Source organism: Neoarius graeffei, chromosome 22 (assembly GCF_027579695.1).
Source record: "Neoarius graeffei isolate fNeoGra1 chromosome 22, fNeoGra1.pri, whole genome shotgun sequence".
Taxonomy (NCBI): Eukaryota; Metazoa; Chordata; class Actinopteri; order Siluriformes; family Ariidae; genus Neoarius; species Neoarius graeffei.
The window spans coordinates 21,138,335-21,254,628 of NC_083590.1; the positions used below are offsets into that span (position 1 = coordinate 21,138,335).

The window sequence follows — 116,294 nt, forward strand, 5'->3', positions numbered from 1 at the left end:
CTGAAAGGACTTCAGATAAGTTAACGTTATTCATGTTAGCGTAACTCTGTTTTTACATGCTAACTAACAGTGTCCAAGTTAACTAGCTATGTGTTAACGTTAGCCGTGGACAAGGCTACGGCAACTTGGCGGGCAAATCCATAGAAAGTCATTTGACTAACCAGACTGCATAGCTATTGCAGCGTTATCGCTAGCTCCAAAAGCACAGACAACTACGTTGCAAGCTTTCTCTTGGAATAAAATGTTTATATACCTCAATATGCTTCCGCAGGTTGGACGGTGAGTTTTTGTAGGCTGTGATGTGGCTCGTTTTTGGGAAACAAAGCAAACATTTAAAACTAAACGAATCTTTAATCCTTTCAGGACACTGAAACATGGGTTCATGGGCCATGAGTGCGTGCATTCCCCAGAAGAACCGCCTCCTTCCATTCTGCCATAAACTGATCGTGTTAAATAACGCTGCTGAGAAAACACTGAACTTGATTTTATCCAGTCTATGGACGTGACGTGACCCTAGTGATTACTGATCGGCTGTCTCAGTGTCACCTGAGAAAAAAAAACAATCACGTTTTAGAAAAGAAAAGAAAAAACATCCACTTTCAAATCTGCTTCATAGTAACGAGTAACGAGGAGCTTGATAGAAATGTAGCGGAGTGAAAAGTACGATATTTGTCTTTCAAATGTAGTGAAGTTAAAACATGGAGTTTAAGTTAAATTATGGAGTTTCCAAAAATATTAATACTCAAATAAAGTACAGATACTCAAAAAGTGTACTTAAGTACAGCACTCAAGTAAACGTACTTTGTTACTGTCCACCTCTGATTAAAACTGTGGGTCCTGTTACATTTTACACACCACCTTCCAGTCAGGCTTGATTGATACCCGTGTCAGTTTGGGATATCTAGTAAATTAAATTAAATGATGTCTTGAATTAACTCACTGTGGCTGAGTGAAAAGTGCATTACGTAGATTTTGTAGAATTTTAACATCTAAACGAACAGCATCAACCGGAAGCGAGAACCATAAGACTGTGCTGTATGGCTGAGTCAAACTGGTCATGTAAATGGACGGCATTTGGCACCTAAGCTTTACTGCTGGCTTTATTTCATCTCAGACCTTTTTTTTTCTCTCTCTCTCTCTCCTGGTTTACTGAGAGCAGATGGAGACACATGTCCCTGCCAAGAGCCCTTGGTGGAAATTGCACTGTCTCACATTTCTGTCGTAAGTAGGCTTGCACACACTGTACTAGGGTTATAATGTGAGGCGGGTGACATTTAAGAAGATCCGTGCCCAAGCAAACAGAAAAAGAGAGCGTGGGTGAGCAGAGTGCTAGATGGCCTTCGGCATTTGATCGTGTGGTTATTCACACCTCAAACAAAAACAACATAGCTTTCTAACAGTTAAAAGGTAATGGAAACTCAATTGCGCTTATTTAGAGACAATAAAAATGATTGTTAAATGTGGAACAGAAAACAAATGCACTTAGGACTGTGGTTCTCAAAGCTGGATCCTGGGACCAACAATGATATACAACAATGTACAGCCAGTATGGATTTACAATCGTTTAAATTAACCACTATTACAGTATCAAAGTTATATTTGAGATATTATAATCATTAATCTATTTAATTGGTCGCTTGAATTGAATTGGATTGGTTTAATCAAAATCTCAATATCTCAAAAACAAGAATATCAACTAGCATCTAATGTTGGTGTTGTGTCATTGGAAAGTTAATTTTAAATTAAATATTAAAATCCAAAATATTAATTTACACATTTCCATAAACGATGTTCATCTAATAAACCTGAGTCCATGGAATTTATTTTACAATTAATCACTATACATTATAATTATAAACATTTAATTGCTCCCTGGCTACAAATAATTGCCCCTGCTTTTGAATCATTAATCATTAGCATTTATAAATATTTATACTCTGTGATATTTGCCAGTAAACCAATGTCAAATGCAAAGCTTTATTAACAGCAAAATTTGGGAACGTGGAAGTTGATCAGGAAAGCAGGAAACGCTGTCGTACTGTACGACATTTATCAACTCTGTCGAAATTACGTGCTATGCGTCAGACCAGTTCACACATCCGTAATGAAAATCAAACTGACATGCAAATGTGAATTACTAGCCTCAAAAACAGCATAGTCTTCACAAAACTTGAACCAGCTCAGCCGGTTTACGATGGTGTAACACCAAAACACATCAGCCCACTCCTGCACAATTCATTACAGTGGAAAAAAGAGCAAGAGAAACAGTGTTTTCTATTACCAAGGAAGGAAAGTAAGCTCTGAGATCAAGAATGCACTATATTGTCAGACACATGACATTTTCAAATCTGATCCACGTGTGTATTTTTATTTTTTTATTTATTTATTTATTTCATAAATGCTGGAGGGGCGGCACGGTGGTGTAGTGGTTAGCGCTGTCGCCTCACAGCAAGAAGGTCCGGGTTCGAGCCCCGTAGCCAGCGAGGGCCTTTCTGTGTGGAGTTTGCATGTTCTCCCCGTGTCCGCGTGGGTTTCCTCCGGGTGCTCCGGTTTCCCCCACAGTCCAAAGACATGCAGGTTAGGTTAACTGGTGACTCTAAATTGACCGTAGGTGTGAATGTGAGTGTGAATGGTTGTCTGTGTCTATGTGTCAGCCCTGTGATGACCTGGCGACTTGTCCAGGGTGTACCCCGCCTTTTGCCCGTAGTCAGCTGGGATAGGCTCCAGCTTGCCTGCGACCCTGTAGAAGGATAAAGCGGCTAGAGATAATGAGATAATGATGAGCTTGTTAGGTAAAGCAAAGCTTGACAAATAACTAATTGTGGAAGGGTAATTTTGTCGCACTAATTTTTTGAACATGTTCAAAATTTCAGCGACGAATGAGCGACACTTTGCGACTCATGCGAGGAAATTGAGAAGCCCTGCGAATGTTTCAAGACACTTTTGAAACTCTCTCGCGAATGACGTTCGCAAGCTGTCGCAGCCCAGTGAGATACTGGCTTTAGGAAAGAAACTGGAAACGTAGGAGCGCTGCTAAGACGAATGTAGAAGTGGACGAAACTATGGTGGCCTGGAAGTGCAGAACTCATTAAGAACCCAAGTACAAAATGCTGCACTCAAACCACAATCAAGCCAACAAATTAAAAAAAAAAAGAAAATCCCACCATGCTGCTTTCAAAACCTAAATCACATCAATGTTTACTCAAAAGTTTTAAAAATCTGAAAATTCACATATTTTAATGCACTTATTTATTTATTTTTTTTTCAGGTTTGGGTACTTTTTATACATCTTGTAGCTACAGGAACAAATTATGTCAGGCTATTTTTCTCAACTGGGCTTATTGTTTTGTTGTTGTTTTCAAGGCGCTTCCTTAGTGAACATCAACAACATTTTATGATTAGACCCAGAGTCTGATTACCACAAGGAAAAGAACAGCACTTTTTTTTCAATGCTTTTTAGTAAAGGTGAATTAATATGATATTATTATTATTATTATTATTATTATTATTAGGGCGGCACGGTGGTGTAGTGGTTAGCGCTGTCGCCTCACAGCAAGAAGGTCCGGGTTCGAGCCCCGTAGCCGGCGAGGGCCTTTCTGTGTGGAGTTTGCATGTTCTCCCCGTGTCCGCGTGGGTTTCCTCCGGGTGCTCTGGTTTCCCCCACAGTCCAAAGACATGCAGGTTAGGTTAACTGGTGACTCTAAATTGAGCGTAGGTGTGAATGTGAGTGTGAATGGTTGTCTGTGTCTATGTGTCAGCCCTGTGATGACCTGGCGACTTGTCCAGGGTGTACCCCGCCTTTCGCCCGTAGTCAGCTGGGATAGGCTTCAGCTTGCCTGCGACCCTGTAGAACAGGATAAAGCGGCTACAGATAATGAGATGAGATAAATGCTGGAGCTCATATGATGTTGACGGACGTGACACAGCTCCTGAAAGGTGACTCTTGTTCATGAGTTGCCTTAAAGCACACCGTTCTCACACTGTCAGAAATAGGGCTACAGTAGGAGTCCATTTCTGTTCCCCAAGGTACAGTCTGCACTAATGTACCCCCTAGGGCTCATTATTGGACCTCAAGGTAATTATGTGTACCTTTTTAGGGCCAAAAAGGTACATATATGTTTCCAAGCAATATATAAAGGATTCATATAAGTACTTTAGAGGGTGCTGCCTCAGTGACAAGCTATTGTACCACTAAAGGTACAATAATGAACTTTGTTTTCTGACAGTGCGTAATAAGAAATCCAGAACACGAATCCTATATGCTCACACTCTACTTGTGTTAAATCTGTAATATGTGGCTTGTATTTGCCTCATTTTGGAATATGATAGCAATATTTCATAAAGTTTTGTGCAAGGCCAACACCTCACAACTAAACACCTCGATTTTCATGCAAGTCAATTACGCAATGTCCATATTGCAATTAAGCCAGTATCTCACTGGGCTGCGACAGCCTGCAACTAGTTGGAGACACAACAATATCGATAAAATATGCGAATTAGCGACAATTTTCACTTGGAATCACACTGAATTGATATTTGTATATTTTATCGCAATTGTTGTGTCTCCAACTAGTCGCCAGCTGTCGCAGCCCAGTGAAATACACTTGCACCTCCTGTCTCACGGAAACTGACTTGAGAAGGGTTCGCGATGGCTTTGCGACACCAGCGACGCATTTGCAGCTATTTTGAGAGAAATTTTGTCGCACGAATTTTTTGAACATGTTCAAAATTTCAGCGATGAAAGAACGACACTTTGCGACTCATGCAAGGAAATTGAGAAGCCCCGCGAACGTTTCAAGACACTTTTGAAACTCTCTCGCGAATGACATTCGCAATTTGTTGCAAGCTGTCGCAGCCCAGTGAGATACTGGCTTAATTGTTTTTTTTTGTTGTTTTTTTAAATACCAACGGACTGTTGAATTCTCCGATTGGCCAAAAGGTGTTGATTAATTGTCTATAACAGCAGTTCTGACAATAGTTCTAGTTACAAGGTTTATACAGACATGCTTGTTCTAATATTCATCAGACGAGCAGCTGGTTGTACGGCTGTTATGTGTAAATACAGTATAACCGATAAAAAGTAATGTCACAGTTTAATAAAAGATTTCATGTTATGGCTGGCAAATTCATATTGTTATTCAGTAAGTGCAGTATCAATTCCTTGCTCACTTTTACAACCCCGATTCCAAAAAAGTTGGGACAAAGTACAAATTGTAAATAAAAACGGAATGCAATAATTTATAAATTTCAAAAACTGATATTGTATTCACAATAGAACATAGACAACATATCAAATGTCGAAAGTGAGACATTTTGAAATTTCATACCAAATACTGGCTCATTTGAAATTTCATGACAGCAACACATCTCAAAAAAGTTGGGACAGGGGCAATAAGAGGCTGGAAAAGTTAAAGGTACAAAAAAGGAACAGCTGGAGGACCAAATTGCAACTCATTAGGTCAATTGGCAATAGGTCATTAACATGACTGGGTATAAAAAGAGCATCTTGGAGTGACAGCGGCTCTCAGAAGTAAAGATGGGAAGAGGATCACCAATCCCCCTAATTCTGCGCCGACAAATAGTGGAGCAATATCAGAAAGGAGTTCGACAGTGTAAAATTGCAAAGAGTTTGAACATATCATCATCTACAGTGCATAATATCATCAAAAGAGTCAGAGAATCTGGAAGAATCTCTGTGCATAAGGGTCAAGGCCGGAAAACCATACCGGGTGCCCGTGATCTTCGCGCCCTTAGACGGCACTGCATCACATACAGGCATGCTTCTGTATTGGAAATCACAAAATGGGCTCAGGAATATTTCCAGAGAACATTATCTGTGAACACAATTCACCGTGCCATCCGCCGTTGCCAGCTAAAACTCTAGAGTTCAAAGAAGAAGCCGTATCTAAACATGATCCAGAAGCGCAGACGTCTTCTCTGGGCCAAGGCTCATTTAAAATGGACTGTGGCAAAGTGGAAAACTGTTCTGTGGTCAAACGAATCAAAATTTCAAGTTCTTTATGGAAATCAGGGACGCCATGTCATTCGGACTAAAGAGGAGAAGGACGACCCAAGTTGTTATCAGCGCTCAGTTCAGAAGCCTGCATCTCTGATGGTATGGGGTTGCATTAGTGCGTGTGGCATGGGCAGCTTACACATCTGGAAAGACACCATCAATGCTGAAAGGTATATCCAGGTTCTAGAGCAACATATGCTCCCATCCAGACGACGTCTCTTTCAGGGAAGACCTTGCATTTTCCAACATGACAATGCCAGACCACATACTGCATCAATTACAGCATCATGGCTGCGTAGAAGAAGGGTCCGGGTACTGAACTGGCCAGCCTGCAGTCCAGATCTTTCACCCATAGAAAACATTTGGCGCATCATAAAACGGAAGATACGACAAAAAAGACCTAAGACTGTTGAGCAACTAGAATCCTACATTAGACAAGAATGGGTTAACATTCCTATCCCTAAACTTGAGCAACTTGTCTCCTCAGTCCCCAGACATTTACAGACTGTTGTAAAGAGAAAAGGGGATGTCTCACAGTGGTAAACATGGCCTTGTCCCAACTTTGAGATGTGTTGTTGTCATGAAATTTAAAATCACCTAATTTTTCTCTTTAAATGATACATTTTCTCAGTTTAAACATTTGATATGTCATCTATGTTCTATTCTGAATAAAATATGGAATTTTGAAACTTCCACATCATTGCATTCCGTTTTTATTTCCAATTTGTACTTTGTCCCAACTTTTTTGGAATCGGGGTTGTATACCCGAGTATTAAATCTCGTTATTCAGATTAACCAAATATATACATACAGCCAGGTCCATAAGAATAGACAGATAGCAAATAGATTCAACAAGAAATCACAGCTCTCTTTTTACAGACTACAGAAAGCGAAAGAAAAGAGAAGATTTGTTGCTACAATTCACAGAAACACTTGGGATCCAGGCACATGTGCTGGATTTTTGGAGTTATTCAAACAAGAGAATTGGATGTGAAGATGGACACAAAGCTGTATGCAGATTGTAACTATGATTAAATCTGATATAAATTCAAAATTATTTTTCTCAATAACACTTCATCACAGAGACAAGCAACTAGCACTGTTGGAAAGGTCAAGCCATGCCATTTGATGGGATGTGTGCTGCGATGGATAGTTCATGAGCAATTCAACAGAGAAGAAGGGACGTGAATTTGGACGCAATCTACATCAGTTGGGATGGGTTACATATTTGCCATGTTCTGAGCCGTATATGCGAGTTGTTGTGCCTGTTTTCTTGCTAAAAGCTGAGCTCAGCAATCTCAACTGTAAACTATAGGATGACGACACACATGACGATTATAAGATAGCAGTGTTATCTTCACTGACTCTTGGAATTTCAGCAGTTTGAATGAATTTTGCGTATTCTTGCCCGACTGTTAGTTAGTAGTTGGCTCTTTTTTTTTAATAACTGATGACTGTAAAGTTAGATTGTATGAACCTAGTATTGGATCAACAACAACAAAAATAGCTTTACGCTACATTCAGTAAACGATAATTCTATGAGAGTGGTGGGGGTGGTGTGTTTGGGAAAAGGGGAAGGAAGAGGGACTGTACATTTCCTTGTTTCTTACGATTGCTGGGTTTCAGTCACGTGACTTTTCTTAGCGGTTTTACCGGAAGTGAAATAGCTGGTGGTCTAAACGGCTGCCGTAGTGCAAACAACTAGCGATAACTTATCAGAGTACGCTTGTAATCTAGAAGCCACTGCTGGCTTTAGATCTATTCAGAAGGTTGCTATGTGCAATGGAATCGATCCCTACAGTCTGGGAAAGAAGGATTTGTCATACGATCTCGAAAACTACCCTTCAGTCGAGTTCCCCGACATCTCGAACTATCTGGTGTTGCAGACATCCTTCTACACCGCAAAACAGATGAAAGTGTGGAAGAGTATGGAGGCTTACAACTGTTTTGGGTGGCACGGTGGTGTAGTGGTTAGCGCTGTCGCCTCACAGCAAGAAGGTCCGGGTTCGAGCCCCGTGGCCGGCAAGGGCCTTTCTGTGCGGAGTTTGCATGTTCTCCCCGTGTCCGCGTGGGTTTCCTCCGGGTGCTCCGGTTTCCCCCACAGTCCAAAGACATGCAGGTTAGGTTAACTGGTGACTCTAAATTGAGCGTAGGTGTGAATGTGAGTGTGAATGGTTGTCTGTGTCTATGTGTCAGCCCTGTGATGACCTGGCGACTTGTCCAGGGTGTACCCCGCCTTTCGCCCGTAGTCAGCTGGGATAGGCTCCAGCTTGCCTGCGACCCTGTAGAACAGGATAAAGCGGCTAGAGGTAATGAGATGAGACAACTGTTTTGTATGTGGCTGGGTAAAGGACCTCGGTATCAAGTCACTGCCCAATGAATCCTGGATTGTTTTTGCCCGTGTAAGTATGTTTTTTTTTAAGCTTTTCGTTCATGTCTTTACAACGAAGCGCTGCAAGTTGAAGTGCAAACAAACAACAGTTGGCTTGATTCTCACTTGTGTTGGCTCTCATCTCTCAGGTAAATCATTCACAAAGATCATCAGAAACCCCTTTAAAGACCTGGATCTTAGTTAAACAAGACAGAGAAGAAGTGATCACGGCGCATTGTAACTGTACGGCTGGGGAAGAATTTTGTCACGACCTTCATGCATATGGACTTTGTGAGGAGTAAACAAAGAAACAGCTGGGGACTTTAGCGCTTCGTGACTTTAAAAAAAAGTACCGTAAAATAACGACACGTAGCAAGAAAAGTACTTGGAAAACACGAAGGCCAGAGCTGAGAGGGAGATACACACCTTTCATCAAGTGATCACTGCAAACTCAAGCATGCTTCGACTCGGCTCCCTTCGATTTCACCTTTCTCGACGTCTTTTTGTGAAATCCTGTATTCGTTCACCCTTTTTCATTAGTTCACGGGGAACCCTGAAGAAACTTTTATCAGTTTCATGGTTTGATCGAGTCAAACAACACAAGCGTAAGGCATTTTTCATGCGAGTGAGCGATGCACCTTCTCCGTACAAACGCTTTGTCAACTGAGCTTTCGTAGACCACCAGCTAAAGTTTTGAATAAGCAATGAGGCGGATGTGACGTCACGTGAAACCCAGCAATTGGGGTGGACACCCCAGCTTTCTGGTGATATACTGCCCCCTGTTTGTTTGGAGTGTGGAGTATGAATTCGCCAGGTGGTCAGTTCTTCCACATTGCACCTTTAAAGCTGAAATTTTACACTTTGATCGCATTTGATTGCTTCATTTCAAATCCATTGTGGTGGTGTACAAAGGCAAAATTATTTTAAAAAATAAATAAATTAAAAAGTTTTTAAAATAAGCATCGCTGTCCTAATACTTCTGGACCTGACTGTATGTATTTTAAAAAATGTCAATAATTAGTTTCTTGTTAAAAGACCTTGTGATAATATAATATAATATCTCATCTCATTATCTGTAGCCGCTTTATCCTGTTCTACAGGGTCGCAGGCAAGCTGGAGCCTATCCCAGCTGACTACGGGCGAAAGGCGGGGTACACCCTGGACAAGTCGCCAGGTCATCACAGGGCTGACACATAGACACAGACAACCATTCACACTCGCATTCACACCTACGGTCAATTTAGAGTCACCAGTTAACCTAACCTGCATGTCTTTGGACTGTGGGGGAAACCGGAGCACCCGGAGGAAACCCACGCGGACACGGGGAGAACATGCAAACTCCGCACAGAAAGGCCCTCGCCGGCCACGGGGCTCGAACCCAGACCTTCTTGCTGTGAGGCGATAGCACTAACCACTACACCACCGTGCCGCCCCCATAATAGAATATAATATAATATGATATAATATAATATAATTACGCACACAAAATAATCTTATATAACAGAATTGGTACTTCTTGGTTTAGCCGAAACACAGCACTGCACTGAAGTTACCCTTCCACAATTAGTTATTTGTCAAGCTTTGCTTTACCTAACAAGCTAAGTAGCTAAATATGTAACATTTGGCTAACCATTATAGTATGTGATTAATCACAGAGGTCAGCATCTCTGTCAAGTTTGCTACTTAAACGTAAGCATTGGCTTGATAGCAAACATTTGGCTAAAAGAAACCAGTAGCCACGCAGCTTCCTCAAGCTAGCTAACGTTAAAACCCGTAGCCAGGTTTGTCGCTAACATGAGGCTAACTGTTCTATATGTCTGATATTAAACCATTATCCAGGATTGCTAGCAGGCTGGAAAGGATTAGGCTAGCTAATACGGTGTGTGAGAGCAAGTATTAGCTCTAGAGAGAGAGAGAAATAACTGGGAATGACTAATTTGGGTGCAAATAGTACACGTTCATATTTTAACCCTGATGAAAACATCCTCTAGCTAAAAACTAAATAGAATAACTCATTAGCATATCTAATAGAGTCAGTTTGGTGCATGAAATGAATCAGAGAAAATAAATTACTGCATCTAATGGAGCTCTGCAGCTATTTTAAAAACCAAAAGCAATAGTGAACACTGTTATTACATGCTATCACATAGAGATACACAGAGCCTAAAAGTGGAAGCTGACCACCCCCTCAAAAAAAAAAAAAACTTTCCAATTTCACAAGCTGTCTAAAATGAATTCATGTCACCATTCAGCATTATGAAAACGCAAGCAGCTTGTTATGACTGTCAACTCAGTGTTCATGGAGGGCCTGAGCGCTCGCCGCTGCGTGTTAATTAGGCCACGCAGCAAACAACAGCCATGGCAACAAACAGTGAGCTCTCGGGCTTCGCTGTAAAGCCATGTCAACACTTCTGATAAACTCTACACAATGCAGCTAATCTCAGCACACAGCCTGATGCGGGTCAGCACGGGTCCAACACTGACACATTTACGAGCTTTAGGTTACTCAGTCGGATCAACATGTCGCTCTGTGCATGTGTGTCCCTCTGCTGCAGGTTCACGGCAGGAGAATGTGTGCGTCACAGTCTGGGTTCATGTTAGTGTAGTCACTACTCTTCTGTTCCACTTCGGAGGAGGCTGCCTAGGTGGTATATATATTAAAATATATATATATATATATATATATATATATCATAGCATGGTTGAATTCTTAATTCTGATTGGTCAAGAAGGTGTTGATTCATTTTCTAGAACAGCAGCTCTGACAGTAGTTTCAGCTGCAAGGATTGTATTACGCGTCTCTTTCTAATACATCTTTGTTTGCATACTAATAGCTAATTCTATAGTAACAGCAAATTAATCAGGGTTGTCAAACTCTGCCTGGGTCACACTGACATTTTTATGAGGCCTTGAAGGATCATGATGTAAGGCTATTCATTTTTTTTTTTAAACATATGATTTATTCTGGGCGGCACGGTGGTGTAGTGGTTAGCACTGTCGCCTCACAGCAAGAAGGTCCGGGTTCGAGCCCCGGGGCCGGCGAGGGCTTTTCTGTACGGAGTTTGCATGTTCTCCCCGTGTCTGCGTGGGTTTCCTTCGGGTGCTGCGGTTTCCCCCACAGTCCAAAGACATGCAGGTTAGGTTAACTGGTGACTCTAAATTGACCGTAGGTGTGAATGTGAGTGTGAATGGTTGTCTGTGTCTGTGTGTCAGCCCTGTGATGACCTGGCGACTTGTCCAGGGTGTACCCCGCCTTTCGCCCGTAGTCAGCTGGGATAGGCTCCAGCTTGCCTGCGACCCTGTAGGACAGGATAAAGCGGCTACAGATAATGGACGGATGGATGGATGATCTATTCTCTGACAGTAGAATGAGATGAGTCTAGAAACAAAGAAACGCTGAACGCATTATGAAGTGCGAAGGTCATTAAGTTAGGTTTAAAATCAATCAATCAATCTCACACATCCCGATGTGGTTCTTCCCCAAACTGTTACCACAAAGTTAGAAGCACACAACTGTATATGATGTCTTTGGATGATGTCTTCACTAAAACTAAGAGGCCCAAACTTGTTCCAGCACGACAATGCCCCTGTGCACAAAGCAAAGTCCATGAAGACATGGTGTGTTAAGGTTGGAGTGGAAGAACTCGAGTGTCCTGCATGAAGCCCTGACTGAAGTCAACTCTACTGAACACCTCTGGGATGAACTGGAACACCAACTGAACCCCTGACCTCACTAATGCTCTTGCGGCTGACGCAAATCCTTCACTGTTATTATAACAGTGAAGGAGGAATAAATATGGAATGGGATGTTCAACAAACAAACATTTTGGTTGGTGTGTATTGGGTTAACATTAAAAAAAAAAGATCCAAGAAGAACTCCGATACAGTACAAGTCCTTGGTCGGTCATCTCTTATTTTCAATTTCAATCAACCGTCCCAAACATATTTACTGTAATCAATCACTGAATCACTAAAGACCAACACCCAACATATTTCTGAACTGTTTTGGACCTGGGTCTGACGCATAACTCAGCAGATAGCGCAGGCGTTGATTTTAACCAGTGTTTGAACCAGGGCTTTGAACCGGTTCAAGGAACGAAAATGAAAACCGGGAACTTTTTCTATTTCACATGGAACAGAAACGAAACCAGAAACTTTATTATTTTTTATGTTCCGGAACAGAAACGCTTATTAAAAATAATGGTAACCGGTTAATACCGGTTTTTATTTCGTTCCTCAAAGTTTCCGTAGCCTACAAATAAAAAAGTCATTCTTCTCCTGCGCAAGTTTCTATGACCCGCTGGGGTTCACTTCCTGTGTGACGTTCGCTGACTGAATGGAGAGAGCGGGAGGGTGGACTACTATCACATCTCCACATCTTAAATAAGAGGTAAATATTGCAGTCTATTGTTATTCAAAAACGTCAATTTCAAACACGATATCAATATATTTGTCCACGTTAATGAGAGGCTCGCGAACATTAAATGACGTTAACCTCTGTTAGCCTATCAATGCATAGGGCCTGACTAGCCTTTGGTAACACACTAAACAAATTATCTTTCATTTTTGGCACTTTTTCTGTTTGTGTAGATGGGAAGACATACTGAGAATCCAAATCGCCAACATTTGAAATAATAATTGTTTTGAATTATTTCTTGTCTTATTTAATGAAGGTTGTAATAGAATTAGCCTACATTTGGCTTAAGCTGGATGAGACAGAGACATAATTTTATAGCCATTTGTTAAACAGCTGACAGGGAACATAATTAACCGTTCCAGGAACGAAAGTTTTTTGTTCTAACCGGTTCGGGAACGTCTATTTAATGGTGGAACCCAAAACCGGAAACGTTAAAATTCTGTTTCTGTTCGGAACGAACCAATAGGAAAAAAATTCTGGTTCAAAGCCCTGGTTTGAACACTGAGATGCGAACCCATGTGTGGTCACTCCACTATAGGTCTGCTGTGAATACTACGTAGTGTGAAAACGTTTGCAAGTATGTGTGAGCTGAAGGAAATGAGGCAGCGGGCCGTATTTGGCCCACGAGCACACGCTTGAGTTTAACATAAATGGTTTGAAAAACTTGGTTAATTGTTAAAGGTACTGTGGATGAGATGTGATCATTTTGATGTCCCGAGGGTTGCTTTTCTCCGTTTTGGGACCGTTTTCCTTCCTCTTGAGGTCAACAGTATGGCCCTACAGAAACAGGAAACAGCGGAACGCGTGGAGCTTGAACTAATTAGCATAATTATGGAACTGCGTCACACCAAGATGGCGATGCGCGGAAAACATCGTGACTCTGCATCGACCTCGGAGAGTTTTCAGTCGCAGGGATGTAATTTGTGCTTGACATTTGCGAATAGATCCGTGAAACAAAAGACGAATATATCTTTTCTCTGTTCCTGCTTGTGTGTGATCGTTTCTTTCTCTGTACGATCAAAACATTAGGTGTAGAACTCCATACTCGCTACCGTAGAGTCAAGTCCATGCATTCTAAGGCTAAGATAGCTAAGCACTAGCTAGAATGATTTAGTTATCTCATCTCATCTCATTATCTGTAGCCGCTTTATCCTGTTCTACAGGGTCGCAGGCAAGCTGGAGCCTATCCCAGCTGACTACGGGCGAAAGGCGGGGTACACCCTGGACAAGTCGCCAGGTCATCACAGGGCTGACACATAGACACAGACAACCATTCACACTCACATTCACACCTACGGTCAATTTAGAGTCACCAGTTAACCTAACCTGCATGTCTTTGGACTGTGGGGGAAACCGGAGCACCCGGAGGAAACCCACGCGGACACGGGGAGAACATGCAAACTCCACACAGAAAGGCCCTCGCCAGCCACGGGGCTCAAACCCAGAACCTTCTTGCTGTGAGGCGACAGCGCTAACCACTACACCACCGTGCCGCCCCTGATTTAGTTATCCGTCCAGAAAAATGACACGTTATCTAACCTTGCTCTGTCTTGTAGTTGCGCTCACTAGGCAGGCTTTCCTTTTCTTTTCCGCTGGTGGGAGAATCGAGTCCGCCATGTTTGCCCATGTTGACATGTTTTGGTTAAAAGTAGATCAGGCAAGCCCCACGGTTGCCACATGATATTGTTGCTCACTTGCTTCGGCGATCTCCGGAATCGTAAAACGCGGGGCGCTTTTTATCTCGGCAAAACGTTTACACATAGGATACACGGTGTGTGTGTGCAGCAGCGCAACATCTCGAAACTCCGACAGCAATAGACAAAGAACATTTTGCCCAGAATTCAACTTTCCAGTCAGTGCCTTTAATATGGCGATTTTTAACATTTGTTGAAGGAGTCTCCAGCGTCGGCACTTTGTAACGGTCAGAGATAAAACTGTAAGTTTTCTGACATGGGAAGACAGAGATCTTTGCAGTTTCTCGGCAACACGACAAGCTGCATTTTATTTTTTTGTCTTCTTCTCGTCGAGGAAGAGAAAAAGAGAGGCTGGTGAGGCAATGACTTTATAACTGGTGTAAAACTACAAGTACAAAATATGAATGAAAAGTTGTAATTGCTGGAAAACTGGATACAAGTGGAATAAAACACCATTTTCCGATCACAGAATGCAACAATCATCTTCATGGTGGTAACAGTAACTCTGCTTCGCCTCGGGCCTCATTGCATCACCCTGCTGTGGGTTATTTTTCCTAAAACAGGACATTCATTACTCAAAGACGAATTTGAAAGATGATTTGCATGTATCCCTTTTTAAAAAGGCAATCCAATATTTAAAGCATGAGCAGGCCTGTCACAGTTGTGAAATTTTAGCTGACATTCGTGTTGCATGTTATCACGATTATGAATGCCATTGTCTTTTCTGCTGAATTTATGGCACTCATATCGTGTAGTACTGTACACATGTGGCAGTTTATCAACAGTGAACATACTGTGTTTCCGATAATTTTGGCACGAGAGAGAGAGAGAGAGAGAGAGAGAGAGAGAGAGAGAGAGAGAGAGAGAGAGAGAGAGACTCACATACTTGTATTTCATAAATAAATATTTAGTCTTTGTGTCTTTTTTTTTTTTTTTTATTCACTATAAAAATTCAACCAAATGTGTCCTAAAAGTGAAAATGCATAGTTAATGATTTTCAGCAGACACTGAACAGGAAGCCAAAAAAAAAAAAAAAAGCCAGCGTGAGCGTGTTAGTAAGACGGTCTGATGCGTATGAATTTGAAAAGATATTTCAAATTGAAAGTATTTTTGAGACAAGAGTTTGATTTCTATTAAATAAATCAGCTCAAACTATTTTTGTCTCAGTTCAATAATGTGTTCGGGAATAAAAAGTAGCATATCAGGGGAAAAAAACAAAATTTCTTTGCAGTCAGCTGATTTCCCACTGCTTGGGGGAAAAAGGAACAAAAACAAGTTTAAAAAAAAAAAAGAAGTTTAAATGACGGGCGGCACGGTGGTGTAGCGGTTAGCGCTGTTGCCTCACAGCAAGAAGGTCCGGGTTTGAGCCCCGTGGCCAGCGAGGGCCTTTCTGTGCGGAGTTTGCATGTTCTCCCCGTGTCCGCGTGGGTTTCCTCCGGGTGCTCCGGTTTCCCCCACAGTCCAAAGACATGCAGGTTAGGTTAACTGGTGACTCTAAATTGACCGTAGGTGTGAATGTGAGTGTGAATGGTTGTCTGTGTCTATGTGTCAGCCCTGTGATGACCTGGCGACTTGTCCAGGGTGTACCCCGCCTCTCGCCCGTAGTCAGCTGGGATAGGCTCCAGCTTGCCTGCGACCCTGTAGAACAGGATAAAGCGGCTACAGATACTGAGATGAGATGAGATTATATATTTCATGAATTTCATAATGCAGGTATAGATTATTGGCACAAGTTTATACACCTCTCCAAAGGAAGCCAGCGTCAGCTGAGTGGATCTTGTGTTTAATAAAGCTCATCTCATCTCATTATCTCTAGCCGCTTTATCCTGTTCTACAGGGTCGCAGGCAAGCTGGAGCCTATCCCAGCTGACTACGGGCGAAAGGCGGGGTACACCCTGGACAAGTCGCCAGGTCATCACAGGGCTGACACATAGACACAGACAACCATTCACACTCACATTCACACCTACGGTCAATTTAGAGTCACCAGTTAACCTCACCTGCATGTCTTTGGACTGTGGGGGAAACCGGAGCACCCGGAGGAAACCCACGCGGACACGGGGAGAACATGCAAACTCCACACAGAAAGGCCCTCGCCGGCCACGGGGCTCGAACCCGGACCTTCTTGCCGTGAGGCGACAGCGCTAACCGCTACACCACCGTGCCGCCTCTTTAATAAAGCTATCTATCTAAATATTATAAAAGGATATCACAATACCAGTGATGCCTCATAAAAATGGATCGTGGCATAATATCAATCTTACATCATCTTATTACCCAGCTTCTCATTATTACTCATCCCTTATTGTCATGGTTCACACCTCCAGTCACACTAGAACATGCCAGTTTTGCTCTTCATCACATATTAGATGCATTTATTAGTTTTTATCTTGTAATGAAATCCTGAGTTGGCCTTTTTTAAGTGTAAACGTCTTTCATTAGCATGGTCACATGGTCTAGTTTCACATTGGCATTGTGGGTAATGATGCTTCCCACATTACCCACAGTACCAATCAGCTGACAGTGGTGCCAGTGGGATTTAACCCTTGGTTCATGTCTACGTTTTTGAGAGCAATGCAGCGGTGTTTTAGTCGTTCAGTCTGTTTTTCGTAATGTACAATTCTTTTCTAATTTGTGCTTAAGCCTTCAATCATTTCTGCACCAGAGCATCTCGAATCCATTTCGGAAAAGCCGATGCAAAGCGAAGCATGATAATGCACGAGGCCTAATCAATTACAACCTATTAGCTTCACCGTGGTTGTGGTGCTTATTGATTCTGTCCTTATTATCCCTCAGGCCTGCGTGAGTGAAAATGATATTACGAGTGCGTGTGGCTCGATCAGTCGGTTCGCTGGAGGGATCAGCAAAGCAGAGCTGCTGCAGGATTTATAGTCTAATGAACTCACGCTTGAGCGCAGTGTCTGGGAAAATCACTGTACAAGTCCAGAGTAACATTACAACCTGATTTAAGAGAAGGCGTGACATGGCATGAATTTCAGCCCAACGTGGCAGAGGAGAGAACTGTTTAGTGTTTCGCGCTGAGGGTTTATGATTTCGCATTTAACGCGAAGTGGTTGGTGATTAGTGTTTAATGTTTGGTGTTTACTTCTCTTTTGGGCAAGGAAAAAGATTTCCAGCACCACTTAATGTTTAAAGTTTAGTTGTTAGCGTTTATCGCTTAGTCTTTATTGTTCGGTGTTTACTATTTAGTGCTTAGCACTTAGGGTTTAGTCCTCGGTGTTTATTTTGAATTATTTTGTGCTGAATGTTTTGGTGTTCAGTACTTAGGTTTTTAACGTCTAGTGTGCAGAGTTTATTTTTAACAGTACATGTCGAATGTTTAATGTTTCGTGTTTACTGTTTAGAGTTTAGTACTTCGGTTTTTAATGTTTCGTGTTCAGAGTTTATATTCAGCACTACATGTTTATTTTTTAGTTTTGAATATTTAATGTTTGGTGTTTACTATTTAGTGTTTAGTGCTTACTGTTTCCTTCTTGTTTGGGCAAGGAAACAGATTTCCAGCACTGCTCAACGTTGAACGTTTAATCGTTAGCGGTTATTTTTTGAGTCTTTATTGTTCAGTGTTCACTATTTAGTGCTTAGAGCTGAGGGTTTAGTCCTTGGTGCTTTCTTTTCTGCTTAATGTTTTGGTGTTTAGTGTTTACTGTTTACAGTTTAATACTTCAGTTTTTAATGTTGAGTGTTTCGAGTTTATTTTTAGCGCGACATGTCTAGTCTTTACTTTTGAATATTTAATGTTTCGTGTTGAAGCGATGTAATTCGCTCTCAGGGATCAGAGTATTACTTGTAGTTACGTCAAATCATATCGCAAAGATCCCTGTTTTTATTCATAAAATGAAAATTGGTTCAGGTTTAACAAGATGCACTCCCAGAAAAAGGGTACTGGGGTACTGTTTGGTTCCGTGTCAGTAAGGTGGTACCCTCAACTGTACACATTTTGTACCTATAAAGCTGGATATATTGTACCTTTAATTTCTTAAACCCAACAGATCCGGTACTGGGTCCAATAGAACGTTACTATAATTGACTTCTGGTAAAAAGTTTTTAAAAATGCCGTTTTGGTAAGTTTAATACTTACCAAAAAATTTTTTTTGTACTATGTATGGACATACATGTATGTTATTTACCAGCTGGGAGAACCGTATCGTGAAATACTGTGACCGAGGTCTTGAAAGTACTGAGCGAGGCCCTCTGGGCCGAGGTCAGTATTCAAGGCCGAGGTCACGGTATTTCACCATATGGACCGACCTTAAGCTGGTAAATAATATATTTATTTTTTTCTTTACCAAATTCTAACAGAAAACGAGAGCGCCCAAAAGGGGAAACCGAGCCAAGCCACCATTTTGAATCCTCATTCACAGCTGTAATGCAAATTGCTTCCTCCTCGGTATACAAGTGCACTTCCATGGCAGGAAAAAAACTACATTTTGCTGCCTATGTAGTCCCCTATTTATACAAATAGGAGTCATTCAGGATTCAGCCATGTTTTTGCTCGGCGTTAGCAACAGTTACAGGTTTTTAGCTTTCTCCTGAAATGTTTTCTTTTATTTCTTCTTCCTCAGGGTAGTAAAACTCGCTTTCGCTGTGAACACTGTCGTTATCGCTATCCATGCTGTAAAATTAATGCTATTCTCCTGAGAAATGCTGGCAAAAATTTATAAGATTTTTGGTATTATAAATAAGTCTTATAAAAAAAAAGGTAAATGTTGACAAAAATTGCTACCATGTTTGTTGTTGTTGTTGTTGTGAACGAGCGAGTCGCCAGAGGTCCGTAACCAAGGTCCATAACTGGGGTCCGTATCGTAGGATACGGACCCGCTCACCAGCCAATCAGAGCGCAGGATTTGATGAAAACCGCACTGCAAAAAAAATAATTTATGGTATTTCAATGTTTTTATTTACTTATTTATTTGGTCCAGCTGTAGTCACCGTGTTGCCGAATGAAAAAAGTGTTATCTCTGTCCATAGGTCCATTGCTATCATGGTGTTATCCTTCGGTTTATCACAGTTTACTCAGGTACGCTAACAGTCCCAATGTTACGGACCCTGGAAATATAGTCTCTGAGCTCTTACATATCCATACAGACCAAAATAATGTATATTGACATGATAATCGTGTCACTATTTTTGATTAATTTTGGGTGTGTCTGTCTACACGAGCTTAAAAGGTGAACTTCCATCCATCCATCCATCCATCCATCCATCCATCCATCCATTATCTGTAGCTGCTTATCCTGTTCTACAGGGTCGCAGGCAAGCTGGAGCCTATCCCAGCTGACTACGGGCGAGAGGCGGGGTACACCCTGGACAAGTCGCCAGGTCATCACAGGGCTGACACATAGACACAGACAACCATTCACACTCACACTCACACCTACGGTCAATTTAGAGTCACCAGTTAACCTAACCTGCATGTCTTTGGACTGTGGGGGAAACCGGAGCACCCGGAGGAAACCCACGCGCACACGGGGAGAACATGCAAACTCTGCACAGAAAGGCCCTCGCCGGCCACGGGGCTCGAACCCGGACCTTCTTGCTGTGAGGCGACAGCGCTAACCACTACACCACCGTGCCGCCCAAAAGATGAACTTGTTAACCTAAAATGTAATTACAGTCCAAGTATATACACTAAATCCTGAACAACAGATTAAACCAGAAAAGAAAAACAGATTGAAGGTACAAAAGATACTCATACCACGCCAGCGACATGGAAAGGTCCAACTTCAAACCCTCCGTTCTGAGTGTAGATTAAGGAACTTTCCTTCAAGACTATCTGAGATTAACCGGAGCTTGTGAAGACAGGAAGTGTACAGAACAGTCTTGACGTAAAGCATGTAAAGGCACCATTCGAGCAAATACAAGCTCATGATGAGAAACTAGTACATTGAGAGCAAATCCAGACTAATCTGTTTTCCGCTGAAACGCGGCCCGGTGCCCACGGGAGCTCGGAGTGAAAGGTATCGACTGTGTGAGAGGGCGATCTGATGCAGTGTGTGTCTGCCGTTTCAGATGAGGTCACCTCGGTACACCACGTGACGGAACATAACCCGGGTCCCTCACTGGGACGACTGCAGCGGTGTGTGGGAGCGTCTCTGAGTCGGCCGACCCTGACCGTCGGTGCGCGCTCTGTGTGTTGACACTTTTGCTCGCAAAGAAAACAATCAACACACAGTGAAGCCCTGAGGCCTGACACACCTCGCCTCTGCAGCCCAGCTCATGTGGACCAACATTACCACAATAAATACAACCTTTAATCATGGTTTACGGTACCATCACAGTATTGTATTTTTATTTTAAAAAATAAAGAGAGGTTAAAAATCATTTTTTAAGTGACACTGCATTTGCAAATGTATTCCCTGCTAAAGCACTTTGTGCTTCGGGTGCTTTCCAGATTACAAAGCCTACCTAGGCAGCCTCATCCTTTAATCTCATTGAAACACAGCCATAATTGACATTTTGACATACAGATTGGCAGCAGTAACAATTAAAAAATATACAGTATATTTTTAGAAATGAGCTCAATCCATTTGCTTTATATATTTAATTTGATGTGAAAATGTTGAATAAAATACCTGGGACATGCTGTACTGGGAAAAATAATCAATAATGGGACAATCTGATGTGGCCTAACCACGCTGAAGCGGATTATTTACCAAGAACAGCACTTCCTGAAGTGTTTTATTCCTCTTAAACCGCAACATTTTACCAAGGCTGACCATTTTTATACATTAAAGAAAGAACGAACATCGTCCTGTAATTTTTATCCATTTATAGTAACAGTTAATATGTTATGGAACGTCTGTGAAACGTTACAGTATACTCACGTTAAACACTTTTTCCTCACCGGCCTCTTTTCTTTTTCTCACACTTGGAAATTTATATGACGTTAATAAAAATGAAGCATGTCATGCTACCATGAAAAAATTTCCCTTGTCGGAAAACCTAAAGCTCTGACACTGGAGGCTCCGTATCTTTTTTTTCTTTTCCTTAGCGTCTGCTATACAAATCCCTGTATTCAGTAAGTTGTGAGTACAGAAACGATAATGTATTAGACCTATAGACCTGTGATTTGACTTCCGGACTGAAAATTAATCAACACCTTCAGATGATCAACCTCATTCCTCTTTGCTTTCCATTCAGGAAAAGTAGGAAGGCAGCACAAACGTCAGCATCTCCCTTGGATTTTGCTCGCAAACCAAAAAGCATGGAAGAAAAAAGAAACAACAACTATGACTGAGAAACAATTATTAAACCCACACCGGTTTTTAGCTGAGAATGGTGTGATAATGTCGTCACGAGTATGATAGTGTATAAACATTGTCAAAAGAAATATTAGGTTTGTGATATGAATCTGAATATGAACACACGCCTAAAGCTGCGTGTAAGTCAGGATAAAGCTGAGGCCTGTTATAACCATGTAATTCACAAGATATACAGTACTGTCCAAAAGTCTTAGGCACATGTAGATCAAAAATGGCTTAAAAATAATAATAATGAAGTGAAATGTCTCAACATTAGGAAAAAAAATACTGTAAACAGTAATCAGTAAGCCATAGTACATGAAACAAAGTCAGTATTTGGTGTGAGACTCATTATTGACTTTGCTTTTAAAAAAACAGTAGTCTGAGGTCCAGTGAGTGCAGTTTTATGCGGAAATGAGCTGTAGGTTTTACTGAGCATCTTCCAGAACCAGCCACAGTTCTTCTGGACACTTTGTCACACTTGTGTCTTAATTTTGCATCAAAACCCAGCAGCCTTCATTATGTTTTCTTTTTTAATCTGAAAAGTGCTCTCTTATGGAACATACATACACACACATATAGAGGATTTCGGCCTACGTCATTGTTTCCATAGCGACAATATTTATGCCGCCATTTTGACGGTCACAAATACTACCGGTAGCGATACACTGTTGATCATGACGAAGTCTCATTGTCGAGTATTTTATCCGGCCTAGATGACGCGACTAAGAAGCGATATCACCAGAAAATCAATGATGCTGGTGTACGTGATCCGTACACGTTACCAGGCTATCTTTTTCTGGCTTTGCAGTGCTGCAGATCTTCCTGACCTGCAGTCAGGTGTGTGGGAAATACCAGGGAAAAAACATAAAAGAAAAAGGAGCGAGATGCAGAAAACACCTTCACTATCCAGCAACGTAGGGCATTTACAGGGCGAGCAGAGGGAGAGGTATTTGCAAAAATTGAGGTTAGCAGGCTTAGAGAACGACGTTTACCTGCTTCCACCAGGATTGTTCACTGACGTACGGAAGTACACGAAGCCCTCGTCTTTACCTGACTTCGGCCCACATGATCTGTATACCTATGTCGTTAAAAACCAGGCTGGGTAACATGCCTACATCAGCGGGTCGTCCCTGGAGCCGGTGGTCGCCATCTTATTACAGCTAAGGTTTGTTCACATTTTCATTTACTTTCGGTCCTCAGGATAAACAAAATGTTATTAAATGTCATTGAAATAACTTCTTAGTCTGTTGAGACATGGCCCGTTATAAATTTGCTGTTATCAGGCAATGACCAAGAACTGTATTATTAGGGTCGGTGTCTGTGTTGTAGCAGTGCACTAGCAGCTAGCTGTTAGCACTAGCTAATGTCAAAAACACAGTAGCTGGTATGTTACTGTAGCAATGTTTACGTTCAGTCATTTGGATGACTGTTAAAACCTTTCAGTCTCAAGTTTTTCCTTTACTGTATTTACTAGTTTACTGAGCTAGCGCGCTCGGGAAGGCTGGGAGCGAGCGCGCTAGCTCGGGCAGGCAAGGAGCGAGCGCGCTAGCTCCCAGGCTGCCCGAGCGCGCTAGCTCCCAGCCTGCCCGAGCGCGCTAGCTCCCAGCCTGCCCGAGCGCGCTAGCTCAGTAAACTAGTAAATACAGTAAAGGAAAAACTTGAGACTGAAAGGTTTTAACAGTCATCCAAATGACTGAATGTAAACATTGCTACAGTAACATACCAGCTACTATGTTGTTGACATTAGCTAGCTTGACCTTCAAAATGTTGGACACTGGGGCGTCACGTGACCTGTGACGTCACGTCGAAATCCTCTCTCTATATATATTTTTTGCATTTAATTTTGTGCTGGAAAATGAAGCAAATGTTTGGAGCTCTAAAATATTTGTGTGTTGTTGAGTTGATAATGTAGCAGTCCATCCATCCATCCATCCATCCATCCATTATCTCTAGCTGCTTTATCCTGTTCTACAGGGTTGCAGGCAAGCTGGAGCCTATCCCAGCTGACTACGGGCGAAAGGCGGGGTACACCCTGGACAAGTCGCCAGGTCATTACAGGGCTGACACATAGACACAGACAACCATTCACACTCACATTCACACCTACAGTCAATTTAGAGTCACCAGTTAACCTAACCTGCATGTCTTTGGACTGTGGGGAAACCGGAGCACCCGGAGGAAACCCACGCGGACACGGAGAGAACATGCAAACTCCACACAGAAAGGCCCTCGCCGGCCACGGGGCTCGAACCTGGACCTTCTTGCTGTGAGGCGACAGCGCTAACCACTACACCACCGTGCCACCCTATAGAAAGTTTGTATGGGGAAAAAAAACCCCAATAGGGTGCTGAAGACTTTTGTACAGGACTGGATGAAACTCCACCATGCAGTCAGTGTTAGAGGATGAAGAAATGGATGCTTGAACAAGACACGAGCTGATCTCGCACAGTCTTAATAATGTCAGGCAACACATTAAGTGTTGGAAAGAAGGCATCAAGGAAGTGAAGAAGAAGAAGAAGAAGAAGAAGAAGAGGGATGCTTATTGTTACATAAACAGCATGCAGCCTATCTAGTGGTTTATTTTAGGACTTCACGACCGATGATGTCACACACTTTCAGTTCACCTTTCACAGGAGCAAAGCACTGCATCATTAGGCAGCTTGCAAATGAAAGGGCCATGAAAAGAAAAGAAAAGAAAAGAAAAGAAAAGAAAAGAAAAGAAAAGAAAAGAAAAGAGTGACCTCTGATATTTTCAGCACAACACTGTTTGCTGCTATGGGAAACAATCCCACCTACATCAGGCCTTATTTATTTATTTATTTATTTGCAGGAGGTTGCATGAAATGCAATATGCAGCACAGGCCCTGGTCTTTCATTCAGCTGGATCTCCTCTCAGATGAACCCTCATTCTGTGTGCAATCCTCGCTGAAATGCATTAGTGCGGCTCGGGTGCTTTTCATCTGTCGCCCTGTTTTGCAGTAATTACTCAGCACAAGTCTGGGAGACATGCTAATGTTTACATGGCTAACGCTAAGCTAGCTTAGCAAGGCTCACGAACGGGGATTAAAGCCCACACAGCTCTCTCTCTCTCTCTCTCTCTCTGAGCTCACGCGTCATAATAATAGTATTAATAATAATAATAATAATAATAATAATGGTGATGCGCGAGCGTTCAAGCTTCATAGCTGCGTCTGCTGTGCGCGCGCTGTGTGTGTGTGGGGAACAAAACACAAACAAACAAACAAACAAACACATAATCCTTATAGCTATTATAAACACAGCAATGCTGTTTTGCACACAGTGGGATTCCATGTAGGAAATGAAATGTGTGATGCATAAGGCGCATAAACACTATAATAATAATAATAATAATAATAATAATAATAGAACACTAACCGGAGCAATCAGTCGTGACGGAAATGAGAGGAGAGGAGAAGAGAGGACAGGTTGGAAGAGAAGAGAAGAGAAGAGAAGAGAAGAGAAGAGAAGAGGAGAGCAGAGGTTGGAAGAGAGGAGAAGAGAGGAGAGGTTGGAAGAGAAGAGGATAGAGGAGAGGAGGAGAGGATAGAGGAGGAGAGAAGGGGATAGAGGAGAAGAGGAGGAGAGAGGAGGAGAGAAAAGGATAGAGGACGAGAGGAGGATAGAGGAGGAGAGAAAAGGATAGAGGACGAGAGGAGGAGAGAAAAGGATAGAGGAGGAGAGAAAAGGAGAGAGGAGGAGAGAAAAGGATAGAGGAGAGGAGGAGAGAAGAAGATAGAGGAGGAGAGAAAAGGATAGAGGAGGAGAGGAGAGAGGAGAGGAGGAGAGAAAAGGATAGAGAAGAGGAGGAGAGAAAAGGAGAGGAGGAGAGAAAAGGATAGAGGAGAGGAGGAGAGAAAAGGATAGAGGAGGAGAGGAGGAGAGAAAAGGATAAAGGAGGAGAGAAAAGGATAGAGGAGAGGAGGAGAGAAAAGGATAGAGGAGGAGAAGAGGAGAGAAAAGGATAGAGGAGGAGAAGAGGAGAGAAAAGGATAGAGGAGAGAAAAGGATAGAGGAGGAGAGGATAGAGGAGAGAATTAGAGGAGAGGAAAGGTTGTACCTCGGTAGGCAGGTGACTCAGGGCGCCGCTCCGGTGAATTCTTGCGGTCGGGCGGCGGGGAGCGCGCGATCAGAGCGGCGGCGGAGGCGCAGTCCGCGGTGCCGTGGCCGCTTCCGTTTCCAGGCGGGCGCGCGAGCGGCGTCACTACTCGCGTCGGGCTCGCGGCGGCGGCACCGGGAACTCTCAGTGCTGCGACGTCGCCCCCGGCTGACGCACACAAGGAGGAGGAGGAAGAGGAGGAAGGAGAGGAGCGGCGGCTCCCGCGCAGCAGCTGATACGGTACCGTGGCACGGACTGGCTGCAGCAACCGGCTCGCGCCGTTAACCACTGATGATGATGATGATGATGATACGGTGGGGGATCCCGAGCTGCCTTTAGCTCTCTGCTGCTGATGAGTCGAGGTACATGATGATGAAGATGATGATGAAGAAGGTGATGACATGATGGGATCCTGCACTTTCAGTTCCGCTTGGAAATAAATAAATATATATAAAATAAATATCGGCTCTAAACCTGAAAAAAAAAAAAAAAAACTCGACCTGAAGACCTTGTGGTGTTTGTTTGTTTGTTTGTTAATGCAACATTAAACTTTTTTTTCTCCAGAGATGAAGCTCGTGTAGTTATTAAAAGATCCCTGAGAAATATTAGGAGTAAAAAAAAATAATAATAAAATAAAATAAAAGCAGCTTAAAAAAACCCTGAAGGCTCACGTGCATATTTCTCCTCCTGAAACCTGACCGTTTCCTCTTTCTTTACTGCTGCCTAGAACAACATTTGCTAAGAAGTTATAAATGATATTACAAGTTCCTAAAGTTCCCAGTGCGAGCTTGATGAGATGGAAAAAAATTAAAAAAAAAAAAAAAAAAAGCTGGCATAGAAATAAATCTCTCAGGGTCGACTTGCTTCTAGCAACTAAGTTGCTGCAAGTGACAGAAACTACAGCGGCAACTACAAACAGTGCTGAGAGCCGGTGGGCGGGGCGTTGCCATATAGAGAGCGAGTGGGCGGGGTATTTAGAATGATCAAAGAAAGGTTAAGTTCATTTCAGGATCTTTACTTCAGGAGGGTTTTTCTTCAGTCGAGCTGCAAATAGTAATGGGAATTATGGATCTTTTCAGTGAGTCAAATCATTTGACTCAGCTCAGTAATAAGAGTCGAGTCTTTCGGCTCTCAAATTGCTATTTAAAATGAATGAATGAATGAATGAATGAATGAATAAGAAATAACCCGAGCTTCTCAGTGACAATAACATCATTCACTCATTCATTACATTTTATAAAATCTATTTCAGCATGTGTAGGAATCCGTGCATTAATGTTACCCGGCTTCATTAAGAAGAGTCATTTCTCTTTATCCTGGAAACTGATCAGGGCGGCATGGTGGTGTAGTGGTTAGCACTGTCGCCTCACAGCAAGAAGGTCCTGCTGGGTTCGAGCCCAGTGGCCGTCGAGGGCCTTTCTGTGTGGAGTTTGCATGTTCTCCCCGTGTCCGCATAGGTTTCTTTCCAGGTGCTCCGGTTTCTCCTACAGTCCAAAGACATGCAGGTTTGGCTAATTGGTGGCTGTAAATTGACCGTAGGTGTGAATGTGAGTGTGAATGGTTGTTTGTCTATGCATCAGCCCTGCGACGACCTGGTGACTTGTCCAGGGTGTACCCCGCCTCTCACCCAGTCAGCTGGGATAGGCTCCAGCTTGCTTAAGACCCTGTAGAACAGGATAAAGTGGCTACAGATAATGAATGGATGGATGGATACTGATCACCTCTGTTACAAAAGTGTTTTGATGCAAAAGTAATGGTGTTGCTTACAGCTACAAATTTTGGTTCATGTAGGTGATTTGCTTTCGACTCTCACCTAAGAGCCGACTCATCCTGAAACAAGGGCAATCAGTAGAGTGTATACTCCACCTAGCCACATGTTATCAACATCCAAATCAAATCATATGAACCTTGGATAATACTAAAGCTATCCACCAAATTTCATCCAAATCCGTTCACTACTTTTTGAGTTACGTTGGGAACAGGCTAAAAAAATCTGGGATCTGCATACAGTGGTGCTTGAAATTTTGTGAACCCTTTAGAATTTTCTATATTTCTGCATAAATATGACCTAAAATATCATCAGATTTTGACACAAGTCCTAAAAGTAGATAAAGAGAACCCAGTTAAACAAATGAGACAAAAAATATTATACTTGGTCATTTATTTATTGAGGAAAATGATCCAATATGACATATCTGTGAGTTGCAAAAGTATGTGAACATCTAGGCTTAGCAGTTAATTTGAAGGTGAAATTAGAGTCAGGTGTTTTCAATCAATGGGATGACAATCAGGTGTGAGTGGGCACCCTGTTTTATTTAAAGAACAGGGATCTATCAAAGTCTGATCTTCACAATACATGTTTGTGGAAGTGTATCATGGCACGAGCAAAGGAGATTTCTGAGAACCTCAGAAAAAGTGTTGTTGATGCTCATCAGGCTGGAAAAGGTTACAAAACCATCTCTAAAGAGTTTGGACTCCACCAATCCACAGTCAGACAGATTGTGTGCAAATGGTGGAAATTCAAGACCATTGTTACCCTCCCCAGGAATGGTCGACCAACAAAGATCACTCCAAGAGCAAGGCGTGTAATAGTCGGAGAGGTCACAAAGGACCCCAGGGTAACTTCTAAGCAACTGAAGGCCTCTCTCACATTGGCTAATGTTAATGTTCATGAGTCCACCATCAGGAGAACATTGAACAACAAATGGTGTGCATGGCAGGGTTGCAAGGAGAAAGCCACTGCTCTCCAAAAAGAACATTGCTGCTCATCTGCAGTTTGCTAAAGATCACGTGGAGAAGCCAGAAGGCTATTGGGAAAATGTTTTGTGGATGGATGAGACCAAAATAGAACTTTTTTGGTTTAAACAAGAAGCATTATGTTTGGAGAAAGGAAAACACTGCATTCCAGCATAAGAACCTTATCCCATTTGTGAAACATGGTGGTGGTAGTATCATGGTTTGGGCCTGTTTTGCTGCATCTGGGCCAGGACGGCTTGCCATCATTGATGGAACAATGAATTCTGAATTATACCAGCGAATCCTAAAGGAAAATGTCAGGACATCTGTCCATGAACTAAGTCTCAAGAGAAGGTGGGTCATGCAGAAAGACAACGACCCTAAGCACACAAGTCGTTCTACCAAAGAATGATTAAAGAAGAATAAAGTTAATGTTCTGGAATGGCCAAGTCAAAGTCCTGACTTTAATCCAATCGAAATGTTGTGGAAGGACCTGAAGCGAGCAGTTCATGCGAGGAAACCCACCAACATCCCAGAGTTGAAGCTGTTCTGTACGGAGGAACGGGCTAAAATTCCTCCAAGCCGGTGTGCAGGACTGATCAACAGTTACCGGAAACGTTTAGTTGCAGTTATTGCTGCACAAGGGAGTCACACCAGATACTGAAAGCAAAGGTTCACATACTTTTGCCACTCACAGATATGTAATATTGGCTCATTTTCCTCAATAAATAAATGACCAAGTATAATATTTTTGTCTCATTTGTTTAACTGGGTTCTCTTTATCTACTTTTAGGACTTGTGTGATAATCTGATGTTTTAGGTCATATTTATGCAGAAATATAGAAAATTATAAAGGGTTCACAAACTTTCAAGCTTCACTATACATATCTGGATTTGCATCAAAATCTCAATTGTTCCTTGGTCCACTTTTACTCAAAATTTCATCAAAATCTGTTCACTACTTTGAGTTACATTGGGAACAGCCAAACAGAGGCAAAAATATAACCACCTCCAACAAAGTTGGTGAAACTAACTGGGTTTTGTCACTGTATGAAATGTAGCAACAAATGTACACAGCTAAATATTGTAGTTTTAATTCCCCAATGTAATTGTAAATATTTACACATTAGTATAATTGACAGTTGGTTTCGGGATGTACGTGTTGACATTTATTTTGTTTACTTGCCGATTGTTTGCACTTTGCACATGTATTTAATCAAATCACCAAAATCCATCAATCCATCCTCCAAGTTATAAAGGTTAGTCTAGTCAACAGTTTTAAACAAAACACAATAGCTCAGCTTTTCCCTGGAAATAACATTAAAATCGTTCAACTCTTTCCATTCAGAAATGAGTTTAAAATATTGTACAAGACATTCATAGTATGCCTCGGTTTCTTAAACTCCGTAACTGGTGCTATTTTGAATGTTACCTTTTCCCACAGCACTATAAATTTACATAAATTTTCGATAGCCATGTTTTAGTTTACTGCCCTATGCAATAAACGTCTTTCATTACTGTAAGTGTTCAGAGTGTAACGAGAAACCAGTGAGGATATTCATTTTAAAACCATGTAGATGGTGCAACGTCATTATCAGTTTTATCAGTTGGCTGCAGAGAAAATTTGGCCTTGTGTGAACATCTTTATCAGCATCAGTGAGAAATGAGGTGGAGAAACACGCGCATGCACATTTTAGAAAATGATACGCTTAAAAGGTGCTGACTGCAAAGTCATCTGAAATTTAAAAAAAAAAAATATATATATATATATATATATATATATATATTGTGGGCGGCACGGTGGTGTAGTGGTTAGCGCTGTCGCCTCACAGCAAGAAGGTCCTGGGTTCGAGCCCCGTGGCCGGCGAGGGCCTTTCTGTGCGGAGTTTGCATGTTCTCCCCGTGGCCGCGTGGGTTTCCTCCGGGTGCTCCGGTTTCCCCCACAGTCCAAAGACATGCAGGTTAGGTTAACTGGTGACTCTAAATTGACCGTAGGTGTGAATGTGAGTGTGAATGGTTGTCTGTGTCTATGTGTCAGCCCTGTGATGACCTGGCGACTTGTCCAGGGTGTACCCCGCCTTTCGCCCGTAGTCAGCTGGGATAGGCTCCAGCTTGCCTGCGACCCTGTAGAAGGATAAAGCGGCTAGAGATAATGAGATGATATATATATATATATATATATATATATATATATATTGTGTATGGCATTTTCCTGTCTCACAAGAACAATGTCATGCGGACGAGATGTGATTGTTTTGATGTCCTGAGGGTCGCTTTTCTCCGTTTTGGGATTGTCCCTCTTGAGGTAAATGGCACGGCCCTACAGAAACAGCCGAATGTAAGGAGCTTTAACTAATGAGTATAACTCTGGAATTGCGTCACACCAAGATGGCGACATGCGGAAAACATTGTGGAGGCAGCTTGTAGTGCTTCATTCAGCCAAGTTAGTAGTTGTTGATCAGAATGGGAAGGTTTTACTGCGTTTTTGGATGTGTAAATCATTCTGAACGAAACAAAGACATCAGATTTTTTTTTTTTTAATTTACCAGAGGGGGGAAAAAAACTAGAGAGATTTCTAAGGCCCTGTCCACACGGCAACGGATTCAGGTGAACCCGATAAAATTTATCGTTTCGGCCTGGCGTCCACACAGCACCGGCGTTTTGGGTGCCCCAAAACGATATTTTTTGAGAACGGGTTCCAGAGTGGAAAAATCTGGCAACGGCGCCATTGCGAAGTCGTCTGGATGAGTAGAACGGATTTGTTTACGATGACGTCACAACCACATGACTAGAACAAGCAGCACTCTCGCGCGCATCATTCGCAACAACAACAGAAGAAGGGGTTTATGCGCATGCGTCCTACTTCTTCTATTGTTCTGGTGTCTCCGATGGGACCGTCTTACAGCGCACGTAGAGGTGTGGCATGTGTATTGCATCGTTTTCAGCAAGCGTTGCGTTGCCATATGTACCTGATATTTTACTGATCCGTTGCCCATGTGGACGCGATATTTTTTTTACCTGCTAAAAAAAAAAAATCTCGTTGCCGTGTGGATGTAGCCTAAATGTAGAAGGGAAAAATGCCTCGCAAACATTCGGCGGGACTCAGTGTTGAACGGAGAAGTCGTCAAAAACCCTATGGTATGCTCACTTCATTTCCACAAAGGTAAGAATTAAAAATAAATACATTTGTTTAATTTCAGGACTTATGCTTTTCAAACTTCCTACATTGATAATTTTTGGTTTTATTTGTCCAGGAAAACCTGCAACCGTCAATGAAGAAACCCATCCAGACTGGGCACCTACGATTGCAATGGGACACTCACTCATCGAGCTCTGTGTCTCAGCCTTCGAAATGATCTTCTCTCAAGAGACATCAACAAAGAAAAGACTGTGCCTGGAGGGAAAAAATATATATCGAAGTGCAAGATGGCAGCAAAGAAAACCTTCCTGAAACCGACAAGGCACAACACCACGAGTCGTCTGACGAATTATCCAGCATCTTCTTAAGCTCGATACACTGGAACACAGTAAAAGCTCATTTCTGTTGGACCACAAACTGATATGACTTTAATGGATATGGAAATACTTGAAAATAAAGCAAAATTCTAGTGTTGGAAGGCTTTCGTAGGCCTTGATTTGATCTTTCGTGTAAAGACTTGTAGAGAACAGCAAGTAGGTCACAATGTCAGGGAATCCCACATCAGGCCACATTTCCAAAAATAGGATTCGTGACATTGTAGGGATCAATATTACTGATGAACTCCAGGTTTTAATTGTAATTTTTACGCTCTTCAGAATCTAAAGAATCCCGATATTTCGTCAGAAAAAGCACGCGTTCGGTCTCTCTTGCCGCCATTTTGTTTTAACCTGCCTCCTGCTGTCATGGCGGCGTAGTTACCGTTGCTATGGGGGGTGTCATGTGACATTGCAAAGCCTCTATACATGGTGTGTGTCGCAGTACAACATCTCGAAACTCCAACAGCAATCAAAATATGACATTTTACCCAGAATTCAATTTTGCAGTCAACTTTAAGTCTAACAGTAAGACAATTCCACAATGTTTCAAATATCAAAACATCTTTAATCAAATCAAGTTCAATTAAATACAGAATTATTGGCACCCTCCGATAATCCTCAAAGAAAGAAGCTTAAATAATGGACAGAATTGCGCACACATGATACGATTTCAACATGCAAATCATAATTTCTTTCATTAAAAAGTGGGTTTTCAAGTTTAACCTTTTACAGGTATAGTTCACCCAAGGTTTAAAAAAAAAAAAACTTGTACAATTTTCCTTTAAACCTAAATGTAGCCGATGAGCAAAGACATATTTGGTGTCTAACGTTTGCTTCTTTAGTTTTGCTGATACAGCTAAGGAAAGGAAGCCTTGCTACAGTACCAGTTTAGCATTGTGCAAACTGCATGACTTGTTCAGTCTCTCTCTCTCACACACGACAAAGTGGATGTCGCAGATTCAGAGCTTTAAACAAGCAAATAAACTCAAACAAACAACGCAGCCACTTGAAGTTGGACGTATTTCCTATGACAATATTTGTAAAATAAAACTATGATCGCTGGTGTTACAGAGCCAAACGGTCATTTGAGGTAACGATGATTTAGCTTGTTGGCTACATTCACCAAACAAAAGAAGCAAACTTTAGATACTGGCTTAAGTGGAAAATTCATTGTCAAACTTTTTTATTTATTTATTTATTATTATTTTGGGCTAAACGTTTCTCATCTCATCTCATTATCTGTAGCCACTTTATCCTGTTCTACAGGGTCGCAGGCAAGCTGGAGCCTATCCCAGCTGACTACGGGCGAAAGGCGGGGTACACCCTGGACAAGTCGCCAGGTCATCACAGGGCTGACACATAGACACAGACAACCATTCACACTCCCATTCACACCTACGCTCAATTTAGAGTCACCAGTTAACCTAACCTGCATGTCTTTGGACTGTGGGGGAAACTGGAGCACCCGGAGGAAACCCACGCGGACACGGGGAGAACATGCAAACTCCGCACAGAAAGGCCCTCGCCGGCCACGGGGCTCGAACCCGGACCTTCTTGCTGTGAGGCGACAGCGCTAACCACTACACCACCGTGCCGCCTAAACGTTTCTTTAAAAGGCAAAAAAAACCCACATCAACCAAGATCTTTCTTCATGCAACAAAGAGAAACATTCTGGAAGACGAATATAAAAAGTACCAGGGACTCAAGTTTCTTTCAAACCACAAAGCAAAAGGCACATACAGGATGATAAATAAGAAACAAAAACACAACAAACCAAAACCAGGAACCAATTACATCGTGACCCATGTAACGTTCGAGACTTTTCTACAAGTGCAGCGTGTAAATAGCAGCAGGTGGTTTGCTGAAATGCCATTGTTAAACGTATACAAAAAAAAAAGCTACGGAAATTACAAAACGCTCAAGGAGGGGGGGGGGAACCCTCGTAAAAATTCAAAACTGCATTAGCAAAACCTGCTACAGCCGGCTAAAACAGTCTCACAGCAACCATCTGGCCAAAACCTGTATAAAGAAAATAAATACAGCATGTTTTAAATTAAAACCTGGACATTAAATATGTTTTTAAGTCCTTAATATGTGGATTTTCTTTCCACAGACATCAACAGTTCAAATTCATTTAACAGGATTAAGAATTTCTTTCCCTGGATATCTGAGATTAGGACCATTAAAGAAAAGGTTCAAGATGTGCAAAGTTCTGTGAGCTGGAAAGAAGAGAAGAAAAAAAATTTGACACGAAGGCATGGAAAAGTTATATCGAGCAGAACAAGCACGTTACAGTATCATGTGTTGAAATCCATAAAGTTAAAAATCCTACAGTGTTGCTACAAATGACAGAAATGCAAACAAATATAGATTCTGATATCATTTCATTGAATTCTTGAAAGAACAATTTCACTCCAGACTTCGTGCTACAAAACATCCTGAGAAATACACCAGCGACTCCGTTACCACTTGGCGATCTTCTATACCTGCCATGTAAACTCTGATGTTTTGGGGCTGATCAGGGTCAAGGGTCGGAGGTCACAGGTTGCACAGCACCGAGTTCTCCAGCGTGAAGTCGTAGCAGAAGTTGGTCAGGATCTCGTTGATGTCTCGGGACAGGGTGAAGTCGGGAAGCTGAGGCAGGCCGGTCTGCACGGCGAGGATGTGGGGCGCAAGGGTGAACGGGATGTCTCCGAGAAGCTCCGTGTGACCTGGGACACCATCCGTGTTCTCCGGTTGTGCAGAGGGTTCCGAGGTAGGGGGTGCCGGAGCGGACCAGATGGCTTCTTGGGTTTTGGTTGGCGCTGGATTGGAGGACTGAAAAAAGATCAAAAAAAGAGAGTGAGATGTGAAAATGTTATGAATGGGGAAAGCATCTTCAAGGGAAACAAGGAGGTGAAGATCCAACAACTTTGATAGTGTTTAACATAGCGGTCCATGTTGGCTTTTGAATGCTCACAGAAGACTTTAAGATCGTTCAAAAACTGGAAGAGAGTTGCTAACGACGTTAACAAAAAACAGGCAAAGTGTGAAAAAATTATTTTTACCACAAAACACTAGCGTATATACAGTTGTGCTCATAAGTTTACATACCCTGGTGGAATTTTTGCTTTCTTGGCCTTTTTTCAGAGAATATGAATGATAACACAAACTTTTTTCCCCACTCATGGTTAGTGGTTGGGTCAGTGGCGTAAGCACATAAGGGCAACAGTGGGCCGGTGCCACTATGATTGACGGCTGGCCCACCCTATCGGAGGTGTCCAACTTGATTGACAGCTGGCTTGCCCACCATAGAGGAGGTGTTTTTAACGTGAAATTCAATGAACAGCAGGATAACAATAATGTAACACGAAACAAAACACTTTGAATTAAGTATAATGTTACAACTATTTACAGAAATTATATTTTTGTCAGTGTTTTTTTTCTATATAATCATTTTGATTGGCTAATGTCCGCGTTTTTGATAAGCGGCAAGAAGCAAACATCCGTTGCTATGCCAAAAAACGGAAGTCATCGCTGACCTAGAATGCTAGTTTAGCTGCGCTAACTTAAACAGAAAATGTCTAAACAGACATCGCTGTCCTCTTTCTTTAATAAGCCAAAAAGATCGAAATCAGAAGAAACAGATGTGGACAATGATGATAATGCCGTTACAAAACAATAGCGAAGAAAGACCTGTTGTCTATAATGTAGGTTTGTTTGTTTTTTTTTAAAGTAAGCAAAATAGGGGGGTGAAAGGGTAGGGTTGTCAACTGTCCCTTACAATACGGAATCGTCCTGTATTTCAAAACAAAAGATCTGACCTGCTCTGAGCTGAAACTTGACACAATTCTTAATCTTGCCATTAATCAGAGGGCTGTGAATCAGATGGGATTTGCTAATATATTCACCCTAAAATTGGTTAGAATGCAGGAAATTGCATCTAAGAAATACAATTTTCTTCTGGGGGAGGACCCCCAGACCCCCCGCTTACAATGGGGTCCACTCTATTTCATAGAAGTCCACAGTATTACAAATTTCTGCCTACGCCCCTGGGTTGGGTGAAGCCATTTATTGATAAACTGTGTTTTCTATTTTTAAATCATAATGACAACAAAAAACATCCAAATGACCCTGATCAAAAGTTTACATACCCCAGTTCTTAATACCGTGTATTGCCCCCTCTAACATCAATGACAGCCTGAAGTCTTTTGTGGTAGTTGTGGATGAGGCTCTTTATTTTCTCAGATGGTAAAGCTGCCCATTCTTCTTGGCAAAAAGCCTCCAGTTCCTGTAAATTCCTGGGCTGTCTTGCATGAACTGCGCGCTTGAGATCTCCCCAGAGTGGCTCAATGATATTGAGGTTAGGAGACTGAGATGGCCACTCCAGAACCTTCACTTTGTTCTGCTGTAGCCAATGACAGGTCGACTTGGCCTTGTGTTTTGGATCGTGGTCATGTTGGAACGTCCAAGTATGTCCCATGCGCAGCTTCCGGGCTGGTGAGTGCAAATTTGCCTGCAGTATTTGCTGATAACGTCCTGCATTCATCTTTCCTTCAACTTTGAGCAAGTTTCCTGTGCCTTTGTAGCTCTCACATCCCCAAAACATCAGCGATCCACCTCCGTGCTTTACAGTAGGAATGGTGTTCCTTTCATCATAGGCCTTGTTGACGCCTCTCCAAATGTAACGTTTATGGTTGTGGCCAAAAAGTTCAATTTTGGTCTCATCACTCCAAATGACCTTGTTCCAGAAGTTTTGAGGCTCGTCTCTGTGCTGTTTGGCGTATTGTAGGCGAGATACTTTGTGGCATTTGCTTGGTTTTAACAGAGCCCCTGATTTTCCATTTGTTAATCACAGTTTGAACACTGCTGACTGGCATCATCAATTCCTTGGATATCTTTTTGTATCCCTTTCCTGTTTTATACAGTTCAACTACCTTTTCCCGTAGATCCATTGACAATTCTTTTGCTTTCCCCATGACTCAGAATCCAGAAACGTCAGTGGCTGGATGAAAGATGCAGGAGTCTGTCTGGATCCCAGAAACACACTCAGCTTTTATGCACACACACTGATTACAAGCAAACAGATCACAGGTGAGGACGTTACCTTTAGTAGCCATTCAAGCCCATTTGTGTCAACTTCTGTGCATGTTATCAGGCCAAAATCACCAGGGTATGTGAACTTTTGATCAGGGTCATTTGGGTAGTTTCTGTTGTCGTTATGATTTAAAAAGAGAAAACACAGTCGTTTGACAATAAATGGTTTCACCCAACCACTAAGCATGAGTGGAAAAGATGTTTTTGTGTTATCATTCATATTCTCTGAAAAATGGTCAAAGAATCATAGATTCTGCCAGGGTATGTAAACTTATGAGCACAACTGTAGATGGCTAAACAGCAATCCCCCCCCCCAGATGTGCGTCAAAGATGCCAACATTGACAAATGAAAAAAAGAGTAGCATCTCCAAGCGAAGTAAGGCTTCTTATTAGGCTGTGGGGTCTGGGGGCCACCGAGGCCCCCCAAAACCAAATTTCAGGGAAGCAATCAAAGCCACGTTGAGCTACATTTTGAGGAAAATAAATGCAGGGTTTGCTGTACAGTATAAGCTCAATTATCCAAACTCTCTGGAGAAAACATTTGGCTAACGAAGAGGATGTTCAGATAACTGAGCTTGTTTACATACAGTGACATGAATGTCATCTTGGATATGAATGTCATGGCAATATTTGGGCTTTCAGTAATTTCTCTGAACTGTTCTTTTTCTGTGGCAGAATGATTTTACAGCATACAGCTTTAACAAAAAACAAACAAACCCCACACTAGAATTTGGTGCACAAGTTTTAATTTTCTTTGGGTTTCCTGAAATCAACACAGGGTCAAAATTATACATATGCTCACTTGGATTATTAATTCAGAGGTGCTGAAACTTCCAAAATGTCTCTCATCTTGCCAAGGCCGAGGTCTCTTAATTTCCTGTTAGTGATCATGATTGACTCCAGCTGGTAGCTTCTCTGTGCCTTCATAAAAAGGGTTTGTTTACAGCACTCATTTGGATTGACCAATACACAGTAAAATCGGAAAGTCCAAGGAGCTCAGTGCAGATCTGAGAAAGAGGATCGCAGATATACGCAATTCTGGAATGTCTGTTCGAGCCATTTCTAAATAACTGCAGCTCCCCAGATCAGTTCAAACAATTGTATGCAAGTTATTGTGAGGTGGAGTCACTTTGCCAAGTCACTCTGCTTCAAGAAAACCCAAACTGTCACCCTCAGCTGAAAGGAAATTGGTTTGGATGGCCAGGAACAACCCAGGAACCACCATGGCACAGCCCTGCCATGAACTGGAAGCTGATGGATCACTGTCTACAGTTCAGATCACCATGGACTAAGAGGCTGCTCTCCAAGAAATATCCCTCTGCTCCAAAACTGACACCTTCAAGCTTAACTAAAGTTTGAAGCTGACCACAGGGACAAAGAAAAAAGCCTTCTGGAGGAAAGCTGTATGGTCAGATGAGACAAAGATTGAGTTGTTTGGCCACAATGACCACCATGTACAGAGGGACACTCTACCAGCTGGTGGTGGTGATAGGCTCATCATGCTCTGGGGCTGGTTTGCTGCCATTGGAACTGGCTCATTGCACAAAGTGGATTGAATGATGAAGGAGGAGGACTACCTCAGAATTCTTCAGCATAAACTATCAGAAACTTGAACACGACTTGGGAGTTACAACAGGACAATGAACCCAAGCACGCATCAGAGCTGGTTGTGGAGGATAAAGCAGGCTAACATTAAGCTTAAAACAAGTCCTGACTTCAACCCTATTGAAAATATATGGACAGCATTTATGAGTGGAGTCCATGCCAAGAAAAAAAAAATAAATTTAATTGAACTCTACCATGAAGAGTCATAAAATATCCAACCAGAATTCTGCCAGAAACTTGTTCATGGTAAACAAAAATGTTTTGTCAAGGTGGGGGGGGGCATCTTTAAAGTACATATCCTGGACCAATTTCATTTTTTTTTTTTAATATGAAAGTATGTCCCTTTACACACTCATCCAGAAGGGTAATTTTGCACAAGGCCATCTGTCTACAGCAGAAAAAAATAAAATAACATAACGCATCTGGAAAAATCCCAAGGGAGTCTGGAGCCAGATTCGTGACGTCACCTGCGGAAGCGCCAGCAGGCTGCGCGAGCTTTGCACGGTTTCAGTGCACAGCCTGTGTAGACCAAGCGCTCCCATTTCTCTCTCATTGTCCGGTCTTTTGGAAAACGATGAGTACTAATCCCATCATGATTGGTGTTGCTACACCCTCCTACGATACATCTGTTAACCATTTTAATAATTACGTGATAACGTTGAAGAAATGTGCAGAAAACCACCAGGTCGTTTTCTCATAAACAAACCAGCGCTGACGTAGGATTCAGAAGGAGGCGTCCTGCACGCGACGTCACGAAAATCAGTGCTTCCCGGGAAATCCAAATGCAGAGTTTTTTCAGAGGCGGACCAATTCGCCTCAAATGGCTTGATTTTTTCTGAATTTTTCTGGTATTGCGCAAGGTTAAAAAAATTGCAGAGAATGTAGAATGTGACAGATATTTGACCAAAGTTTAATATAAAATAGGAGAATTACATTGATCTTGCTCCTGAATTTACCCGTGATACGCACTTTAAGACCTTGGTTTGGGATTATTTTGCTTCATGCACATCTTCAGGTGATATACCGCAACTGTGTAAAGTTTCATCAAAATCCATCAAACCGTTTAGAAGGAGTTGCGCTTACAAGACACACACACAGACAGCCCCCCCAAACTTTGTTTGCAGGGGGATATAAAGACAAAAGATTTATGTATAGGTCTTTCAAGAACAACAAAATGAATACTGTATTTACTTCCTGAACTGGGCACCAGTCTAATACTGGACTTGACTTTATTAAGTCAATACTGAAAGATGCCCATCCATACAACATTTAATTAAACTGAGCATGCTGAAGAAGTTACTGAGATAATTTGTTGCATAGAGCCCTCTGGAGAAGAAACCAGTCACTGTTTTTGTTGTCTCGACAGCTGATTTGTCAGAATTGTGCTTGGTGGTTTTTGGATGGCGGTACACGTCGCTCCCCCATGTCGCCCTCTGAATTCGCATCTACGCAGAGTACAGTCGGCATGGTGATTATCCAGTTTCGACTGTACAATACACAGCCGCGTATTCAGCTAGAAATTGCTCTTCACATACGCTACGTTCACACTGCAAGGCTTAATGCTCAATTCCGATTTTTTTGTGAAATCCGATTTTTTTGTGAGGTCGTTCACATTAACAAATATATGCGACTTGTATGTGATCCTCAGTATGAACGAAAAGCGACCTAAAAGTGTTCCGCATGCGCATTGCAGGATACGACGACGTCACACGCAGTGAGCATGGCCAGTGTTTACGGAAGTAAAACCGCCCGGTTGCGGTATGACCCATCCAATCTAGCTTGAATAGCTGCATCCCCCCAAATGGAAATCAGCTCCCTAACCTCTGCGTCCTTCCATTGAGAAGATTCAGAACCTTCACAGCCCGAAGCGTCCCTCGCATTGATGTCATGCGCCATGTTGTTGTAACTTTTTTTGAGAGACCCGCCGCCTACTTCAGCGCAGAATAGTGACGTTTGTGGCTTGTTGATGACGTGAAAGTCGGATGAATGCGACCTGGCGGTTCAGACTGAAGTCGCATATGAAAAGAGCGGATAGGAATCGGAATTAGGACCACATATCCAAACGGCCTGGGTCGGATTTGAAAAAATCGGATCGGTGTCGTTCATATTGTCAATAAAAGATCGGATACAGGTCACATATGGGCGAAAAGATCGGATTTGAGTCACTTCAGCCTGCAGTGTGAACGTAGCCATAGCCTCCTCTTTTTAGGCGGAGACGCCATCATTCACAATCCATGGTCTGTCTTCACTTCACTTCACACCTGACACTAATTTGTGAGAGAAAACGAAAGTTTTCATTCTGGAACACGACCCACGAAGACCGTTTGCTTCCAGGAACACGACTACGCATCACTACTGCACGTTTCTGAGCACTGCAATTGGCCGAGAGCATGAATTGGGTCACCTTTCGGCCAATCACAGCGCGGCTAACATAGATATGAAAATTCCTAGAATTATCCGAATCGGTGTAAACGACACGTGGAACAGTCCGAATGGCGAAAATATGTCGATCTGATCGATACACGGGTAAAACCGGTTGAAAAATGTATTATTTGCAGGTCTACGCGCAGCACCGTAATTGTGCTTCAAATCCATAGCTGCTACGCCCAAATCGTGCATGTTGGCATCTCTGCGTCAAGCAATGGGAAGAAAAGGGTGACAACCTGCCGCAAACCCACGACCCAAAGTGTTTTATTCCTCTTACACCACAGAAATTTGCCAGATTCCTTTTAAACACTTTTAAAAATAATTTTAATATAAATATTATCCAACATGTCTTTTTTCAAATTAAATGTTCTTGAAGAACATCTGTATTTCGATAAGAATGAATAATACACCACATTTTTAATAAAAATATAAAAATACTTGGGACTTTCCCTGCAGAGATAGGAACATATGTTCAACTACAATTTTATTTAATTCCTTAAAATTTGTTTTTTTTTTTTAAACTATTTACTGTTCAACAGTGTTTTGAAATTCATAAACTTATGATAGGCATGTTTTACAATTTCTACTTAAGTCTGCTGCACATTACTGTACACACTGCTCGAGCAATAACAGAGAGGTTAATAAAGACTGTCCATAAAACAAATCTTATCCGGTGAATCTGTTCATTTTTGTGCTCTCGAGATGTTAAATCTTGCTGGGCAGTCAGCCAGTTATTGGCTCTGTTCCAATATTTTATTAAACATTCCCTCATCCGGTTCCCTTTCCCCCCCACCATTCCAATGTTTTATTAACTTAAGTGGAATTAGACGAGTTCTTGGTCTTGGAGGATCAACATATCAAGCGAACATGGCCGTAACACTCCTGGACATAACCGAAGGTTCTGTGATAGTTTTTTTTTTTCCCCCCTTTGAGAAAACTGCCAATTGTGTTCAAAAAAAATTATAAAACAATAAAATGGTTATTATTACTAAAGTATAATGTGATTGAATGAATTTATCCTCCACAACCAGCTGTGATGTGTTTGGGGTCATTGTCCTGTTAGAACACCCAGTTGTGTCCAAGTTTCTGATGGTTTGAGGTTATGCTGAAGAATCCTGAGGTAGTCTTCCTCCTTCTTTATTCCATCTACTTTGTGCAATGCACAAGTTCTACTGGCAGAAAAACAGCCCCGGAGCATGATGCTACCACCACCATGCTTCACAGCTGGTAAAGTGTTCTTCTGTACCTCTTGTTATTGTGGCCAAATAACTCAATCTTTGTCTCATCTGAACATTAAACTTTCCTCCAGAAGACTTTTTTCTTTGTCCATGTGGTCAGCTTGAAATGTTGATTTTGGAGAAGGGCTTCTTTCTCAGTCCATGGTGATGTAAAACTCACTTGACTGTAGATGGTGTTCTGGCAGCTTCCAGTTCATGGCAGTGCGCATGTTGTTCCTGACCATTCAAACTCATTTCCTCTCAGCTGAGGACAGTTTGGGTCTTTTTCCAGCAAAGTGGCTTCACCTCCCAATAACTTATTTACATACAATTGCTCAAACTGATGATCTTCAGATCTGCAGTTGTTTGGAAATGGCTCCAACAGACATTCCTGTGTTGCGTAAATCTATGATCCTTTTTCTCAGATCTGCACTGAGCGCCTTGGACTTTCCCATTGTACTGTGTTGGTCAATCCAATGTGGGCTGTCAAACAAACCCTTTTTATGTTGTGCACAGAGAAGCTACCAGCTGGAGTCAATCATCACTAACAGGAATTTAAGAGGCCTTGGTCTTGACAAGTTAAGACATTTTGGAAATTTGGCGCATGTCCATTTTTGACCCTGTACGTATAACTTTGACCCTGTGTTGATTTCAGACGGCTCAAAATAAGTTTTCTCTATTAAAGATGCATGTTGTACAATCATTCTGCCACAGAAGAAGAATAGTTCAAAGGAATCAGTCAAAGCCCAAATATTAGCATGACATTCATGACCATTACATGAGGGCGTGTGTAAATTTCTGACCAACAGTATGAAGCATATTGCACATACATAAGGTGTAGTTCGACATGCTTTAAAAAAGTAGGCAAATTAAAAGCAGCTTCATAAAATGTAGAATGTTGCAATAACAAGAATAATAATAAACAACGAGACCGTCAATGACGGCGTAGCTCACTCCAGCCCCGTCTAGTCCAGAAGGAACGATCTAAAGTGTGCAATAAATGTTGCAAGCTATATACAAGCTATATAGAGAAGCTATATCCGCCCTAGGAATACCGACCTATTCGCCAGAAAGAATCCAAAACGGCGACCGAGAAGAAGCGATTTTTGTTGAACTGCTAATTAAGGCTTAATTAGTCCATAACTTCATTAATAATTGGAATGAAGCAAATCTGGGTAGAAGTTCTATGCACCCTAGGTCCCCCTACCTTCATGCCAGAAAGAATCAAAATCGGTGAAGAATTCAGGGAGAAGAAGCGATTTGTGTGGAAACTGCTCGTTAGGGATTGATTGATTAATTACTCCATATCTTCATTATTAATTGTAATTATGCAAATTTGGCTAGAAGCTATAGTACATGCACCCCAGGCAGACCGACCTTCCTGCCAAAAAGAATAAAAATCGATGAAGAATTGAGAGAGAAGAAGCGATTTTTGTAAAATGTGGACGACGCCGGACAACACGAGAGTATAAACTCATCACCTGTCGGACGGATGAGCTAATAATAATAATAATAATAATAATAATCAGCAGAGGATTCAATGTTTGAAATAAAAGTCACCCTGAAGGATTTAACTGCTCTCAGACTAAGAGGGTGAGCTGATCATTTGACGTAGGTAAAGAAAAGAAATGCAGCTCTGATTATTTTTCCTCTTACTTGCCTTTATGTGGCACATACAATCTGTTCTGGTTAGTGCCATGCTGCCAAGCAACCACACACACACACACACCTGCTCTGCAGCATCTTGGCTGCCATTAAAACCTTATAATTTGCACAATCCAGACAAAACCCCCTGCAGTATAAAAGCACAAAGCGTGTGACTGGCTGTTTTACATCAGCCATATGGCCTTTGGCATGGAGCGGTGAAAAAGGTGCCATGTGACTCCTGCTGATTTCAGGTCTGTAACTGGGCACCTGCTGCCCACACAGCAGAACCAACACAGCCCTTTCTCTCGCTTAACTTTCAGAGTGCACTTTATCAAGCGTGTGTACAGACCTGAGCTGTTACGACCAGTTCTACAGACTGAACTCATTTCTCTTTTCCTGTTTTTTAAATAATCTCATCAGATGAAATATGTGGCTTCCAGAGGAACGCTGTATCCTGCTTGGTGAATAAGTTTATTCAGCATTAACAGTGCTCATGCACGGCGCTCCGATAATATATTCAGGTCAGAGGTCAGGGCTTTGCCTCTTCGTCAACAAAAGCGTTCAGTCGCGTGTTGAGAACAGATTATTTATAGCCATTAAAGCTATTTTTATTTGTGAAAAGCTACCTTAAGGCATTATACCGGGTTCAGTACAAGGCTGAACAATGGCCCAGGTCTTCCGAATGTTTGAAAGAAGGAATTTTGTTCCATTCATGAATGACACAAAGGAACGCTACAGTGCATGTGCATCTCGCCATTCAAACCGTTTCCATTTACCACTGAATTAAAAGATCCTGATGGACGTTACGAGTGGGCGAAATTAGCAAATTGATAATTTTTTTTATATTAGCATAATAGCAATACTAGGGGCTACGAAACTTAAAATTATAAACACTTTGTTAGCTGGGTATTATTGTTGAGTATGCCTGCTAGGTCTAGTAGTACTACAGGATCTCGTCTGTATTTTACAGTTTCAATCTCCCTTTTTTATAACCATTTCGAAACCTTATCAGTAAGATTTGTTCATCATGACTAATTAGATACTTATTAACATCCATCCAGATACATAGGGGTTAATTATTTATCAACAGGGTTGGTCAAGTTACCAGGAAGAGTAATTGGTTACTTTTACAAACAACACTCTGTTTAAAAAAAAAAAAAAAAAAAAGGTTTCTGCACATATTAAAACTGCATGGCTCTGTAGTAAGAGAGTCCAGGTGCTAAACTGGCCTGCCTGCAGTCCAGACCTGTCTCCTATTTAAAACATTTGGTGCATTATGAAGCAAAATACGACAAAGAAGACCCGAACTGTTGAGCAACTGAAACTGTATATCAGGCAAGAATGGGACAACATTTCTCTTTCAAAACTACAGTTTTGAAAGACTGTACAAAACTACAGTCTCCTCAGTTCCCAAACGTTTACAGAGTGTTGTTAAAAGTAGAGGTGATGCAACAGTGGTAAACGTGCCCGTTTTGAAACGTGTTGCTGATGTCAAATTCAAAATGAGCATATGTTTTTCAAAAAACAATAACATTTCTCAGTTTCAACATTTGATTTGTTGCCTTTGTACTATTTTCAATTAAATACAGGGTTTCCATGATTTGCAAATTATCGCATTGTGTTTTTATTTACAGTTTACACAGCATCCCAACTTTTTTTTGGAATTGGGCTTGGACAAATACCTGATCCTTTTCATCTGCAACAATCTAGAAACCCTCGGAACATTATGAACACGAAACATTTTAAACCCTTCATGAATTTTGCATGGAGAAAGAAATCAAATTAAATGAGAGATTTTTAGATATTGTAGTCCTATATTAAACCAGTCCTTAAAAGAGATCATTACTGAAATCAAGACATTTTGATTTACAGAAAAAAAAACACCCATGAAAAACTAATTTAAAGATTTCACACTTTCGTTAAATACATTTATTCAACATTTGAGCTTGAGATGTCCTGAAAAAAGTGACATATGGCTTGTATGGTACAATATTGTTTAGAGACGATGATAAAAGCTCAAAAGAAGCTAGGGTCCAATGGATTAATAAATATTTCACGAGCGGGAAATATTTAGTTATCACAGCAATTCATTGCCGTTGAACTTACAAACGTACCCGACTCACCTTTGACGGCTGTATGATGACATTGGTGGCGAATTGTGCCGTGCTTCTGGACTGCCGTTTTGCTCCCTGGTCCTCTGCCGTCTCTCCTGGAGAACAAGAGATTGTTAGTAAAGTAAGATCAAGTAAAAATGTCAGAAGTAAAAATCCAGCAGTTCTCTTTTAGGTCATGTTGAAGTTCATGTCTTTATGTGTGGCGCTCTTTTCTTGTAGAACACTACCAAACTCCTTGCTTCTTGCTAGCGTCAAGTCGGCCTTCCATCGCTACCATTGCTAGCCATCACTCGCAGCACTCTACTACATTCCTGCGCTTTGTAGTTCGTCCTCTTGCTGCCTTGCAGGTCTGTGGCTATGTGCTGCTAGCATCTTTAGTAACGCCACATGAAGACAGCGGTATCAGAATACAGGAGAAAAGTGCTATCTGCCCTCTTCTGTATATATGAGCTCACAGACAATGCTAAATAAGGCCTGTGATTGGCTAGGGTCACTTTGATGATGTCATCCCTCTTATGGCCAGTTATGTTCCGTCGCGGGACGCCATGGCCTAATGGTTAGAGAAGCAGCTTTGGGACCAAAAGGTTGCTGTTTCAATTCCCTAGAACAGCAGGAATGGTTGAAGTGCCCTACGTACAGGACACTTTTTCGATGGAATAAAAACGTGTTCTATTCCCTTCGGGTTTCATAGCATGCAGTATTGTTAGCATATCGCTTATCCAACGTGTCTTACATCACTCTACCCAATGGAGAACGAGTGTGCAATATTGCTACGATATTGCATGTTGTCAACACAACATGACGTCACACGAATATCCAATGAGAAACTTTTCTGCTGCGTATGCGCACAATCATTTCTTTGTTCGCCAGGAAAGAGAAAGACGTGCTGAACACCCGAAAGGCTACCAAACTTCATTATATTCTTCACACATATTTACAAGAGAAAAACATACCAACAGACATTGAAAAACTGGAAGAGAGACACATCGGAGATGGAAAACTTCCGCGCTAGCGAGTGACTGACAATTTGTAAACAGACATGGCCACCAGGTTTACTTTGTTAAACATGGAAGATTTTGAAAGAATGCTGGCTGCCAGGTTGCTCCGTGGTGTGTAGCTCTCGATGTTGATTTTACAAGTAACTAATGCCGCTTTTCCACTACAAACGCGGCTGAGCCGTGCCGTGCCGTGCCGAGTCGAGCTGAGTCGGGCTGAGCGGGGCTGTTGGAGTTGCATTTCGACTACAACCGCGCTGAACCGTGCTGGCTGGAAGTGGGTGGACACATTGGGTGGAGTTAGCGAAAGTGGGTGGACGTCATGTGATGTCGTTAAGCAGCGCAAACAGTGACATCAGTGACAGTGGCGGGACAAGTCAGAGCCGGGCCGGGGGCGGGGCAAATGACCGGACCCTTTATTAAAGCTTATCATAACATCATTTTAGGCTACAAAATGTCCGCAACTGCGGTGTTTACCAATTTCAACACTACCGGGTGCAACTATGTTATTTAGTACATCAAGTCCTTCAAACGAACATGTAACTCAGAAACAAAAAACATTAGGATACTGTACATGGCTCATAATAAAACATCAATAGCCTATACTGCGCACATTATTTGAAGGGCATACGAATGAGCGCTCAGAGGTTGCAACAGTGACAGGAAGAGTCAGAAATAAAAGGAGGGCGGTGCAAACCTCACTGAATGCACTGTGTTTACCAATTTCAACACTACGGGGTGCAACTATGTTATTTTGTACATTAAGTCCTTCAAACGAACATGTAACTCAGAAACAAAAAAACATTCGGCGACATACTGTACATGGCTCATAATAAAACATCAATAGCCTACTGCGCGCATTATTTGAAGGGCATACGGCGAGCCTTGCGCTCCGCGAACTCGTCCACGATGCTCTGTATGTCACTGATTCAGTGAGCTTTTAAGCGGTAGTCTCACGACCCGAATAGTAAACAATAAACATGGAGGACATGGAGTCGTTAGTGTTGCTGGTCTTGGTGCTGTGGCTTGACAACGCCAACAGATACTGGCAAGAGCGTATAGATGAGGCGAGGCGCATAAGGCTTCAGAAATTCTCGTAATTCGTAATTCTTCTTCTTCCGGGTTTGCGGTGTTTACAGATCCCAGCGCGCTCGCGGGGCGTGTGTGGGCATGTGAGGACACGCCTCCTCACCAATCAGTGCACAGGGGAGTGTCTGCTCACGCCCCCAGCCTCAGTCAGCACGGTTTGGCTCGCTTCAGCCCTACCCCAAAACGGTGCGAGTTTTAGGGGCTAAGCAGGGCTGAAACGAGCTGAGTCGTGCTGGTTTTCGGTAGTCGAAACGCGAGCCGTGTCGGGCTGAAGTGAGCTGAAGCGAGCTGAAGTGAGCTGAAAAAGGGTAGTGGAAAAGGGCCATAAGTAAATTATAGGGGGAAATGAAGACTTAAGCCTGAGTGAAAAATACTGTAGTGAGCGTGCAGCGTAGAAGAAGAGTCTGGAGACAGAAATCTTAGTTTCTCGGTCATTAGCCTGTGATACTCGCTCTCGATAGCACTGCTTTATTAGCATTCGCTAACGCTACTGATGAACGCTACACCGGCTGGAAGGTGACTGCACTGCCGTGCTGACAGCGCTAACTCGCAGGTAAACTAGTGTTGGCCTTCGAGAATGCTGATATGAGAAGAGTGTGTGTACATATAATAATAATAATAATAATAATTAAAGCCGCAAGCGGCCTCGACGGGCCCTCGCGCCAGCGGCCAAGGGGGGCGGGGGCATGCGTCCCCGCGAAATACCTTCCACAGCTTCTTCGGCAAGAGACAATACTCCCGCAATGGCGACAAAGAACAGAATTGGACACATGGCAACGATAGGGTCTCGCACTGTACGGTGCTCGGGCCCTAATAATAATAGCGCACTAATAGGGGTCTTGTAAAGAGTTTGCTTGCCAAGTTTGACAAATCAGAAGCTGCAATATCATTTTTGCCATAACCAGCACCACCAGGGGCGAAAGTGCACAAAATTAGGCGTACATGTCAGGTGAGCTATGAAGAGTTTGCGTATGAAGTTTGATGACAATTGAGTAAATAGAAGATGAGATATAGATTTTTGAAGAATAATATTTTTGGTTTTTCCCATGTCAGTAGGTGGCGCTATGCTGTACATGAGCGATTATGAGTTGGAAAAATAAGTGTCTACAACAGCAACGCACTATTACAAGGTAGTGGTGTGAAGGAAAAGCATTATGGAATTATTTACCAAAAACCCGTTATGGAGCAATTGCGTCGGCCAAAAACAGCGCCCCCCATGGACGAAAATTCCCAAAATGTGGTATACATGACATGGGAGGTAGGAAGAGGGTGGCCGTGAAGTTTGACCAAATTTGAGGAAAGACTGGAATTTTTGCCCAAAAATAGCGCCCCCAGTGGCGAAATATCACAGAAAGTGGGTAACATGTCAGAAGCCCAATGAGTGATCTGCGTGTGAAGTATGAGCAGTTTTGAGCAAGTAGAAGATTTGTTATGAATTTTTAAGCATGTAAAATGTTGCATTGAAAATTGATTGACGTATAACTTCTGAATGGTTTATGCTACGTGAAACCTATTTAGTAACTTTTGTCAGCCATGTCTGTAGATGATGTGTATCAATTTTGGTGACATTCCTATGAAGGGTCTAGGAGGAGTTGCGCCGTCTTCGTGGCCATGCATTTCGCACAAAAGTGAAATTACCTCACTTCCTGTTGGGCGTGGCTAATGCATTGGCATTACATTTTTGTCCGGCTTAGTGAGATACATTTGCGTACCAAATGGCATGCCACTACTACAAACTACATGGCAACCAGGCACCTTAAAGCGGGAGGCCAAAATCACAACGAGTTAGGGGGCGCTATAGAGGCCCTGAGGCCTGCCTGGATCTGGGCTTCTGGTTCTCAGTAGCGGTGGCAGTCTAAGAAAAAGGAGCCAAATTTCGTGCGTTGTCGACCATGGCAAGAGCCCCAATAAGGGTCTTGTAAAGAGTTTGCTTGGCAAGTTTGACAAATCAGAAGCTGCAATATCATTTTTGCCATAACCAGCACCCCCAGGGGCGAAAGTGCACAAAATTTGGCGTAGACGTCAGGTGAGCTATGAAGAGTTTGCGTATGAAGTTTGATGACAATTGAGTAAATAGAAGATGAGATATAGATTTATGAAGAATAAATTTTTTGGTTTTTCCCATGTCAGTAGGTGGCGCTATGCTGTACATGAGCGATTATGAGTTGGAAAAATAAGTGTCTACAACAGCAACGTACTATCACAAGGAAGTGGTGTGAAGGAAAAGCATTATGGAATTATTTACCAAAAACCCGTTTTGGAGCAAATGCGTCGGCCAAAAACAGCACCCCCCATGGACGAAAATTTCCAAAACGTGGTATACATGACATGGGGGGTAGTAAGAGGGTGGCCGTGAAGTTTGACCAAAATTGAGGAAAGATTGGAATTTTTGCCCAAAAATAGCGCCCCCAGTGGCGAAATATCACAGAAATTGGGTAACATGTCAGAAGCCCAATGCGTGATTTGCGTGTGAAGTATGAGCACTGGTGAGCAATCAGAAGATTTGTTATGAATTTTTAAGCATGTAAAATTTTGCATCGAAAATTGATTGACGTATAACTTCTGAACGGTTAATCCTACGTGAAACGTATTTAGTAACTTTTGTCAGCCATGTCTGTAGATGATGTGTATCAATTTTGGTGACATTCCTATGAACGGTCTAGGAGGAGTTGCGCCGTCTTCGTGGCCATGCATTTCGCACAAAAGTGAAATTACCTCACTTCCTGTTGGGCGTGGCTAATGCATTGGCATTACATTTTTGTCCAGCTTAGTGAGATACATATGCGTACCAAATTGCATGCCACCACTACAAACTATATGGCAACCAGGCACCTTAATGCGGGAGGCCAAAATCACAACGACTTAGGGGGCGCTATGGAGGCCCTGAGCCCCGGCCAAGTTTGGGCTTCTGGTTCTGAGTAGCGGTGGCAATTCTCGGAACTGGTGCCAAATTTCGTGCGTTTTCGCCCATGGCAAGCGCCCCGAAAATGGCCCAACAGCGGAGAAAAATAAAGAAGAAGAAGAAGACGGAAGAAGAAGAAGAAGAAGAAGAAGAAGACGGAAGAATAATTAAAGCCGCAAGCGGCCTCGACGGGCCCTCGCGCCAGCGGCCAAGGGGGGCGGGGGCATGCGTCCCCGCGAAATACCTTCCACAGCTTCTTCGGCAAGAGACATTACTCCCACAATGGCGACAAAGCACAGAATTGGACACAGAGTACACGGTGCGCTGAGATGTTGTCATGGACTGAACATTTAATGCCATGGCTTCCCAACCAAATTAATGTATTTACCTCATCAGTCACCAAGCTATAGCTACATAGGATTGTCTTCTGTTAGACATCTATTAGTCTGTATGTAACGCTACAACACTTGCTCCCGACTGCCTACCCATCCCCCACAAGTCATGTGTGTTTAAGGCAACCAAAAGAACATACTCCTGGTGCCTCATGATTGTAAACACCTCTCCTGCAACTGCTACAGCGCAATGAGCGCCCCCAGTGGTGAAAGTTCACCAAATTTGGTATACATGTCAAGGGACCTATGAGGAGTTATTGTGTCAAGTTTGATCAAGTTTGACCAATCAGAAGCCGAGATATAAATTGTTGCCTGAAAACAGCGCCCCCAGTGGCAAAAGTTCACAAAATTTGGGAGATATGTCAGGTGACCTGTTAAGAGTGTGCTTATCAAGTTTGATCAAGATTGAGTAAATAGAAGACGAGATATTGATTTTTGAAGAATAAATGTTTTGGTTTTTCCCATGTCAGTAGGTGGCGCTATGCTGTACATGAGCGATTATGAGTTGGAAAAATAAGTGTCTACAACAGCAACGTACTATCACAAGGTAGTGGTGTGAAGGAAAAGCATTATGGAATTATTTACCAAAAACCCGTTTTGGAGCAATTGCGTCGGCCAAAAACAGCGGCCCACATGGACGAAAATTCCCAAAATGTGGTATACATGACATGGGAGGTAGTAAGAGGGTGGCCGTGAAGTTTGACCAAATTTGAGGAAAGACTGGAATTTTTGCCCAAAAATAGCGCCCCCAGTGGCGAAATATCACAGAAATTGGGTAACATGTCAGAACCCCAATCAGTGATTTGCGTGTGAAGTATGAGCAGTTATGAGCAAATAGAAGATTTGTTACGAATTTTTAAGCATGTAAAATTCTGCATTGAAAATTGATTGACGTATAACTTCTGAACGGTTTACCCTACGTGAAACCTATGTAGCAACTTTTGTCAGCCATGTCTGTAGATGATGTGTATCAATTTTGGTGAGGTTCCTATGAACGGTCTAGGAGGAGTTGCGCCGTTTTCGTGGCCATGCATTTCGCACAAAAGTGAAATTACCTCACTTCCTGTTGGGCGTGGCAAATGCATTGGCATTACATTTTTGTCCGGCTTAGTGAGATACATATGCGTACCAAATGGCATGCCACTACTACAAACTACATGGCAACCAGGCACCTTAATGCGGGAGGCCAAAATCACAACGAGTTAGGGGGCGCTATAGAGGCCCTGAGGCCCGCCTGGATCTGGGCTTCTGGTTATCAGTAGCGGTGGCAGTCTAAGAAAAAGGAGCCAAATTTCGTGCGATGTCGACCATGGCAAGCGCCCCAAAAAGGGTCTTGTAAAGAGTTTGCTTGCCAAGTTTGACAAATCAGAAGCTGCAATATCATTTTTGCCATAACCAGCACCCCCAGTGGCGAAAGTGCACAAAATTTGGCGTATATGTCAGGTGAGCTATGAAGAGTTTGCGTATGAAGTTTGATGACAATTGAGTAAATAGAAGATGAGACATAGATTTTTGAAGAATAAATTTTTTGGTTTTTCCCATGTCAGTAGGTGGCGCTATGCTGTACATGAGCGATTATGAGATGGAAAAATAAGTGTCCACAACAGCAACGTACTATCACAAGGTAGTGGTGTGAAGGAAAAGCATTATGGAATTATTTACCAAAAACCCCTTTTGGAGAAATTGCGTCGGCCAAAAACAGCGCCCCCCATGGACGAAAATTCCCAAAATGTGGTATACATGACATGGGAGGTAGTAAGAGGGTGGCCGTGAAGTTTGACCAAATTTGAGGAAAGATTGGATTTTTTGCCCCAAAATAGCGCCCCCAGTGGCGAAATATCACAGAAATTGGGTAACATGTCAGAAGCCCAATGAGTGATTTGCGTGTGAAGTATGAGCAGTTTTGAGCAATTAGAAGATTTGTTATGAATTTTTTAGCATGTAAAATTTTGAAGTGCAAATTGATTGACGTATAACTTCTGACCAGTTCATCCTACGTGAAACGTATTTAGTAACTTTTGTCAGCCATGTCTGTAGATGATGTGTATCAATTTTGGTGACATTCATATGAACGGTCTAGGAGGAGTTGCGCCGTCTTCGTGGCCATGCATTTCGCACAAAAGTGAAATTTCCTCACTTCCTGTTGGGCGTGGCTAATGCATTGGCATTACATTTTTGTCTGGCTTAGTGAGACACATATGCAAACCAAATGGCATGCCACGACCACAAACTATATGGCAACCAGGCACCTTAAAGCGGGAGGCCAAAATCACAACGACTTAGGGGGCGCTATAGAGGCCCTGAGCCCCGGCCAAGTTTGGGCTTTTGGTTCTGAGTAGCGGTGGCAATTCTCGGAACTGGTGCCAAATTTCGTGCGTTTTCGCCCATGGGAAGCGCCCCGAAAATGGCCCAACAGCGGAGAAAAATAAAGAAGAAGAAGACGACGACGGAAGAATAATAATAGTGAACTCTTACAAGAACAATAGGGCCTTCGCCCTATAGGGCTCGGGCCCTAATAATAGTGAACTCTTACAAGAACAATAGGGCCTTCGCCCATAGGGCTCGGGCCCTAATAATAATAATAATAATAATAGCTGGGGTTTTTTCATAGTATATCATATATTCCATTCGTCTACTCGTCTTCGACTTGTTCGATATCATGCTAGCTGAATGGAATATATCTGATGGACTACGAAAAAAGCCAGGCAATATTATTTAAATGTTGATTTCTGAACATGGATGGGTATGACATCACTGGGATTCAAACTCACAAATCAACTGATGATACAACGAATGCGCTTCTGTTACTCCACTCAGGAGTCTGACCAAATCCAAAATGAAACAAAGCAAAACTATAAATTGTAACATGACGCTTGAACGCATGTTTCGGAGAAGTGATGCTTTGGGGAGTTTTTCTATGCTATTGGTTTTATACTACAGGTAATCCTTACATACGCGCTATAGTCATGTGACCTACAAAAGCTCAAACTTACGCGGCGACAAACCTGACAATAACACGACAACTCGCATCAAAGAACAAAACATTCAACTTTGAATTAAAGTGGGATGTATATAGTCTGTATGTACAGTACTGTGCAAAAGTCTTAGCCCCTTTATTTTGTGGCTACTGCCTCATATACCGGTAGAGGTGTAGCCATGATGTCATCGTGTTGTAAGAATGTGTGTGTAACAGTGCACTGTGCATGCGCATACTAGTAAAATGACTAGCGAGTGTATACAATTCCGTTCACTGTTCGAAATAAAATGGACTAAAGAAATCGCTTTCAGGTTTCATGTTTATGCTTATTACCGAGGAAAAGCGTGTTCCTATTTTAAAATATACTCCAGGTCGTCCCCCTTTTCCTCGCCTTCTTCGGACAGTGGTCCCACGTGTGATGTCGATGTGACGCTCTTCCGAGTTGTTACAGGAAGTTTTCAAAAAGAGTACTGAGCCCACTGAGCTCTAGCGCCGGGCCATTTCCGGGAAATAAGAGCTTGGGTCATGGCGACAGCGTGTGTATGTCAGCCTTGGTTCGGAGGTTTCAGTTTCGAAAACTGTAAGAGGTAAGAGTAGAAAAAATATAAGGAGTACAGACACATGGTATATTTGATTTCTGTGATTTTTAAATTGTTCATTTTTGTAGCTACTGCCTTATAGAGTAAATATATATACAACCCCGATTCCAAAAAAGTTGGGACAAAGTACAAATTGTAAATAAAAACGGAATGCAATGATGTGGAAGTTTCAAAATTCCATATTTTATTCAGAATAGAACATAGATGACATATCAAATGTTTAAACTGAGAAAATGTAGCATTTAAAGAGAAAAATTAGGTGATTTTAAATTTCATGACAACACATCTCAAAAAAGTTGGGACAAGGCCATGTTTCCCACTGTGAGACATCCCCTTTTCTCTTTACAACAGTCTGTAAACGTCTGGGGACTGAGGAGACAAGTTGCTCAAGTTTAGGGATAGGAATGTTAACCCATTCTTGTCTAATGTAGGATTCTAGTTGCTCAACTGTCTTAGGTCTTTTTTGTCGTAGCTTCCGTTTTATGATGCGCCAAATGTTTTCTATGGGTGAAAGATCTGGACTGCAGGCTGGCCAGTTCAGTACCCGGACCCTTCTTCTACGCAGCCATGATGCTGTAATTGATGCAGTATGTGGTTTGGCATTGTCATGTTGGAAAATGCAAGGTCTTCCCTGAAAGAGACGTCGTCTGGATGGGAGCATATGTTGCTCTAGAACCTGGATATACCTTTCAGCATTGATGGTGTCTTTCCAGATGTGTAAGCTGCCCATGCCACACACACACTAATGCAACCCCATACCATCAGAGATGCAGGCTTCTGAACTGAGCGCTGATAACAACTTGGGTCGTCCTTCTCCTCTTTAGTCCGAATGACATGGCGTCCCTGATTTCCATAAAGAACTTCAAATTTTGATTCGTCTGACCACAGAACAGTTTTCCACTTTGCCACAGTCCATTTTAAATGAGCCTTGGCCCAGAGAAGACGTCTGCGCTTCTGGATCATGTTTAGATACGGCTTCTTCTTTGAACTATAGAGTTTTAGCTGGCGACGGCGGATGGCATGGTGAATTGTGTTCACAGATAATGTTCTCTGGAAATATTCCTGAGCCCATTTTGTGATTTCCAATACAGAAGCATGCCTGTATGTGATGCAGTGCCATCTAAGGGCCCGAAGATCACGGGCACCCAGTATGGTTTTCCGGCCTTGACCCTTACGCACAGAGATTCTTCCAGATTCTCTGAATCTTTTGATAATATTATGCACTGTAGATGATGATATGTTCAAACTCTTTGCAATTTTACACTGTCGAACTCCTTTCTGATATTGCTCCACTATTTGTCAGCGCAGAATTAGGGGGATTGGTGATCCTCTTCCCATCTTTACTTCTGAGAGCCGCTGCCACTCCAAGATGCTCTTTTTATACCCAGTCATGTTAATGACCTATTGCCAATTGACCTAATGAGTTGCAATTTGGTCCTCCAGCTGTTCCTTTTTTGTACCTTTAACTTTTCCAGCCTCTTATTGCCCCTGTCCCAACTTTTTTGAGATGTGTTGCTGTCATGAAATTTCAAATGAGCCAATATTTGGCATGAAATTTCAAAATGTCTCACTTTTGACATTTGATATGTTGTCTATGTTCTATTGTGAATACAATATCAGTTTTTGAGATTTGTAAATTATTGCATTCCGTTTTTATTTATAATTTGTACTTTGTCCCAACTTTTTTGGAATCGGGGTTGTATGTGCTATATTTACTGTATGGACATGGGATCAGAAAACTATTTTATTTATAAGCAGTAGCCACATGGACCCATAGGGTGCCTATTTTTTTTTTTCCTCCTCATACCGACTTTGTTCTAAATTTCTATTTTGTGACTTCTACGTTATCGAGTCAGTATGAAAACATTTTAGAGTTCCAAATGTACGTTTCATTTTCCAGGACAAAATTAAGTTTGTATCTGAGCAGCGTATTCCATAAGAGAGCACTTTCCAGATTAAAAAAGAAAACATAATGAAGGCTGCTGGGTTTTGGTGCAAAATGAAGACGCGAGTGTGACAGTCAAAGTGTCCAGAAGAACTGTGGCTGGTTCTGGAAGACGCTCAGTAAAACCTACAGCTCATTTCCGCATAAAACTGCACTCACTGGACCTGAGACTACTATTTATTTTTTCTTTAAATCAAAAGGATCGTCTCACACCAAATACTGACTTTGTTTCGTTTATGACTCACTGCTTATAGTGTTTTTGATAAGACTTTTGCGCAGTACTGTATGCACCTAGCTCTGATTTATCGAGATGGTTTATCCTGTGCAAATCGATCCTAATTACTCCAGACGTATTTCATTTCTTACCAAAAAGTTCAAATTAAGTTTGGAAACCTTATCCTGTAGAAAGAAGAACAGCAGCAGCAGCAGCAGCTTTCCCATGAGAGAAAGTTTACGGCATGACAAATTATGCACCACATGTACGTCCGCACAATCCTCGAGCGATCGCTGTAACGTTTCCATATGTGTTATGGTGGAATGCAATGCAATGCAACGCACTCAATAAATCTGCTGTAGGCTTTCAGAAACAGCCCATTATGTGAAGCTATGAATGGAGAGTCTCTACTACTTGGGCTTTGAGCGTTTTATTGTGCTGTTCTTATTTTTCGGCTCGGCTTTTCCCAGACAAACTTCGTCCTCTAGAGCCTTCACACACACACACACCGACTCACAAACCCACCACAATTATCCCAGCGTTTGATCTCAGCACAAGCGCTTCACAGCGACAATCTCACGAGACTCTGGTGTCCATGGCTGCAGAAATGGACGAAAAGCTCTGCGGAGGAAACACACACCCACGTGTCTCCCATGAGCACGGGACAAGCGCTTAACAGAGCTGCAAACTGAAGCTGAGGATTTTTAACTTGGTGTCAAATAGGTGTTTAAAAAAAAAAAAAAAGACGTAAATGGACAAGTAAATGTAAAATGTCGTAAATGAGTAAAAACATACCTGAAGATTATCATAAGTATTAAAGTGCATATCACGGGTAAATTCAGGAGCAAGATCAGTGTAATTCTCCTATTTTATATTAAACTTTGGTCAAATATCTGTAACATTCTGCGCAATTTTTTTTACCTTGCGCAATACCAGAAAAATTCAGTTGAAATCAAGCCATTTGAGGCGAATTGGTCCGCCTCTGAAAAAACTCTGCATTTGGATTTCCTGGGAAACACTGATTTTCGTGACGTCGCGTGCGGGACGCCTCCTTCTGAATCCTACGTCAGCGCTGGTTTGTTTATGAGAAAACGACCTGGTGGTTTTCTGCAAATTTCTTCAACGTTATCGCGTAATTATTAAAATGGTTAACAGATGTATCGTAGGAGGGTGTAGAAACACCAATCTTGATGGGATTAGTACTCATCGTTTTCCAAAAGACCGGACAACGAGAGAGAAATGGGAGCGCTTGGTCTACACAGGCTGTGCACTGAAACCGTGCAAAGCTCGCGCAGCCTGCTGGCGCTTCCGCAGGTGACGTCACGAATCTGGCTCCAGACTCCCTTGGGATTTTTCCAGACGCGTTTTGTTATTTTATTTATTTTTTTCTGCTGTAGACAGATGGCCTTGTGCAAAATTACCCTTCTGGACGAGTGTGTAAAGGGACATACTTTCATAGAAAAAAAACAAAATTGGTCCAGAATATGCACTTTAAAATCATAAATCCAAATGACATTATATTATGTACACCGAGTTGTTTTTTTTAAACCCCCCTCAAGTCTTGATGTTTTTCTCAAAATAGTTCACATGAAGAAATTTATTTATATTCAAAATGAATGCATTCCTTTTTTATTTTTCACAACATGGAAGTCTTTAACTTTTGCTAGCTGCACTGGTGCAAATTGTTCCTCTCGCTCACGATCCTTCTACTTTTTTTATGATAATAATAATAATTAAAGCCGCAAGCGGCCTCGACGGGCCCTCGCGCCAGCGGCCAAGGGGGGCGGGGGCATGCGTCCCCGCGAAATACCTTCCACAGCTTCTTCGGCAAGAAACATTACTCCCACAATGGCGACAAAGCACAGAATCGGACACAGAGTACACGGTGCGCTGAGATGTTGTCATGGACAGAAAATTTTATGCCATGGTTTCCCAACCAAATTAATGTATTTACCGCATCAGTCACCAAGCTATAGCTACCTAGGATTGTCTTCTGTTAGACATCTATTAGTCTGTATGTAACGCTACAACACTTGCTCCCGACTGCCTACCCATTCCCCACAAGTCATGTGTGTTTAAGGCAACCAAAACAACATACACCTGGTGCCTCATGATTGTAAACACCTCTCCTGCAACTGATACATCGCAATGAGCGCCCCCAGTGGTGAAAGTTCACCAAAGTTGGTATACATGTCAAGGGACCTATGAAGAGTTGTTGTGTCAAGTTTGATCAAGTTTGACCAATCAGAAGCCGAGATATAAAATGTTGCCTGAAAACAGCGCCCCCAGTGGCAAAAGTTTACAAAATTTGGGAGATATGTCAGGTGACCTGTTAAGAGTGTGCGTATCAAGTTTGATCAAGATTGAGTAAATAGAAGATGAGATATTGATTTTTGAAGAAAAAATGTTTTGGTTTTTCCCATGTCAGTAGGTGGCGCTATGCTGTACATGAGCGATTATGAGTTGGAAAGATAAGTGTCTACAACAGCAACGTACGATCACAAGGTAGTGGTGTGAAGGAAAAGCATTAAGGAATTATTTAACAAAAACCCGTTTTGGAGCAATTGCGTCGGCCAAAAACAGCGCCCCCCATGGACGAAAATTCCCAAAATGGGGTATGCATGACATGGGAGGTAGTAAGAGGGTGGCCGTGAAGTTTGACCAAATTTGAGGAAAGATTGGATTTTTTGCCCAAAAATAGCGCCCCCAGTGGCGAAATATCACAGAATTTGGGTAGCATGTCAGAAGCCCAATGAGTGATTTGCGTGTGAAGTATGAGCAGTTTTGAGCAATTAGAAGATTTGTTATGAATTTTTAAGCATGTAAAATTTTGCATTGAAAATTGATTGACGTATAACTTCTGAACGGCTTATCCTACGTGAAACCTGTTTAGGAACTTTTGTCAGCCATGTCTGTAGATGATGTCTATCAATTTTGGTGACATTCCTATGAACGGCCTAGGAGGAGTTGCGCCGTCTTCGTGGCCATGCATTTCGCACAAAAGTGAAATTACCTCACTTCCTGTTGGGCGTGGCTAATGCATTGGCATTACATTTTTGTCCGGCTTAGTGAGATACATATGCGTACCAAATGGCATGCCACTACTACAAACTACATGGCAACCAGGCACCTTTATGCGGGAGGCCAAAATCACAATGACTTAGGGGGCGCTAAAGAGGCCCTGAGGCCCGCCTGGATCTGGGCTTCTGGTTCTCAGTAGCGGTGGCAGTCTAAGAAAAAGGAGCCAAATTTCGTGCGTTGTCGACCATGGCAAGCGCCCCAAAAAGGGTCTTGTAAACAGTTTGCTTGCCAAGTTTGACAAATCAGAAGCTGCAATATCATTTTTGCCATAACCAGCACCCCCAGCGGCGAAAGTGCACAAAATTTGGCGTATTTGTCAGGCGAGCTATGAAGAGTTTGCCTATGAAGTTTGATGACAATTGAGTAAATAGAAGATGAGATATAGATTTTTGAAGAATAAATTTTTTCGTTTTTCCCATGTCAGTAGGTGGCGCTATGCTGTACATGAGCGATTATGAGTTGGAAAAATAAGTGTCTACAACAGCAACGTACTATCACAAGGTAGTGGTGTGAAGGGAAAGCATTATGGAATAATTTACCAAAAACCCGTTTTGGAGCAATTGCGTCGGCCAAAAACAGCGCCCCCCATGGACGAAAATTCCCAAAATGTGGTATACATGACATGGGAGGTAGTAAGAGGGTGGCCGTGAAGTTTGACCAAATTTGAGGAAAGATTGGATTTTTTGCCCAAAAATAGCGCCCCCAGTGGCGAAATATCACAGAAATTGGGTAACATGTCAGAAGCCCAATGAGTGATTTGCGTGTGAAGTATGAGCAGTTTTGAGCAACTAGAAGATTTGTTATGAATTTGTAAGCATGTAAAATTTTGCATCGAAAATTGATTGACGTATAACTTCTGAACGGTTTATGCTACGTGAAACGTATTTAGTAACTTTTGTCAGCCATGTCTGTAGATGATGTGTATCAATTTTGGTGACATTCCTATGAACGGTCTAGGAGGAGTTGCGCCGTCTTCGTGGCCATGCATTTCGCACAAAAGTGAAATTACCTCACTTCCTGTTGGGCGTGGCTAATGCATTGGCATTACATTTTTGTCCGGCTTAGTGAGATACATACGCGTACCAAATGGCATGCCACTACTACAAACTACATGGCAACCAGGCACCTTAATGCGGGAGACCAAAATCACAACGACTTAGGGGGCGCTATAGAGGCCCTGAGCCCCGGCCAAATTTGGGCTTTTGGTTCTGAGTAGCGGTGGCAATTCTCGGAACTGGCGCCAAATTTCGTGCGTTTTCGCCCATGGCAAGTGCCCCGAAAATGGCCCAACAGCGGAGAAAAATAAAGAAGAAGAAGAAGAAGACGGAAGAATAATAATAGTGAACTCTTACAAGAACAATAGGGCCTTCGCCCTATAGGGCTCGGGCCCTAATTATTATTATTATTATGATGGAAGCTACGGCCTAATGGTTAGAGAAACAGCTTTGGAACCAAAAGGTTGCTGGCTCGATTCCCTGGACCAGCAGGACTGGTTTAAGTGCCCTTGAGCAAGGCACCTAACCCCCAACCACTCCGGCAAGAGCGGTGGCGTACCTTGTGTCTGATTAGCCAATGAAAAACTGATGTGATTATCAGTCCGGGCACTGAACCCGACTGACTGACTGATGATTATTATTATCCTTACTTTTTTAGGACACCATTTCTCTGTCAGTTTTCAGCCAATCAGCAAATTTCACATGAAGAATCCCTCTGGGCTGAATTACAATGCTGTGACTTTTGGTGCTGATCTGGATCACTGATCTGGAATGATCCATGAAAAATGGGATATTTTTTCCCCCTTCACTAAACGTCATTCTCTATCTGTTACCGTTCCGGATCTGAAGGGTACGGTGACCAGACGTCTTGGTTTGTAAGAGCTAGCGCAAATCACTGTGACTTTAGTCACAGTCTATATCTAGTTATTAAATTTGCGCTAGCACAAATTGTTCCTTTCAGTCAGGATCTTTCTACTTAATAATAATAATAATAATAATAATAATAATAATAATAATTAAAGCCGCAAGCGGCCTCGACGGGCCCTCGCGCCAGCGGCCAAGGGGGGCGGGGGCATGCGTCCCTGCGAAAAACCTTCCACAGCTTCTTCGGCAAGAGACATTACTTCCACAATGGCGACAAAGCACAGAATTGGACACAGAGTACACGGTGCGCTGAGATGTTGTCATGGACAGAACATTTTATGCCATGGCTTCCCAACCAAATTAATGTATTTACCTCATCAGTCACCAAGCTATAGCTACATAGGATTGTCTTCTGTTAGACATCTATTAGTCTGTATGTAACGCTACAACACTTGCTCCCGACTGCCTACCCATCCCCCACAAGTCATGTGTGTTAAAGGCAACCAAAACAACATACTCCTGGTGCCTCATGATTGTAAACACCTCTCCTGCAACTGCTACAGCGCAATGAGCGCCCCCAGTGGTGAAAGTTCACCAAATTTGGTATACATGTCAAGGGACCTATGAAGAGTTGTTGTGTCAAGTTTGATCAAGTTTGACCAATCAGAAGCCGAGATATAAATTGTTGCCTGAAAACAGCGCCCCCAGTGGCAAAAGGTCACAAAAGTTGGGAGATATGTCAGGTGACCTGTTAAGAGTGTGCGTATCAAGTTTGATCAAGATTGAGTAAATAGAAGATGAGATATTGATTTTTGAAGAATAAATTTTATGGTTTTTCCCATGTCAGTAGGTGGCGCTATGCTGTACATGAGCGATTATGAGTTGGAAAAATAAGTGTCTACAACAGCAACGTACTATCACAAGGTAGTGGTGTGAAGGGAAAGCATTATGGAATTATTGACCAAAAACCCGTTTTGGAGCAATTGCGTCGGCCAAAAACAGCACCCCCCATGGACGAAAATTCCCAAAATGTGGTATACATGACATGGGGGGTAGTAAGAGGGTGGCCGTGAAGTTTGACCAAATTTGAGGAAAGATTGGATTTTTTGCCCAAAAATAGCGCCCCCAGTGGCAAAAAATCACAGAAATTGGGTAACATGTCAGAAGCCCAATGATTGATTTGCGTGTGAAGTATGAGCAGTTTTGAGCAATCAGAAGATTTGTTATGAATTTTTAAGCATGTAAAATTTTGCATCGAAAATTGATTGACGTATAACTTCTGAACGGTTTATCCTACGTGAAACGTATTTAGTAACTTTTGTCAGCCATGTCTGTAGATGATGTCTATCAATTTTGGTGACATTCCTATGAACGGTCTAGGAGGAGTTGCGCCGTCTTCGTGGCCATGCATTTCGCACAAAAGTGAAATTACCTCACTTCCTGTTGGGCATGGCTAATGCATTGGCATTACATTTTTGTCCGGATTAGTGAGATACATAAGCGTACCAAATGGCATGCCACTACTACAAACTACATGGCACCCAGGCACCTTAATGCGGGAGGCCAAAATCACAACGACTTAGGGGGCGCTATAGAGGCCCTGAGCCCCGGCCAAGTTTGGGCTTTTGGTTCTGAGTAGCGGTGGCAATTCTCGGAACTGGTGCCAAATTTCGTGCGTTTTCGCCCATGGCAAGTGCCCCGAAAATGGCCCAACAGCGGAGAAAAATAAAGAAGAAGACGGAAGAAGAATAATAATAGTGAACTCTTACAAGAACAATAGGGCCTTCGCCCTATAGGGCTCGGGCCCTAACAAGCGGCCTCGACGGGCCCTCGCGCCAGCGGCCAGGGGGGGCGGGGGCATGCGTCCCCGCGAAATATCGTAAAGAGTTTGCTTGCCAAGTTTGACAAATCAGAAGCTGCAATATCATTTGTGCCATAACCAGCACCCCCAGGGGCGAAAGTGCACAAAATTTGGCGTATATGTCAGGTGAGCTATGAAGAGTTTGCGTATGAAGTTTGATGACAATTGAGTAAACAGAAGATGAGATATAGATTTTTGAAGAATAAATTTTTTGGTTTTTCCCATGTCAGTAGGTGGCGCTATGCTGTACATGAGCGATTATGAGTTGGAGAAATAAGTGTCTACAACAGCAACGCGCTATCACAAGGTAGTGGTGTGAAGGAAAAGCATTATGGAATTATTTACCAAAAACCCGTTTTGGAGCAATTGTGTCGGCCAAAAACAGCGCCCCCCCATGGACGAAAATTCCCAAAATGTGGTATACATGACATGGGAGGTAGTAAGAGGGTGGCCGTGAAGTTTGACCAAATTTGAGGAAAGATTGGATTTTTTGCCCAAAAATAGCGCCCCCAGTGGCGAAATATCACAGAAATTGGGTAGCATGTCAGAAGCCCAATGAGGGATTTGCTTGTGAAGTATGAGCAGTTTTGAGCAATTAGAAGATTTCTTATGAATTTTTAAGCATGTAAAATTTTGCATTGAAAATTGATTGACGTATAACTTCTGAACGGTTTACGCTACGTGAAACTTATTTAGAAACTTTTGTCAGCCATGTCTGTAGATCATGTGTATCAATTTTGGTGACATTCCTATGAACGGTCTAGGAGGAGTTGCGCCGTCTTTGTGGCCATGCATTTCGCACAAAAGTGAAATTACCTCACTTCCTGTTGGGCGTGGCTAATGCATTGGCATTACATTTTTGTCCGGCTTAGTGAGATACATATGCGTACCAAATGGCATGCCACTACTACAAACTACATGGCAACCAGGCACCTTAAAGCGGGAGGCCAAAATCACAACGAGTTAGGGGGCGCTATAGAGGCCCTGAGGCCCGCCTGGATCAGGGCTTTTGGTTCTCAGGAGCGGTGGCAGTCTAAGAAAAAGGAGCCAAATTTCGTGCGTTGTCGACCATGGCAAGCGCCCCAATAAGGGTCTTGAAAAGAGTTTGCTTGCCAAGTTTGACAAATCAGAAGCTGCAATATCATTTCCGCCATAACCAGCACCCCCAGGGGCAAAAGTGCACAAAATTTGGCGTACATGTCAGGTGAGCTATGAAGAGTTTGCGTATGAAGTTTGATGACAATTGAGTAAATAGAAGATGAGATATAGATTTTTGAAGAATAAATTTTTTGGTTTTTCCCATGTCAGAAGGTGGCGCTATGCTGTACATGAGCGATTATGAGTTGGAAAAATAAGTGTCTACAACAGGAACGCACTGTCACAAGGTAGTGGTGTGAAGGAAAAGCATAATGGAATTATTTACCAAAAACCCGTTTTGGAGCAATTGCGTCGGCCAAAAACAGCGCCCCCCATGGACGAAAATTCCCAAAATGCGGTATACATGACATGGGAGGTAGTAAGAGGGTGGCCGTGAAGTTTGACCAAATTTGAGGAAAGATTGGATTTTTTGCCCAAAAATAGCGCCCCCAGTGGCGAAATATCACAGAAATTGGGTAACATGTCAGAAGCCCAATGAGTGATTTGCGTGTGAAGTATGACCAGTTTGGAGCAATTAGAAGATTTGTTATGAATTTTTTAGCATGTAAAATTTTGAAGTGAAAATTGATTGACGTATAACTTCTGAACGGTTTATCCTACGTGAAATGTATTTAGTAACTTTTGTCAGCCATGTCTGTAGATGATGTGTATCAATTTTGGTGACATTCCCATGAACGGTCTAGGAGGAGTTGCGCCGTCTTCGTGGCCATGCATTTCGCACAAAAGTGAAATTACCTCACTTCCTGTTGGGCGTGGCTAATGCATTGGCATTACATTTTTGTCCGGCTTCGTGAGATACATATGCATACCAAATGGCATGCCACTACTACAAACTACATGGCAACCAGGCACCTTAATGCGGGAGACCAAAATCACAACGACTTAGGGGGCGCTATAGAGGCCCTGAGCCCCGGCCAAGTTTGGGCTTTTGGGTCTGAGTAGCGGTGGCAATTCTCGGAACTGGTGCCAAATTTCGTGCGTTTTCGCCCATGGCAAGCGCCCCGAAAATGGCCCAACAGCGGAGAAAAATAAAGAAGAAGAAGAAGACGGAAGAATAATAATAGTGAACTCTTACAAGAACAATAGGGCCTTCGCCCTATAGGGCTCGGGCCCTAATAATATTATACTCCTTGCATTGTTAAGATGCTATTTCTCCGTCAGTTTTCAGCCAATAAGCAAATTTCACATGAAGAATCCCTCTGGGCTGAATTACAATGCTGTGACTTTTGGTGCTGATCTGGATCACTGATCTGGAATGATCCATGCAAAATGGGATATTTTTTCCCCCTTCACTAAACGTCATTCTCTATCTGTTACCGTTCCGGATCTGAAAAGTACGGTGACCAGACGTCTTGGTTTGTAAGAGCTAGCGCAAATCACTGTGACTTTAGTCACAGTCTATATCTAGTTATTATTAAATTTGCGCTAGCACAAATTGTTCCTTTCAGTCAGGATCTTTCTACTTAATAATAATAATAATAATAATAATAAATAATAATAATAATAATAATAATAATAATAACAATAATATTATTATTATTATACTCCTTGCATTGTTAAGATGCTATTTCTCTGTCAGTTTTCAGCCAATCAGCAAATTTCACATGAAGAATCCCTCTGGGCTGAATTACAATGCTGTGACTTTTGGTGCTGATCTGGATCACTGATCTGGAATGATCCACGAAAAACAGGATTTTTTTTTCAAATCACTTATAACTGTCAATTTTCATGATTTTTTTTTCCCCCAATCAGTTTTTTTTTTTAATTTTGTTCACGGCGCAACTTGTCCTTGACCTTCAATTGACAAAGGTCAGCTAGCACAAATTACTGTGACTTTAGTCACAGTCTCTATCTAGTTTATATTTTAATTTTATAAACTCAAGAGTGATGTGTATGAATGTTTCATTTGTTTCGATTTTGTCCACTGAGGCAGCGCCGTAAGCCTGAGAGCACAAAGAAAGCGAACTAAAGCAGATAAAACCTGAGAAGAAGCACAGCTGCTCGTGACTTGAGATGCACAGTATGGTCATGAGAGTGTCTGCTCTTAAAAATGTCAGCTCCAGACACTGCACACACACACACACACACACACACACACACACACACACACACACACACACTTCTCTCTAAACGCCTTGATTTTATAAAGAGCATTTTCTCCGAATTCTGCTCATCTTTCCTCCGTCAGCTCACATTTCCTCTCCATGGCCGAGCGTAAAGGCTCCAGGAGTCGGTTTCAAGGGCATCTGTTACGTCCAACATCCTGCGTATGTAAAACATGCCTCGGTTTAAGCTCTAAAATACCTCGGATAATCCCGTAACAGGATTTCACATTACAGCTGTTCGGTGAAACTGGTGGGAAAGCCGGTGTGAAGAAACACGTCATACACTGACTCAGACACATCTTACATCATCGTGCCTGAAAGTACGACAGACAAAAAAAAAAAGACGCCCCAGATTTCTGCTGTGTATTACTTGCCTGTCGTATCCTTCAGCTTGATCGATGCAACAGAGAACGATGCAGCAGAACCCATGTCATGAAATGTTCTCCTGTCCAGAGCCCGTGGTACCAACGAGAATTAAAAAAAAAAAAAAATCCCCAAAAATATTTTATTAATTTGTACTACACTAATACATGCGCCATCACGCAGACCTGTATTCTATTCTGAATTATTTTAAAAACTATTCCCTCGTCATATTCTATTCTAATAAAATTATATTCTGGTAAAAACACTCATCTGTTCTCTGCTGTATTCTGTTTTATTCGAATAAAACTATTGTCTCGGATTTCTTTTCTGTTCTGAGATTATATTCTATTTTGAGAAAGCAAACCCCATTCTGTTCGACTGCCTTCTTCTGTACTCTATTCTGACAGAACACTTTTATTCTCATTAATCGTGCTCGTGTATGATTCCATTTACCATATAATTAGTCGATTCTGATAGAAACCCAGTACATTCTGTTCTGACAAAAAAAAAAAAAAAAAACTCATTATAAAATTCTATTCTGATTTCTCATAGAGCTCAGCTGTATTTTGATTAAACTCTCCTATTCTGATGAAACTGCTTCTCTTCTATTCTGAGGTCAGGTACTCTATCAGAGGGCGAGGACGTTTTCCACCTGAAACACGACATGGACTTGCTGTGGAAACACGCTCGCCCCAGGAGTAAGGCGCAGCCTGGAGAGACACGTCTCCAGACTCTTTGTGCACAAAGTCAGCATGAAGATAAAACCGGCGACTGTGAATCCGTGCCATCACCAAGACTACGATCTAATCCCCGTCTGATTCATGCATGGAATTTCAGACTAAAAGTGAGGGATCGCTCTCAGAGCGAACACAGTGGAGTGAAATCCGAGCCTCACTTTGAAGACGTGACTCAGAGCTTTGGCTTTCAGAGAAACGGCCGTCTTCACTTTCATTTCAACAGTGTGGCGACACGACATGAAGGAAAAAAAATACATAAGAACTTTTTTTTTTCCCCAGAAACACAACGAAGGAAAGAAGGAAATCTGGGCTAGCTGCATATTGCATGAAAACAGGCTCTTCAAGTGCAGAAACAATAGAAATGTAACGTATCGTATTTCACGTCAAACGTTTCGACAACAAAAGGAAAGCACAAAGCACTGCTGTGTTGCCCTCGGATGGTAAATCATTGGCTTACAACCAAATCTGTCCCTTTCCAATGTGGTGGATTTGTTCATGTATAACACCGGCTAGCAAAGCTGGCTAATACTGGGGGTTCTACTGCTGTCTAAACGCGAACGAGACACCACAATCGTGTCAATAAACGATTTGGAGGTGCAAAATTCCTTCATTATTATAAAGCACGAGCACAAAACATAAAAACAGGAGCATGGACTGCACGCTTGGAAATATGTTGTGGAAAGTTAGCGACGACAACAGCATGTCTGAAAGTTCTCAGTCATCCAGGTTATCGTAAACCGTAAGTGCTAAGGGGTTATCCATAATTTTCATCATTATCACGAGCATACAAACCGTATGCGGGGGGGGGGGGGGGGGGGGGGGGGGGTTAATGACCAGGCGTACACTTTTTAAAAATGAAAAAATGATGATCTGTCAATTACCCCTTTTCCACCAAATCAGTTCCAGGGCTGGTTCGGGGCTGGTGCTGGTTCACAACTCGTTCAACTTGCAAGCCAGCTGAGAACCAGTTTGCTTTTCCATAGCTCACGGTGCTAAGGGAAGCCATGTCATTACGTCGCTGTATACGTCAGTTACGTCGCTACGTTTGCATAAACCTTGGCGCGAATATCGAACCAAAAACAACGCGGAAGAAGCAGCAGCAGCAGCAACAACAATAATAATAATGGATGACTTCGCGTTTGTACAGCTGCTGCTTCTCGTCGCTTAAAAATGGCGATCTTTCGCGGTCTTGCTATTGTTGTCGGTCTTAACAACTCCGCCCCCCCGCTGACGTAAGCGGTTCTTTCCTCTGGCCCAGCAGAGAGTTGGTGCTAGCCTGGAACCGGTTTTTCTGGCCCCAGAGCCAGTTCTTTGTCAGTGGAAACAGGAAACCCGGTTCCAAACTAAGCACTGGCCCCGAACCAGCCCTGGAACTGCTTTGGTGGAAAAGGGGCAAATGTGCGAATTGGCGGCCGCCATGTTAAAAATTTCACGCCACGTCGGTGTTGCCAGCTAGCTCTACACGCTTTCTTTCTTCAATACAACAATGCCTGACCCAGATTTTGACCGCATTTACAAATTTGTGAATAGCAGAAATACCGTTATTCACAAGACTCCTTCAAACGAGTACGAGCAGTTTTCAAACGTTTATTGTTTCCTGCATTCATCTGAGAAGCGGCAGGAGGCGGTTAGGGCGGGACAGGCTGCTTGGAAAGAATCAAAAACAAACGTTTCAAAGGAAGCTGAACTGTGCCGGCAAGTGATCATCTGGATGGAAAAAGTCAAGTCGACTTTTACAATTCGGGATTATTTCTCTCGTAAAACGGTACGTAGGATATCATATGAGGCGAGGTGGCCAAGTGGTTAGAGCGCTTGACCGCCAAGCGAACGGTCCCCGGTTCGAACCTCGCCTCGGACGGTGATCTGGGGCTCGCCTCCTGTCCACCCAGCAGTGAATGGGGACCTGGTGGAAACACTGGGGAAGTTAAAGGCGGCGAGGAAAGGAACTGGCCACCCTACCTCACCATGCCGACGGCCTAGACAGAGTGTGCTCTCTAACAGGCACTCCCCAACGTACGTACGAAAACGTATATGGGACTCTTTGACTTTGAGGATATCATATGGGTATTTTGTACTTGCGTCAGCAGTCAGTTGAATTTTATACAGTCGGTCTTCTTTTCTTCCATTTCAGAATGAAAGTCCTGCACGACCAGCCCCAGCTCCAAAACTGGATTTCCTACTGTTCATGAGGAGCCAAAAGGCAACAGCTCCCCTTAAAAAGACGGTCCTTGATTTTCAAAAATGAATCGCCTGCTTTCTATGAAAACTTCTGGAACCGTCTTACGTCTTCTTTTCTTCTCTTGTGAATCTTTGTATTGTCCCGTCATCCGATTTTAATAAAAAGTAATACAAGACATGGTTTTATTTTGAATTCCTATTCCACGTAGATCCATCATCATTTTTTTGTCCGCTAATGTACACTTTTGGGGGGGAGGGGGGTTGCTCAAAAGTCTACTCTTTGTAGACTCATGATAATGATGAAAATTATGGATGACCCCTAAAGAAGGCGACTGGACTTGCTGGAAACACATTAGACCCAGGCAAGTAAGTCCAGTTGCCTTCTTTAGCGCCTACGGTTTAGCGACAACAACAAAACCGCGACGAAGCGTCAAAGGGGACCTTAAATAGCCCGAGTTAACGGTGCGAAACAAGGTGCAGGTGAAGTGACTACGGTTCGGTCTGTACAAAAAGACCGAGGTGTGATATTTTCCCGTAAAGACTGAGCAAGCAAGGCTAATAAGGAGTTTATTATACGTCTTATTTCTAATATTAAAACAGACGGTCATTATAATGAAGCATGACGCTGCTTTCAGTCACGTCAGGTTTGTAATGTAGTTGAGTCATGCATGCGGAATAAACGGCTCGTGGTTTTAAAACTAAACTTCTGTTTGAGGTTAGTGGTTTCTGAATCCTCTTCACTGATCATTTCCTGAATTACTCACTGACTTGTTTGTCTTTTGGCCGATTTTGATTTCCAATTCATCTCCCCCCCCATATTCAGTGTTCTCCACTTTTCAAAAATAAAAAGGTGGCGGCAGAAGGTTGGGGGGCGGGGTTCTTACTGTACATATCTTTGTCGTCAATATGAGACTCGTTTGACATTTCAGTTGAGACTGATGCGCATCCCTGAATTAATTATATTTTTTTTCTGTGTGTGAAAAATAAATGAACTTCCATGCATAAACAAAATACCCAATTACAATAAATTAGGGATGGTGAAAACTAAAAAAAATCTTGACCGACCACCGAGCCTCATTAGCCGGTTAAAGTCGGTTAACCTATGAGTTTAAAATTCTAGAATTGGAATTATTACAGGGATGTAAACGGCGCGCCTTTTGGCGGATGCTGCCCTCTCCACGGCTGAATTGCACAGATCCGACCTTCCTTTCCCAAGGGGGGGCGCTGGAGCGTCCGACCACAACTTCATCAAAGCAAATTCTGCATATAAGCAAATGCCGCCACAGTCCACGAAACACAGGAAGTACAAGCACGAGAAGAAAACAGCAAATCAGAAAGCCGCACACGCCCGCGCCGAAGCCGCGCAAAATTTAATGTACAGTTTAATAAACTGATTGCGCAGCTTCCGCGCAAACGCGCGCAGCCCCCCGATCCACTGCCCTCCTCCCACACCCCCCACACCTCATGGACTGCAACGGCACCTGCCTATTTAGTAATTTTAATACAGAATCCACCTTGAAATTACAATCAGACACTCCAACGCACCCCCCCCCTCAAAAAAAAAAAACGGATCTGCGCGATTCAAAAAAAAAAAGTCGGCGTCTGCGCCTTTAGTTTATGTGGAGAGATATGATCTGCAATAACATGCATTGTTGGCTACAGACCGAAACATACTTTCAGAATGCACTGGCCAAGGCAGGACTAAACTCCATGTGCCTTCTAATAATAATTAAAAAAAAAAAAAAACAGAATAGTAATTTGTAAGCTAAAAAGCCTGTGTCTACACTTTTCTTTCGCCGAGTGGCAGCTGGGCGGGACATGACTGAATGGGTGTTTCTGATTTGTCAGCTGTCTTTAACTGGGGCGGGAGGGCGGGACATGACTGAATGGGTGTTTCTGATTTGTCAGCTGTCTTTAACTGGGGCGGGAGGGCGGGACATGACTGAATGGGTGTTTCTGATTTGTCACCTGTCGTCCTTACACCGTATGGCATGCCCCAAGCGTTTACAACACGGAATTCCAGGTTCTCTGCTCCAAAATCGGCAGCTTCAAAACGATTTATTTATTTATTTTTTAACCGACAACCAAAAAAAAATTAACCGGTTGACGTTGATTCGGTCAACCATCGGTCAAACGGTCATCGGTTAACATCCCTACAATAAATGCATACATTTTTTACAATACACAAAATTAATTGGGTGAAACCACTCCAATCCATGCACGAGGTGGTGCGCGTGCCCGAGACTGGCACTACAAAGCCACCCCGGCCTCCGTAGTTCGGGTCCTTTGACCCAGGAACCTGGAAGTCCTGCAGTAAACAAACAGTGAAGCAACAGGAAAATGCAGCTCTCGCCTACACGATCACAGATACGTAAAATAAAACACCTGAACTTAACTAATGTGTGTGTGTGTGCGCTGTTATACGATTACTGTAACAGTGTATGGTCAGAAAAGACGTAGATAAGCGTAACCGTTGCACAATAACGCTACAAACACGCGCAAAGTTATTTAGCTGCTGGCTAGCTGCAGCTTCCAGCGTTACTACGCGTCAGTATAGTGTAATGTGGTGCGGTGTAGTGTAACGCAGGGATAGACCTCAATCTGCAGAGCTCTGGGTCACAATCTGTATGCAACCGGTCGGATGTTTTTCAATTGCAATCGCGTGGCCACTTCAGGTAGCCTGTATGCATTCGTTTAATGGTCTTCTGTGTGTTAAATAGTCACAAAATTATAATAAAGCAAATATTTTACAATTTATTTGGTGTGTACTGATGCCGTTATGGGGTTTTTTTTTTCAGCCAAGGGAAGGGTGGCGGGCCAGAATTATAACGTGGTGGCGCGCCACTTTAAAAGCGCCTGTGGAGAACACTGATATTGAAAGCCGACACCTTGGAAGGAAAGTCCAGAATCGCCCACGGGCATTACAGGAAAATACTGCCCGCCAAGGAACCAATCAGAGCGCACGATTTTACTGCACGAATTATAACCTGGCGGTGCACCACTTTAAAAGCACCCATGGAGAACACTGAAAAAATATTGAAAGCCGACACCTTGGAAAGAAAGTCCAGAATCGCCCACGGGTATTACGAGAAAATGGTGCCCGCCAAGGAACCAATCAGAGCACACGATTTTACTGCACGAATTATAACGTGGCAGCGCGCCACTTTAAAAGCGCCCGTGGAAAACACTGATATCAAAAGCCGACACCTTGGAAGGAAAGTCCAGAATCACCCACGGGCTTTACAAGAAAATACTGCCCGCCAAGGAACCAATCAGAGCGCACAATTTTACCACACGAATTATAACGTGGTGGCGCGCCACTTTAAAAGCGCCCGTGGAGAACACTGAAAAAATATCGAAAGCCGACACCTTGGAAAGAAAGTCCAGAATCGCCCACGGGTATTACGAGAAAATGGTGCCCGCCAAGGAACCAATCAGAGCACACGATTTTACTGCACGAATTATAACGTGGCAGCGCGCCACTAAAAGCGCCCGTGGAAAACACTGATATCAAAAGCCGACACCTTGGAAGGAAAGTCCAGAATCACCCACGGGCTTTACAAGAAAATACTGCCCGCCAAGGAACCAATCAGAGCGCACAATTTTACCACACGAATTATAACGTGGTGGCGCGCCACTTTAAAAGCGCCCGTGGAGAACACTGAAAAAATATCGAAAGCCGACACCTTGGAAAGAAAGTCCAGAATCGCCCACAGGCTTTACAAGAAAATACTGCCCACCAAGGAACCAATCACAGCGCACGATTTTACCACACAAATTATAACGTGGTGGTGCACCACTTTAAAAGCACCCGTGGAGAACACTGAAAAAATATCGAAAGCCGACACCTTGGAAAGAAAGTCCAGAATCGCCCACGGGTATTACGAGAAAATGCTGCCCGCCAAGGAACCAATCAGAGCACACGATTTTACTGCACGAATTATAACGTGGCAGCGCGCCACTTTAAAAGCGCCCGTGGAAAACACTGATATCAAAAGCCGACACCTTGGAAGGAAAGTCCAGAATCACCCACGGGCTTTATGAGAAAATACTGCCCGCCAAGGAACCAATCAGAGCGCACAATTTTACCGCACGAATTATAACGTGGTGGTGCACCACTTTAAAAGCGCCCGTGGAGAACACTGAAAAAATATCGAAAGCCGACACCTTGGAAAGAAAGTCCAGAATCGCCCACAGGCTTTACGAGAAAATACTGCCCGCCAAGGAACCAATCAGAGCGCACGATTTTACCACACAAATTACTTTAAAAGCGCCCATGGAGAACACTGATATTGAAAGCTGACACCTTGGAAAGACAGTCCAGAATCGCCCATGGGCATTACGGGAAAATACTACCTGCCAAGGAACCAATCAGAGTGCACGAGTTTATCGCACGAATTATAACGTGGTGGCGTGCCACTTTAAAAGCGCCCGTGGAGAACACTGATATTGAAAACCGACACCTTGGAAAGAAAGTTACAGGAAAATACTGCCCGCCAAGGAACCAATCAGAGCGCACGATTTTACAAGAAGTAGCTCATGCCATATAATTAAAAAAAAAAACCTCTTAGATTATATACGTTCACACTTTTTTGTATCGCTTATGCCGCTTTTCCACTACAAACGCGGCTGAGTCGGGCTGAGCCGTGCCGTGCTGAGTCGAGCTGAGTGGGGCTGTTGGAGTTGCATTTCGACTACAACCGCGCTGAACCGTGCTGGCTGGAAGTGGGTGGACACATTGGGTGGAGTTAGCGAAAGTGGGTGGACGTCAGGTGATGTCGTTAAGCAGCGCAAACAGTGACATCAGTGAGCTTTTAAGCGGTAGTCTCACAACCCGAATAGTAAACAATAAACATGGAGGACATGGAGTCGTCATGCTGCGTTCACGTGCTATGGGAATTATGGTAAATACCAAACGCCGACATGGAAAGCACACATGAACGCCCCCTCTTGTGGTATTTTCCACTGGGCAACTCGTAGAAAATTTTGATACACGAGTTGCCGAGATGAGATGAACTTTAACCTTTTCAACATGGCGGCGAGCGGTACAAGACACTTGAATGTTAAGCACTGTACGCTACTAAAGTTTTTTTTTACTAGTACTAGTGGGTAGTTTGTGTCTATGCAATGTTGCATCATTAACAAGTGTAATATAATACGTTAGAAATCCGTTTCCTTTAAAAATATGTGTTATGGTTTGTTTTTACCTATCCAGAGCAGACGCTATTGCTAATGATAGCTAACTAACTATTGCTAACTTGAATCTGGTCCACCATCTTTAATTTGTCAACAACAACAAAAGCATGTGAACACAACACACTGGTAAATACCACTTCCCAACTGGAAAATATCATCTTCCCATAGCACATGAATGCAGCATTAGTGTTGCTGGTCTTGGTGCTGTGGCTTGTTGTCACCGACAACGCGGACAGATACTGGCAAGAGCGTATAGATGAGTCGAGGCGCATAAGGCTTCAGAAATTCTTGTAATTCGTAATTATTCTCCTTCCGGGTTTGCGGTGTTTACAGATCCCAGCACGCTCGCGGGGTGTGTGGGCATGTGAGGACACTCCTCCTCACCAATCAGTGCACAGGGGAGTGTCTGCTCACGCCCCCAACCTCACTCAGCTCGGTTTGGCTCGCTTCAGCCCCACTCCAAAACGGTGCGAGTTTTAGGGGCTAAGCAGGGCTGAAGCGAGCTGAGTCGTGCCGGTTTTTGGTAGTCGAAACGTGAGCCGTGTCGGGCTGAAGTGAGCTGAAAAAGGGTAGTGGAAAAGGGCCATTAGACAGACACCAACTACAGGAACCAAATTCCTTGTGTGTGGGTCAACAAACATGATTCTGAAAACTATTCAGATCTGATAAAACTCTATTCTGTTTTCTTTCCACAAGTCTCCTTCTCCACGATTCAAATCGATGACGTGTTCACACGTGATATGAATATGCAAATTCGTTATGACGTCATCTGGTGACAACGACTTTTAGAGAATGCATAAGCTACTTTCCCCTGAAAAGGCTCAAAAACACTGCTTATAAAGCCTCTCAAAATGATTACAAGCACACAGATGCAGTAAATGCAGACGTTTTGCTCGAAAAAGCATCAAAAACGTTTTATTAAGTGTTTTTTCTTTTCTTTTTCCCCCTTTTACTCACCAACAATGACAAACCCATCCGTCTCTCTCTCGGCTGGTGGCGACTTTTTCGCGTCCTTCCGAAGTCCAAAGAAACTAAGCATCTTTCTGTATCGAAACAAAAACCTTACTGAAAACAAGACATGTTTAGACAACAATTAACTGTAATGTTAAATCCGACTAACTCGCTAAACAAACGGGGCGGTGACGTCATATATGGCCAGTTAGCCATATTTTAGCCTTATGCTAACTTACCGTGACTTTGTTTTTTTTACAATTTATACCAAACTCCAAAAAAGCGCCACAAATAACATGTGCTCTAAATTAAATTAACTTAATCAACTCGTCCTTTCTTCATGTTTTGTCGATTGTCACTTTGATAGCTCAAGTTTTTGTTTACAAATGTCACGCTGAATAACACTGCGCATGCGCAAACCTAATCGCGTGTAGTATTTTTACAGTCCGGGTAAAAACGAAAGCGATGCAACGACGGTTCCGGTCGAGCTAGGAATTACTGTAAACGTTAGCACATACATTTTGAATGTTTATTTTATAATTTAGTATAATATATATTTCATTGATATTCAGTTTATTGAGGAAGCTTTAGTCAATTATGCCTGTTTATAACCACTGGTTTTATGTCGTAGCTTTTAAAAACAATAATAAACAATCACTTTCTGTATGAATCAAATATAAAATAAACACGTTATGTGACATTATTATTGTTAAAATGGTCTCATAGATGTTTGCTGAAAGAAAGTAGGGCTTTTAGTGTGTCGTGCCTGTGTTGTGCCTGTGATGTGTCGTTTATGAACGAGTCGGTTCTTTGATTCAGCTCTTTTAGGTGAAAGTTGAGAGTCGACTCGCAGACATAGTCTGACTGTATTTATTTTTTATTTTAAAGATGTAGGAAATGCCTTCACTGTTGTAGTGTAATTAAATCAAAATGCCTTCATGGTGTGTGTGTGTGTGTGTGTTTGGTTGACTCTCAGGTTTGTGGTTGACTCAGGTGTGTGTGTTTGGTTGACTCAGGTGTGTGTGTATATTTGGTTGACTCAGGTGTGTGTGTATATATTTGGTTGACTCAGGTGTGTGTGTATATATTTGGTTGACTCAGGTGTGTGTGTTTGGTTGACTCAGGTGTGTGTGTGTGTGTTTGGTTGGTTGGTTGGTTGACTCAGGTTTCTGGTTGACTCAGGTGTGTGTGTGTGTTTGGTTAGTTGATTCTCAGGTGTGTGTGTGTGTTTGGTTGGTTGATTCTCAGGTGTGTGTGTTTGGTTGGTTGATTCTCAGGTGTGTGTGTGTGTTTGGTTGGTTGACTCTCAGGCTTTTCAGTTTGAATTAAATCCTGGATGGTATTTATTTATTGATTGCTCTTCTTTCTTTCTTACATGGTATATTAAAGATACTGTATCCTTGCGGGGCGGCACAGTAGTGCAGTGGTTAAAGTGCATATCACGGGTAAATTCAGGAGCAAGATCACTGTAATTCTCCTATTTTATATTAAACTTTGGTCAAATATCGGTCACATATTGCATTTTGTGCAATTTTTTTTTACCTTGCACAATACCAGAAAAATTCAGTTGAAATCAAACCATTTAAAGCGAATTGGTCCGCCTCTGAAAAAACTTGGCATTTGGATTTCCCGGCAAACATTGATTTTCGTGATGTCGCGTGCGGGATGCCTCCTTCTGAATCCTACGTCAGCGCTGGTTTGTTTATGAGAAAACAACCTGGTGTTTTTCTGCAAATTTCTTCAATGTTATCATGTAATTATTAAAATGGTTAACAGATGTATCGTAGGAGGGTGTAGCAACACCAGTCTTGATGGGATTAGTACTCATCGTTTCCCAAAAGACCGGACAATGAGAGAGAAATGGGAGCTCTTCGTGCGAGGCACCCGGAAAAACTGGCTACATGCTAAAGACTACAGCATTATTTGCGGTGCTCACTTCACAAGGCCCGACGACTTTGAGAACTATTTGCAGTGGGAAATGGGCTTCGTGAGACAACTTGATCTGAAAAAAGACACAGTTCCATCTATCAGAATGCCCAAAGCAACACCGTCTCCATCTGTGTCAGCGTCACCAAAGGAGCCAGCTGTGTTCGTCTCCCCTGACAGAAGGTGAAGTGCTGCATCCACTGAGGCCCTCGAAGCCAAGGACCAAGCAGAGCCAAGAAAAAGACGAAGAAAATCAGCAATTCGCAAGTTGACTGTTGCCAGAGTAAGAAATAATTCTGGCATCTCATTATATTCTTCATGCAAAGGTGAAGTAACATTGCGCTCAGGTGACAATTCCATATTTCAATGCAAAATCGCTAGCTGCTAAACTTGGTCTACACAGGCTGTGCACTGAAACCGTGCAAGCTCGCGCAGCCTGCTGGCGCTTCCGCAGGTGACGTCATGAATCTGGCTCCAGACTCCCTTGGGACTTTTCCAGACATGTTTTGTTATTTTTTTTTTTCTGCTGTAGACAGATGGCCTTGTGCAAAATTACCCTTCTGGATGAGTGTGTAAAGGGACAGACTTTCATATAAAAAAACAAAACTGAAACTGGTCCAGGATATGCACTTTAACACTGCTGCTGCACAGTAAGAAGGTTCTGGGTTTGAACCTCACAGCCTTTCTGTGTGGAGTTTGCATGTTCTCTGCATGGGTTTCCTCCCACAGTACAAAGACATGCACACTAGATAAAATCCCCAGCTACTGAGGTTGCACAAGCCAGTATATACTTAGTGCAGGTCCCAAGCCCAGATAGGTTTCGGGAGGGTTGTGTCAGGAAGGGCATCCAGTATAAAACCTATACCAAATCAAATCAGTGGAACAGATCCTCTATGGCGACCCCTAACACATACTTGCCAACCCTCCCGATTTCAGCGGGAGGCTCCCGATTTTAGCCTCTGCCTCCCGATCGTATTTGTTAAAAACTGGATAATCTCCTGGTTTTGGGAAATCCCTCCCTGCCAAATTAAAAATACTCCCGATTATGTCCAATCAGAATCGTATGAGAAACACTGCTGACGTCAACTGATGTTTAACCAATCAATGAACAGAACGACAGTCATTTCCGTAATGTCGGATTCACCCAGGCTGTCCAACATTTTTTACAAGCAGTCATTCATCATGGCCACTAAACCCAATACCAAACGGCAAAAATACGAATGCAAATACCAGGCTGCATGGGAGAATGAATTCCCATGGATAAGCAAATGTTCGACCAGCCAGTTACACATTTTAAGTTAAAGATACCTTAAATCAGAATATAATGGACATTTGAGTGTGAAATTAAACTAGTCTTCCCTACCATTTCAGAAACAAACTGTACAACTTCTAAAGTGTTTAGTGAAATGTTGCATGACAGAGGATTTGTTTGGTGAGTGTATTTGAATAGTGCGGTAGTGTCTTAATGCTATTTTGAATTTATGTTTGAAAGTTTGAAGTGAAAGTTTGCAAGTGAATTATCTGGAAAGTGATTGATTTTGATGGAGTTTTGAGGTTTTAAGTGAAAGATTACTAGTGAGTGTATTTGGGTAGGACTAAAATTTTGCATTCGAGTGAATTTCTTTGTGGAGTATATTTTGATAGTATGGTAGTATTTATAGCGCCATTTTTACATTTTGCTCGAAAACTTTCAAAGTTTGCAAATGAGCAAATTCCTTTGCTGCATTGCGATAGGATTTGGATAGGATTTCTAGTGCTTTTTAAAAATTCTGTTGGAAAGTGTTTAGTGAGAGAGATGCATTTTAGTCGTACTAAGACAGTGCAGTATTTATTTAATTGAGTTGTTACTATTTTGGTTAAATCTTATTAAAATGTAATTTATGTATGATATTATAGTTCTGTGTATTTTTACATGAGCTTACAGAAGGAAAACACATTTGATGCAATCCAATAATACTTTCATTCACTGTGACTATTTTAAGAAACGATAAACATTCTTCTAAAGCATCACTCGTGTTATTTTCTGTGGGTCTCTGTATGCATACAATATTCAGGCATGAGATTTTTCAGCTAAAAATCTGATTTAAGACTTCCCATTCAGTGTTATTATATTAAAATTCAAGACAAGAGTATTATTTCAGATTTTTCACTCTGAGCTCTCTCAGGCCTGATACATGAATCCCATAACCTATAGTAACTGATAGAACAATATCAACAATTCAAAAACTCTTTAATTGTATAAATTTCCAATGGTTTGCAATTAATTGGGATCCACTGTTTTTATCATTTCAGCCGCACATCAGACCCTCAGCCAGCTGAAAATGTCGTTCACGCACTTTTCTTCCAGGAGAGTTTTGAAAGGTTGGCCAGTCTGCTAACGGGAGCAGTGAAAGAAGTTGTTAATGGTTTTGTATCCCAATATTGTAATCGGCGGCACGGTGGTGTAGTGGTTAGCGCTGTCGCCTCACAGCAAGAAGGTCCTGGGTTCGAGCCCCGGGGCCGGCGAGGGCCTTTCTGTGTGGAGTTTGCATGTTCTCCCCGTGTGCGCGTGGGTTTCCTCCGGGTGCTCCGGTTTCCCCCACAGTCCAAAGACATGCAGGTTAGGTTAACTGGTGACTCTAAATTGAGCGTAGGTGTGAATGTGAGTGTGAATGGTTGTCTGTGTCTATGTGTCAGCCCTGTGATGACCTGGCGACTTGTCCAGGGTGTACCCCGCCTTTCGCCCGTAGTCAGCTGGGATAGGCTTCAGCTTGCCTGCAACCCTGTAGAAGGATAAAGCGGCTAGAGATAATGAGAGAGATGAGAATATTGTAATCTCTGTGATCTATTTTTTTTGTCTCTGGTTATCTGTCTGTTTCAAGCTATAACTAGTTGTGGAACTAGAAACGTGGTTTTAGTTTATGACGGAGGTTAAAAGTTGATGGACAATGCGGAAATGGACACCACAATCAAAAAGGAAATACGTCAGAGTACATTTCCGCAAGATGTATTAAGTGGTAAATGTGGCATTGGAATTTATATTCCAGAATTTAAAAAAAACATATGGCTATAAACTGAATAATTTCCTATCAGTTTACTCAACTGAAATGGCTGGAATTCTTTCTGCATTAAGATGGATTGAAGAAATCAAACCACTCAAGTCAGTTATATGTACAGATTCAATGTAGTTTTACAAAGTTTTTTATCAGGTAACTCAACAAGGGAAGACTTAGTAATTGAAGTTAAACATCTCTTAGCTCACATAAGGAATATGGGACTTATTATTGAGTTTTGTTGGATACCAGCCCATATAGGAATTAAAGGTAATGAAATAGCAGACCACATAGCCAAAGAATCCATTGATAAAGAACAGATTTATTAAGCTTTAATTAAAACAGAGATTATGAAAAGATGGCGGGCGGCACGGTGGTGTAGTGGTTAGCGCTGTCGCCTCACAGCAAGAAGGTCCGGGTTCGAGCCCCGTGGCCAGCGAGGGCCTTTCTGTGTGGAGTTTGCATGTTCTCCCCGTGTCCGCGTGGGTTTCCTCCGGGTGCTCCGGTTTCCCCCACAGTCCAAAGACATGCAGGTTAGGTTAACTGGTGACTCTAAATTGACCGTAGGTGTGAATGTGAGTGTGAATGGTTGTCTGTGTCTATGTGTCAGCCCTGTGATAACCTGGCGACTTGTCCAGGGTGTACCCCGCCTTTCGCCCGTAGTCAGCTGGGATAGGCTCCAGCTCGCCTGCGACCCTGTAGAAGGATAAAGCGGCTACATATAATGAGATGACATGAGATGAAAAGATGGCAAAAAGAGTGGGAAACAGAACCCAAAGGTAGACAATACTTTAATATGCAGAGTCAGGAATGGGGGAAAAGAATAACATCAATGGGATTTAACAGAAATGAGGAGGTAGTATATACAATTTTAAGACTGGGACACACAGGTCTTAATGCAACATTACAGATATTAGGTAAAAGTGATGGTCTTTGTCAAGGATGTAGAGTTAAGGAAGATGTTGAGCATGTTTTATTCCATTGTAGTAAATACAGTTCTCAAAGACAGAAATGGTTGGAGCTTGAAGCAGGTTCAGACATTCACAACATACTAAAGGAAGAAGGAATACAGCGAAATAGAATTAAAGCACTAATCATTTATCTTAATGATACAGGTCTAATGAAAAGAATATAATTTTTGTTTTGTAGCCTAGTAATCTGACATAGAATCTGTCCAGTCCCTTCACACACACCTGTACAGTAGGTGGTGGTATACACAGATTGTGATAATCTGCCATTGAAGAAGAAGAAGTACATTTCCGCGCGCGTTACCAATGATCTTGCAGTATACACAGCAGAACTAGTAGCCATCCTCACTGCATAATCCTGGATAGAGGGATATAGTCCTAAGGGTGGAGTGCTTATTGCTTCAGATTTTGCTTCTGCGCTGATGAGTATTCAGAATACTATGTCAGAGTCCAGACAAGACTTGGTGTTGGAAATTGCGCAAATGGTTAGTGGAATTATAAACTCAGGTACAGATGTAACTTTCTTATGGATCCCAGCACATATTGGGATAAGAGGGAATGAGTTGGCAGACATGAATGCCAAAAAAGCATGTGTGACCCCTGAGGTCACCTTAGAAATTGCCTATAGTAAGACTGAGGTAGGGCGGCACGGTGGTGTAGTGGTTAGCGCTGTCACCTCACAGCAAGAAGGTCCTGGGTTCGAGCCCCGGGGCCGGCGAGGGCCTTTCTGTGTGGAGTTTGCATGTTCTCCCCGTGTCCGTGTGGGTTTCCTCCGGGTGCTCCGGTTTCCCCCACAGTCCAAAGACATGCAGGTTAGGTTAACTGGTGACTCTAAATTGACCGTAGGTGTGAATGTGAGTGTGAATGGTTGTCTGTGTCTATGTGTCAGCCCTGTGATGACCTGGCGACTTGTCCAGGGTGTACCCCGCCTTTCGCCCGTAGTCAGCTGGGATAGGCTCCAGCTTGCCTGCGACCCTGTAGAAGGATAAAGCGGCTACAGATAATGAGATGAGATGAGATATTTTTATTTAATTATTATTTTGTTTATAGTAGAGGTAGTTTGCACCCAGACTCACACTCCATGTCGGTAGGTGGCGGTAATGCTTCCAAAAAGTTGTTTGCCAACCGCCAATTAAAAGAAGAAGATTTCCGCGCGGTTCTTTTTCACTGCTTATGTTCTGCACCAGGACAGTTTCAGAGCAAGCCAAGTTTAGAGAGGAAAGCGTGTAAAATGACGGGTGTGTTCGAGTCTCCGAAGACCAGAATAAACGCGTCGATGCTCCCGCAGTTCGTGTCCCGGGCCGTGTGCTTCACAGGAAGTGTGGAGAAGGTAAAGGAACTCTGAAGCAGCGCGTGTGCTCGGTGTCTCAGTGTTCAGCTCCGGGCCGTTAAACTGTTCTTCAGTTACACAAACTGTGGGCTTTAAACCCTCACCAAACTGTGGGCCTTAAACCCTCACCAAACTGTGGGCTTTAAGCCCTCACCAAACTGTGTCGCTAATGCCAAGGGGATGCTTTAGGAAATATAACCAGACCTAGTTCTATTACTGACAAAAACAAGGAATTGACAGAAATGTTTGTTTGTAAGCTGCTGAAACTTCATTTCTTTAATAGTTTATTTATCCTTTTTTGGTTACATTTTTGCCAAAGTCCTCAATGGACTCCATTAGATTAGATAGAACTTTATTGATCCTTTTGGGAGGGTTCCCTCAGGGAACTCAAAATATTCTTCAGTTACACTGAGAGTCAAACTGTGGGCCTTAAACCCTCACCAAACTGTGGGCTTTAAGCCCTCACCAAACTGTGTCGCTAATACCAAGGGGATGCTTTAGGAAATATAACCAGACCTAGTTCTATTACTGACAAAAACAAGGAATTGACAGAAATGTTTGTTTGTTTGTTTGTAAGCTGCTGAAACTTCATTTCTTTAATAGTTTATTTATCCTTTTTTGGTTACATTTTTGCCAAAGTCCTCAATGGACTCCATTAGATTAGATTAGATAGAACTTTATTGATCCTTTTGGGAGGGTTCCCTCAGGGAACTCAAAATATTCTTCAGTTACACTGAGAGTCAAACTGTGGGCCTTAAGCCCTCACCAAACTGTGGGCCTTAAGCCCTCACCAAACTGTGGGCCTTAAGCCCTCACCAAACTGTGGGCCTTAAGCCCTCACCAAACTGTGTCGCTAATGCCAAGGGGATGCTTTAGGAAATATAACCAGACCTAGTTCTATTACTGACAAAAACAAGGAATTGACAGAAATGTTTGTTTGTTTGTTTGTTTGTTTGTAAGCTGCTGAAACTTCATTTCTTTAATAGTTTATTTATCCTTTTTTGGCTACATTTTTGCCAAAGTCCTCAATGGACTCCATTAGATTAGATTAGATAGAACTTTATTGATCCTTTTGGGAGGGTTCCCTCAGGGAACTCAAAATATTCTTCAGTTACACTGAGAGTCAAACTGTGGGCTTTAAAGGAACAGTCCACCGTACTTCCATAATGAAATATGCTCTTATCTGAATTGAGACGAGCTGCTCCGTACCTCTCCGAGCTTTGCGCGACCTCCCAGTCAGTCAGACGCGCTGTCACTCCTGTTAGCAATGTAGCTAGGCTCAGCATGGCCAATGGTATTTTTTGGTGCTGTAGTTAGATGCGATCAAACTCTTCCGCGTTTTTCCTGTTTACATAGGTTTATATGACCAGTGATATGAAACAAGTTCAGTTACACAAATTGAAACGTGGCGATTTTCTATGCTATGGAAAGTGCGCACTATAATGACAGGCGTACTAACACCTTCGGCAGCGCTTCGACAGCGCATTGATATCTGAGCTCCGTATCAATGCGCTGCCGAAGGTGTTAGTACGCCTGTCATTATAGTGCGGACTTTCCATAGCATAGAAAATCGCCACGTTTCAATTTGTGTAACTGAACTTGTTTCATATCACTGGTCATATAAACCTATGTAAACAGGAAAAACGCGGAAGAGTTTGGTCGCATCTAACTACAGCCCCAAAAAATACCATTGGCCATACTGAGCCTAGCTACATTGCTAACAGGAGTGACAGCGCGTCTGACTGACTGGGAGGTCGCGCAAAGCTCGGAGAGGTACGGAGCAGCTCGTCTCAATTCAGATAAGAGCATATTTCATTATGGAAATACGGTGGACTGTTCCTTTTAAGCCCTCACCAAACTGTGGGCTTTAAAGGTGGGGTATGAGATTTTTTTCAGGAGTATTTTTTACCATATTGTTCGAAAAGCTCCTCACACCCATGTTGCAAGCGGTACAATAGAAAGTTTGACCCAAAAACGAAATATTTTAATCCAGTCTACAGTGTAAAATAAAGGAAAAACGTCATCCAATCCTATCGAGGTACCACCTCAAAATGATTGGATACTGACACGTCAATCAGACTGAAGCCCGTGAGCAGCCCGTCCCTTCTGTGTGTGTGTGTGTGTGAGAGAGCGAGCAGCCCCTCCCCAACCCGCGCGCTGAGCAGGGAGAGACAGAAATGCATAGAAAAAGGTCCCTCTAAACAATGGGGATTTACACGAAAACGGAAGGAGATAGCCACAATTATTTCACCGTGAGTGCCACAAGGCTCTCCTGAACACACTGATGCAATTTTTTGTCTGTAGTGTAAAAAATGAGGTCACTAGAGTGAGTTAAAATCGAGTGACTTTTCTGCCAAGTTTACAATGGCAGTCTATGGGGCTGCGCGCCTGTCCTCTCCTCACTTTCAGGATTCTCATTCAAAAACTGCAAGTCCTATCGTGTAGGTAGACACATTGTGTGAATCAGGACAAGTGTGGCTACTACTTTTGAGAAATTTGTGTGTGTGGAGTGAAAATTGGGGCTGAAAACACAGTTTAAATGAGAACGTTTGAGCTATTTTTCCAAGCTCTCTACACTCTAACTTAATGAGACGCGGGGGGTGGGAGCATGGCGAGGGCGGGCTTGTTTCTTTTCAAAATATGGCTTGCGGGAACCGTTATTCCAAAATCTCGTACTCCACCTTTAAGCCCTCACCAAACTGTCACTAATGCCAAGGGGATGCTTTAGGAAATATAAGCAGGCCTAGTTCTATTACTGACAAAAACAAGGAATTGACAGAAATGCTGTTTGTCTGTAAGCTGCTGAAACTTCATTTCTTTCATAGTTTGTTTATTGCTTTAAACTGTGGGCTTTAAACCCTCACCAAACTGTCACTAATGCCAAGGGGATGCTTCAGGAAAGATAACCGGGCCTAGTTCTATTACTGACAAAAACAAGGAATTGACATGCTGGTTTGTTTGTTTGTTTATCCTTTTTTTTTGGTTACATTTTTGCCAAAGTCCTCAATGGACTCCATTAGATCGATAGATAGTTGGAGAAGGATTTCGGGAGTCATTTGTGATAGGAAAGTCCCAGCAAAAGTGAAAGGTAAGATGTATAAGACAGTAGTGAGACCAGCTGTGATGTATGGATTGGAGACCGTACACTTAATGAAGAGACAGGAGGCAAAGTTGGAGGTGGCGGAGTTGAGGATGTTAAGGTTTGTGATGGGAGGTTGGACAGGATAAGGAATGAGCACATCAGAGGGACAGCACATGTGGAGAGCTTGGGAATGAAGCTAAGGTGGGGTTTACATTAGACCGTATCAGCGGATCATCAGATTAACGTTTTTAAAACGATTAGTGTGCACACAGCAACGCCAATACGCGGATACGCTCGGCTCCGCAGGCATCCTGCGCTCCAAATCACTCCGCCCTGAACAGCGAGTGCCCTCTGGAGGGTGCGCACTCCGGCCCTGCGCAGCTCACAGAGCGCGCGAGTGTAGCGCACGAGCTGTGATTCGGGACTGAGCCGCTGTGTGTGTGATCCCAGTGCATATCGGGCATGCGCGTCACTTACTACTTGCAAGTGGAAGGATGGCAAGCCTAAAGACAATCATAACTACACAATGGGCAGTATTTGCATCAGTATTTGCAGTATTTTCATACTTTTATACTCTTTAATGAAAGGTGATACAAGGCGGAAGTCCGCGCCGTTTTTCAGCAGTCGCGTCACATGACCAACACCAGCGAATCAGGAAGGTGGATGTCACAGTGACGTTGTCCAATGACGACGCCAGCTAGAGCTCAGCACAGCGTATCCGCGTATTCTCAATGTTTACACAGCACCGGACCAGACACGATCTGGATTGAATACGTGGACCCTGGCGGATTCCTGTTTCCCGGCGTTTTAATGTAAACGGACAGTGCATCCGCGAAGAAAACGAGACAGATACGGTCTAATGTAAACTTGGCCTAAGAGAGATGAGACTGTGATGGTATGGGCACATCCTGAGAAGAGATGTGGGAAGGAGAATGTTGAGGATGGAGCTGCCAGGCAAACGAAAACGAGGAAGGCCAAAGAGGAGATACATGGATGTGGTGAGAGAAGACATGAAAGTGGCAGGTGTGGTAGAGAAGGATGCGGAAGACAGGGAGCAATGGAGATGAAAGATCCGCTGTGGCGACCCCTAATCGGGAGCAGCCAGATGATGATGATGGTGATGATTAGATTAGATAGAACTTTATTGATCCCTTTGGGAGGGTTCCCTCAGGGAAATTAAAATTCCAGTAGCATCATTACAGGATAAACGGAGAATAGAAAATAGAGAGAACTTATAGATAAATTAAGTATTTACATATACAAATATTTTAAAAAAAGATATGAAAAAGTCCAGCAGGAGAGGTATTGCACATTGTCCAGTATTGCTTTTTGTTAGGCTCCTTCCTGTCCTCTGTCGTCCTGTTAATCCAGTATCTCACTGGGCTGCGACAGCCTGCGACACAATTGCGATAAAATATGCGAATTAGCGACAATTTTCACCTGGAGTCACACTGAATTGATATTCGCATATTTTATTGCAATTGTGTCTCCAACTAGTTGCAGGCTGTCGCAGCCCAGTGAGATACTACCCATACACTCGCACTTCCTGTCTCATGGAAATTGACTTGAGAAGGGTTCGCGACGGCTTTGCGACACCAGCGACGCATTTGCGGATATTTTGAGAGAAATTTTGTCGCACAAATTTTTTGAACATGTTCAAAATTTCAGCAATGAAGGAGCGACACTTTCCGACTCATGCGAGGAAATTGAGAAGCCCCACGAATGTTTCAAGACGCTTTTGAAACTCTCTCGCGAATGATGTTCGCAAGCTGTTGCAGCCCAGTGAGATACTGGCTTTACCCCTCCTCCCCCCAGAGAGGAGTTGTACAGTCTGATGGCGTGAGGGACAAAGGAGTTTTTGAGTCTGTTTGTCCTGCACTTGGGAAGGAGCATTCTGTCACTGAACAGGCTCCTCTGGTTGCTGATGACGGTGTGCAGAGGGTGACTGGCATCGTCCATGATGTTCAGTAGTTTGTCCATCGTCCTCTTCTCTGCCACCATCACCAGAGAGTCCAGCTTCACGCCGACCACAGAGCCGGCCCTCCTGATCAGTTTGTCCAGCCTGGATGTGTCCTTCTTGGATGTGCTGCCCCCCCAGCACACCACGGTGTAAAACAGGACACTGGTGACCACGGACTGATAGAACATCCACAGGAGTTTCCTGCAGATGTTAAAGGACCGCAGCCTCCTCAGGAAGTACAGCCTGCTCTGTCCCTTCCTGTACAGGTGGATGGTGTTGCAAGTCCAACACCAATATAAATTAAATATAATTTAGCAAACAACAAACAGACGGACATGCTTCATTTAAAAAAACAAGTTTTATAGTTATACTTTTTCCTACTAAATCATCATGAGTGAAATTTTAAGTTAAGAAATATTTTATAACTCTTTATTCAGGTAAGTTAGTAGTATTTGAGTTGATGGGTTGGGTTTTTTTTTAAAATAAGTTTAAAGTGCATGTTTTTGTTTTTTTTTAAATATGAAAATATGACCCTTTACACACTCATCCAGAAGGGTAATTTTGCACAAGGCCATCTGTCTACAGCAGAAAAAAATAAAATAACAAAACGTGTCTGGAAAAATCCCAAGGGAGTCTGGAGCCAGATTCGTGACGTCACCTGCGGAAGCGCCAGCAGGCTGCGCGAGCTTTGCACGGTTTCAGTGCACAGCCTGTGTAGACCAAGCGCTCCCATTTCTCTCTCATTGTCCGGTCTTTTGGAAAACGATGAGTACTAATCCCATCAAGATTGGTGTTGCTACACCCTCCTACGATACATCTGTTAGCCATTTTAATAATTACGCGATAACGTCGAAGAAATTTGCAGAAAACCACCAGGTCGTTTTCTCATAAACCAGCGCTGACGTAGGATTCAGAGGGAGGCGTCCCGCACGCGACGTCACGAAAATCAGTGTTTGCCGGGAAATCCAAACGCCAAGTTTTTTCAGAGGCGGACCAATTCACCTCAAATGGCTTGATTTCAACTGAATTTTTCTGGTATTGTGTACGGTAAAAAAAATTGCACAGAATGTTAGATATTTGACCAAAGTTTCATATAAAATAGAATTACATTGATCTTGCTCCTGATCTTACCCGTGATATGCACTTTAAAGACACTGGCTTGGCTTGGCTTTAAAAGGATAGTTCGGGATTTTTGACATGAATCTATATGGCATCCCCATCAATAGTGTCGTGCAAACACACTGACTTACCCCTGACAGCATCCTGTGAGTCCAGTTCTTGTCCAGTTTTGGTCCAGACGAAAGTAGTCCGGCAAGTTTGTTGGGGTCACGAAAGTAAAACGTTTTTCGTCTCAAAACAGTATGTGTTCAAAAGAGTGATATATTTGCATCACAAAACCGTTGCCAAATAAAAAGTCAGACCTCGAAATCGCTTGGCACTATTTTCTCTCCCTCGGTATCACTGCGCGCTGTCATCTTGACATCTGCGCAGGAATCAACACCTTAACAAGCTAATTTGAGAGCAAGAACAGCGACAAATTTATCACCTTCTATAACCTATACAATAATATATTTGTGAAAATGGTGCGCACTTGCGACTATCCAGGCTGTAGCAACAAAGATGTGGCTGAATCTCCGCACACATTTCACCATCGTAGTCAGACATGTCGCTAACTTTGCTAGCAGTAAACAATGTAGTGATGTGTCGGTCGCGAACGATCCGGTTCAAAGAGCCGGCTCTTTGAAGTGAACGACGGGAGTCGGCTCTTCGGTGGGAGCCGAGTTGGGGAGCCGAATTAGTTTTTTGTCCTGAGGTGCCTCAGAGAGAGAGAGAGAGAGAGAGACAGAGTTCAGCTCAGCTGAAGGATGATTGTCTATTTGACAACCATGATCATTGTTTTGTTGCCGTGAATTCCTAAAGCTCATGATATAAATTGTCGCTCATAAATTGACAGGTTCGGTCGGCAACCGCCTTGGCATGGCCAGATTAATCTGCGGTATACAACGAGACAGCAGTCATTATAACAGGAGCAGATTTGCTGTTCCAGCGGCTTCTCATTACTGGTGGAGCAGAGTGTGGCACTTTTTTCTCTTTTTCCATGCGCTCAAGGTGCCACATATTTTGTTGCACATTGTTCTGTGTTTGTTAAAATAATTTCCAACTTTGCTTCATAGTTTCTTAGGCCTGATTTATACTTCATAATTTATTTTGTGGCATTTTGTTCAAGGTCGAGTGTGAAATAAAGCCATAAAGGATAAACAGTTGATGTCTTCTGTGTATTTTATATTGGTAATATAACACAGTTTTGCATTGTTTGTGAGAAAATAATTTATTAATTGGTAAGTAAGTTTTATTTCTATAGCTAGAACATTGTTACACTGCTATACTTTACAAAGCTTTACAATGGCTACAAAAACTAAAAAATAAAATGGAAAACATCCTATTGATAAAATATAAATAATAATGTAATTAATTAACTAGTTAATTTCAGCAATTAAATCAAAAATAAAATCTTGGGAGCCGAAAGAGCCGGCTCCTTATAGTAAGAAGAGCCAAAAGAGCCGGCTCCCGAAAAAGAGCCGAAATTCCCATCACTAAAACAATGAATGAAACAGCCGTGGCTGTCACCTGGCGGCAGCGCGCAGTGATAAGAAGGGAGAGAAAATAGTGCCAAGCGATTTCGAGGTCTGACTTTTTATTTGGCAACGGTTTTGTGATGCAAATATATCACTCTTTTGAACACATACTGTTTTGAGACGAAAAACATTTTACTTTCGTGACCCCAACAAACTTGCCGGACTACTTTCGTCTGGACCAAAACTGGACAAGAACTGGACTCACAGGATGCTGTCAGGGGTAAGTCAGTGTGTTTGCACGACACTATTGATGGGGATGCCATACAGATTCATGTCAAAAATCCCCAACTATCCCTTTAACTTCCAGAATAATCCTTTCTAGGATTTAGTTTACTTTGATTCAGTACGTTTTTTTTTTTTATTAGTTATTGTTGAAATTTGGATGGTGATGTTTAACCTCCTCATCAATTTCACATCATTTCATCCCAAATTTAATATCAATAAAAAGTCTGTAATTTGACCCCACAAAGAATGACATGAACAAAAATATTTTCCTTCAAGAGACGACAAAAAAAACCACATACAACATAAGTACATCTTTCCTAGTTATTTTATTCTATTAAATTATAAGTAATAAAGATTGAAATTAAAATTTAAAAAGTTTATTTTAGAAATCTATATTCTGCTTTTTTTTTTTTTTTTTAACCTGAGTTAATACAGTTGCGGTCAGAAGTTTGCATACAGTGATATGAATGTCATGGCAATATTTGGGCTTTCAGTAATTTCTTTGAACTGTTCTTTTTCTGGGGCAGAATGATTTTACAGCATACAGCTTTAATTAAAAAAACCACTAGAATTTGGTGCACAAGTTTTAATTTTCTTTGGGTTTCCTGAAATCAACACAGGGTCAAAATTATACATACAGTGTCAAATATGTACATACACTCACTTATGATTATTAATTCAGAGGTGCTGAAACTTACAAAATGTCTCTCATCTTGCCAAGGCCAAGGTCTCTTAACTTCCTGTTAGTGATCATGATTGACTCCAGCTGGTAGCTTCTCTGTGCCTTCATAAAAAGGGTTTGTTTACAGCTCTCATTGGATTGACCAACACACAGTAAAATGGGAAAGTCCAAGGAGCTCAGTGCAGATCTGAGAAAGAGGATCACAGATATACGCAACTCTGGAATGTCTGTTTGAGCCATTTCTAAACAACTTCAAATTCCAAGATCAGTTCAAACAATTGTATGCAAGTTATTGTGAGGTGGAGTCACTTTGCCAAGTCACTTTGCTTCAAGAAAACCCAAACTATCACCCTCAGCTGAAAGGAAATTGGTTTGGATGGTCAGGAACAATCTGTGACCCACCATGGCACAGCCCTGCCATGAACTGGAAGCTGATGGATCACTGTCTACAGTTCAGATCACCATGGACTAAGAGGCTGCTCTCCAAGATATATGGTTGTGGAGGATAAAGCAGGCTAACATTAAGCTTAAAACAAGTCCTGATTTCAACCCTATTGAAAATATATGGACTGCATTTATGAGTGGAGTCCATGCCAAGAAAAAAAATCAAATTTAATTGAACTCTACCATGAAGAGTCGTGAAATATCCAACCAGAATTCTGCCAGAAGCTTGTTCATGGTAAACAAAAATGTTTGGGCAAGGTGAATCATGTGAAGAAATGTTCTACCCAAATATTAGGTGTGCTGTATGAATATTTTTGGCCTTGGTCTGTATAATTTTGACCATGTGTTGATTTTCAGAAAATCCAAAGAAAATTAAAACTTGTGCACCAAATCCTAGTGGGTTTTTTAAATTAAAGCTGTATGCTGTAAAATCATTCTGCCCCAGAAAAAGAACAATTCAGAGAAATTACTGAAAGTCCAAATATTGCCATGACCTTCATATCCAAGATGACATTCATGTCACTGTATGTAAACTTCTGACCACAACTATACATTCCCCCCCCCCCCCCCCCCCCCCCCCCCCCCAAGTATTACTGAGCATTTTATTTGACATTAACTGGGCTTTAATATTCATAATAATCCTTTTATAATACTATTGGATTTATTTTATTGACATAACTGTTCAGTGTTTTATTATTTACAACCCCGATTCCAAAAAAGTTGGGACAAAGTACAAATTGTAAATAAAAACAGAATGCAATGATGTGGAAGTTTCAAAATTCCATATTTTATTCAGAATAGAACATAGATGACATATCAAATGTTTAAACTGAGAAAATGTATCATTTAAAGAGAAAAATTAGGTGATTTTAAATTTCATGACAACAACACATCTCAAAAAAGGTGGGACAAGGCCATGTTTACCACTGTGAGACATCCCCTTTTCTCTTTACAACAGTCTGTAAACGTCTGGGGACTGAGGAGACAAGTTGCTCAAGTTTAGGGATAGGAATGTTAACCCATTCTTGTCTAATGTAGGATTCTAGTTGCTCAACTGTCTTAGGTCTTTTTTGTCGTATCTTCCGTTTTATGATGCGCCAAATGTTTTCTATGGGTGAAAGATCTGGACTGCAGGCTGGCCAGTTCAGTACCCGGACCCTTCTTCTACGCAGCCATGATGCTGTAATTGATGCAGTATGTGGTTTGGCATTGTCATGTTGGAAAATGCAAGGTCTTCCCTGAAAGAGACGTCGTCTGGATGGGAGCATATGTTGCTCTAGAACCTGGATATACCTTTCAGCATTGATGATGTCTTTCCAGATGTGTAAGCTGCCCATGCCACATGCACTAATGCAACCCCATACCATCAGAGATGCAGGCTTCTGAACTGAGCGCTGATAACAACTTGGGACGTCCTTCTCCTCTTTAGTCCGAATGACACGGCGTCCCTGATTTCCATAAAGAACTTCAAATTTTGATTCGTCTGACCACAGAACAGTTTTCCACTTTGCCACAGTCCATTTTAAATGAACCTTGGCCCAGAGAAGACGTCTGCGCTTCTGGATCGTGTTTAGATACGGCTTCTTCTTTGAACTATAGAGTTTTAGCTGGCGACGGCAGATGGCACGGTGAATTGTGTTCACAGATAATGTTCTCTGGAAATATTCCTGAGCCCATTTTGTGATTTCCAATACAGAAGCATGCCTGTATGTGATGCAGTGCCATCTAAGGGCCCGAAGATCACGGGCACCCAGTATGGTTTTCCGGCCTTGACCCTTACGCACAGAGATTCTTTTGATGATGATATGCACTGTAGATGGTGATATGTTCAAACTCTTTGCAATTTTACACTGTCGAACTCCTTTCTGATATTGCTCCGCTATTTGTCGGTGCAGAATTAGGGGGATTGGTGATCCTCTTCCCAGCTTTACTTCTGAGAGCCGCTGCCACTCCAAGATGCTCTTTTTATACCCAGTCATGTTAATGACCTATTGCCAATTGACCTAATGAGTTGCAATTTGGTCCTCCAGCTGTTCCTTTTTTGTACCTTTAACTTTTCCAGCCTCTTATTGCCCCGTCCCAACTTTTTTGAGATGTGTTGCTGTCATGAAATTTCAAAATGTCTCACTTTCGACATTTGATATGTTGTCTACGTTCTATTGTGAATACAATATCAGTTTTTGAGATTAGTAAATTATTGCATTCCGTTTTTATTTACAATTTGTACTTTGTCCCAACTTTTTTGGAATCAGGGTTGTAAATATGTGTAATGCCACCGCTCTTCTCGACGGCGCTAAGGTATGGACTCCATATCCGACACCTCGACTCATTTCACATAAGATGTTTACGTGAAATGTCGCATCAAATTGTCTGACAAGATCAAAAATAGTGACGTTTTTAAACGGTGCAAGATCACTGGCATCCAATTAATACACTTTACAGTAGATTATTAGATTCTATTCGAATAGATGAGCCAAAATAATCGGGGATTTGTTTTGAATGGGCCTCAACTCATTACAAGTATGAAGAGGTGGGCTTTAAAGTAGAAATGGTTGAGAACCCCTGATCTAAAGAACTTTCCAGATACCGTGGAGCTGTAAGAGTGCCGGTCTTTTCTTTCACAGGTCCATCCAAGTGGCAAATCATTCACGTTGACAGACGGAGAGGGAAAGAGCGCATCTGTGGAACTCAATAATCCGGTGCGTGCTATTCAGATCTGTGTTGCATCTTTAAGGCACAATTAGTTTATTTACTGAATGAATTATTTAAAAAAAAAAAAAGCATGCTGGTGAAGGAAGTTGTGCTTCCAGCTTTTTGCACAGTCCACATCCAGATGACTTGAAATGGTTAATGGATTTTTCTAGACTGATGATAAATGTTTCACACGATAAATATTCCCATCCTGTTCTCACAGCTGGAAGAGGAGCTGAGCGGAATAGTGGAGGTAATCGGAATGGTGTCCAATAAAGGAACCATCATGGCTGCAACGTACATCATGTTCAGAGAGGAGAAGGGAATCTCATTCGGTGAGCAAATCACATTGATCAGAGCAATGTCGACTTCAGGATGCCTGCAGTTCTCCAGTCCGCCTTTCATTTGGCAGCAGAACAATACATAACCCAAGCTCATGCACACTCGAGCTTCAGTTAACCTTCACGTCAAACGTCTGAATGTTGGCGAAAAAAACGTGTAGTGAGTATTTCAGAAGCTGCTGGGATTAGGGCTGGGAATCGATCCAGATTTCCTGGATCGATTCGATTCCGATTCATAAGGTCACGATCTGATTCGATCTGATATCGATCTACTTAGATATTGCTGGATTGTCACTTTAAAGTAAAAACTGTCCCTATTGACAGGAACAGCCCCATATGTGTTTGTGCATGTATCTGTGTATGTGTAAGAGGGACACACGGAGAGAGAAGAGTCAAGGATATAAAGCAGGGCTTTTTCAAAGTGTGGGAGAGTCAGCCCCCCCCAGAGAGCAAATCAACAACAGCGCCCCCCCCTTACAATTTTTGTTTTGTTGCTATACGTAATGTTCCATTAGTATTTTTAAAAAAAAAAGGTTGTTGTACACATTTTTTTCTTTTACACATCCTGTGCTTTTTAAATTTTTTTTTTTTTTACACATTTAAAACATCAGTGCCTTTTTTTTTTTTTTAAACATCTCATCGCATCGCTAGCTAGCACCTCTTGGCAGACAACACACTGTGGCAGTGGAGCATCTTCAGATCCAGTCCATGAAAATCCAAACTTTAAATAATCGTGGTCATACTTCCTTCTTTTTTTGCTTGGCCCAGACTCTGTCTCCTCACTCACTGTAGCTTTAGGTCAGGGCTTTGAACCAGAATTTTTTTCCTATTGGTTCGTTCCGAACAGAACCGGAATTTTAATGTTTTGGGTTCCACCATTAAATAGACGTTCCCGAACCGGTTAGAACAAAAAAATTTCATTCCCGGAACGGTTAATTACGTTCCCTGTCAGCGGTTTAACAAATGGCTATAAAGTTATGTCTCTGTCTCATCCAGCTTAAGCCAAATGTAGGCTAATTCTATTACAACCTTCATTAAATAAGACAAGAAATAATTCAAAACAATTATTATTTCAAATGTTGGTGATTTGGATTCTCAGTATGTCTTCCCATCTACACAAACAGAAAAAGTGCCAGAAATGAAAGAGAATTCGTTTAGTGTGTTACCAAAGGCTAGTCAGGCCCTATAGAGGGCTACCGCATGACGTCACCGCGCCGCGAGATTTTGTTAGGCGCCATATTGGAAGGCCAAGTACACATCTATGCAAGTACATACATACATAAAACAAACTACACCTGAAATGTAGCCAGGGCCGGTTCTGCCCTAATCTGGACCCGGGTGCAACATCGCGCCCCCCCCCCAAAAAAAAAAACAGTCTAAATCAGGACAACCATCACATAACTATAACTATAAACACTTTATATCAACTATTTTAACTAAATGGGCTATAATAAATAAGCCTGCAGGCAGCCATGGTGGGCTGCCTCAGAAAACTAACCATTCAATGACACAACTGAAAGCCTGCAGCCACAGCGGGCTGCCTCAGAAAAGTAACCATTTGTCCTACCTTAAAACTCGTTTTGCATTTTCTGCCTCCTTTTTTGTATTTTCAACCCTCCGTTTATTTTCTTTCCTTTTCTGAAAACCCGATTTGTGTCCAGACATTTTGTTCTGCTACCAACGAACTAACTCGTCAGGTCTCGTCTCTCGAGCCCGCGATGATTCCCGTGGGAAGGGCAACAACTGATACATTTTTACAAACAGCCAATAGGGAGGTTGCAACGTTCAGGCTCTTTGCTCAGACACTCAGTAATGGAGACGTGATAGTAGTCCACCTTCCCGCTCTCTCCATTCAGTCAGCGAACGTCACACAGGAAGTGAACCCCAGCGGGTCATAGAAACTTGCGCAGGAGAAGAATGGCTTTTATTTGTAGGCTACAGAAACTTTGAGGAACGAAATAAAAACCGGTATTAACCGGTTACCATTATTTTTAATAAGCGTTTCTGTTCCGGAACATAAAAAATAATAAAGTTTCTGGTTTCGTTTCTGTTCCATGTGAAATAGAAAAAGTTCCCGGTTTTCGTTTTCATTTCTTGAACCGGTTCAAAGCCCTGCTTTAGGTACTAAAAATCGATCCATTTTGTCTCTGGTAAAGGCTAGCTGAAGTTCGCTAAATGTCCGCAATAGTAACTCATTCTGGTTTATTTTTCCTCACGTTGCGCCCCCCCGAAGAACTCTGGCGCCCCCTAGGGGAGGCGTGCCCCACACTTTGAAAAGCCTTTTTTAAAGGATTTATTTTGGAATGAAAAAAATCCAGGTTTTATTTGAATTCTAAATCAAAACCATGACATTCGGTGGCCCTCTTTTGGTTGAATAATATACCCATGGCAGGGTTTCTGACCACAAAGAAAAAAAAAAAAGCACCTCAGCAACCACAGCAATTGTGTAAGAAATTATGCTTGACTGATAAGTCTGAGTGTAACCATGACAGTTGGTGGCCATCTTTTGGTTGATTTATATTTTACCTCTATGTGGCACAATTTGCACACTGCTTTTGTTCTGTCGACTTCATCTCTGTCCTCGTAACGTTTGAATCCAGAGTAATGCCATACATCAGCTTTCAGGCCAGGCGGTGATTTTAGCTGTGCAGCTTCAGCCATCTCGCGTTCTTAAGTTTCAGTTTCGTTTGCCGGCACCCGCTTTTTATAGCAGTCCTTGCGCGGTCGAGAAAATAGTGCCTATAGCTACCTGGAAGAGATCGAGCCACACATTTTTGAATCGATCTCGTATTTTTTGAATGTGAATCGATATCGGATCGTGGATCGATCTTTTGAACCCAGCCCTAGCTGGGGTTTTCACACAAGTTTGACAGAATGGTGCGAAAAACAAAACAAAAAAAAACCCCGCCCAAAATATCCGGACCGGTTCAAGCGGACAGGAAGGTTCCAGTAACACAGTCACTCTTTACAGCCATGTTGAGCAGAAAAGCATCTCAGGATGTTGACCTTTGAGGTAGGTGAGTGACAACAGCAGGAAACCACATCAGGTTCCACTCTTGTAGCCGTGAACAGAATCGGAGCCGACAGTCAGCACAGGCTCACTGAAACTGCAGAGTGAAAGACTGGATAAAGATCAGGCTCTGTTTTCAGTCCAGGTTCGGTTGCGCTGCTGCCACATGATCGGCTGTTTGAACGAGCAGGTGGTCCTGTTAAAGTGGCCAGTAATCGTGTGGGCGAGGAATGTTTTTATTTCTCCTTAATCTCATCTCATTATCTCTAGCCGCTTTATCCTGTTCTACAGGGTCGCAGGCAAGCTGGAGCCTATCCCAGCTGACTACGGGCGAAAGACGGGGTACACCCTGGACAAGTCGCCAGGTCATCACAGGGCTGACACAGACAACCATTCACACTCACATTCACACCTATGCTCAATTTAGAGTCACCAGTTAACCTAACCTGCATGTCTTTGGACTGTGGGGGAAACCAGAGCACCCGGAGGAAACCCATGCGGACACGGGGAGAAAGGCCCTCGCACACAGAGAGGCCCTCGCCGGCCACGGGGCTCGAACCCAGGACCTTCTTGCTGTGAGGCAACAGCGCTAACCACTACACCACCGTGCTGCCCTTATTTCTCCTTAATGAACTGTTTATTTCAGTATTGTAAGATTTAGAAATGTAATATGATGGTGGGTTTGTTTTTTCCTTTCCCTGCCCCTGCAGATTTGGAGCTGTATAACGAGGCCCTGAAAGTCCTTCACGATTTTCCGCAGTATTACCCGTTCCAGGTGTCATCGAGCGGATAAAACAAGGCAAAAGAACAAAACTGCGCCATTTCTCTGTCTCTGTGATTTTTTTTTTTTTTTCCTCTTTGTGTCTGTACTTATTTTTCTCTTGTAAATAATCTAAAACCGTTGACAGCTGAAACCTTGAGTTTGGGTCTTAAAAAAAAAAAATAAAGTCTCATTGTGCAGCCAGTTTTTGGTTTGTCAAGTTGAATTGGGTGAAAGGGGTTTGCCGAATCAAATCAGTCCATCACTGCTTGGTTGACAGTATGACACATTTAATTCAAAATGGCAGGCATCGGGCAAACACAAACATCACAGCGACTAACTTGATATGTACACTACTGTTCAAAAGTTTGGGGTCACTTTGAAATGTCCTTATTTTTGAAAGAAAAGCACTGTTCTTTTCAATGAAGATCACTTTAAACTAATCAGAAATCCACTCTATACATTGCTAATGTGGTAAATGACTATTCTAGCTGCAAATGTCTGGTTTTTGGTGCAATATCTCCATAGGTGTATAGAGGCCCATTTCCAGCAACTCTCACTCCAGTGTTCTAATGGTACAATGTGTTTGCTCATTGCCTCAGAAGGCTAATGGATGATTAGAAAACCCTTGTACAATCATGTTGGCACAGCTGAAAACAGTTGAGCTCTTTAGAGAAGCTATAAAACTGACCTTCCTTTGAGCAGATTGAGTTTCTGGAGCATCACATTTGTGGGGTCGATTAAATGCTCAAAATGGCCAGAAAAATGTCTTGACTATATTTTCTATTCATTTTACAACTTATGGTGGGAAATAAAAGTGTGACTTTTAGACGGAAAACACAAAATCGTCTGGGTGACCCCAAACTTTTGAATGGTAGTGTATTTCTCTCCCTCTCGTCATGTTCCTGCTAGTTCTTCTATTACTAATTCGCTCTTGCTGAAGTTGACTGATTTTGATTGGACTTTATTGTTTAGCGTCATTACACGAGACCATCAATGGCGGCGTAGCTCACTCCGGCTTCGTCTAGTCCAGAAGGAACGATCTAAAGTGGGCCACCTTGAGCAATAAATGTTGCAAGCTATATCTAGAAGTGATATCCACCCTAGGAATACCGACCTATTTACCAGAAAGAATCCAAAACAGCAAGGAATTTACAGAGAAGAAGCGATTTTTGTTGAACTGCTCATAAAGGCTTAATTAGTCCATAACTTAATAATTGTAATGAAGCAAATCTGGGTAGAAGTTCTGTGCACCCTAGGTCCCCCTACCTTCATGCCAGAATCAAAATCCATGAAGAATTGAGGGAAAAGAAGCGATTTGTGTGGAAACTGCTCGTTAGGGATTGATTAATTACTCCATATCTTCATTATTAATTGTAATTATGCAAATTTGGGTAGAAGCCATAGTATATGCACCCCAGGCAGACCTACCTTCCTGCCAAAAAGATTAAAAATCAGTGAAGAATTGAGAGAGAAGAATTAATTTTTATGAAATGTGGATGACGATGGACAACACACAATGGGCATGAACTCATCAGCGGTCAGCCGGATGAGCTAATAAGGAGCCAAGCTTGTAGTACTCGAGTCCGACTCATGACTTGACTTGGACTTGAGCACTGATGACTCGGACATTAACTGCATTCGGACTCGTAAATGGAGACGAGGACTTGGATTTTTTTTCTTTATTTTTTGTAACATGCCATAATTCGGCATAAGATATTTTATCTCGTCTCATTATCTCTAGCCGTTTTATCCTTCTACAGGGTCGCAGGCAAGCTGGAGCCTATCCCAGCTGACTACGGGCGAAAGGCGGGGTACACCCTGGACAAGTCGCCAGGTCATCACAGGGCTGACACATAGACACAGACAACCATTCACACCCACATTCACACCTACGCTCAATTTAGAGTCACCAGTTAACCTAACCTGCATGTCTTTGGACTGTGGGGGAAACCGGAGCACCCGGAGGAAACCCACGCGGACACGGGGAGAACATGCAAACTCCGCACAGAAAGGCCCTCGCCGGCCACGGGGCTCGAACCCGGACCTTCTTGTTGTGAGGCGACAGCGCTAACCACTACACCACCGTGCCACCCAAGATATTTTATATCTACATTTAATTTTATACTAATTTCATGCAAGAGAATGCACATTCATCTGTTCATACGTCATGTTCAGGAACAAACTAACGTTAATGGCGCTAAAATGCCTGGAGGGAACGCCTCTAGGATTGTCCGCTTTGCTTCTACAGACTTCTCGTGCAGTGGGAAAAAATGCACTGCTCCAGTATGCGTTCCATATGTAGAAGAACTATCGAGGAGACGACAGGGACAACCTCGAACTTCAATCGTCATTTGGTAAGACTCCACCCAGAGAAGGAAGTGACACGCTATGTTCATCGCTATGTTGATAGCTGGGCTTGCTGAGCGACGAACTAGCTAGTGTTAACCCTCTCTCATGTTATTTGCCCTGTTTATAGAGGGTAGGGCTCAGAGGTGGGCAAAGTACAGATCACGCTGGTCAAATGTTACTCCGATACAAGTGAAAGTTGTCCAGTCAAATTTTTACTTAAGTTAAAGTACTGAAGTACTTGCTTTTAAGAATACTTAAGTATTAAAAGTAAATTTTCTGTCAACACATCGTTGTATTATTGCCACAACGCTTACAAAACCTAACGCCGTTACCAAAGACAGAAATGTGAATTCACAAAATGAGCACGTGCTGTGCATCATGGTGGTTTAACGTTAAGCTAGCTAGTCAGTGAAGCTCCATCTGACATGCTAGCAAACTCTTCAAACTCGAAATCATATTGGGTAGCTAACGCTACTAGAAAAGAAAGATTCCTATATTCTGTTTATTTGGCGAGATTATGCTAAAACATTTCTGAAAGGACTTCAGATAAGTTAACGTTATTCACGTTAGCGTAACTCCATTTTTACATGCTAACTAACGGTGTCCAAGTTAACTAGCTGTGTGTTAACGTTAGCCGTGGACAAGGCGATGGCAACTTGGCAGGCAAATCCATAGAAAGTCATTTGACGAACCAGACTGCATAGCTATTGCAGCGTTATCACTAGCTCTAAAAGCACAGACAACTTCATTGCAAGCTTTCTCTTGGAATAAAACGTTTATATACCTCAATATGCTTCCGCAGGTCGGACGGCAAGTTTTTGTAGGCCGTGATGTGGTTCATTTTCGGCGAACATTTAAAACGAAATGAATCTTTAATCCTTTCGGAAAACTGAAACATGGGTTCATGGGCCATGAGTGCGTGCATTCCTCAGAAGAACCGCCTCCTTCCATTCTGCCATTAACTCATCGAGTTCAAATAACGCTGCTGAGAAATCACTGAACTTGATTTTATACAGTCTATAGACGTGACGTGACCCTAGTGATTTATTGATCGGCTGTCTCAGTGTCACCTGCGAAAAAAAACTAATCACGTTTTAGAAAAGAAAAAACATCCACTTTGAAAGCCGCTTCATGGTAACGAGTAACGAGGAGCTTGATAGAAATGTAGTGGCGTGAAAAGTACGATATTTGCCTTTCAAATGTAGTGAAGTTAAAGTCATAAGTTTCCAAAAAAAAATAATACTCAAGTAAAGTACAGATACTCAAAAAGTGTACTTCGTTACTGTCCACCTCTGGCGGGACTTGCTGAGCGATGAAGCTTTTTATCTGTAGCCTGTTAACTAAAATGGGGCGGTCGAGCAGTAACGTTAGTCCAACACAGTAGCAGAGACGCTTTCACATCAAGGCAGCAACAGCCACCGTCACATGGTGCGGATGGGTTCTTGTTCTCGGACTCAAAATTTTCCTTTCATGACTTGGACACTGGGGACTTGAGACTGGACTCAGACTCGAGGTTTAGTGACTTGAATACAACAGTGTAAGGAACAGATGACAACAGGGTCAACATTAACACAAAATGAAAATTTCTTCTTCTTTTCTTGATCTGGTGTTGTGGATCAATGCATGATTTTTATTTCCATTAGGTTCAGACTGATTCCAGAGAAAATGAGATTGCATTTTCTGAACAACAGAACCTTCAACATAAAATATATATTCAGCTTTAGAGCACTACTATAATCTTGCCTGTAGATGGCGACACATCTGAAACATGTCCGAGGCAGAATCATGAACCAAAAGCCACCATTTTATCCAAACAGTTCTTTTCGTTAACATCTCAATCAGAGACGAAATAAAGTCTCTAAAGTAAATAAATGGAGTTTCACCGCATAGCTGAGCTTCACTTTCCTGCAGCACTGACTCGTCCTTCACTTTCAACCTTTTTTAAAATGATTTTTTATGAGTAATTTTAAAAGCAAGGAAAGTTTATGCATGAATGTGTCGCTTAAAGTCATTCGTTTATCCTGCGCAGGGTGGTGGTGGATCCGGAGCCTGTCCCGGGAACACTGGGCATGAGGTGGGAATACGGCTTACCTGGAACACCAGTGACTTTTTCTGTTTTATTTTGGAAAATATCTCCATGCATGGGGCGGCACGGTGGTGTAGTGGTTAGCACTGTCGCCTCACAGCAAGAAGGTCCTGGGTTCGAGCCCCGGGGCCGGCGAGGGCCTTTCTGTGTGGAGTTTGCATGTTCTCCCCGTGTCCGCGTGGGTTTCCTCCGGGTGCTCCGGTTTCCCCCACAGTCCAAAGACATGCAGGTTAGGTTAACTGGTGACTCTAAATTGACCGTAGGTGTGAATGTGAGTGTGAATGGTTGTCTGTGTCTATGTGTCAGCCCTGTGATGACCTGGCGACTTGTCCAGGGTGTACCCCGCCTTTCGCCCGTAGTCAGCTGGGATAGGCTCCAGCTTGCCTGCGACCCTGTAGAAGGATAAAGCGGCTAGAGATGATGAAATGAGATCTCCATGCATTTTCATTCTCCTCCTGCGTGTGACATTAAATGCTTTTCAAACGCAAACTTTTTAATTTTAAGTTTGCGGAAAACATTCTTTACAGTTCGTTTAACACTAATGACACCAGAGGAACCACGTTTGATTTGGTTCTATGTCGTCTTGTTGCCACGCGAAACCCTGTAAACAGAATGATCGTTTCCCACCGCAAAGATACTTCTTTCAAATGCGAACATTCATGATGGGGAAAAGATTTAGTTCTTCCCAGCATTAACAAAAAGGGTTAATGCTATCAATCCATCAATTTTTTTTTTTAGGAAATAAATAAACAAATGGTCTGATGTGTTCTTCGACCCTGCACCGAGTCCTCCCAGGACACCGAATAAAATAAAACACTTACTAAAGATGAATTAATGAAGGAAAAAAGCAAGTACTGAAAGAGTATATATTGTGTATTATTATTATACATACAGGGCACTTTTTCAATGGAATAAAAACTTGTTCTATTCCCTTCTAGCAGGTTCCGTTCATTTGGTTTGATAGCACGCAATATTGTTAGCATATCGCATATCCTATGTGCATTACGTCACTCTACCCAATGGAGACTGAGTGTTGAATATGGTTTACGATATCGCATGGTTCTCAAGACAACATGTCACACGTCGGAGACGTACAGTAAAACTTCCACACTAGCGAGCGACCGTGACATTGTGTAAACAAACATGGCCGCCAGGTTTGCCTCGTTAAATACGGAAGATTTTGAGAGAATTTTGACAGAGAAAGATGCATTGAACACCCGAAAGGAATGTGTATGAATAATAATAATGGCGCTTTTTTTTCGTGGTATCTCAGATATATTCCATTCAGCTACTCATCTTTGACTTGTTCAATATCACGCTAGCTGAATGGAATATATCTGATATACCAGGGGTTCCCAAACTTTTCCATGCCAAGGCCCCCCAAACAGCATTAGCTTCTGGCCGGGGACCCCGTTTGCAAACCCACAGACAATGCTACAAAATATGTAAAGAAACATCAACTTTTAGAATGTTTTCTCTTACTTTTATTCAATAATTGTTACATTTGTTTAGCGTAAGAATATTATTAACTAACATGTTTTCAACACAAATATTTTCGCACTGAACAATAAACTTTTCAACAAACTGTTGATGAGAACAGCACAAAAGAAATCAAACCACTCTCAATTGTGTGTGTGTGTGTGTGTGTGTCTGGGAGTGACAGACGGTTTACACAAGTGGGAGGGATGGGCTTGGTGGCTCCTACATAGTTTGTCAACCCTGGGCTTAATCTCCGTCAGTGCCATACGCATGTCACTGTCCACATGTAGACGTGCTCTGTGTTTGGTTTTGAGTACCTTTAAAGTTGAAAAGCCAGACTCACACAAGTAGGTTGTTGCAAAAGGGAGAAGGCATTTCAATGCCCTGTCAGCCAAGCTGGGATCGTCCTTTCTTACATGTAGCCAGTAGTTAGACAGGGGAAGAGCCTCAAAGTCCATTTTTAAATCCCCTGAGTTTGTCATCTCAATCAGCTCCTCCTGTGTCTTAGGCCCTGTCCACACGGCAACGGATTCAGGTGACTCCGATACAATTGCTTATCGTTTAGGCCTGGCGTCCACACGGCACCGGCGTTTTGGGTGCCCAAAACGCAATCTTTTTGAGAACGGGTTCCAGAGTGGAAAGATCTGGCAACGTTGCCGTTGTGAAGTCGTCTGGATGAGTAGAACGGATTTGTTTACGATGACGTCACAACCACATGACTGTGAGTGCTTCACGCCGGGTAGAAGTGTAACAAACTCGATGCGAGTTGTCAACAAATCCTATAACTTGGTTCATGAAACGCGCTTACAAAATATTTTCACTGTGAATATTTATTGTGTAATGGTGCAAAGTGAGAGAGAGAGAGAGAGAGAGAGAGAATAGCCCTTAGGGCAGAGTCAATCCCGCCAGCAAAAATAGGGAAAAAAAAGGAGCGATCTCACCTCTTCAGATGTTAGTTTAAGTCCTACAATACATTCCTCAAAAAGGGCGTAGAAGAGCAAATTAATCCATCAACGTGTAGCATTCAATTTATTCCGGACCATTAAAAACGCCGCCTTCCGCGTAGAATCATACGTCATCCTCGCCGCCATATTGGATAGGTCAAAGCGGAGAATAAAGATTCATGTGCTGCGTTTAAATGTACCAACAGGTTTACCGTCCAAACGAGACCACATGGGATTACCTTTCACAGGTGAGAAACAACAAATTAATCCATCAACGTGTAGCATTCAATTTATTCCAGACCATTAAAGACGCCGCCTTCCGCATAGAATCATACGTCATCCTCACTGCCATATTGGATAGGTCAAAGCGGAGAATAAAGATTAGCTGCGTTTAACTGTACCAACAGGTTTGCCGTCCAAACGAGATCACATGGGATTACCTTTCACAGGTGAGACTGGAAAAATACTTTTCATTGTATTTGGTCATTATAATGTAATTTTACGAACAGATTTTCCTGACTTTGTGGCTAATATGAAGTCTCGCGCATAATAGTTTATGTGCATGCGTCCTTACTTCTTCTATTGTTCTGGTGTCTCCAAAGGGACCATCTTACAGCGCCCCTAGAGGTGTGGCATGTGTATTGCATCGTTTTCAGCAAGCGTTGCGTTGCCATATGGACCTGATATTTTACTGATCATTGCCCATTTGGACGCGATATATTTTTAAATAACATCTCGTTGCCGTTGTCGTGTGGATGTAGCCTAAGTCCAGACTAGAACCGACACCGGGGGCAAAGGGGTTCCTAACCCAGTTTAAATGTGTGTTTTCGAGGTCAGGGAAAAGTCTTTGAAATATCCTTGGAGGTGCTCCAGGTGGGACTGGATCAATGGAGAGACGGAGCCCAAATCATCACATGACAGCAGCTCCTGGTGAAGTAGTGGGAACATTTCTGTAACTCTCTCCTGGAGCTTGTTTGACCACAGCATGATCTTTTTGGAAAAAGCACGCACTTTGTCTTGCACCTGGAGTATGTACGTGTCACGTCCTTGCATGCTTTGATTCAGTACATTTAGATGCTGGAAAATGTCTGACATGTATGCAAATTTGCGTATCCAGGTTGCATCGGTGAACCGATCTGCCAGCTGATGCTTTTCAGATGAGAGGAACTCTGCAACCTCCCTCCACAGCTCATAGACACGGTTCAAAACTGCGCCCCGTGACAGCCAGCGCACGTTCAAGTGAAGCAGCAGCCCCTCAAAACGAGCGCCCATCTCATTACAAAGCAGGGTAAACAGTCTGTGTTTCATGGGACGGGCTTTAATCAAATTCACTACTTCTATAACCTCCTGTAGTACCTGATTCAACTCATTATCCATCCTTTTTGCGACCAGTGCCTCGCGATGGAGCATGCAGTGTGTGGCCACTACATGCGGGGCCTTCTGCTTAATGAGCGCGGTCACTCCACTGATCTTCCCGGCCATTGGCGCGGCTCTGTCCGAACACCCCCCCACACAACGGGTCCGTTAGACTCGATGTAATCATCCAAAACTTGAAAAATGTCTTTCCCAGTACTTCTTTGAAGTACTTTACAAAATAGTATTTCCTCCACAATACGCTAGTTTGAGGAGCAAAGCAGCTTGATAAATGGCACAAACCGCAACGTCACAGGCAATCGGAGAGATGAGCATGGCAAACAACGTTTCGATATGATGTATTATTATTAATAATTATATTTTATAATGATTTAAAAACTAATTACAATATATTCAATAATAATTATTTAAAAAAAAATTTTTCGCAATTTTTTGTTATTGTCCCTCCAACTTTCTGAGGCCCCCTAGTGCCCCCTGGCAGCCCCCACTTTGAAAACCACTGTGCTATACCATGAAAAAAGCCAGCCATTATTATTTAAATACAACCCCGATTCCAAAAAAGTTGGGACAAAGAACAAATTGTAAATAAAAACGGAATGCAATAATTTACAAATCTCAAAAACTGATATTTTATTCACAATAGAACATAGACAACATATCAAATGTCGAAAGTGAGACATTTTGAAATTTCATGCCAAATATTGGCTCATTTGAAATTTCATGACAGCAACACATCTCAAAAAAGTTGGGACAGGGGCAATAAGAGGCTGGAAAAGTTAAAGGTACAAAAAAGGAACAGCCGGAGGACCAAATTGCAACTCATTAGGTCAATTGGCAATAGGTCATTAACATGACTGGGTATAAAAAGAGCATTTTGGAGTGGCAGCGGCTCTCAGAAGTAAAGATGGGAAGAGGATCACCAATCCCCCTAATTCTGCGCTGACAAATAGTGGAGCAATATCAGAAAGGAGTTCGACAGTGTACAATTGCAAAGAGTTTGAACATATCATCATCTACAGTGCATAATATCATCAAAAGATTCAGAGAATCTGGAAGAATCTCTGTGCGTAAGGGTCAAGGCCGGAAAACCATACTGGGTGCCCGTGATCTTCGGGCCCTTAGACGGCACTGCATCACATACAGGCATGCTTCTGTATTGGAAATCACAAAATGGGCTCAGAAATATTTCCAGAGAACATTATCTGTGAACACAATTCACCGTGCCATCCGCCGTTGCCAGCTAAAACTCTATAGTTCAAAGAAGAAGCCGTATCTAAACACGATCCAGAAGCGCAGACGTCTTCTCTGGGCCAAGGCTCATTTAAAATGGACTGTGGCAAAGTGGAAAACTGTTCTGTGGTCAGACGAATCAAAATTTGAAGTTCTTTATGGAAATCAGGGACGCTGTGTCATTCGGACTAAAGAGGAGAAGGACGACCCAAGTTGTTATCAGCGCTCAGTTCAGAAGCCTGCATCTCTGATGGTATGGGGTTGCATTAGTGCGTGTGGCATGGGCAGCTTACACATCTGGAAAGACACCATCAATGCTGAAAGGTATATCCGGGTTCTAGAGCAACATATGCTCCCATCCAGATGACGTCTCTTTCAGGGAAGACCTTGCATTTTCCAACATGACAATGCCAAACCACATACTGCATCAATTGCAGCATCATGGCTGCGTAGAAGAAGGGTCCGGGTACTGAACTGGCCAGCCTGCAGTCCAGATCTTTCACCCATAGAAAACATTTGGCGCATCATAAAACGGAAGATACGACAAAAAAGACCTAAGACAGTTGAGCAACTAGAATCCTACATTAGACAAGAATGGGTTAACATTCCTATCCCTAAACTTGAGCAACTTGTCTCCTCAGTCCCCAGATGTTTACAGACTGTTGTAAAGAGAAAAGGGGATGTCTCACAGTGGTAAACATGGCCTTGTCCCAACTTTTTTGAGATGTGGTGTTGTCATGAAATTTAAAATCACCTAATTTTTCTCTTTAAATGATACATTTTCTCAGTTTAAACATTTGATATGTCATCTATGTTCTATTCTGAATAAAATATGGAATTTTGAAACTTCCACATCATTGCATTCCGTTTTTATTTACAATTTGTACTTTGTCCCAACTTTTTTGGAATCGGGGTTGTATGTACCACATTTAGGCAACTTTCAGTATGAGTCAGTTTTAAGGTAGAAAGTTTGGCAGGTGTGTTTCTGCATCTCAGTATATTTTTATATCTTGGTGGGGACCAAATGTCCTCACAAGAAGATGAATTTCTGAGTGTTTTGACTTCTTGGGGGCATTTTGCTGTTTCTTTTTAGTCACTGAGGCTAAGGTTAGGGATTAGAATTAGTGTTAATTCATGGCATTTGCTGTAATAATAATAATATTAATATCAAGGGACATTCCATACCAGAGCAGTAAGACGTGTGTGCCTGTGCATGTCCAATGGCATACAGTATTGGTCAAAGATCCATCAATCCAAAGGTTCCTCAAAAAACCAAGAATGTTTCTTTTATGACTTCTGTCCCTCCAAAGAACCTTTCTTGACATGATCGTTTTAGCAAATTCAGTTGCATTAAATATCAAATAAACTGTACACGTGCTCTTTCTTTCACTGGGTCTGTCTGAATGGAGATGAGTGAAAGTACGAGCCATAAAGCATACGAGGGCCGTGGGACAGTTTAACACCAAATTACAGGATACACACTTCATGTTAACGTGCAAGAATTTCTGAGGTCAGAGTAGACACTAAATCTGTCTGTGGTTAGAAATTACAGAAAGCTGCGAAAAAGGATGATGAATAACATGAATAAACACGATATGCCTCGCATACCAGTGAACATTCACTCCTCACTATAAAAGACTGAAATGTAGCTTATCTTTTAGAGTTTAAGTTGGTTGGAAAAATTATGTTACAAAAAGATGATTTTTAATGCCCAGTATTATTATTAGTGTATTGTAAAAGTACTACAGGCTAATATTATTACTATTATTCAGAAATTCTCATTATACAGTGCCTTGAAAAAGTATTCATACCCCTTGAACTTTTTCACATTTTTCCACCTTACAACCACGAACTTAAGTTTTTTATTGAGATTTTATGTGATAGACCAACACAGAGTAGCACATAATTGTGAAGTGAAACGAAAATGATAAATGGTCTTCAAAATTTTAAACAAATAAAAATCTGAAAAATGTGATGTGCATTAGTATTCAGCCCCCCTGCGTCAATACTTTGTAGAGCCACCTTTTGCTGCAATTACAGCTGCAAGTCTTTTGTGGTATGTCTCTACCAGCTTTGCACATCTAGACACTGAAATTTTTGCCCATTCTTCTTTGCAAATAGCTCAAGCTCAGCCAGATTGGATGGAGAGCGTCTGTGAACAGCAATTTTCAAGTCTTGCCACAGATGCTCAATGGGATTTAGGTCTGGACTTTGACTGGGCCATTCTAACACATGAATATTCTTTGATCTAAACCATTCCATTGTAGCTCTGGCTGTATGTTTAGGGTCATTGTCTTGCTGGAAGGTGAATCTCCTTCCCAGTCTCAAGACTTTTGCAGCCTCCAACAGGTTTTCTTCCAGGATTGCCCTGTATTTAGCTCCATCCATCTTCCCATCAACTCTGACCAGCTTCCCTGTCCCTGCTGAAGAAAAACATCCCCATAGCATGATGCTGCCACCACCATGCTTCACAGTGGGGATGGTGTGTGCAGGGTGATGAGCAGTGTTAGTTTTCTGCCACACATAGCATTTTGCATTTAGGCCAAAAAGTTCAACTTTGGTCTCATCTGACCAAAGCACCTTCTTCCACATGTTTGCTGTGTCCCCTACATGGCTTCTTATGCCTGTCTTTCAACAATGGCTTTCTTCTTGCCACTCTTCCAAAATGGCCAGATTTGTGGAGTGTACGACTTATACCGTAGTTGTCCTGTGCACAGATTCTCCCACCTGAGCTGTGGATTTCTGCAGCTCCTCCAGAGTGATCATGGGCCTCTTGGCTGCTTCTCTGACCAGTGCTCTCCTTGCTCGCTCTGTCAGTTTAGGTGGACGGCCATGTCTTGGTAGGTTTGCAGTTGTGCCATACTTTTTCCATTTTTGAATGATGGATTGAACAGTGCTTCTTGAGATGTTCAGAGCTTGGGATATTTTTTTATAACCTAACCCTGCTTTAAACTTCTCCAGAACTTTATCCCTGACCTGTCTGGTGAGTTCTTTGGTTTTCATGATGCTGTTTGTTCTTCAGTGTTCTCTAACAAACCACTGAGGCCTTCACAGAACAAGTGTATTTATGCTGAGAGTAAATTACACACAGTAGGACTCTATTAACTAATTAGATGACTTCTGAAGGCAATTGATTGCACTGGATTGTATTTAGAGGTATCAGAGGACAGGGGGCTGAATACTAATGCACACCACATTTTCACATTTTCACCACATTCAGATTTTTATTTGTTTAAAATTTTGAAGACCATTTATCATTTTCGTTTCACTTCACAATTATGTGCTACTCTGTGTTGGTCTATCACATAAAATCTCAATAAAAAACTTAAGTTCGTGGTTGTAAGGTGGAAAAATGTGAAAAAGTTCAAGGGGTATGAATACTTTTTCAAGGCACTGTATAAGGAATAAAAGACCAGGGAGCATGCTGTTACAGGAAAATAATCAACACCAGAGTGGTGTGATGCGGTCTGATACAAAGCAGCGTTACTGTTAGAACCATGAAGGTTATTTTTCTTCTAACATCTTCTGAAGTGTCGGATTGATTTCTCTGATACCACAACAATTCACCAGAATTACAAATGTTATTTATTAAAGAACAGAACAGCATAGTTTTATCCATTTATAGTTACTTTTAACATTGTGAACTGTTGTGTTCCCTCACTAACCTCTCGTTTTTCCCACGGTCCGTGTGTTGTTCTAACCCATTACCTGATCCTCAGTTTTAAGAGTTAGACTCAGCCAAATTCAAAGCTTCTGGAGGAAATAAAGTTAAATCTTGATTAATCCAGTAAAACCTGAAGTATAAATTAATTTAAAGAAATGAAACAAAGAAAACAAGTTGGACATGATAAGGCTGTCAGACTCACGTTGTGAATGAAAACAAACCGTATTGAATGTCCGAATGAAATGAAGATTCACCAGATATTTATTCTATTGAGGTATGTGATCGCCATTTCTACGATTTTGATTAATTCAAAGTCGTCTTCTTCTGGCTGCTACCGATTAGGGGTCGCCACAGCGGATCTTTCATCTCCATTGCTCCCTGTCTTCCGCATCCTTCTCTACCACACCTGCCACTTTCATGTTCTCTCTCACCACATCCATGTATCTCCTCTTTGGCCTTCCTCGTTTTCGTTTGCCTGGCAGCTCCATCCTCAACATTCTCCTTCCAACATGCTCTGCATCTCTTCTCAGGATGTGCCCATACCATCTCAGCCTCATCTCTCTTAGCTTCATTCCCAAGCTCTCCACATGTGCTGTCCCTCTGATGTCCTCGTTCCTTATCCTGTCCAACCTCCCATCGCAAACCTTAACATCCTCAACTCCGCCACCTCCAACTTTGCCTCCTGTCTCTTCGTTAAGGGTATGGTCTCCAATCCATACATCACAGCAGCTCTCACTACTGTCTTATACATCTTACCTTTCACTTTTGCTGGGACTTTCCTGTCACAAATGACTCCCGAAATCCTGCTCCAACTGCTCCACCCTGCCTGCACTCTCTTTCTCACCTCACTATCACAGCCCCCATTTTCCTGCACAGTTGACCCCAGGTACTTGAATTCACCAACTTTCTTTACGTCTACTCCTTGCATCTTCACTACACTCTCATCCCCATTCTCATTGATGCACACGTATTCTGTTTTGCTACGGCTCACCTTCATTTCTCTTCATTCCAATACATACCTCCATCTCTCCAAGCCCAACTCAACCTCCTTTCTACTTTCACCACATATCACAATATCATCCACAAACATCATGTTCCATGGTGACTCTTGCCTCATTTCGTCTGTCAAGCTATCCATCACTATGGCAATTCAAAGTCTAATGAATCTATTTTTTTTTTTTTAAAGAGATTTTTTGGGCTTTTATTATTGGATAGGACAGTGTAGAGACAGGAAATGAGCGGGAGAGAGAGACGGGGAGGGATCGGGAAATGACCTCGGGCCGGAATCGAACCTGGGTCCCCGGATTTATGGTATGGCGCCTTATCCACCTGAGCCACGACGCCCCCAGTCTAATGAATCTATAATGAATTCAAAGTCTAATAATCTATACCGGTAATTAGATATTACGATGTGGTTATTTTTACACACGCACCTGCTGTACTCAGCTTTCCTGGAATTTCATAAATGATAACATGGCCAGATCAAGGTAACTGAACTAGTTTTATTGATGTAACTCTTGAATAATTACTATAAAAATGGTGATCTTCAACAAATATTCAACTTGTCCAGTCAGACAGGCAGATGCAGATTTGACTTGTCCAGACCAAACATTTGATTGTCCCGGACAGTCAGACTACCATTAATGTTGAACCCTGGTCCTCTGTCCTGAAGACTTTCATGTTTTGGAAAATGTAAAGCTACAGCTTTACCTCAGATTGTTACAAAGCACTGGCACTGAAGACTCCTTCCAGTTCCTTCCTGAAAGTTTCACCATATCAGTTCAACGTTTCTGCATTATTCTTTGTTAAATAAATTAGAATGTTGTTTATTATTGGTCATAAATTGTGATAGTCCACCATATAGGGCCCCATGGGAAGTATGTTCAGAGCTGCTGTTTATAGAAAATTAATCCATACGTTCTGACCAGTCAGAATTGAGAATTCTGTATATCACACTTAAAATCTCACCTCATTAAATCATCACTTTAGGAACTAAACTTGTAAACCTTCTTTCACTAGAGGGTAAAACTTTGCTCAAGAATGTACGCCACTGATGCATTCAACATGTCAGCCATATTTACATCCTGGACCCCGAGCTGTACATGCGTTCCTATGTATATTTACTCAGGTTTCTTTTCATGTTTATTCTCCTTTTACTTGGACCAATTTCGAGTCTGTTATTTAGAAAATAATAATAAAATGTATATTTTATCTCTAAAGACTGTTTTGGATGTCTTATTTTTTGCAAAACATTGCAAAAATATACAGGTTAACAATTAACAATAAATGCTTAATTGGGATTATATGTCATGAATCTACACAAAATGGCTTATAATATTGAACCACAACTCAATAGGACGCCATCCACCAAAAGTCACTGACTGGGGGCGTGGTTATGGCGCTGAACTGAGCACACGTCTTTTTGTGAGCTCCTGGCGATTTTTTCTGGAAATCCTGTAAATTTTCCTTTAACTGCATAAACAGTGGTAACTATCATTTGCGGCGACATATCAGTATACACCGTTGATAATATGCCCGCAAAGAAGGCACAAAACAAATCTAAAACTCACTCTTCTCCGGGCGAGGAAGACGATTTCTCGGATGCTAACAGCCTAGCAGCTAACTCAACAGTTGAAGCTAGCCCCGGGCCTCATGTGGACGTGAACGCTGAAGTGACCCACAACACGGACATTATTCAGGTACTCGACAGGATCAGAAATGACTTTTCCACTAAGATTGATGTGGTCCTGAAAGCTATCCTAGACGTCAAAAGAGACGTGAAAGACTTTTCGGTGCGCATGGATGCAGCAGAAGCGCGCATTAGCGACGTGGAGGACACCGTTAATTCAGAGAAAGGCAAAACGGATGCGCTAGCTAAACAAATGACTCTCCTCACGAATAAAATAGACGAGCTCGAAAACTGTTCTCGTCGTTCCAACCTGCGACTTCTTAACGTGCCAGAGAAGATAGAAGGAAATGACGCGGTGGCTTTTCTTGAGAAATGGCTCCCAGAGGCGCTGGGACCCGCGACATTCCCAAGACCACCGCTCATCGAGCGAGCGCACAGGTTACCCGGCCGGTCACAATCTAATCGACCCGCTACACCAAGAGTCCTTATCGTGAAGTTTTTAAACTTCCAAGATAAAGTCAGGGTGATGCGAGCAGCCAGGGCCAAAGGCAAAGTTACCTGCGACGGTCAAGAGATCATGTTCTTCCCGAATCTGTCGGTGGACCTCCACCGACGAAGAAGGGGATTCG

At 42.4% G+C, this 116,294-nt stretch overlaps 3 protein-coding genes across 3 annotated transcripts in view; 1 reads left to right on the forward strand and 2 right to left on the reverse strand.

The window, feature by feature from the left end:
• The window catches only part of glcci1a (glucocorticoid induced 1a), a 94,915-nt gene extending 67,902 nt beyond the window's left edge, over positions 1-27,013 (reverse strand). The window contains 1 exon segment of the mRNA XM_060904620.1: positions 25,842-27,013. Within this exon segment, the coding sequence (XP_060760603.1) occupies positions 25,842-26,283 (442 nt within the window). The 5' untranslated portion in view covers positions 26,284-27,013.
• Positions 27,014-32,676: 5,663 nt separating this feature from the next.
• On the reverse strand, positions 32,677-77,257 carry umad1 (UBAP1-MVB12-associated (UMA) domain containing 1). The gene is made up of 4 exons (XM_060904621.1): positions 77,060-77,257; positions 76,827-76,912; positions 46,228-46,313; positions 32,677-34,949 (listed from the first exon to the last, which is right to left on the reverse strand). The coding sequence occupies exons 2-4, from the start codon at positions 76,906-76,908 to the stop codon at positions 34,671-34,673; spliced, it is 447 nt and encodes a 148-aa protein (XP_060760604.1). The 5' UTR covers positions 76,909-76,912; positions 77,060-77,257; the 3' UTR covers positions 32,677-34,670.
• A 6,621-nt stretch (positions 77,258-83,878) lies between these two features.
• On the forward strand, positions 83,879-100,111 carry rpa3 (replication protein A3). The gene is made up of 4 exons (XM_060904622.1): positions 83,879-84,076; positions 95,730-95,804; positions 96,020-96,131; positions 99,858-100,111. The coding sequence occupies exons 1-4, from the start codon at positions 83,978-83,980 to the stop codon at positions 99,938-99,940; spliced, it is 369 nt and encodes a 122-aa protein (XP_060760605.1). The 5' UTR covers positions 83,879-83,977; the 3' UTR covers positions 99,941-100,111.
• The last annotated feature ends 16,183 nt before the right edge of the window (positions 100,112-116,294 follow it).

Coding starts and splice junctions, on each gene's coding strand:
- umad1 (XM_060904621.1), bottom strand. CDS start 76,908: ATGCTTAGTTTCTTTGGACTTCGGAAGGACGCGAAAAAGTCGCCACCA. Junction 46,314..76,826: donor GGATGGGTTTGTCATTGTTG/GTGAGTAAAAGG, acceptor CTTGTTCTCCAG/GAGAGACGGCAGAGGACCAG. Junction 34,950..46,227: donor TCATCATACAGCCGTCAAAG/GTGAGTCGGGTA, acceptor ATCTTTTTTCAG/TCCTCCAATCCAGCGCCAAC.
- rpa3 (XM_060904622.1), top strand. CDS start 83,978: ATGACGGGTGTGTTCGAGTCTCCGAAGACCAGAATAAACGCGTCGATG. Junction 84,077..95,729: donor TCACAGGAAGTGTGGAGAAG/GTAAAGGAACTC, acceptor TTTCTTTCACAG/GTCCATCCAAGTGGCAAATC. Junction 95,805..96,019: donor CTGTGGAACTCAATAATCCG/GTGCGTGCTATT, acceptor CTGTTCTCACAG/CTGGAAGAGGAGCTGAGCGG.